This window comes from Rosa rugosa, chromosome 2, assembly GCF_958449725.1.
Source record: "Rosa rugosa chromosome 2, drRosRugo1.1, whole genome shotgun sequence".
NCBI classification, from domain to species: Eukaryota; Viridiplantae; Streptophyta; class Magnoliopsida; order Rosales; family Rosaceae; genus Rosa; species Rosa rugosa.
Window position 1 is genome coordinate 2843595 of NC_084821.1, and position 143181 is coordinate 2986775.

At 38.5% G+C, this 143181-nt stretch overlaps 8 protein-coding genes, 3 long non-coding RNA genes and 1 pseudogene across 18 annotated transcripts; 6 read left to right on the forward strand and 6 right to left on the reverse strand.

Annotated features, from left to right (window-relative positions):
- Positions 1 to 4602: 4602 nt before the first annotated feature.
- On the reverse strand, positions 4603 to 6538 carry LOC133728358 (protein FAR1-RELATED SEQUENCE 5-like). The gene is made up of 3 exons (XM_062155773.1): positions 6519 to 6538; positions 5009 to 6412; positions 4603 to 4738 (listed from the first exon to the last, which is right to left on the reverse strand). Exons 1-3 carry the CDS (start codon positions 6536 to 6538, stop codon positions 4603 to 4605), a joined length of 1560 nt encoding a protein of 519 aa, XP_062011757.1.
- Positions 6539 to 22609: 16071 nt separating this feature from the next.
- On the forward strand, positions 22610 to 28569 carry LOC133733310 (probable disease resistance protein At4g27220). Of its 2 annotated transcripts, none has more exons than XM_062160951.1 (5): positions 22610 to 23233; positions 23365 to 23478; positions 23617 to 24269; positions 24371 to 27166; positions 27472 to 27760. In XM_062160951.1, the coding sequence occupies exons 2-5, from the start codon at positions 23458 to 23460 to the stop codon at positions 27497 to 27499; spliced, it is 3498 nt and encodes a 1165-aa protein (XP_062016935.1). In that variant the 5' UTR covers positions 22610 to 23233; positions 23365 to 23457; the 3' UTR covers positions 27500 to 27760. The 2 variants fall into 2 exon arrangements, 1 of the variants encoding a protein (XP_062016935.1); XR_009857618.1 differs by lacking the exon at positions 22610 to 23233 and adding an exon at positions 28294 to 28569 and having other exon boundaries at positions 23268 to 23478; positions 27472 to 27580.
- A 6612-nt stretch (positions 28570 to 35181) lies between these two features.
- LOC133732990 (mitogen-activated protein kinase kinase kinase 1-like) lies at positions 35182 to 41721 on the reverse strand. 2 transcript variants are annotated; one of them, XM_062160588.1, is made up of 10 exons: positions 41506 to 41721; positions 40632 to 41389; positions 39798 to 40526; positions 39034 to 39118; positions 38802 to 38864; positions 37920 to 38077; positions 37638 to 37710; positions 37472 to 37531; positions 35923 to 36033; positions 35182 to 35820 (listed from the first exon to the last, which is right to left on the reverse strand). In XM_062160588.1, exons 2-10 carry the CDS (start codon positions 41348 to 41350, stop codon positions 35557 to 35559), a joined length of 2262 nt encoding a protein of 753 aa, XP_062016572.1. In that variant the 5' UTR covers positions 41351 to 41389; positions 41506 to 41721; the 3' UTR covers positions 35182 to 35556. The 2 variants fall into 2 exon arrangements, with proteins under 2 accessions (XP_062016572.1, XP_062016570.1); XM_062160586.1 differs by having other exon boundaries at positions 35183 to 35820; positions 40632 to 41413.
- A 4329-nt stretch (positions 41722 to 46050) lies between these two features.
- LOC133733720 (uncharacterized) lies at positions 46051 to 48302 on the forward strand. Its single transcript, XR_009857848.1, has 4 exons — positions 46051 to 46117; positions 47027 to 47344; positions 47444 to 47596; positions 48054 to 48302. It is a non-coding gene; the product is annotated as an uncharacterized LOC133733720 (long non-coding RNA).
- Positions 48303 to 49642: 1340 nt separating this feature from the next.
- Positions 49643 to 51238, forward strand: LOC133728368 (uncharacterized). The gene has a single exon (XM_062155783.1). The coding sequence runs from the start codon at positions 49643 to 49645 to the stop codon at positions 51236 to 51238; it is 1596 nt and encodes a 531-aa protein (XP_062011767.1).
- Positions 51239 to 55749: 4511 nt separating this feature from the next.
- LOC133733719 (uncharacterized) lies at positions 55750 to 56560 on the forward strand. Of its 2 annotated transcripts, none has more exons than XM_062161364.1 (2): positions 55750 to 56067; positions 56174 to 56560. In XM_062161364.1, the coding sequence occupies exons 1-2, from the start codon at positions 56036 to 56038 to the stop codon at positions 56463 to 56465; spliced, it is 324 nt and encodes a 107-aa protein (XP_062017348.1). In that variant the 5' UTR covers positions 55750 to 56035; the 3' UTR covers positions 56466 to 56560. The 2 variants fall into 2 exon arrangements, with proteins under 2 accessions (XP_062017348.1, XP_062017349.1); XM_062161365.1 differs by having other exon boundaries at positions 56180 to 56560.
- Positions 56561 to 62621: 6061 nt separating this feature from the next.
- On the reverse strand, positions 62622 to 66140 carry LOC133730124 (uncharacterized). Its single transcript, XR_009856610.1, has 4 exons — positions 65036 to 66140; positions 64780 to 64843; positions 63925 to 64092; positions 62622 to 63669 (listed from the first exon to the last, which is right to left on the reverse strand). It is a non-coding gene; the product is annotated as an uncharacterized LOC133730124 (long non-coding RNA).
- Positions 66141 to 66259: 119 nt separating this feature from the next.
- On the forward strand, positions 66260 to 76086 carry LOC133730123 (probable disease resistance protein At4g27220). 2 transcript variants are annotated; one of them, XM_062157784.1, is made up of 7 exons: positions 66260 to 67004; positions 68044 to 69074; positions 69168 to 71891; positions 73272 to 73429; positions 73813 to 73971; positions 74651 to 74821; positions 75673 to 76086. In XM_062157784.1, exons 2-4 carry the CDS (start codon positions 68245 to 68247, stop codon positions 73372 to 73374), a joined length of 3657 nt encoding a protein of 1218 aa, XP_062013768.1. In that variant the 5' UTR covers positions 66260 to 67004; positions 68044 to 68244; the 3' UTR covers positions 73375 to 73429; positions 73813 to 73971; positions 74651 to 74821; positions 75673 to 76086. The 2 variants fall into 2 exon arrangements, with proteins under 2 accessions (XP_062013768.1, XP_062013769.1); XM_062157785.1 differs by lacking the exons at positions 73813 to 73971; positions 74651 to 74821; positions 75673 to 76086 and adding an exon at positions 72854 to 73005 and having other exon boundaries at positions 66262 to 67004; positions 73272 to 73411.
- Positions 76087 to 77963: 1877 nt separating this feature from the next.
- LOC133734514 (serine/threonine-protein kinase ark1-like) lies at positions 77964 to 85445 on the forward strand. Of its 4 annotated transcripts, XR_009858373.1 has the most exons (11): positions 77965 to 78598; positions 78692 to 79111; positions 79812 to 79881; positions 80051 to 80113; positions 80840 to 80997; positions 81214 to 81286; positions 81393 to 81452; positions 82924 to 83034; positions 83138 to 83390; positions 83540 to 83855; positions 84364 to 85443. XR_009858373.1 is itself a non-coding variant. In XM_062162145.1 (10 exons), the coding sequence occupies exons 1-9, from the start codon at positions 78093 to 78095 to the stop codon at positions 83351 to 83353; spliced, it is 1677 nt and encodes a 558-aa protein (XP_062018129.1). In that variant the 5' UTR covers positions 77964 to 78092; the 3' UTR covers positions 83354 to 83390; positions 84353 to 85445. The 4 variants fall into 4 exon arrangements, 3 of the variants coding, with proteins under 3 accessions (XP_062018129.1, XP_062018130.1, XP_062018128.1); XM_062162145.1 differs by lacking the exon at positions 83540 to 83855 and having other exon boundaries at positions 77964 to 78598; positions 84353 to 85445; XM_062162146.1 differs by lacking the exon at positions 83540 to 83855 and having other exon boundaries at positions 77964 to 78598; positions 84364 to 85445.
- Positions 85446 to 104866: 19421 nt separating this feature from the next.
- LOC133728437 (protein WUSCHEL-like) lies at positions 104867 to 106190 on the reverse strand. Its single transcript, XM_062155852.1, has 2 exons — positions 105858 to 106190; positions 104867 to 104926 (listed from the first exon to the last, which is right to left on the reverse strand). The coding sequence occupies exons 1-2, from the start codon at positions 106188 to 106190 to the stop codon at positions 104867 to 104869; spliced, it is 393 nt and encodes a 130-aa protein (XP_062011836.1).
- A 3836-nt stretch (positions 106191 to 110026) lies between these two features.
- Positions 110027 to 113354, reverse strand: LOC133728444 (uncharacterized; annotated as a pseudogene).
- Positions 113355 to 140190: 26836 nt separating this feature from the next.
- On the reverse strand, positions 140191 to 140937 carry LOC133728460 (uncharacterized). The gene is made up of 4 exons (XR_009855858.1): positions 140874 to 140937; positions 140565 to 140593; positions 140359 to 140448; positions 140191 to 140230 (listed from the first exon to the last, which is right to left on the reverse strand). It is a non-coding gene; the product is annotated as an uncharacterized LOC133728460 (long non-coding RNA).
- Between the last annotated feature and the right edge of the window lie 2244 nt (positions 140938 to 143181).

Genomic DNA, 143181 nt, shown 5'->3' on the forward strand with positions numbered 1-143181 from the left:
TGGATTGGATGGTTGGGGGATGGCGGATTGGTCTGCCTGCTCCTCGGCGTTTCCCCCGCTACCGCTAGTCATGGTAGTTGTGATGGGATCGATGACCTTTTGTTCAAAGTTTCCCACAGACGGCGCCAATGTTAATGCTCAAAGTCTGGCGGTAGCCAAACCTCCGTTTAACGCGGGTCCGGTGGGCGGACCGCTACTCTATACTTGATGATCCTTGTTGGCTGCCAAATGAAAGACAGGGCGTCAGAGGGAGACCGCGTTGGGCGGTCTTCACTTCTCCGATGCCTAAGTCAGTTGATACATATAGGCAGCACAATAATAAATGAGTAGTTAATGCGTAATTTAATGAAGAGAGAAGAGGACCTTTTATAGGTGAGGAGAGGTCCGATCTTCTCCTTGTTTTCGATGTGGGACAGAAGTGCTTCAGTTCCCAGTTTCAGTAGCTTCTGATGCCGTCTTGGCATAGCGCGTGGCGGCGCGTCAGCGGTGATCCCGGGGTATTCTTGTGCTCAGGCCGTGGCCCGCCTGGCTGCCTATCCGTGGGTCACCCCTTTGACGGTAGTTGGTACCTCTGGCGGTACGATGAGCGTGGCTGATTATAGCTAATTATGCTTTGCAAACGTACATGTAGGTACAAACCTCAACTGCCACTCACGTGAGGAGGAGGACCAATCACCTCGACTGCCACTCACAAACACAAAGTAAGTGAGGAGGAGACACAAATAGAATGACCCAGGTATGGTGAAGGAAACATCCAAATTCCAGTAAATCCATAAGGCTTCCCCAAAAGAAAATATATTTGGGTTTTTGTCCATTTACCCCATTTTTAGAGATTTTTTTCCCACTTACCCCATTAAGTTTTTTTAATTCCCTCTTACCCAAAACACTTTAAGAAGGTATTCCCTAATACCCCATTAAGATTTTTTTTTTGTTTTTTATTTTTTTTAAATACTATTTTACCCTCACCCCTTTATTACTTAGAGAGAGAGAAAAAAAATGGAAGAGAGAGAAACCATAGGAGACTTCACCGGAGCCCCGTCACCGGCCGCCGGAATCCGGCCAACTATCACCGGAATCCGGTCACCGGCTGCCGCCCACCGGAATTTTCTGAAAATCTCACCGGAAATGTTTATTGCCTCCCAATGGACGTCTATTGACTCAATAGTCTATTGCCTCCCAATAGACGACTATCAGCCGTGTATTGCCCCCTAATAGATGTCTATTGCCCCCCAATAGGACTTTCGGTCGGTGGAATGGAAACTAATTTTCCTAAAATTAGATAAATAAAACTTTGATTAAAGAAAAAAAACGAGGAGATTACATCAATTCAAAACGTCTATTGCCCTCCAATAGAACTTTCAATCACCGGAATAGGAACTAATCTTCATAAAATTAGACAAATAAAACTTTGATTAAAGAAAAAAAACAAGGAGATTACATTAATTCAAAACGTCTATTGCCCCCAATAGACCTTTAACAGACCTCTATTACCCTCCAATAGCCCTTTATTGCCCCAAATATTTTTTAGGATGAATGATCAAAACCCCAAAATAAATCTTGATGGTTAAATATCAATATCACCAAACTTGACTTTCTTGAACACATGATGTTTAACTAAAAGGACTTTACTTCGCTAACCAGGGCTGGTTAGCGAGTGCTGACTTCAGCCACAAACTGATTGACACGTGTCCATTCCAGAAAAAAAAAAAAAAAAAAAAAAAAAAAAAAAAAAAAACAGATCGACACAGTCAAAAATATCCCAACCCAGAAATCCCTTTTCCTTTCCGATTGTAAACCCTTCTGCATTATTCAATAAAAATTTCTTCAGCAAGCTATGAGGATGAGCAACAAAAAGTGATCGTGATTTATAGTTTCTCCATCACTTCACGTCAAAAATATCCCAACCCAGAAACTCCTTTTCCTTCCAAATTGGGTTTCCTTCTGCATTCTTCAGTAAAATTCATAGGGATTTGAAGCGATGGGTATTGGTTTCGAATATGAGTATTGGATTTCTTCAGTACCCATATGAATTCGACGATGGGTACTAGATTTCAATCAGTTTTGTTCGGTTTACGGGGTTTACGGTACGATTCGACTCTAAACCCGACGAAGATGGAACAAGAAGCAGCGGCTCAATGATTCAGGTGGGGCGCTCAGAAGGGTCGAATTCGAATAGCTAATACGGGTCAGACCCAGCTTACTTGGATGTCGTGAGGTCGTGACCCGCGTCAAGAAGCTTCTTTGCCGGCGAATGCTGGTTGGGATCAAAGACGGGCCCTTTTTCTTGGGGTCTGCATTGACAAAAGGCCAAAAAGGGGTAACATCATTCTTCAAGACTCGATGGAGTATCGGAGCACTCGCTAAGGAATTCGCCTTTTGATGGACCAGCGATGCCGTGGTTTGATTCTGATGATTGGCTCTTGTCGTATTTGTTGCTGGGTTGCTCCATTCAAGAACAAATTAGTCTACTTTCAGTGTAGAATTCTATTTTTGTTTTGTGATTGTTTGAATTTGTCTTTGCAATTTGGGTAACAATGCTGAGTTGAAATTTGACTTCTTGTTTATCTTGGAGTTTTGGTTGTTATACTCAGTAGGAATGTTGCTGTAATCTGCATAGTTTTTCAAGTGTGTGGATGTTCAATTTTACTGAGCAACTGAATTGGCATGCTCTTGTTCGAACTTGTTTAATTGTGATGGTTCAATTTTGTTTTGCAATATCTGTATCACTGCATGAATTACTGGCAGCAAGTTCATGATTTGAGTGATATAAGCAAAATTATATACCACCTATGTTGCTCTGTGGAACATTAATATGGTCATGATGTGATATATGCAATGGTACCGTTTTATATACTACCATTCACCTAGTAGAGTTCTTTCCAACCATGAAAAGAGCTAAGATATAGATACAAGCACCATAAGCTCAGGTTTGCAGATATCAGATGAAAAACACAAGTACCACAGCAGACTTTTACAAGCCAAAAGGTTAAATATAAATGTCTAGATTTATATAGCAGTGATCATAAGCCTTGTGGCCTCTTTCTTTGTAAAGTCTGCTGCAGTTCCTCTTTCTTTGCTCCCACCACTTTGTCCACAATCTTCCCTTCTTTCAGAAACATGAAGGTCGGCCATACACCAACGACCATATATATGGGTAGCAAGATTAGGAATAGCAATGAAAATCTGTCAAAAAAAAAACAGAGCAGGACATTGAGATTAACCAAGTACAACAACAATTTGCAGAGCCTTTGACTAGTACTGGTAGTGCTTACACAATCAGCTAAATTTTACAACTTTGAATTCTTGAGCAACTACTCCAGGCATAAGTTTCAAAATACACATTTCTATGAAAAATAATAAGAATATCATATGAACTGGGTATTAAGCCACAACTTTGAACAAAAAATATGGCCATAAGTTACAAACCTCTATAAGTTCCTGTTATGTTCCACGTAGAAAAGGGTCCCAACTCACTTTCATCTTTTCTTACAAATAGCCATTGCAACGAAAGTAAAATGAGGAGTTTAGTAGGTTTATTCAGATTTCATTCAATTCCAACAATCTTATTTTGGTAGTTAACAGACAAGACATATGTACAAAAACCTTAGAGACATATAACACAAGACACAAGCCTCACTTTGCAATAGCAACATATTCATCATAATGTAAGAGATTAATCCCTAAAAGCACCGGTAACCAATGTCAAAAGAAACAGAGCAGGACATGAGATTAATCAACTGGTTTGTTTCAAAATAGACTACTAAGCTCTTTATCAAAACATGCTCTTTATCAAAACAGGACATGAGATACTTCCACTAACCTTCATCAAAACATGCCCCTTGTCAACTTGAGGTTCCATCCAAATCCCCCTGGGTCATATCACCCTGAACATGCATGCTTATTATCAGTATAGTAATACTCATAACATCAGCAGATCAAATAAGTTACTTGAACTCCTCAATCAAGATAATCACTTACTTGAGTCAAAACATCAGCAAATTGAACATCATGTTCACTATTCGGTTGTGTTTCTGAACTGGCACCTATGCTTTCAAATTCCTATAAATGTATTGAAAACAGATGTAATTCATCAAAATTATAAAGTAAACTCACTTATTCAATTTAGAAGGATTAGAACTGTACCTGCATGGGTATTTTTCTTCTTGTAGGAGCTTTTGTGCTTTTCTTTGGTACTTTACTCTTTTTTTGTTCAGCCGGGTCTTTGAATCTGGTACGTGGACGACCAATTGTAGCTTTTCTTTTAACTCCACGCACAATTGTTGTTTCACAAGCATTAGATTGAACTATTCCCTCAACCTCTTCACTTTCACCAAAAGTAGTTTTATCTTGTGAACTATGACCAGAACTTCTCCCCTCTTTCTCATTGCGATTTTTCTTTATTAGCTCTAAGCCTTTGAGCATCTCAACCAAACATTCATGTGCATATCTTGTTAACTCTTCATCATCTGCTGCAACAGTTAAAATATCACGAGAAGTGCGGCACAAGTAGCCATACCGTTTGCCAATCGATTCCTTAGGATTACCGTGAACCTCATTTCCATGATAACTAGTAATACTCATAATTTTTGCTTCTCTTGTCCATCACTTTAAAATGTATTGCGGTGGAATCTTCTTCACATTCTTCTTGTCAAGCACTTTTAGTGCATGAACACACAGAATCCCAACAAAAGTAAACTTTTTACAACTACAATGCACATTTTGTGCTGAATCTTCATATCTGACCAAGTGCTCATTATGTTCAGAACTATATGATACTATATACTCTGATGTCGACCCAGACTTACCAACCTTGTAAGTACTATAATTATGAATTCTCACAAATTCTTTTTGAAACAGCAAGAAAACCTTTGGAGTATATACCTCTGCTGCATGTTGCAGCATATGTGCACTTACTGCTAAGACAGGAGTTGTTTGTATCATCTTGTATTCAGCAATCAACTCTTCATATCTTCGATCAGCCAAAACTCTTTCATAATGTTAAAAAAACCGCAAAAGATTATGCTCTGGCCTCAAATATTTCTTAAGCACATTATTCATGCATTCACTACGTTGTGTGCTTTTCATATCTGCGGTGAAAGTATGTCTCCCATACACCAACGCCCATTTTTCTCGCAATTCAAATAAATTATTCAGCCACTTGTTTTCCTGGAGGCTATATTTCTCAAGCATATCATTCCATGCTAATAGCCACTCATTCTCAAACTCATAGTCATACATACAATTGCTAAAATCATCAACAAATTCTGAAGATCCATGAAAGACATGACTTAGATTCTTAGCAGCATTTTGATAAAGATGCCAAACACATAAGCGATGAGTAGCTTGTGGAAAAACATCTTTTATTGCTTTAGCCATGGCAGCAGACTGATCAGTAAGAATGGTTATTGGTTGCTTACTAGACATAGCAGAAAGGAATGTCTCAAATAACCACCTAAAAGACTCTGTTGTTTCATCATATAACAAAGCTGCACCAAATAGTGTTGTTTGCTTATGATGATTAACCCCAACAAATGGTGCAAATGGTCGACCATATTCATTTGTTCTGTACGTCGTATCAAAACAAAGCACATCTCCAAAAAGACTATAATCACTTACCGATCGAGCATCAGCCCAAAATATATTGGTGATCATATCATCCTCATCAAGTTGGATTGAATAAAAATATGACGAATTCTCAGATTGCATCTTCTGAAAGTACTGTAATATAGCACCTGCATCTCCCTTTTCCATTTTAGACATTCGCTTTCTATGTATGTAATTCATGTAATCCTTGTGTGAAAATCCAAGATTCTCTGGCCCTCCTACTTCTCTACTCATCAGCTCCACAGTTGCTTTTATGGAGAAACCAGAGCATTCAGCATCATCTGCATGTGCTTTTTGTGCCTCAGATATATTTCTATTGACCTTAAGCAAATGCTTCAGTGGAGTACTAATCAAAGGATGATTATGATTTTTCTGAAATGAGACAACCTTGAAATTTCCATTCTTCTGCAGTTGGATGGTTAGATGAGCTTGACAACCACATCTTGTAACTGGTTGAGAATAAGATGCATTTGTACGACGCTTGTCCTTTATCCTGAAACCTTCTTTTGAACAACAATAACGTACCCATGTCACAAAATTCTCAATGTTTTTCCTACTGTTTCTTATCCTCACATTGAATCCATGTTTGCCACCATAATTGTTATAAAACTTAGATGCACTCTCAACATCCATAAACTCTTTTCCAAGAATGACCTCTTCAGTTGCCTCTTCATTATTTTCATTCACTACATGCAAATCATCAGTAGGTTCACAATGAGAATGATCACACTGCTCTTTACCTTGTAAGTCTTTGATATTACTTGTTGGCTGATTGCCCAAGCTTGGACAGTTTGCATTATCCATTAACCTGTAACAGAATAACAAATTATAAGCAAGTAACCAGCTTTTGTCATCGAAAGAGTTGCAAGAAGCTCTAGATACTTGACGGTTTATTCAAAGCTTTGAACACATACCAGAAAGAGGACAAACCCATGATTGGGGATTTAGTATGATTGAACAACTAAACAAGAACATAATCGAAATCTAATTACCCAAAATTGATTATTGAACTCTTTGGATTAGACCACCTAAATAAGAGATTAAATAAAAATTAGATCAAATCTCAATACTTACCAACTATCATACTATTCTGATTTCAAATTGAAATTGGATGGAGAAACTATAAATCACGAACACTTTTTGTTGTTCATCCTCATAGCTTGCTGAAGAAATTTTTATTGAATAATGCAGAAGGGTTTACAATCAGAAAGGAAAAGGGATTTCTGGGTTGGGATATTTTTGACTGTGTCGATCTGTTTTTTTTTTTTTTTTTTTTTTTTTTTCTGGAATGAACACGTGTCGATCAGTTTGTGGCTGAAGTCAGCACTCTCTAACCAGCCCTGGTTAGCGAAGTAAAGTCCTAACTAAAATATACAAACATCTATTTAAGCCATAGTAGATAGGACAACCCAGGCTCCTCTTCGTTTTATATTTTTATATTTTTGAATCAATCTAAAGCAAAAGAAAGATAGAAAGAAGCATCCCCACACTGACAAATCTTTTGGCCTCTAGTGAATGATATGGGCACCATCAAAACACTAGGCAATGTATATATTATATATTATTAGAGATTGAAGAAGAAAAGCAAGACAACACACCAGCAAAAAGGTCATGGCCTTGGAATCAACGCGAGGCCATTCCTGACAAACCAACAGAGAATTAAGAATTAAGAATTAAGAATTAAGAATTAAGAATTAAGAATTAAGAAGAAGAGCAACATGAAATGTCCTCAGAATCTCTCCTCCGACGAGGACTTCTCCGATCTTTCTTGCAGTTCTTTCATCCCCAAGGCCATGACAAATTTGGAAAATGAGCCTGGACGACGACGCGGAGGAGGAGGGGAGAGAGAGACGGCGTTGAGCCTCGACTACGGCCCGGAGGAGAGAGACAGCGCGGAGGAATCAGAATCGGGTTTGGAGTTTCAGAAAGCTATCCGGAGGACGAAGTCGGAGAACTTCGAGAGAGTTGTTCCGGCGAAGCTAAAAAGGTTGAACACCGAGAAGGGGGTGAGAGGGAGAGAGAGAAGAGAGATCGATCTGAAATCGGCGAGTGAGTCTAAGAGGTACCCAGGGGTTTATTAATTTGTTTAAGGGCAAAATTGTCATTTTACTTTAAATTGGGTTAGTAAGAATAAAATTTTATTGTTGGGGTAAGTGGGATAATTTTAGCTGATTTTGGTGCTTTGGGTCAAGATCCCAATATATTTCAATGACGTGGCCCCGCATGCCAAAATATTCTCGAGTTCATAAACAAGTCGACGAGAATAATAATTATAAATAATTTTCTCGAAAATCTCATTTCCGATAATATTCCAGAATCTCAAAATCGACGAATAAAATATATTATTAAATTCCGGAATCACCTCGGAAAATAATTCGTCGAAAATCAACATAAATCATAATCTCAAATAATAATCGTATATCGGAGATAAACCATCGAAAACTCAATATTAATGGAATAGTATCACAAATCCATTTCTCAAATCATAATCGAGATAAATTATAATCAATCTCCAAAAATTAAATCATCTTCCCGAAAGCAAATCATAATTTCAAATCCGAGCATAACAATTTCATATCCGAAATTCATATGGAAAATTAATGCCAAAATTATAATCCAAAGCTAGATAATATGCTTGGTAAATAAAATGTTAAATAAATAAATAAAACATTATTTCAGGAAAAATATTTGCTTGCATCATTATTCAAAACAAAAGTCTACTCACAGTACTATTTAGGTGAGCAGGCATACGAGTTTCTTCGTCGAGCAGTAGCTCGGTACATCGCCCTGTATACAATTATATTCAGTGAATAACAATTCGACAATTAAATACAATTCCAAAATCAATCCTCTTAACTCAACATCTTCATTTCCTTCTCGGATTCAACCCAAACTTTACCGCTAATACCATTTCATTAATTTACAGGTTCTAGGGCAGATTCGAGAGAAATCCGACAATCAGATTCTCATAAATCGATAATCGAAATTCTAAATTTTGAAAATTCAAATTCAATACTCAACTTCTTCGATTTCCCCCAAAATTACATTTTTAAAATCTACAACTCACAAGTAATTTAATTGGCTAAAAACAGCAATTTAAACCCTGCTTCACTCACCAACAGTGGGGCGTGTGGGCCCCACGTGTCAAGGGCCAACTCCGATTCCAGTCACCAAAATTCACCAGCAGCATCATCTCAACATTCTAAGCATCTTTCATAACTGTGACAAAGCTTAATTTCAAGTCTAAGTACTCGAAATTACCTCAAAACAGTGAGATGCTTCTCGTCGTCGATTTACTGTAATCCGGCAAAATTGTCGCCATCCACTGGCATAAGTCAAACCATGAAGAAGAGTACTCCATGTTATGGGTGGTGGCACGGCTGGAAATGGCCGAAAAATAAGAAATCACCGGAAATTGCCTAATTGCTACAGTAACCTTCTCGACTCAAATTCTTTCTTCTCTGGCCAAATCACGATGACCCATGGTTACGGGCGTGTGGAGGAGGAAGAGACCGTTCCAAAACCTCTGGATTGGTGGCCGGACGGCGACGAATCGAAGAAAATGGTGAAGGAGGTTGATGTGGAGAGAGAGAAAGAGAGAGAGAGAGAGAGAGAGAGAGAGAATGAAAAATTACCGGCCTACCACAGTCGGAACCTTTATTTCGTGCTTTCTTCATTGTTTTGCCGGTTTAGTATTGAAGTTTTTTAAGCTTGGACATTTGCTTCTGCTTGCTAAAATGTGATAACAGTCATCAATATGCATGCATAATAACTATTGAGGAACTAAGATGAACATGGTAATATTAGTCACCTAATTACTCCATTATTTTCCTCGGTTTAGTATTAAGATGTATTTTCAATAACATTATTTGCTCTAGGCATGTTGGTTCCAATTGCTGTATTTAGTTTTGGGACCCGATTAAATTATTTTGTTTGTACATGATAAAATGATCATAAATGATCGATGTGTTGTATGGCAGACCATATTGTTCTGCAAGTTAGGATGTTCACATTGGTATAACGCGCGATAAACATAACGTAAGTATGATGTCGCCTAATCATACCTAAATTTTAAGCTAAAAGATGAATTTAATTCTTGCAGAAATGAAAGCAATGATTAATGAACATCAAACTTGAAGTTATTTGACTGAGACAAGAACTAGCTAGATGAACCAATAGAGGTACAGTTTAAACCATGGAAAGATGCAATATGGGTGTTACTTTTCAACACCCGAAGAGCCTCTGCATCTCTTCCTTTAGCTGAACCGGCTTCTGCCTCTTTTTTCTGGTTTGTAAACCCTCTGCTTTAACTGTATTACTAGAAGAGTTTAAGTATTAGACTTGTTTTCAGTTAGTGAAATAATTTTCTCTAAATAATATATCTTGGTTTCCCATTGCATTGCTATTTTGTTGTAGTACGTTTGTAAAAAAAAATTCTTGAAACAAGAATTTATGGAAAGGAGAAGAGAAGTTACATTAGCTTAGTTCGATAACCGTAAGTACCTAAATAAGAGAAATCGTGGCTTGGCTAAGTTGTCCTGCAAGTTCATTAGAAATCCTGATAATTTGTTTCTCTTTTAGCCCTGCAACACGACAATAACAGTACACTGTTACAATTATACCAAGGATGAGAATATTTGTTAGTTGTAGAAGTCATATGACATGGCTACACACCAACACCCCAACTGAATGGTGTTGTTTAGCACAAACACAGGCACATCATTGACATATGGCTAGAACCATCTTAACACAACCACAATTACCATTTGCATACTGGCTGCTGCTGAGATTGTATGCATTTGTAAACTACTACCATCATTTTTACCTCTAAATCACCCTGCGTATGGTGTAACAATAACAGTGCCTTAGCTCTTGCTTCAAATCCAGTTAATCACTCTCGAACCAAGCACATTGATATGGACTATCATTATGTCCGAGAAATGGTTCTCAATCAGTTTCTTCATGTTTCTTACCTTTCCACTATTCACTAACCAACTGATATTTTCACTTCAGCGTCCGGTTCGTCCATCTCCCTTCAGCTTGAGGAGGGATGTTGAACCAAAGCTCACAGCAGCCACAGCAGATCAAAACTGATGCGGGAAGCGTGAACACGATAGTAAGAGGCTCCGTCAAGTGTCGAAAGTCATATGAGATGAGCTAGAATCCACTAGCAATTACGGGCACAACCGTAAGAAACACAGAGAAACTTCTCTAATATTTGGTTTTTTATTGATAATTTGAATGAATATTACAATCTAAGAGGTGTCTTATATATAGGGCACATAGCATAAACCTAATACAACTAGAAAACAAAAAGAATAATTTATTATAGACTAAAACTAGAAAACTTAATTAAACCTGATTAAATAAAAATCGAAAATAAAATCCTAGATACTAAAGAATATTACGCTTGGAATCCCAATCAAGATTTTGCTCGAGAATCCCGATATATCCAAAAGAGTAGTTTATGATTAATTCCATCATTAAGAAGCCTATTTGAATACCAATTTCCAATATTCAAATTATTCTTCTTAATGTGAAGACGCTTCTTTCTTTTCAAGATTTTTGGTTGAAATTGGCTAAAATCTCGTCCTACATCAAAAACCATCAACAAAATGGTCCAGCAGCTGTAGCTGACAACTGCCAGAAGCTGCATGATGCTCGTGAAAGAGCTCCAGCACTAGTTATCTAAATCTGTTGTAACAATATTCTAGAAATTAGCAATTTTTCTGTTACTTAATCAGCTGAAAGTTGGGACATAATTTTGCTTAGGTCAGCAAAATTTCTCTCTATTTTTCACCAAGCAAATCAGCTTATTTGTGTGATATTGGCTACAAGAACTGGTTATTTGGTTCAAGCAAAGTTGCAAAGTTATAAGGAACGGGTTAATACTCATACACCCTGAATCCATCAAAATACCTCCCAAAAACCCCAAGAAATTATTTTTATTCCTCTTCACCCAGACTCCTGTCCCTTTCTTTCTTATCTACCCAACATATCTATTTTTCTTACCATCAGTACCCTTCTGTTGGTTCTTTGCGTGTTTACATAATATGTTTAACATTTTTGTTACATTTGATGAAACGTGGTGGGCCCATTCTTAAAGTTATTTGTTTAAACAGAAGTGTTAGAATTCATCCTCTATTTCAAAGGTAAACAGTACGTTTTACTATTCATAATTTCGATTGTCGATAGACTTGAGCTAAATGCTATCTGTAAAAATACTAGCAAAGAACTACATAAGGAAAGAGAAAAATTGAGAAAATTGAAAGAATATAGAGAAGGTCTTAATAGAGAAACTCCCAACTACTGGGATATTATCTATAGACTTCAAACCAGAATTTATAAACTTGAACAAGATATTGATAATCTCTTATATGTTCTGGAAGAGGAACAAAAACCTCTTGATTATTTGAGCATTGGTTAGATCCGCAAATCACTGGTATCAAAGCTTGCAAAGAGCTCAGCAGGGGAATCCCCAATGGGGACAATGTCTGATTTAATAATAGAGAGACTGAATTCTCTATTAAAATCCTCTGATGAAAAATATCAGAACCTGCAGAAAGAAATATCTAGATATCAAGAGCATCTAGAAAAAATTCCTGTTATAATCCACCAATTGGAAAAATTGGAAAACAAACTGAATTATATCAAAGAACTTCCAAAAACGGAAGAAGAAAAACTAACAAGTGTTAGCAGAAAAATCAATGAACAGCAAAAAACGCTGGATTCTATGAAAAATATACTGAAGGACAAGAAAGTGCCTACAGTAAAAACAAAGAAAGCTAATGGATTCAAACCATTAGAGAGACCGGAAAAGAATCCTGTTCCAAACATGATTTTTCTGGATCCCTCAACTAGTTCTACTAGTATTCGGTATGAAAAGCCGAAAGAAACTCGAGATGTCCAGATGATGAGCATCTTCGGAAAAAAGAAAGGAGTACAACTCCTAAATGCAGAAGAATTTGAATACAATGAAATCGAGCATGAGGTAAAAAACGCCTCAATTCCAAAGCTAGATTTCAAACAAATCTACAAAAGGGGAACAATTGACCTGATGGATAGCCATCATTTCAAATTACTGGAATTTACAACCCCCTCCACAACAGGAGAAACAGATCTACTACTGATCACTCCTGCTGAAGTTGCCAGAGCAAAAGCAAAAAATTATCAATTTATGCACATTGGAGCAGTCCAAGTAGGCATAAAACTTCTTGCTCGAGAAGGCATAAACTGTTCAGTTCTATGTGTCTTACAAGACAATAGACTAACAGATTTTCAAGCTAGTCTGTTGGGAACACTTGAAGCATCTTTATGCAATCAAGTGGCTTATTTCAATTGCTTCCCAAATTTCTCAACCAGCTTGAAAGATGCAGCCCACTGTCTCTGACTGAGAGTCAAGACAGATGGCATATCTATGAAAAATGATATGCAAGAATTGGCAATAGTATACAGAATATACTATAAATTGATGAGTACTACAGTAGAGCCAAAGACAAGGATATCAAACATCCCTGGTCTTACTACTGGATTTCTCACCAGTCAGAAGAACCATTCACAACAGATTCATAAGGTTACTTGGAATGAAGTAACTTTTCCTATTGAATGAAAACTTTCAGGTCCGAAGCTACTAGCAGAAAGTGCAAAAGCTAAAATCTATGAAAGTAGAAAGACTGGAGAAATCAGTCTAAATTTTGAAAATCACAGAAAAAGTGATGTCTATCCTGAAAACATCAAGATAAACAAAAATCTTCTCAGAAGAAGCTACAGCACTAGAGAAGCTAGTGTTAGTGGTACAAAAAACTCTGAAGAACCATCAGAGTCTATTACAGAAGAAGAATTGGAAGCTGATCTAAACAGACCAGTTAATATGCTTAGAGCACAAAAGCTCTATGATCTCTATGAAGAAGCAGAATTCTGCGAAAATCCTGAACGATTAGAAAAACTAATCGAAGAAATGAAAAATTTCAAACCAGGAAAGGAAAGAAAACTCCTTCCCTACCAAGATGTTGAAATGGAAGAAGGAGAAAGCTCCAAAACTTTCATCATTAGTGAAAAGGGAAAACTAAAACTCCTTATACAGAAAGCCCCTACGGGCAGAAATGGAGAAAGAAATTCTCAAAGATTCGTCCCAGAGGACAAGCTAGATACCCAGAGTACCAATTTCAAATTATGGTATCTGGCTAGATCTAGACAAAGCTCTAGACAAGAGAAAAACTCTTGACCAATGGGTAGACAGCCTGATGATGGCCTCTGCTCTTACCCTTGGAAAATTTGAAGCTCCTGATCTTCAGATGTACTTCTAAACTACCCTTACCGGAGTAGCAAAAAAGTACTACTTCTATTTCAAAGAGACAGTCAGAGGAAAAGAGTGCATGGCTGGAAGAGATTAGAACTTCAAAATCTCCGTATGATTTTGCAGCACCCCTGTACGATCAGTTTTGTGGAGATCTTTCAAATCTGAGTGAAAAGGCTAAAGAAACGGCCAAATCAAATATCTATGCTCTCAAAATCTGTGACATGAGATATTTTGAAGAATACTTGAATGAGTTTCAAGAATATTACTGTACGATTGGTGAGCTAGAAAATACTGATCTAGTCAACCTGTTGCACAAGAAACTCCCTGAACCATGGAGAACAGCTGTGAGAGAAAGCATAGCTGAAAAACCAATTGAAAGATTTTCAGTTGGAGGAATTGCCGACAGAATCTGGCAATTACTAAAAGAACAATGCAAAGCCAATCTTAGAGCTAAGATGGCCAAGAAACAACTCAAAGGAGTTGAAAATTTCTATTACGGAATACTGGATATGCCAACCAATTGGGGATGTCATGAATCCAAGTTCCACAGAAAGAAGAAAGGAAAATATTACTCTAAAAAATTCAAAAAGAGTAATCAAAGAAAAGATTGGAAATTCAAGAAAAGTTCCAATTTCAAGAAACAACAGGATGAAGATCCTAAAAAGAAATTCTTCAAGAAAAAGAAGAATACTCATCAACATAAACAACCAAGCAAGAAAGCTTGCAGATGTTGGTTATGTAAAGCTGAAGGGCACTATGCCAATGAATGCCTGGAAAAGGGTAAAAGATCCTCTACTAAGGCTCTCTTTGAAGAATATGAGCATATAGTAGAATCAGCAAATATGAAAGGCTACGAAATAGCCTATTCTGATGATGAAGAAGATGACGACAGGTCAGTTTACTCTGCCTGGTCTGAAGAAGAAGATTCATCTGAGTCTGAGACAGATTCTGAAGTAGAGTACTTCGAATCCAGACAAATTAATGTTTTGCAAATCAAAAACTGGGAAGAAAGTAAGACAGAATCCTTAATGTCTTCTTATCAGGTGAACCCTGGTATATTCGTTTGTGACTACTGCTTATGTCACGAAAAGAATGGTCTCCCTATGTTTTGTGAAGAGTCAAAAAAGACTTATCACAAAGAATGCTTCATAGCTGAAGCAAGAAGAAAAACCAAGAATGGCCTTGTCAGCCAATTGGTTGAACAAGAATATGAAGAATATTTCTCTGAACAAAAAGAGAAAAAGGTAGAAGCCTTGTTCCAGGAAATCATGGAACCATCTTCCTCAAAAATAAAGGAAGAAATCATCGATGAAGAAAAAATCGATGAAAATTTAAACTTTGAACTGGTTGAATCACCAGAAATTGTTCCAGAAGAATGCAAACCATTCATTCCTAAGGAACAAGCTCAAGAAAATGAGCTTCAACAATCGAAAGTAGTCTCTACAAGTAGATACAGCAACTACATAGAGATTGGACTAAAATTCCCTGATCACAAAAAATATCATCTACATGCCTGTTTGGCTCCAATTTTGTTGCAGCTGGTCAACAGTCTCTTTTCTGCGCGGGCGTGCCAGCACCATTCGGGTGCGGTCGTCGGGGGTGTCCCTTGACCTGACTTCTTTCAAGCAATTGTGGACGAGGAGAGCACCAACCTCGTCGTGGGATTCTTTGTGCCTCGTGGCGAGGACTTTTGCTGAGCTTCTTGAAAATCACAATCGATACTCGATGTTGTAGATCGAGCAGAGCGAGAACCACTGGGAAGTGAGGAGAACTTGCTAAAACGTGACTTTAGCTTGGCTGGGTTGCTAGGGCGTTACCCTTGCTTGGCTGGTTCTGTAACCGTTGTGGTCGCGGCACTACCGTCGGCTCCCGAGGAGACTAGGACCGAAGTACGTTGACAGAGGGTTTGGTGGCACTGAAAGTCGGCTTCTGAGAAGACTAGGACTAGGAGTGTGATCACCGCTAAGAGAAAGAGAAGGAGATGAGTTGCTCTTAGAGAGGTTTGCTCTAGAGAGAACTTAGATCATCTTAGAGATGTTTTGATGTTGTGAATGTGAATGTGTGTGTTAGAATGAGAGGAGAAGGTGTTTATATAGGGAAGAAAAAGAAGAGTGAAATGATGAGTGGAAGAAAAATAATGAAAGTAGATCTAAGTTCACTTGTAAAATATGGAAAAGATAGAGAAAAGATGAAATGAAAGCAAAGCATGAAGGTGCAGCAACATGGAAGTGGTGATGATCTATTAAAGAGATTGTAGAAGAAAAATATATCCAAGGAAAAAGAGAAAAGCATCTAGCTTTCTTCATGTGGGTAGGAAACATGAACATGTGAATATTGAGCTGGTTTTAGGTCAGTTTCTGCCCCTTTATTCCTTCAATTATTTCTCCAACAAGACTTCATTATATGCCTTCGACTTCTTCATATGCAATGTTCCACTATGAGTGTAGATCATCCTGACAAATTTTCATATTTTTATTCCATGTGGTTGGGCCGAAAATTCTGCTGGACCTCTTACAGGTCCAGTTTTCCAGTTTTGCTTCTGTAGAAAATTGGGCTGATTGTTTGAAGGCCTTCCACTCAAAAAAAAGCTCTGGCACTCTTCATAAGAAATGATCCTTGGGCTGTCTAGAATGGATCTGCAGAGTTTCAGCTCATTTCAAGTTCATTTGGTCAGTCTGCCGCCCCTCCTTCCTTGTTTAGCTCGGTTTCTCCTAGCCGAAGTAGGAAAATGTGCTAAAGTTGACTTTTCATGTTTCCATGCTTCCATGCTTTCATAGTAGGCTTTATTTAGCCTCTAAATATATATTTCGAACTTGTCGACAATATATAGCTTGAGCCACTGACATTGGCTCAATTTCTCCAAGACACACCTTGTCAGGCCAAAATGTTTATTTTGGGTCCAAACAATGCCTTTGTAGATAATGGATCAGGATTTACAGTTGCAAAAAGATTTGCAATTCCAGAAGAACTCTGGAAAGAAGATAAAGAAAAGAACAGCTACTGGTGTTACTTTTGATGGAAGCCATCTCACCATGAATAAAGTAGCAAAAAATGTTCATATCACTATTGGTGGAGGAACATTTATCATCCATACTGTCTGGCAATCTGAAGGCCAAGGCTCAGATTTCTTGTTGGGAAATGATTTTATTCTCCAACAGAGATTTATTCAGGATGAAGAAGCAATAGGCTTCAGAAAAGGAGAACGGGTGTTTCTGGCAGATAGGCTTACTCAAGCCAAAAGTGTAGTAGGTCCTCAATTTACTACCCAATATCAGAGATCGCAACATAATAGTGGTGATCTTACCCCCTACAAACCAAAATGTGAACCCATACTCCAAATCAAACAACAAGAAGAATTACTTGTTGAAGAATCTTCTGAAGAAGAAGAAGAAGAAGCTAGTGAAGAGGAAGAAGCTAGTTTCATCCATGAGCATAACCTCAAGCACTTTCAGAATAAGCTTGAGTCTCAGAAAATTCCCACTCTTGAAAAAATCAAGAAACTACTCGAACAGAATATCGATGTAGATCCTCAGAAGTTTTGGGAAAAAAGACCCAGTGGTCTGTGAATTGAGATTGCATGACATGAATGCCATCTGTCATGTCAAAGCCATTCCTCAGTACAAAGAGGAAGATCAAAAAGAATTCAGAAAAGATATTGAAGATCTCCTGAACAAGAGATTAATTCAGCCTTCCACTAGCCCTCATCATGCTCCAGCATTCTACGTGAGAAATCATGCAGAAAATCTAAGAGGAAAAGCTAGAATGGTAATTGACTACAGAGATGTCAACAAGAAGACTGTCAAAGACGGTTATCAAATTGCTCAAGTAATAGTATTGATCAACCAGCTCAGAGGAGCTAAAGTCTTTTCCAAATTCGATGCAAAGTCGGGTTTTTGGCAGGTCAAAATGCATCCTGAGAGTGTACCTCTCACTGCATTTGGAACACCACAAGGACATTACGAATGGTTAGTGATGCCTTTTGGTCTAAAGCAAGCTCCCTCAATCTTCCAGAGAAAGATGGATAATATCTTCAAACATGTTGCGGAGTTTTGCGTCGTCTACATAGATGACATTCTGGTCTTCTCCAAAAACAGAGAAGAACACATGAAACACCTCCACGAGGTTGTAAAACTGATAGTTCAGCATGGAATTATCCTAGGAGAAAAGAAAATCTTCTTTATCCTTGATGAAGTTGATTTCCTAGGAATAAATATCAAAAATGGAGTGATAAAACTTCAACCTCATATCCTTGAGAAGATCTGGAAATTCCCAGATAGAATTCTTGATGCTAAGAGTCTAGAGAGGTTCATTGGTGTCATAAATTATGGGAGAGATTTCATTCCCAAGATCTCAGGGTTAACAGCAATGTTATCTCCTAAGACAAGTTCCAAAAGAAAATGGAATTTCACAGAAGACGATGAAAAAATTGTGAAGCAGATAAAAAATCTCTGCAAAAACCTCCCTCCTCTTCAACAACCAGAAGAGAATGATGAGATTATCCTCCAAACAGATGCGAGTGATAATTATTGGTCCGGTGTTGTCCTGGCAAAAACGCCCGGAACTAACATTGAAAAGATCTGTAAATTTTGTAGCGGCAAATTCAGCCCTGCAGAACTGAATTATCCCACAAGGGAAAAAGAAATTTTGGCTGTTAAGAAAACGATTTTAAATTCTCCAGCTTTTCTTGGAAAACCCTTTACTGTTCGCACCAATTGTGCCAGAGTAAAGAATTTCAAAAATTTCAAACTTGATAAAGCTGCTGACAGAGGAAGATTAGCCAACTGACAATTATTTCTTAACCAATACGATTATGTTGTTGAATTAATTGCAGGAAACAAGAATTATCTTCCAGACGCCTTAACAAGAGAATTAGCCATGTTCAGTCGAAGAGATGACGACGAAGGTCGCAATCCCAGAAGCAGAAGATCTGGGAAAGAACATGAAACTGCTGAGGACCCAAAAGAAAAAGTCCTCAAAAGGTTCTTGCTAAGTTCAAAAGATTTAGATACAACTGATCAATCCCAGGGTAAAGGATTGGCTAGCCCGTCTCAAACGGAAGACGGTAAAGGCTCCTCAAGACCGTTGACGGCTGTTGCTTTGCCAAAAAGCAAACCTACTCCAACTGGAGTAATAAATGTTTTCAATTACGAACTTCGAAGCTTCGATACTCCTGTGTTCAGAACTGGCAGGAGATTAGCTTACCACCAGAAGGCAATTCTGGATAACCTTTTATTTGCCTTTCAGGAAAGAAGCAGTGGTCTTATGTTTCCAGCTCTCTTTGCATTAGCTGAAGAACTTTATGAGAATGCAAGGCCACAGTTTGAAGATCTGCAGCAGAGTGCTGTCAAGAAAGAAAAAATTCACTTTCTAGAAGATCCAGAAAGTGCTAAGGTCCCTATCATAGCACTCAAAGAATCAGACTGGCATGAATTCTATTGTCTGATAGGAAGTCATAATTTTGAAGATCGTATTCCTCCAACCCTCTTCATTATTGCAGGACCCTATGTTGGAAGATACCTGGTAAATGTTCAGAGTGAACATCCCCAAGAACACAAGCTTTGGCTTGTTGAAAATGGTTTTGTCCATAATCTGTGGACTAAAACAAATGATGATCTCAAAGGCTTACCCCCAATCATTGTCAACACAGTCAAAAACATTAGAAGAAATGACTGTACGCTTCGTCTGAAGTTCAGATCCACTCCTCCAGAATGGATCCAGAAGACAAATGGTGAGGTTGAGTACATTTCTCCATATCACTATGTGAGAATTATTCAAAGACAATATTTGCAACCTGCCTGTGTCGGGTACAATGGCCAACCAAATTCAAGCATCCCATGGATGAAAGCCATGGCCCTAGAATACATCAAGAAGATCATCTCTGAAGACATCAGCAATACCTTCCTGGCAGCAGAAGAAAAAACTATTATCACTGCTTACGATCATCCTGACGTAGTCAGCAGTGACCTATTTTTATCTCTCACCAGAAAAGAGATAGATTCGACAATGGCATGCATACAGTGGGTGGAAAAGCTTGAAAATGACAACCACTACAAGATGTATGTTGATACAGATGTCGAAGATAATGCAACAACAGTCAGACTGGCCCAGACAGACAACAACTCCTTTGTCTTTGGCCACAATTCAGAAACAGATGAGAATATGTGAAATAATCACGGGTGAAGAAGAATAGCACCAAATTAGCAACTGTTGTCTTTAAGACTTTTGCTTAAAGCAACTTTTGCTTTTTCGAAAAAAAGGAGAAGTAAAAAACATTTCACCTCTCACCTACCTTGACTTTTGGCTTTTCCTTGTACGACCTCCACCAGCAGGAGCACTCAGAAAAGCAGAAGTTCACGGAGTTGTTCTGTACATTTTTATGTTTTGAATTCTAATTTGAGTTCCGCTCCCTATATAAGGAGCTTGAAGTTCCATTTGTAAGGGATCAGAAAATTGAGTAGAAGAGTCTTCTCTCAAGAAGTAAGAAAGCCATAGTAGCAATGTGCTTTTCCTTCCTGTTCGGTGTGCAGTAGTAGGCAATCATTTCAAGTAAGTAGTTGCTCTCATGAACAGCTAAACAGCTTTTTGCTGTTTACCTGAGAATGAGGCTCTGGATTTTTAGCATGTATTTCTATTTGAATAAATAAAATAAGAATTACCCACCCATTTTGTCAAAGGTAGCAAAATTAAATATCCTTAGCTATTACTATCTATTTCATAGTTTTTGCATTCTACCAGTAGCTATCACTATCCGTTTCCTATATGCAGTCTGAAGTTTTAAATGTTTTGCTTACCAGAAAAAATCAGTTTTAAAACTAAGATTAAGACAAGCAGCAGTGATTCCGCCTGTTAAAGTAACCGCTAGGCAGGGAGCCGTTAGGTGAAAAACTTGGGCATGTTGAAGGCTAGCCTTGTTTTCGTTTTTTTTTAAAAAAGGGTTCTAAGGTAGACAAAAGATTCAAATCTTAGGACAGCATAGGATACTACCCCTTTTAGTCTTTTCCCAAGAAAATAGTAAGATACGAAAAGGTTGGTGCATTTGGGCACAATACATGGAATTTTTGGGCATACGGGAAATATCCCTATAAGGAACACGCTAGCCTTGTTTCCTCATCCGTCCGGCGTGACGTGGTCGCCGGACAGGAACATGTTTGTGCCTTTTCTTGGCTGCTGTTTTGGACGATGGTTAGCGTAGTTCATCTCAGATTTGGGCCTTCTATTAGAAGCCTTTGTAGAACAAACATACATTAGAGGCTAGGCCCAAACAACTACATGGGTCGGGTCATTTGGAGGACCCGGCCACCCAGTCTTCATCACACTGCAAACAAGTGCGAACTGAGAGAAAAGACCGCACAGACGACGCATGCAAAGAAGTTGCCGCTCGCTTAACTCGACGCTCCGGTTCCCGCGCGTGGAGATTACCCGCTTGTCGCTCAAATCTATCATCGTCTCCTTTCTCCTTTCTCTCATTTGAAAATCAGGACTGAGTTGCCTGCCCACTAGTTAAGGTACTAGTGACGTCACTTGTTTACTCGATAGCTGATGGTTCTTTCATGTTGATGATGATGATGATCAAGTAGCTCTATCATTCTTGTTCGTTGACTGTGTTTCTTTGTGTATTTGACTGTTCCTCAATGCTTGATTAGTTTATCGGCTCTGTATTTGTTGGATTTTCTATCCGAGCACAACTGATTGATCGATACTAGTTTCATATATCTCAATGCTGGGTCGTTCTGTGTTACTCTGATTTTCGATTCAAAGACCTCACTGATGTCCTTGTTTCTTGTCCTCCCTGCCAATCCCCTTTGAACAAAAAACCAATATACAAGCTCAATGTGCAATCAGACATGGTTTGAGCGTTTCGAATATCACTTCATTAGCCATGCATGTTTCGATCAAAAGAGGTCTTTAGGTTTAGATTTGATAGTCTGTATGTGTTAGTTAGATCATTATCTATTGGTTGAATGTTATATTAGTTTAAGCTTCAGTTTGTAACATTTGGTTCTCCATAGTACTTCCTAATTAATTTTGATTAGAGTGTTCTTTGGCAGGGTTGAGTCCCTCATAATTCCTTTTTCTACAGCTTTGTGAGCAGGTTTTTGGCTCCTTATTGTGGACAAACTTTGATTGATAATTGCCTACATCTGCTAATTGCTCATCTCTGGCTTTGGCCAGATAATGCACGATCTAGCTGGAACTAAGGTCAATCATCACATTTACCTTTGGTGATCTGTTCCTGCAATCTTCCTTGTGGGGTTTTACAGAGTTTCTTCTTTACTTGATTGTTGGTTTATTGTTTGTTCTCTTTGGGACCTACTTTTTTATGGTGTAATTCCTCTGATTTTGCTATATCAAAGAGGAGTTTTGAAGTATCCTTGATCACTAAGTCTAGGCAGAAGTGCAGTAATGAAGGACAATGCTGTTGGTGCTAACATAGTGTACATGATGAAGTCCTTTACAGCTCTATAGCAGTCGATGATCAGTATTTAGTTGTGAATAGGATTACTTTATCCTTTAATATGCATCAAATTCATTTCATAGTTCCATTTGGGCATTTTATAGGTCCATTCAATTCATAATATGAATTGGACTCCGACTGTAATAGAGCCAAGCCTTCAAATTTTTTTACTAGCCCTCCTCCAAGCCGTCTGTATTTCTAGGTCAAGACTAATGAGTAATGACTATGCTAGAAAGAAGACATTGAACAGAAAGAACAATAGTTTCTCCAATTCTTACTTTTTAAAAAGAAAGAAAAAATTGGCAGCTTTACTTTCAATAATGGGTATGGGGCCTAAAGTGGCTTGTCACAGCTAATCAAAGATACTAGTGGATTTGATGCTTTACTTTGTCTACACTATAATTGCTCCAGTCTTTCTGATTTGGAACTAAAAGTCTTCACATTTACTTTCATGTTGTTCTCCATTTAGAATTTCTAGCTTGAAGCTTGAATGAGATGAGTTTTATGGTGTTATTTTGAGGGTGGGTAATTTCAGATGGCATTTTTCTTTGAAATCTAGACATGCTTAATGCTTTGTGTATAGAATCTTTCGATTATGTACCTGATTACAGAATTGAAGGGGTAACATGAAAGGTTTACAAAGCATCCACTATATGACACCAGGTACTCTTTTACGTGTTGGCTAGCTTGATGGTAATATGATTTTACAGGTTAAACCAGTACTCCAAACCTGTAGTCTATTTTTAGGTCAAGATACCGTAGGACCATAAACACCAATAATTGCCTCAAGCTTTACCAGTTGATTGGGGCCATGGAGCTGCAAGTAGAGAAATCATTGGTTGGTTCAAACCTTTTAATGTTATAAACAGCAACAAGTAAGTCCTGCTCGAAGAATAACTGATAATAAAACGTTTCAGTTTCAAGAATAACTGCTCCAATAGTTTTGATGCTTGCCTGAATCTACCTTTACTCTCTAGATAATAAAAAGAGTGTCTCATCGAAGCAGGGGAAATATATTCTCTTCTTTCATTCTCTGTCCAAAAGTCTCTTCTCCAACTCTCCAAGGCAGAATACTTCTGGGTCTGTAACACTGAAGCTAATGGAATTCTATTACTTCCAGGTTAGAAACATAGTCTATTAATTATTTCATATTTGATTTGATTGGTCTGTAACACGCAAACATTTTTGTTTTTCTTCTCTATATTTGCACACTTAAATTTTTGTTTTTCTTCTCTATGTTTGCGTGTTTAATTGAAAGATGGCCATAGCGATTATTGCGGTAATTGTGACATGGATCGGTGTCATAGCTACTATTAAGTGGATATGGACTCTAGTGAAGCATCGGTTGGGTTACATGGTTGAAAAGCATGAGCCAACATCGCAGGATAATCAAGAGTTCGTCAACATCAATGCCTCCAGACCTCTTCCTTCACCATCAGCTGAATCATCAGCAGCTCGTCGATGGAATTATGATGTGTTCTTGAGTTTCAGGGGTCCTGACACTCGCAAGGGTATTACATTTGAATTATATGATCGACTGCACAGGAGGGGAATTAAAACATTCATGGATGACCAAGATCTTCAAGTAGGGGATACTATTTCTCCCACTCTACTAAAAGCAATTGAAGAATCAAGGTTGGCAATTGTTGTTCTGTCCGAAAAGTATGCTTCTTCTACTTGGTGTTTGGAGGAACTTACAAAGATCTGTGAGTGCATGAAAGACGACAACAGAATTCTTCCACTTTTTTATAATGTCGAGCCTACTGATGTAAGATATCAGAAGAGAAGTTTCGAAGAAGCTTTCACCAAATATGAAAATTCTGGGCGACATAGATCAGAGAAGGTCCAACAATGGAGAGATGCTTTAAACAAAGTGGCTCATTTCTCTGGTTGGGATTCCAAGAAATACAAGTAAGCAGCTTGAGACCATCTTAATCAGAGTCATAATTATTGTTTGGGATTGATTATTAATTTATGTTATGAGTATATTTGACCCCTAATTCTTCTTTTAGGACTGAAAGAGAACTCATCGAAGACATTGTGGAATATGTATGTAGTAAAGTACAACCTATTGCAATCAACATGGGAGATTTTAAAGAATTTGAAGCAACAAGACAAGCCATGAATATGGTTATGAAAGGGCTAGAAGATGATGAGGTCACTGCCATTGGAGTCTACGGAATGGGAGGCGTCGGCAAGACAACCATGGTAAAACATGTCAGTGATAAAGCTCGAAAAAATGGAATCTTTCGTCATGTAATTATGGCTACTATATCACAAAGCCCTGACTTGAGGAAAATTCAAGGCCAGTTGGCAGATCTGTTGGGCTTTGAATTCAAGGAGGAGACTGAAATTGGTAGAGCAGCTAGATTGAGTAAGGAGATAATGAGAAGAAATAAGATCCTCATAATCCTTGATGACATTTGGGAGAGGATGGATATATCAAGAATAGGAATACCTAGCTACGAGGAACTTCAAAAGTGCAATTCCAAAGTCCTACTCACCACAAGGATATGGAATGTCTGTCATGTCATGAGATGCCAAGAAAAGATCACCCTCAATATCCTATCAAAAGAGGATTCTTGGACATTGTTTGTGAGGAATGCAGGAAGGTCTTTTGAATCCACCAATTTTGAGAATGTAGCGAGGAAGGTAGCTGGAGAATGTAGGGGTCTACCGATTGCATTGATAGCAGTTGCAAGGGCACTCGGCGATAAAGAATTGGTGGAATGGGAAAGAGCAGCTCAACGACTAGAGAAGTCACAAACTGCCAACCCTGACGATAAAGGAGATGCATCTGAATGTATAAGATTAAGTTATGATTACTTGAAAGATGAGGATTACAAGTCATGCTTCTTGCTCTGTTGCTTATTTCCAGAAGACTATGACATCCAAATAGAAAACTTATTCAACTATGTGATAGGGAAAGGATTGTTTAGAGATGCTGAGACCATCGAAGAAGCCAGAGGAACAACAAATTTGGTGGTTGAGCACCTGAAAAATTGTAGCTTGCTTTTGGATAGTGAAGAGGATGGATGTGTAAGAATGCATGATGTCATCCGGGATACGGCCATGATAATTGCAAAATCGAAAGACGGGCATGGGTTTTTGGTAAAAGCTGGGTCTGGTTTAAAGCATTGGTCATGTCGATTACATGAAGACTACTCTGCAATTTCACTAATGAAGAACAAAATTCGCAAGCTACCTGAAGAGTTGGTATGTCCAAAACTCCAGATTTTATTACTACAAGTGAATTCTGATTTAACTGAGATTCCGGAAAAATTTATCCAAAGTGCAAATGAACTAAGGGTCTTAGATCTTGGCCTCACTAGTGTTTTATCACTACCCCAATCATTGAGTCTCCTATCAAACCTCCAAGCTTTGTATTTAGATTTTTGCAAGAAAAGAGTTGACATTTCCATAATTGGAAAACTTACTAAGCTTGAGATTCTTAGTATGAGAGGTTATCCTGTTAAGGAATTGTCAAGAGAATTGTGGAGAGAAGTAGGAAAATTGACTAATCTAAGGATGTTGGATGTCGGTGGTGTTAGTTTGGTGGGTGGAGGTACTGTCACAATTCCCTCTAAAGTGATATCAAAGTTGCATAGATTAGAAGAACTGTACATGCTGTACTGTGGATTTGAGGACTGGGGAAGTCGAGTTGAGGGAGAAGGAGAAGAAACATATATTAGCTTTGATGAGTTAACTGGTTTATCAAATTTGAAAATTGTGCAGCTTTGCATATCTGATGCAAAATGCATCCCAAAAGAAGTTGAGGTCGAACCAAATTGGGTTTACTTTGATATACGTATCGATGGCTGGTCAAGCAATCCATACAAGCGAAATGTTCCTAACTCAAGATCCTCGTCTCTCAACACAACCATCAGTAGCTTACCAGACTGGCTTGTCAATGTGGTGACAAGGAAATCAGAGAAGCTACTGTATGAAGAAGACTGCAAAGGTTTAAGTAACATTCTTATGGAATATGACCATGGGAGGTTACATGGACTGAAGCATCTCTCTGTAATTGGTCCCAATAAGAGCTTGAAAGAGTTGATGAACACAACAACACGGATTAAACAAGAACCTGTGTTTGAGAACTTGGAAGAGTTGCATCTGAGTCGTCTGGACTGCATGAAGGAGTTGTGTGTTGGTGACTTACCACCTGGTTCTCTATTCAATGTGAAGTTATTGAGGATCCGCGATTGTCTTAACTTGGGGAATGTACTGTTGCCTTCAAAATTGTTGCAGAGACTGCCAAATCTGGAAATAGTATTTCTTTATAGAATACGTAAATTGGAATATGTGTTTGGATGCGAAGGGTTTGAGCCAGAACATTCAAAATTGAGAGAGGTGACATTGTTGTGGCTAGATGCAGTAAGAAGCATATGTAATGGTCCGGTTCCCCGTGCTATGTTCCGGACTCTTAGAAGTTTGTTAATTTTCCGTTGTAAGCCTTTGGGAAGTCTCTTCACATGTGATGCAGCGCAATGTCTTTTTCAATTGGAAGAGCTTTGGGTAGAGAATTGCCCTTTGTTGGAAAGAGTAATTGAAACAAGCAAGGAAACAGTTAACAACAACAAGAGGATTGTTCTTTCAAAATTAAATAAGTTAGTTTTGAAGGAACTTCCTGTGTTGTACAGTGGAAGCGCTACTACTGACATTGATATCGAGTGTCCTTCATTGGAACACCTGTATGTGAAGGACTGCCCCCATTTGTCATTTCCAACCTCTGCTTCTGACTATTTCCACAGCAGCAACGAGATCCAACTCAATGATCAACAAGAGCACGACATTCTATATCGCAGGTATGTTGCTGGCTGTGTGACATGTGTCATAAACTTTATTCATATGTCATTTCTCTTTCTGTCTGTCTAAAAAAGTCTAGCCAATATGGTTCCAAACACATATATTTGAAAGGAGAAGCACATTGGGATCATTTTCATTTTAATTAGATTTATTAAGTTACTCTGCTCTTGCATTTAGAGTAGCTTTTGCCTTTAAATATCTGCTAGTAGCTCATTTCTTCCAATTAGATCATGGAGTGCAATGTGAACAATACAGGGACATTTATTATATTTTTGACTTATTTACTTCTCTTTTTAACTATTAGAATTTGGAGTCCAACATTGGAAAGCTGATTCATGGAGAAGAAACAGAAAGAAATCTTTAATGTCCCAGAAGAAGCTAGCTACCTCAATTGGCTAGCTGTTGAATATGTAGTACGTACTTCAACTGTATATCCGTGTCATTAACTTTTAGACATGTTGCTTCTGGATGCTCTTTCATTCCATTGACATAATCAAAAACAGTTCTTTTTTTGTTTTACTTCTGTTATCAAGAACATTTCCCTTGTAGTGGTAAGGTAAATACTAGCTTCCTGCTTCAGAAAATTATCTGCACTCTGTTTTGTTGCTTACCCAGTACTTTTCATTTTCATTTTTCGTTTTCAGTGACAGCAAGAGCATCTTTTGTTTGTGGTTTGATGTTATCCTCAACATGCTTATAATCTTCATAAAAAAGCTTGATGAATGTAGTTGAATCTACTTAGAAAACATCATCATGAATCCTATACAATCTGTTCAAAATCCTTGTACTTATTTGTTACCTTTTCACACAACTGTAGGCTACCATTGTAGTTTTTCACATGAAACTGTCCTCCTGACTGCAACCAACTTTTTGAACAACATCCCAGAGAGCACTGTTTGTGAATTGTATAATTAGAAACGGGTTATGTATATGTGTATTATAAGGTTGTACTAAATTTAGGAGAATTTAGGAAATAGGAGACTCGTTAAATTTAGACACTACTTGCAAAGATGTGCTATAGTAATCGAGAATTTATTAGTTGGGTTTGCCTAATTTAGCTATTGAACTTACTGTGCCATTAGGAGGACTCATTCTGATTTGATATCTTGCTTTGAACCCTCCCTAGCTAGCAGAGGAATCCCAGAAGATGTCCAAATAGCAGACTTAATAGGTAACTGTATGGGTTTGAGAAACGATTGTTACAAGATATCAACACAATGGAAGATGTCGAAGTTATAGTGAATTCAGTGGACGGTATATGGAGCCATGTCGATCAATTGCACCGTCCGATGAAGATGTCCATGGCCAAACAATGCAAATGAATGCTACTCTGCAATGTCACTAATATGAAACCAAAATCACAAGACTGGCTTCTCTTATAGCTTTTGCAAACTAACAACTTTAGTAACATATTCATTCACCCTCTTTCCGGGTTGTGTTTGTTAATGGAAGTTAAAGAAAGTAAGAAAGCTGACTCTGGACTCACTAGCTTGGAAATACAGAATGATTATTATGAAATCATGTTGACATTGAACAGTAATTTACCAATTTTTCTAGTTTTTTTTTTTTTTTGAGAAGAAGCAAAGAATTGCATTTATAAACAATTGAGATAGGTACAACAGATATTAGTACATCGGATTCACCATTGTGGTTAATCCTCTACCCTAAAATTGGAAAGCAGGAAACAAAAACGCGAACCTAACTAAATATGGGCTGCCTGAAAATATTTTCTATGGGGTAATATGTACATAGAGAAGAAGTTAAATAAAAATGTCTTCACTTTTTGTCTCACTACATCTTCACCAACACAGTAGATGCACATCACAGATATAACAACCCAACGGAAAAGATAGCAACCACAGCAATAGTCACCAGTGTAACGGGGGAATACTTGGATGTAAACACTCCAAAGGTTGGCAAAGTCATAATTGAGAAAGTCCACTAACCCAAGTACCAGATAACATCAGAGAATCTGCCGTGGACCAATACTACCCACATCAGCAAGATGAAAATGAAGAAACAAAACTCCTTGAGCTTTATGGCGTTTTGAAATGGCAGGAGAAAGGGATGGCCCATTGATAAAATGGAATCACCAACATAAATAGGTGGTGGCCTGCTGACATCAAAATTCACTTCAACCAAGCAGAACATCAACAAACCTTCACGTAGAGCAGCCCTGAGCATCCCTAACAGCGCTAAAAGCCAAACCTTTACAAGCAGCAACAACTGTAGGACCAGAATAATTTGCTTCCAAGACGACCCAATACTTGAGCACACCATGAAAAGTCATTTTTTGAATTGGCTTTGCCGACCCGAACCCAAAAGACCCTTTACTTCAGAGATAGCTCGTGAAGCAGAACTAGTTTTGATTTTAGACTTGGAAATCCGGGAGGAGGCCACAACTAAAGAAATGCAATCACCAACATTTTGGAGAGGTCCCATCGGATTTTCAATGGAAGAGGGATGTGATGTAGAAAAAGATTTCTTTGTCCTCAGAGAAGTCAGAAGAGGATGATAAGATAAAACCAAGTTTTCCTTCGCCAAACCCGATTTCATGGTCTTTGAGCGGGCTGCCTTCTTTAAATTAACATTATGAGAAGAGAAAGATTCACTTTGACAAACAATTGGTACTTCCACCAAACCCGAATTGAGATGAAATGGATCCGAAAAAGAAGAAGCAATAACTGGCAAAGAAGAATGTGATTTTCCAATTGAAGCAGGGATGAGAGCAGCCAAAGAATCAATTTGCTGCGTTGAGAATGTGCTAGCAGATTGTCCAGGTGGTGTTAAAAAGCCACGTGACTTTTCAAAAGGGCCGAAAATAGATTGGAGCTGAGTCGGAAAATAATAGCCCAATATAGAAGTAGAAGAGGGTTGATTAGAAGAGGCCCATGAAATCTGACAAGAATGAAAACCACTCTGCACACTCCTAGCATAACCGTCAGTAACCGCAACCACCACCGAATCTGCGCCGGTTGCAACATGACTAATTCCGACATCAGCTCCGCCATGAACAACTGCCAAACCAACAGAAAAGAATTGAGAATTGGAAGCACGGAATCCCGGCTCGTGAAGTATTGCGAAGGGAAGAGCGAGCTAAATGGAAAATCCGCCGATGTTCTCCAATCTCCACGCTTAGGGCAGCAACCAGTTGAATGAAAGAGGACACCACAAAAATAGCAGAACTCTGGTAGAAGTTCATACGAAAACTCCACCTCTAAATCTCCAATGTCTTCTTGAGTCACAGTAGTCCGTTGGAGTAGAGGCTGATTAACATCCAGACGAACTCGGATATATACGAAGGGTGCTTTCAGTACAGTCAAAATCATTATCATGGTCGACATCAATGTCCAGACCAAGAACGTCCCCAATGCGTTTCACCATAGCCTTAGTCATACTTAGGCAAGGGAGTTTATGAACATGAACCCAAAAATTAGCCTCTGATAATTGAATTGCAGATGAGGATGCTGCCGTTACAGGTGCCATCAACACGAATATATTATTGTATGACCGAGGTTCCCCATCAACAACTCGTTGCAGATCTCTCATCAAAGTAAGCGAAAAAGGAAGAGATTGTTATCAACAGCCTTTGCCACCAACCCTTTAGCAAACTTCCATAATCTGATCATCTGGCGAATGAAATCGTCCCGTCTGAAAATTTCAGCAGTAAGAACCTTAGCCACCAAGAGGAACTTTGTTCTCCTTCTGCATCGTTGTGTTGTCATCACAAATTCCGGTACTTTCCCGTAGAGTTGAGGCCGGATGAGACATTGAAGAAGGTCCTGCAAACATTGTAAGAGACTTGGAAAGAAACAGTAGTGAGGAGAACAAGTTGTGAAAAAATTAAACAATAACGATGAGAAAGCAAAGAAACCGCAATAACCGTTACTGTTACCCACGATCTGGGCAACCCACAATCAACCAATCGTGGAGGCCAGGGGAAGACCACAGTCAAACAAACATAGGAGTACCCACAAACAGAGACGTGGAGAAAAAATCCACACTCACAAAACAATAACGAAGAAACAGAACTAGGCAGACAAAATCACGAACCAAAATACTTCTTCACAAACCAAGATTAAGGGGGAACAAGAGGGGGTGGCTGGGAGAGAGGTGAGACTACCAATGTTTCTATAGTCCAGTAGTTCAAAATGGGTAAAATTGAATGACCAGACACGTAAAACTGATCTTTGGGCCTAACTGGAATGGCTAGGCCCAACCTCATGAGTCGGGTCTTAGTCACAGTCATTCGGATTACCCGATACCCGAATTGCGACACTTCCCTTCAAGTTTCAACATCACAAGTCAAAACTGAGATGAAAGATGGCGCGCAGAACTGGCGGCTCCACCCGACGCTTCGGTTATGCACGTGGATGGTACTCGCTTATCAGTCACCTCGACTCTAATCAATTAAGTCAGTGGACATGGATTTCTCTGCTAAACCAAACTAAGGTACAATCTTTTCCTTAATCGCTAATTTTCTTTGGTGCCTTGGTGGGTTTCTTCTTATTTTGTAGAAATTATGAAAATTTAGTTTTGGTTTCTTCGGTTTCTTCTTGAAGATGACTGAAAAGTTGCAATTTTACTATTGTACTTTATTGCTCTACAATTGGGATTGGTTTGGGTCGGTAGTTCTGTTAATAATTGGGCTCAGTAAATTCTCTGTTCCTTTTCATGTGCTAATTGTATTCCTTATGGACAATGTTTGAATTTTTTTTTGGAATAAAATTAGTTTTTATTATTTTTTTCCTTCAAAGTATTTGTGTCTTGTTCTAGATAGTGGGAAAGTTGGAAATTTTTAGGACTGAACTTGTTGATTGTTCTTCAATGGAGTGCGAGGTTGTGCTTGATGAGTGGTTTGATTCAGTGGTTTAAGGATTGGGGATAAATTTAGGTGCTTCTTAGTTTTTCTCTTTGATGATTACCCACCCTTTATTTCAGAGGCTCTTGCATCTTCTATTCTTGGTGGGGATTTTTCTTAGCCTGTCTATTAGATGACAAAGAATTCAGAATTAGCGGGATAAAATTGATTGATGGCATTTTCTATTTTGTTGCCATATCACTCGTAATATTGACATTTATTCACTTCTTTAATTTGAGCATTCTATCACTAATCCAAGGTGTAGGTACCGCATAGGAGGGTTAAAGCCTTTCAATTAGTAATACACTTCGTTAGAGCCAAAAAAGTAATTAAGACATTTCTGTTCTTGGTGGTTTTCTAGTAGTTCCTCTATTTGGTTACAGAGTTTTCTTAATTTGGGGGAGTTAACTTCATCATGGTAGTGAACTCAAATCTTCAAGAAACTCTTTGGCATAATCTCTTGGAGTCTCTGTGTCCTAGCTCCACATATTATTTATGTAGTATTTATCGTTTGCCTGTTTTGTATTAGCAGAAGTCTTTTAACTTTGGGACATGCGGTTCTCCAACATACTTGCTAAAATGTGATTACAGTCATCAAGGTACTTGCTGTTCACTGGCAGGGTAACTTTGCTTCCTACGGCTTATAAGCATGTTTGGCTATTTGTTGCAGGGCTATCTGGATCGCTGTTGCCATCGTTGTCCTTACAAAGGCACAACTATTAGGAACCTTGACAAAAATGGTAATTTTGCACTACTAGCTACTAGTCACCTAATTACTCAAGTATTGACCTCGATTAATCAGATCTGTTTTCAGTTACTGACATTATTTGCTCTGAGTATGATGGTTCCAATTGCTTTGTTAGTTTGATGGCATACAGTCTCCTAATTAAGTTCTGAAAACAAGAATGGAAAGTAGAAGAAGATTTACTTTGCTTTATTAGCTTGATAATCATAAGAATCTAACTAAACCATGCCAACTTTAGATGCACCTAATTACTATACTATTGAAATCAGATAAAGATGCACATAAGTATGGTGCTGCATGACCATAGCTAAATATGAAGCTGAAAGGTGAACTTAATTTTTCCAGAAATGAAAGCAATGATTGATGTGTTTGAACATCAGACTTGAAGTTGTTTTGGTGGATGGGTAACTTGGAATATGTGTTTGGATGTGAATGGTTTGAATTAAAACAATCAAAATTGAGAGAGATGAATTTGTTCGGTCTACAGGCACTAAGAAGCATATGTAATGGTCGTGCTCCACGAGTACTGTTCCAGACTCTTAAAAGTTTGGCCATGTATCGTTGTGAGTTACTGCAAAGTCTCTTCAAATTTTTGTAGAAAGTTGTCATTTCTTGGATAAAATAATTGAAACAAGTGAGGAAATAGTGAATAATATGATCATTCTTCCAAAATTGAAGAACTTAGTTTTGAAAGAACTTCCTACGTAGTACAATGCAAGTGATACTGTTCATAGTGAGTGTCCTTCTCTGCAGGATTCCCCCTAATTTTCATTTTCAACCTCTGCTTCTGACTACTCTCACAGCAGGAACCAAGTCCATCTCAATGATCAACAACATTATGAGTCCCTAGCTTAGAGGTATGTCCATCTGTCAGAAATTTACTCCATTTTCTTTTCTGTTATTTGGTAGGGCTGCAATTGGGGAAATCTGTTCTGTAAACAATAATTGGGAAAATTTGTTTATTATCTGTAGTTCATTTATTTTCTCAACCTTTCATTAAAATACATTCCCCACATTATTACACCAAGAAAATTTTAACTAGCCCTTTTCTTTTCATTCTCATTTTTTCTTTGGTATCATTAGCCATTGTTTCTCTAAATGTGGTCTCAGTGAAGCTTGTCGTCTCCTTTTTGCTCTCTATTATAGAAGTATGAGAACTTCCAATTTCACCATAAGCCAAATTACAACAAATTCACACTCACACAAAGACACACACACACACACACATATATATATATATAACATATACATACATACATATATATATATATATATATATATATATATATATATATATAGATCCTATCCAGAGCGGAGGTCCGCTTTGAAATTAAAGTGTGAACTTCGAGTTTTTGGTCGCTTTTCGGTCGCATATCCACATCTCGACCGTTCAGTTTTTAGGTACTAGTGTATAGATCATCTCTGCAAATTTTCAGCCAAATTGATGATCGTTAAGGCATTGATTATTGCCTTAAAGCTAGTACAGTTCAGGTTGACAGATTCAGTCCGTCGATTTGTTTAAGCGAGTTAGATACCTTAACGATCATCAATTTGGCTGAAAATTTGCAGAGATGATCTATGCACTAGTACCTAAAAACTGAACGGTCGAGATGTGGATATGCGACCGAAAAGTGACCAAAAACTCGAGGTTCACACTTTAATTTCAAAGCGGAACTCCGCTCTGGATAAAATCTACATATATATATATATATATATATATATATATATATATATATATATATATATATATATAAACACACACATATATAAACATGTCTAAAAGTCCTGAATCTTCAATAATGATGATGCGGCACACTAAATATTTCCAAATATATGCGTTGAGCCTTCTAGACATGAACTTGTAAAAGATGTTGCAGATTCTCGTCCAAGCTGAACTGCCTTCACTTAAATTGCCATAACTCCTAGAAAAATCAGAATCGCAAACCGTAAAATTCCTCAGAAACTAGACACATGGGGCTTTCCGTGCATATAGGGTACAGCTTCTAATTCCATCCGAGCAGTTCCCAGTAATTCAGCGAAGTTACTATATAAACACACACACACTGCTCGAAGTTACTATACCGACCGTTGAAAAAACCCCTATCTCTCTCTCTATATATATATATATATATATATATATATATAAACACACACACACACACATATATTATATATATATATATATATATATTTATAAACACACACAAATATATATCTATATATATATATATATATATTTATAAACACACACACATATATAGGCTTTTTGATGAGGCCTATATATAGGTAATAAAAGACTCATTGTTTTTTATTGATCATATTTAATATATACACACACACACACATATATAGGAATTAACTTATAACATTTATTAATATTAGTTAAGCCATTAAGGTGGTTATATTCAATTAACTATCTATATAAATCTCTCAATATTAATTGTTGTGTAACAAAGAAAATAGAAATTAAAGAAAACAAAACTTATGAAATCAATTAAAAGAAAGAGATAAATTGCATATTATAGAAAAAAGAGAAACATAATTAAAAAATAGAAAAAAAAAAATTATTAGGGCTTATTCAGGCAGGCTCAAACGGGCCGGGCCGGGCTTCATTTTCATGGCCCTTACCCTACCCTATTTTAGAAAAGGCCGGGCCGGCCCGCTCTAATACAAAGACCGGGTCGGGCTTAGGGCCGAAGGGCCAAATGATGACCCCTAATATAAGTCATGTATTCCTTGCTTTTTACAATCAATGAGAATTTGCCTTCTTTGTTTTTCTTCTTTCACCAGTCTTCTGCAGTTTCTATTTTTCTAAAACCCAGACTCCTATTAAGGGGCTTCTTTACAAATGGATGTTTTAAAAGCTCAGCAGCAGTGGGACGATTATCTGGCTTCTTTACAAATGGATGTTTTAAAAGCTCAGCAGCAGTGGGACGATTATCTGGCTTACGTTGAAAGCATAGACGGATGAAATCTTGTGCCCTTCTTGAAAGAGAATCAGGAACCGGAGGGGGCTCCCCCTTTCCAATTTTCCATAATGCCTGCATCTGTTTAAAGAAGAAGAGATAATGTTATCCAAACAAAATAGAGGCTGAAGAGAAATAGTCTAGTCATTTTGAACCATAAAGAGTAATGAAAATGGCACAAACCCATTCGAGATTACTGTATGGAACCATCCCAGTTAACATCTCCAACACAGTACATCCAAGACTCCATATATCAGCTGGAAGGCCATAACCTTGACTCTTACGATTAACAACCTGCACAATAATAGCTTGGCTAAGAAATCCTAAAAAAGTGGACACAACGTACTACATGATAGAATCATCATACGCAACCTCTTGGTCAATAAACTGATAATGTATAAGTATCTTGCACCTTTTCAAATTTGCAAAAGCCAAGACATCACCTAATGCTAGAAAAAGATAATTCATATGATAGAAAGGGAAAATAACAGCTGGCAAGATTCAGATTGCAAGAGACCTACAACCAAAATCGCATCCCCATCAATCACATACATCCATCAGCCTATAAAGCGATCTAGCCTTAAGAAAAAGCTATGGAAATCATTGTGGAGAAAATACAGGTTCAAACACACAATACTAAACAATTGTTGCGCCTACAAATAATCTCCTTGGTACTTGAGCAATCATTGCCACAAGCATAAAGAACTAAAGTTACTGTTGATTCTGAAATGACCTTCTTAACTAACACTGTTAAATATCATAATTACTTTCTGAATTTAACCCAATTTCTTTCAATATGCTCTTGGGACGAGTTAGAATAACACAATTTATTGAAACTACATAATAGTGCTATGTATCTGGCTGTGTTCTTTGGAGAAAGCATTAATTATCTAATCAGAAACAGTTAGGCTCTGTTATCTAATGTTTTCTTCTTTTACTTAAGAAGAGAGAAATGGAGAGAAGATACAATAAATTTTACTTACAGACTAAAGACAATTTTAGAAAGCTTATAGTTTTAGTTTTATGCATCCTCCTTCCTCTCCTTTTCACTTTTCTCATTTCCCTTTCATACTTTTCCTTCTCTTTATTGTGATTATAAAAATAAATAAACATGTAGACAATCTGAATTCTGAAATAAGCCCACCAACCACATCACTTTATAGGTGGCCCTTTCTACTAAAATCCTCTATCAAGAGAGGGGGAATCAACATAATTCAGAAAGCTAGACATTAGCCAAGAGCCAGCACCGATGCATATACTGTATCATAGTTACAAATGGTGGTAAAGTTTAGATTAGAACAATAAACCAAGTTACCTAGGCAAAATCGGATAGACTAATTAATAAATGTCATTACATTGCCCACTTTATAGTTCCTATCTTCTTGTATTTCAAATTTGTTTTTGTGTTATGGTAGAAATAGAATATAAAAAGGTATATCACTTTACTGTTTCCTCCAGCCAATTGTTTACCAACATCCTCTGTTTCTAATAAATATTATATTTGGAATCCAACAACCTAACCAAAGCAACTAACAACAATTCTCTCAGAGTTCAAGAAGCAAGAATCATTCGTGAAAGTCGTCCTAAAAGGATCACTAAATTTATCAGTGATGGCAGTGGAATAAGACACGAGTGATTGATTTGGAAGTATTATAGGCATGTCCTCCAATAACAGAGCTCTTAAGCACACAAACTAATACAAAATTTTAAATTCAAAAGTGCAAAGGCAAACCTCAGGGGCCATCCAGTATGCAGTTCCTTGGCAAGATTTTATATCTTTCATTTTGATAGTCTGGAAAGAGGACGCAACACACAGTATAAGGAGAAATAATTCACAACCTTGTGGAGACTACAAAAAACAATAAAATACAATTGAATTTGGGGAATGGAAGACAAACCTTTGCCAATCCAAAGTCAGCAAGCTTCACAGATCCATTAGCATGCACCAAAAGATTTGCACATTTAATGTCCCTGAATGCAAGAAACACAGAGATGAGAATAGATGTATTCAAAATTACAAGGCAAAGGATGATCAGGAACATTGTAATGGTGCACAGATTTGTTTTCTCAGTTTTTTGGAATGAATCCTCACATGAATATGGCTCATTGGTGGGACTTCATAATCTTCTGAGATCAATACAGCCAAAACCATAAGAGGGTACGTTTTTGGAATGAGTTACCTGTGAATCACTTTTCGGTCGTGAAGATACTTCAGACCTTGCAAGATCTGTCTAGTGTATACAGAGACATGCGAATCTGTAAGATGGTACGTTTGATATAGCTTTTGAAGGGAGCCTTTGGTTACAAGTTCCAGAAAGATATAGAGCTTTGATCCATCCTGCAAAGACCAATCAGAAAATATAAATAATATAACGGTGCTCGCAAATAAGTGGATTCACAGGGATAAGAGCTATGAAAAATTAATACTGAATTAATAAATGGCTTAACCGCTTCACAACAAATACACCTACTAGTATTGATGCAACGAGTTCCTCATACTATTGGACTCAAACAGAAGTATCATATAGTATGGACACTAGATGATAAGGTAACCCCTCAAACAAATGCATAACAGTGTGGACAAGCATGTTTACAATTATCTACAGTGAGTTTGTATGTGAGAAAAAAGAAATTAAACAAAGATGCTAACTGCATAAAATAAATCCTGTGACAGAAAGGCAAAATATACCTCTGTTTGTGATTATTTAATATTACAATTATCTACAGTGAGTTTGTATGTGAGAAAAAAGAAATTAAACAAAGATGCCAACTGCTTAAAATAAATCCTGTGACAGAATGGCAAAATATACCTCTGTTTGTGAATATTTCATACTCTAGTCTGTACATTGAAGGAATGTGCAGAGTAGCATCAAAGATCATCAATGTCATGTCAATAAGTTTCAAATAAAAGTAAGCCTCCACATATCATTACATGAATCAGTAGCAAAGTAGCAATATCGTATCATGAACGGAATTTTGGACATCCATGAGTACTTTTGTAGAAAAGTTCATAGCATGGCTAAATAACTATCCATGGGAATGGACTATAGAATAATGGGTACCTTTTGTGTGCCATAATACTGAACTATGTTTTCATGTTCAAACTGACTCAGAAGAGCAATCTCCTGGAAGAAAAACAAAGACAAAAACAGACAATGAGAAGAAGAGCATCTCAGCAAGGAACAAAAAACGAGGTAGACTCTACCGGTATACGATCACTGAGTCAATTACTTAATAGTTAATATCAGGGACATGCAATTTCAGGGCATATCATGAAATAGAATCCAATGTCACCTGTTCAAGTTGAAAAACTCTTTGCCTCCCCAGGCTTCCTTGATCAAGCAAGGAAACTTCCTTGACAGCAATGAAGCATCCGCCACTGAAAGAGAGCAAAATCATATTCAACAAAGATCTTGAAAATATCAGAGCTAAAGAAAAGATGAAAACGTGGAACCACTCTTTTAATAACATTATATGAGAAAATTTGTCAGTATATAAGTGCATAGGAAACAAAGAAAAGTTTACTTTAATACAGTTATAAATTTTTCGTAAGGCCATAAGGGAACAAGGATTTTATCCATGGAAGTAAGATACTGCAGAAGTTGCAAGAATAAAAGGAACAAGTGGATAGGCGTCCTCACTCCCCTATTAAAAGATAAGAGCTACCACAAAGGCTCAATAGTCTCATAACAAGCCTAGCTCAAGCATGGAAGGTTCAAACTTCCTCTTCACACTGAGCAGAGCTGGTCTTTTCATCACTATATCACCAAGTCCACTGAGTTTATCTATCTTCTTCCCTCACTTGAATTTTGAAACAAGCACCCTAAAATGCTGGTTATATCACATCACACGTTGATGTTTCGACGCTTCACAGGCATGGATTTGCCATTGAATCCACCTAATCCTAAATGTACAGATAACTGTGAACTAGAGAAACGATATCAATATACAACTGAACAACTCCGACCTCAAGCAATGCAAGATAATGAATTTTAAGACATCTACAAGATTGAGCATTCATAATTAAGCAGTTAAAATGAGTTTTGAGCAGCACTTACTCAGAAATTCCTTCATACACAGACCCAAAAGAGCCGCTGCCGAGCAAATCACCCTTTTCCCAACTAGTGACAATAAGCTTAGGCTTCCAATCTGGCGAAAACCCTCCACATGGAGAAATACTGGAAAACTCTGTGGTAGTGCTGGAAAAGTCAACATCCTCTACTTCTTCAACTTCTTCATCAGAAGAAGACGAGGAAAAGGAACCAAACCTTCTCCGCACCATTTCCGACGACTCCCTCTCTTCTTCAGGAGCGAAGTCCCTCAAAATGTCCCAAGTCGAGCATCCATTGTCAATCAACGGAACCCTCACCATCGACGGTGGTGGCTTCAGCCCTGGCGGCCGCACTCCCTTAATTCCGACACTTGCAGTACAACTACTATTCGCAGTACAAAACCCGCTCGGCCCCGCCAATGTGCTTTGAATTTTTGTCAAGTCAGGGCTCTGGGATACAACAGCCATAATCACATGATGAGAAGTCCCATTTTTGCAGGATTGTGCAGCGACGTGTTTTACCATTGTTGTCTTGCCGACGCCTCCCATGCCGTAGACACCATCGGCAGTGACCTCGTCATCTTTATCTTTTAGCGCCTTCATAACCTCATCTATGGCTTTTCTTGTTGCTTCATATGCTTCAAAATCTCCGGAAGACATTGTAAACTCAGTGTCAATAGGTTGTATTTTTTTGCACACAAAATCCACAATTGCGTCTACAAGTTCTCTATCAGTCCTACAAGGAAGGAAGGATGGAAGAATCGAGGGTCAAATAATAAATGGAAAAGCTGTACGCATGACTCTTGATGATTGAAATAGATAATCTCATCATGATACCTACTTATAATTCTTTGTATGCCACCCAGAGAAACTGGCCACTTTGTTTAAAGCATCATTCCACCGCCGCACATTCTGTAATGTGTGTCGCCCATGGCTTGCATGCTTATTAAAAGCTTCTCCGAAACTCTTCGTTCGGTACCGTACATCAGATGGTTCCACCTTATAAAAAAGTGGAAAAATTCTTTTGCTTCCTTCCATGCACTCACAAATCTTTGTAAGTTCCTCCAAACACCAAGTAGAATGAGCATAGTTTTCCGACAGAACAACAATTGCAAACCTTGATCCTTCAACTGCCTTTAGGAGAGCGGGAGAAATCACATCCCCTACTTGAAGATCTGGATCATCCATGAATGTTTTAATTCCCCTCCTCTTCAGTCGATAGTATAGATAAGAGGTGATACTCCTTCGAGTGTCTGGACCCCTGAAACTCAAGAACACATCATACTTCCACTGAACAGGTGAATCATACTTCCACTGAACAGGTGATGATGAAGAAGAGGAAGAAGCAACCGGCCCGGCGGCAACACCACCTCCAGGCGTGAGTTTCATTTCGGAGGATACATCTACCGGGAAGAACTGTCGGGTCACGGGTTGCGAATCAGCAATGTCCGTGAACCAGACCCCGAATATCTTGCAGCCACTTTTTCCGTTGCCGTCGGCCGAGGTGGTGCCGTCGTCCTCCACGCGTCCCTGATTAGGAGGCTCATTCAGATCCCACATTTTTTCTTCTTATCTCGCTCGGTAGCTCGACGCCATTTTCTGGACGATTCCGAAAGGAAAGATCTACAAATAAACTCGGGTTCTTAACATCAAACCCAGAATTCTGGGCAAAACGGTATGAAAGAACAAAAAAAGAAAACGAAACAAAAACTTACCAGAGAGGAAAGCTGAGAAACTCAAAAACACATGATACTTCCGCGGACGAGCGGATGATAATGATGATGATTCAACTGATGAAGGAAGAGATGCAGAGGGCGCCATTGAACCAGCAAGAAATTTCCAGTGAAAGAAGCAAACAAGGGAATTGACTCTGAAGTCTGAATAAATTTTTAATGGCACATATCCTCATTTATTTTTTATTTTTGTGCCATTTTACTTTTGTCTATTAAATAAAAATATCGAATAAATCAAACGCAAAAAAAAAATTGAAAACAATTTATCCCTAATCCTTTTTTTTTTGAAATAAGGGCCGGTGTGGCTGCCCTTAAGCCTTCATTAATGAAACCATGGAATACATGGGGGGGACATGAGACCTAAACCCCAAATAACAAAGTACATCAAGAAAACTTCCTGAGATAATACCAGGAGCCTCAACTACAAACATGTATCCGAAAAAGCACCAACTAGCAACGAGCGCACTACTGGCATCTCGAATTGCTTTGACATAACGGTGACACGACGGAAAAATAACCTGATCTGTAACTCGATTACAGCTTAGCATAATTTCCATAAAAACAGATTTCCCATCATGTTGCCGCTGGAAAAAACATCCAGCTACACTAGGTTTCCACCTACCACTAGGAGGCAACGACCATTTGACAAAGCAAGTAACTCGCCACCAACCTAGAGCAGACCAGGCATAAGAGATGCACATACCGGCACAGAGGCCACTCCAAACTACCCTTACTCGAAAGAGAAGGGACTTATTTGAGGTCATAAAGACCCAAAACCTGCAGGAAAGTAAACAACTGAAGCAAACAAACTGAACAGAAAAAACTACACACAACAACCCAAGCAAACCGCGAGGCCCAAACAGATCGACCCGGCCCAACCACCACCGCCCCCAAGGATGCCTCCGGTGACTGCACGCCAGAAGCAGCCGGCAAATTGTGTCCTGCAACGCCCCATCCGTGTCCCAGAGCCACTCCAACTGCCCCAGAAACAACACGGAACCACGCCTGCAGACCCACGTCCTAACCCTAACCCAGATCGAACTCAGATCCACCCAATCCCAGATCGAACCAGTCTCCACCCCCCTTCTAACCCAACGTCGCTGCAACGCCCCAGCCGTGTCCCAGAGCCACTCCGACTGCCCCAGAAACAACACGGAACCACGCCTGCAAACCCACGTCATCGACCTCAGATCCACCCAAACCCAGATCGACCCAGTCTCCACCCACCGTGGACCACGCTTCCAGGAATCCCTGCCAGCACCCACCCACGCACGACGGAGAGAAGGATCCGATCTGGGAGAACTGCCCCGATCCAAGACAAAGCAGTTGACCTCCTTCCCCGAGCCAGATCCCCGCCAAAGAGCCTCGCCGCTAGTCTCCATCCTCATCCCCTCCCGGACCGGAATGCAGCGGCAGGGGGCCCGCCGGCGTTCGGCCGGGAGAAAACGCTCGATCTCTGTTTTCTGTTTTGGTTTCCGCGCGTGAGGCGCGTTCTTCAAGTGGGTTTTTTTGAGCTTTCCTTTTCTATTTATCCCTAATCCTTAAACCACTGAATCAAACCACTCATCATGCACAACCTCACACTCCATTGAAAATCAATCAATAAGTCCAATTTCAAAATAATTTCCATTGAAAGAAAGAAAGAAAAAACCTAATTTTATTCCAAAAAAATTTCACACTTTGCCATAAGACCTCATAATCTATATCAGACCTCTCTTATTTCTTAATTATTAAAAGTATGTCCTTATTTAAGAAAAATATATATTTTTATTCTCTCTCCAAAGCTTTACAATAATAGAATGAAAATTCTTCTATACACGGCGGTGCAAGTTCACATATACCAATTATGCAATCTCAGCCGTTTATATGTAAAGTCCGTTATTTATCACTCAAAACCGTCCACACAACTGCAGTTACCAGACTTTGAGAAATATCCGGTGTCATCCATGAATGTTCTAATTACACTCGTCTTTTGCAATTAACGGTACAAATGGCATAGAAAACTCCTACGAGTATCTTCACCTTTGAAACTCAAAAACACATCATGCTTCTACTTAGTAGACCTTTCAGCTGCAGGAAGAAACCAACAAAAAATGAAACAAGAACAGTCACGAAACCAAGAAAAAGAAGCAAAGCAGAAATCAAAATGAAAAGCAAACCCAAGGAAGGGAAGGGAGAGACTTTGAAGCTAAGCAACTTAAGCCCGACGACAGCTTGTCTTGTTGCGTCTACTGCTTCAAAATCTTCAAAGGAATTTGACATTATAGGCTCAATTTCAGTAGTCTATGCCTTCTTGCTTCAAAATCTCCCTTAGACATCATATACTCGATCTCAGTAGGCTTTACTGCACACGTAATCGACTATGTGTTTAACAAGTACAGAGCTAAAAGGAAGAAGGTGAAACAATCATCGGGTCAAATTCCATAATCAGAAATATAATTGTTCTTAATTAAGAGTCTCATGCATCATGCTTACTTATATTCTGGGTATGCAGCATATGCTATCCAGAGAAATCAGCCACCCTTTTTAAAGAAAATTTCCAGTGTTGTGCCTTCTCTCTGTATGGCCCAGATTTTCATGCCTAGTGAAGGTTACTTCAAAACTTCCCTGTTCTTCTCGTACATCAGACAGATCCATTTGATAAAAAAGTGGCAGAACTTCTGTATTCTTGGCTTCGGAGCGTGGGAAAATCTTTGCAAGCTCAGCCAAACACAATGTAGAAGAAGCATAGGTTTGCAAGAGAACAACCATAGCAACCTGGATACTTCAACTGCAGTTAGGTTCTTTGGAGAAATATCAGTCCCTATGTCAAGCGCTCGGTCATCCATGAATGTTGTAAGTCCTCTGTTTTCCAATTCCTAGTATTAATAGGAAATGATACCCTCGCGAGTGTCTTCACACCATAAACTCAAAAGCACACCATACTTCCACCACCGAGGAGCTTGATGATGATTTGGGTGATGAAGAAGGAGATGCTGAGGCTATATGGGAGCTCATGGCCGTAAAAAACCACCACAAAAGTGACGAAATTCACAAGATAGCTAGGGACCACGTGCACGGTAGCTGCAGATCACAAAAAACAGATGGAGCTTGCAACCAAAATTTTAGTGAAATAATGGAAGAGAGACGATTGTAAGTCAAGCGGGACTAAGTTTCCACTTGATTCATATCATTGACTCTGATCGATGGACATTGACCTTAGTTTTGCCGGACTGGTTCTACTATCAAGCCAGCTGGCCATAACCTGCACTTCGAGTATTTATGATATCATAAATATCCATCGTTAGCATATCCAGCATTAAATTTTCATTTGAAAATACCAAAACTTCACTTTTGTACGTCATCACAAAGATAGTATATACGTACACACAAGCATTCTGCATCGCTGAATAGAAGTATGTGCTAAATGCCTAAATAGAAGTTACCACAATATCAAATATATTACGAAAGAATGAAAAACGCATCGAGACTAAGAGTGTTGGACAGAACCTAGCTTTGAACTTCAGAATCATCAAGGACTTTAATTGCCGCAAATTATATAGATATTTGCAGCCAGAACACCTATGCACTGTCCTTCATTCTGACAGGCATGCAACAGAAGATAATCAAAACCCAGGAAATATAAGTTACTGAAAAAAAAATTCAGTGTTCAGCTAAAAGAAAGAGATCCTACTGGCCAAAAAAATTTGTAATGATGAGAGATCCTATCAATGCTGCGTAGCTTAAAGTAGGCAATCCCTACTAATAACCTCTTCAATTACTAGCAACTTCTTCAGTAAATTAGTTATAATTTTCTAAAGAAACTCTCCATTGCTTCGATCACCTTCTCTGTGTCTTGCCTAGACTTCTACATACTGAAGGCAACTATAACACTCACTACTAGAAATCTGTTCATAGACATCGCATGTTTTAAATCGGTCATACTTGCACACGATGTAAAAAAGTAATCTGACATCGTTTTACGAAAATACCGATTTAAATGTATGTCATTAACATCAGTTCTTAAAATGACCGGTGTTAAAAGTTTTGTTCAAAAATTTGCGGGAACCTATTTTTGCAAAAAGCGCTAAGTCTTTAAGTGAAATGAAGAAGCGGGTACTAAAACTCAAAACTTTCACACTTAGAAAAAAAATTGCGCCCGACCCAAAACTAAAACAGAAAACCCTAGCGAGACTCCTTCATTCTGAACTCACCCCAAACTGGAGCTCCTCCCAAACTCGACCTCCATTCTGGACCCTAAGCTCACTCGAACTCGCTGCCATTATTACCCTCATTGCTTCCTTCATCTACGTCCTCGGCTTCTTTAGCGTCGATTTCATCCAGTCCGTCATCTTACGTGCGCGCCTCCCACTATGACGGTGACGACGTCCTCATCAACTCCCGCTCCTTCTCTCCTTCTTCTTCCCTTCTCTCTCTCTCTCTCTCTCTCTCTCTCTCTACGCTCCGCACCCAGCAGAAGCGTAGCTCTACTTTTCTAGGGCGAGAGAGACACACCACACCCATCACCGGCACCCAATCAGATCTATCACCGGCACCCAATCAGATCTATCACCGGCGTTTCAACTTCCGTTTACCTCCAAAACGGCGCCGTCAGGTTCGATTTCCTGTCTCCATGCTCTCCTAGATATCCCAGATCTGAATGTGTTGCTTTCCATTTTGATTGAGTCGATTTTAGGGTTTGTGCGTCTCCGATTCTGCTTCTTTAGCTGGTAAAGCTGAGATTTGGTATCTAATTGCATGCTTGGTTATGTGTTATTGGGGTTTGCTATAGGCGAAAGTAACTTGCTTTATGGTTTATAGGGTTTGCTGATTTTTTTTATTTTGTGAGGTTCACATTGAGCTTGGTAGCTTGGAAATATTGAAGGATGTTTCAATTGTTTAGAGCTATGGAGTTGCTCATTACTTTGGGCTTGTGATGAAATGAACTTTTTCTGAAAGGACAAAAATTTGGGAGCCTCTGTGTGCATAATGTGTCCCATTGTTTGGTGTAGTGCTTTATCGATCAGTTGTAATCTGTTTCGTCGATATTATTTGTTGGTGCTTATGTGAGTTGTTCGTTCCTCAGTTTGCTCTAGAGGACCCAACCATCTTGAAACCATGGAGAGGATGGGTTGAATATTCTATTTTTCTGGTTGCTTTAAGTGAAAGTAGCTTGATTTGTGGTTTGTGTTTTTGGCTCTATGGTATTTTTTTTCCTTTGGACACTGGTGGGTGTGAACCTACTGATGTAATTTGGGTTTAGGTTTCCAGGTAGCAGATATTATCAGCTGTTTGTAGTCATGAAGTTGCTGATAACTCTGGGGTTTTGATGATAGGAACTTCTTTAAAAAGAACAAATCTAGGTATAGTTTTTTGTGCTCTCGCATTTGCATATTCTCAAAAGCTCTCTTTGCATGATGTTTGCCATATTGGTTGATCGGTGGAGACAGTACTGTTTTTCATAGTTTGATTCTTTGGTATCCGTAGTTGATGCTTACGTGAAAATTCCACTTACATGTTGTAGGATAGCATATTAATTGCCATGGCTGCCACTGCAACTGCCTCTGCTGGTCCTCGATATGCTCCAGAAGAACCATGAAAAGGATTGGTTGATTGTAAAACTGGGTATCTTTACTTTTGGAACCCTGAGACCAATGTGACTCAATATGATAGGCCTACAAGCTCAGCTCCTCCATCAAAGGCTTCTTCTGCACAGTATTTAAGTTCTTCAGTTCAAGTTCAATAATCTTCTCAAGGACAATGTCGTGATGAGGGAGATGATAAGTATGGGAAGGGCAGCAATGGTGGATCAAAATTTGAGGCAGGACTGAGGAATGTGCAGGTAATTGCTGTCACTTGATACAGTTTCAAATGTATATGACTTCTCATACAGTTGCATTTTAATATGAGAACTGATATGTTTTTCTTATTTATGCATTAGAGTTCAAGAAGTGCACCAGTTTCTTCTAACAATGGTCCAAGTGGGTCAGTTAGTGCACATGGAGTATCTGTTATTAGAGGAAATGGACCATCAAACACTGGAAGTGGTTTGTCTGCTGAGGCTTATTGTCGCCAGTATGAAATAACTGTTATTGTGAGTATTGAGAACTTTTTTCTATAGGTGTGCTATCAAGTTTCTGGGGTATATATTGATGCATTATCTTTTGCTCTGAAATTTGAACTGTCGTTGTCCTTTTATAAAAGATGGTGCAAATAGAGTTATCATGCATACGTTTCACTATGACATTTTCCCTCATATCTGAAATTGAGGTGATGGTATTAATAGACTTCAAAATGAAGCTCTATGAACCCTCTTTTAATATCTTCTTTATAGAATGGCCATTTTTTTTTAATTAGATTTATTGTCACTGGAGTTTATAGAAATTGACATGCGCAAGCATATCAAGATTTGTTGTTTTTTATAGAGAGCTGCTGTTTTATTCAATATTCTCTAGTTTTTAATGTTCACTTTTTTCCTTGTTACCTGCCAGTTATATGGTTTAAAGTGTTTCTTTCAAGTAACTGACAAAAGTCTTTTTTCTTTGTCTTAGGGTGATAATGTGCCCCCACCGTTTACTTCTTTTGAAGCTATGAGCTTCCCGTCTGAAATTCTTAGAGAGGTATTGACATTTGCTTTAATTATGAAGAACATTTCCAACCAAGATATATATGCATTATATTATGAAGAACATTTTGGAATCAAGGATGAAAGTTCTAGCTTTGTTGAATTTTTGAAATGCTAAATTGCTCCCATGTTAGCAGAAGTGGTTTGGTTTCTACTTTGTTATTAAGGGTACCAGAAAACTTGATGGTGTACTTTGGTATGGTACTGTTGGTTGGTAGTCTCTTCTCCTTGGACTAAGTGACCCGAAAAGGTGGTTCAACTTTTTGGTGAGCGCTTATTACAATTATTACAATCTTTTAGTCACTATTCTGTTTTTGGAACTGCGTATTTAGTTTCTCAATTTGATTTACTGAATTAGTAGACTAATTTGTATCCTATTATGGAATCTGTCTGCAGGAGCATCATGTACAAACTTGTCATGGTTATGTGTCCGTTGCCGTGTTGGGAGATCAGGACAAACCAGCTCTTGTCACTTATCCTGATGTAGCTTTAAATCGTAAGTAAAACAATATTTAGCCACTGAAAAATTATTTCTCGCTTGGTTGCACTTCTGGTCTGAATTTCTTGCTTTTCAAACTTACGAAATTAAAATTAGACCATTAGTTTTTCTGGAAAAAAATCTTGACAGGTAATTTAGTTGATTAATAAAGACATCAACAAGGTACATTCCGGTATGTTCCAACAGAGATGTCTTGTCAGCATGTGGAGGTGAAGCTTTTATATATATATATATATATATAACACAGTTCACTTCTTAATGGCATGGCATTATGTTTATGTCCTTGGGTGCTTTGGCATATATCATACAGCATCATCATCTATAATTATTTCCTGGGCTAACCTATAGTCATTGCTTGAGAGAGTGTTGCATGAAAATTTTATGAGCGACCCGATCTCGAACCGTCTGCAGCAGCCCACCCCAGCGCCTCGCTCTTACACTCCGCGCCTGCGCGACCCCACGCCTCTCCGCCTGCCAGCGCCCCGCGACTATATCTGCAAACCAGCCATCGTTGCAGACCCTCTCTCTCAATCGCTCCCCCTCCCTCAGATCCGATCTCTTGTACGCCGACGACGCGCACCAACAGCCGGAACTTCTCATCCGGTCCTTCCTTCAACGGCGACATCTCCTCCACGTGGAGCCTTCTCCTCCGACGCAGCAGAATCATGCATTGAATCATGAACTGAAGAAATGGGCTATCAGGACAACATGAATCATGCAAGGAAGCACTCTTTGCATCGGTGATGGTCCGTGGGTTTTGATGAAATGGAACGAGAAACGGTCAGAACAAAGCTTACCACAGTCAGGTCAGTTTTCAGAAAACCTTGATTCAATTTCGTCTTCTATTAATTGATGATCACAAGAACTCTAGTTGCATTCCCGGCGTGCGCATAGGCTAGAGTAGATGGTGACCGGATGAAATTTATTTTTCTTGGATGTCTTTCGTGTTGCAACTGAAGGCATCTGTATTGCTGGGAGCATTGGGAAAACTATATCTTTGAGTATTCAAGCATCAGATGGCTGTTTGTCCCTGGGCATTCTTGGGAGGCCTGGACACGGCCTCTGCGCCTCCTTCAACAGCCCCAAAATCACGCACTTTTGCATCTATCCTCGCTAACTCAACAGAGGCTGCTATATCTCTCAGCCAACTACCATCTCCGGTTGTCCGCGGGGATAAAATTTATGTCAAGATCAATGAATCCTTATATCAGGAGCAATTGAAGCAATTCAAAACCAATCTTATTGGTCGTCTTCTTCTACATAAGGGTTCTAAACCTCTTAAGGCTGATGCCCTAAAAGGGTTGCTTGCTGCTCTCTGGCAGCCTTCAAAGCCATGGCGTCTTGTGCCTCTTGGTAAAGGCTACTTTGACATTCATTTTGCCACAGAAGACGATCTGCGTCGGGTATGGAGTGGAGGTACTTGTACTCTTCCTGATGGAATTTTTCGCCTAACTCAGTGGAAACCAGACTTTGTACCAGGAGATACCTTTCCGCAAACTCATGCTCAAATTTGGGTTAGGATTTATGGTCTGAGTCAAGATTATTGGCACCAACAACATCTTATGGAGATCGCTCGGGGTGTCGGAACTCCATTGCAAATTGATAAAGCCACAAGGGAAAGGCAATTCGGGTACTTTGCTCGAGTCTTGATTGATGTGGATCTTGCAGGTGACTTACCACCTTCTTTGATGGTTGAGCGGGAAACTCACTGTTTTCCGATTGAAGTAGTCTATGAGAATGTGTGTACTCATTGTGGGAGGGTTGGCCACATGGTGGATCAATGCAGGTTCTTGAAGAGCTCTAACAAAGAGCAAAATGCTCAAGAACAAAAGGCTGTTAAAAAGCCTTCTCGCATTGGGAGTCAAGAGTATCGTCCCAAGAGGGCTGTAAACAATGCTTCTGAGCAAAACTTCCCTCAGGTGCAACACTCCCCTGAGGTTGCAAACCATGATCAGATTACTAAATTTGCAGAAGATGTTCTCACTGAGGCCGTTGACCAGGAACTGGATTGTATTGCAGATTTGGTCATTAACGAAACCATAGTCAACGGGAAGCCTGGAAGTTGTAGAGGCAACATGACTCCTCTTATCAATAAGAATAAACTTGCCATCCTTGCAAACAAGGAAACTGAAGCAGTGGTTGACATTATTCCTAATGAATTTGCTCTAGTTGTTGGAACAACTATTTTGGAGGACCCTAAGGTTCATATTACTGATGAGAATGATGAAGTTGACAGTGATAATGAAATGTGTGATGAAGATGTGAGCTCCAATATGGAGCAAAAGGCTTATAGTAGTGCCCAGCCAATCAACCCCCTTTCTTCACATAGTGGTCAGAGTTGGCATGATATGGTGGAAGAGGAAAATCTGTTTGATCTGGCAGATTTATCTACGGGTCATGCTCCCCCGGGATTCGAACATGTTGCAACTTTAGCCAAGGATGTTTCATTAATTACTGGTCAAGGAGTTAATGAAGATACAGAGAATGGTTTCACACCGGTTCTTTCTAAGTCTCAAAAGAAGAAACAAAGACGACAAGCTACTCAAGCTCTTGCTCGTGAAACTCCTTATCCAAAGAGGGACAGAACAAAGAATAAAAAGTACAATCAATGAAGGTTCTTTATTGGAATATAAGGGGAATAGGAAACAAGGACTCCCAATCCGAGCTTTCTAATATTTGCCATATTCACAAACCAGATTTTGTTTGTATTGCTGAGCCAAAGGTAAAGTTCACCTCAATTTCAGCAGTTTTTTGGTCTTCTTTGAATTTGGATCTTGTTGCAACCAATGATTGTGGAGCGGCTCTTCCAAATCTTTGGTTGTTGAAGGGTTTTCATATTCCTAATCCGACGATTATTTCCAACTCCGAGCAGCAGGTTACAATTCAGGTTCCTTTTGATAATGAGCCCAGTCAACTTTCTTTTGTATATGCTTCTACCTCTTATATCAAACGCAGGGATTTATGGCAAGATCTTAATGCTCTTCGTCCTCAAACGTCTATCCCATGGATGGTAACTGGGGACTTCAACGCTGTGTTAGGAGCCCACGAGAAATCGGGAGGCCCATCTCCTTCTCGCCTCTCCTGTGCAGATTTTCAAAGTATGTCAGATACTTGTGATTTTGTTCATTTAGATACTTCAGGTTTGTTCTTTACTTGGTCAAATGGTTGGAGCACACGTGGACATGTTGAGCTTCGCTTGGACAGATGTCTTTGTGATACAACTTGGTTTGAAGATTGGCCTTTTACTAGTTGTGTTGCTCTTCCACGTGTTGTTTCTGATCATTCTCCATTGATCTTCTCTGCTTTAAAACTCTCCCCAAGTGGTCCCAAGCCTTTCAGGTTTCAGTCTATGTGGTTGCAGCATCCAAATTTTCATGCAGTAGTGTCTAATTGTTGGAGTTCCTTTCAACTGTGTGGCTGCCCAATGTTTGTTACTTTGCAGAAATTAAAGGCTTTGAAGCATTGTTTGCGTGATTGGAACAAAGCGGTTTTCGGTAATGTCCATCAAAATGTTGCTGCTGCTCGTGAAAATTTAGTCACCATTCAACAAGATATCGCGACCCATGGCATGACTGATCAAAGGTTTGAGGATGAGATTGCTGCAAAGTCTTCAGTCTTAGATGCTCTCAGGATGCAAGAAACTTATTGGAAAGATAGAGCTCGGGTTAAGTGGCTTACTGATGGGGATCGAAGTACTTCTTTTTTCCATACTTATGCCAAGGTTCGTGCAGCTAAGGGTCAAATGTCTTCTATCCGTGTGGGGGAGAGGATACTTACTGACCCTTCAGATATTGCAGCACATACTGTGGCTTTTTATCAGAATCTCTATGATATTTCCTCCCCTTCTACAAATGTGGATGAGGTTTGTTCAGTTATTCCATCTCTGGTGACAGACAATGAAAATGTGGTGCTATCTGCAATTCCTACATCAGAGGAAATTAGAAGTGCAGTTTTTTCTATGGATGGTTCTAGTGCTCCAGGGCCTGATGGTTTTTCAGGGTCCTTTTATCAAGCTTGTTGGGATATTGTTGGTTCTGATGTGGTGGCATGTGTTCGCCAATTTTTTCTTCAAAACTGGATCCTCCCCAACATGAATTGCAACTTTTTAGTTCTCATTCCAAAAGTCCCAAATGCTCAGCTTATTACTCAGTTTCGCCCAATTGCCTTAGCCAATTTTCTCTTCAAGATTATTCCTAAGATTTTGGCTTCTCGCTTGGGGTCTATTGCTGCACGTATAATTTCTCCTCAGCAATCAGCTTTTTTGCCTGGTAGGCGAATTAATCATTGTATTGGTATGGTTTCAGAATGCTTTAATTTATTGGACCGAAAGGCTTATGGTGGTAATGTGGGAATCAAAGTGGATATAGCAAAGGCGTTTGACACTCTGAATTGGGATTTTCTGCTCCGAGTTTTAAGTAATTTTGGGTTCTCTCCCACTTTCACTAGTTGGGTCAGCTCTATTCTTCACTCAGCAAGATTATCTCTTTTAATCAATGGCTCTCCTCAAGGCTTTTTTACGTGTGCTCGTGGTGTTAGACAAGGAGATCCTCTTTCTCCACTTTTATTCTGTCTTGCAGAGGAGGCTCTTAGCCGGGGCCTTCACTTACTTCTCCAAACCCGTCAATTGAAGCCAATAGCTTTTCCCAGGAAATGCACTGCACCGTCTCATGTGTTATATGCAGATGACCTCATGGTGTTTTGTCGTGGGGACAAAAACTCTCTTAAACGGCTGCGTGGGTTTTTTGACCGTTATAGTGCAGCTTCAGGGCAATTCATTAATGCGGAGAAAAGTACTTTCTATCTTGGAGCTAGGTCTCGTCACAGGAAAGGTACAGTTCAACGTATATTGGGTTTTCATGCGGGGCGTCTACCTTTTATTTATCTGGGAGTTCCTATATTTTGTGGAAAACCCCGCAGCTGTCATCTACAAGTTATTGCCGATAGAGCTAAGTCAAGGTTAATGGGTTGGCAGGGGAGGCTTCTTTCTATGGCTGGGCGTACTCAACTTGTGCAATCTGTTTTTCAAAGTATGCTTCTTCATAGTTTTTCAGTGTATCAATGGCCTGCATACCTTGTGAAGAAGTTATCTACTTGGGCGCGTAATTTTATATGGTCTGGAAATATTGAGACTCGGAAAATTGTCACTGTTGCTTGGACTCAAGTTTGTGCTCCGAAAAAAGAGGGCGGGGTTGGTATCCGTGACCTGGCAACTCTTAACTCTGCGGCTGTTTTAAGGTTTGCATGGAACTCTTACACTTCTTTGAACCAATGGGGTGATTATATGCGAACTCGCTACCCTATATTATCTAGTTCCAAAGTGAGTTATCGCAAATCCTCAATCTGGCCAGGTTTCCGCTCTATTGCTCTTCATATCACCCACAATTGTCGTTGGATTATTGGAGATGGTCGTTCAGTGTCCTTCTGGAAAGATAAATCGCTTCAAGATCCAATTTTGGAAATTTTGGGTTTTTTCGACTGGTCAGGAATCAGTGATCTTCGAGTGGCAGATTTCATCTCAGATCATTCTTGGCAGTTTCCCTCTTTTTTCCTTGATACCTTTCCAGACTTGTATAGAAAAATTTCTGATATTTGTCTCCCTTTAGATACAGAACCTGATATGCTCATTTGGGAGTCTACAGCCTCTGGAGAGTTATCTTTCACTGATTCTTATAACTTGCTTAGACGACACTTTATTTTGAGAGATTGGGCTTCTACTATTTGGCATCCCTTCATTCCTCCACGATATTCTTTCTTGGCTTGGAGGATTTTCTTTGATCGCTTGCCCACTGATGATCGACTGAAAAGAGGTGGGATTCCGGTTGTGTCCATCTGCCAATTATGCAAAAGTTCGGCAGAGTCAGCCTTACACTTATTTTTACATTGTCCTTTTTCCCAAAATCTTTGGGGATGGCTGGCAACTCAGTTTGGAACCTCATTTCCTGCTTATGGCTCACTGTTGGATTTTTGGGTGGGCTTTTGTCACAAGGGTTTTTCCCCTCAGCTTTATAATTTGTGGTTGGCAGCTGGATTGCTTACTTTCATGGAAATTTGGAAGGCGCGAAATAGACTCAGGTTTGATAATCGTTCTCCTATTTTTTCTACACTGTGTTGTTCAATTATGGCATGGATTCGGCAATTTGGTTCTTTTGTTCCTGGTTACTATAAGGGCGTCCTTGATTCCCGACTTCTTTCTTCCCTTGGGGTGTGCCCCAAGCCCCGTAAAGCGCCCAAGATTCAACGTGTCCTATGGCATCCCCCCCTCCTTCCTTGGGTTAAAGTTAACACTGATGGTCTGGCGAAAGGTAATCCTGGCCCTGCAGCTTGTGGGGGAGTTTTTCGTGATGCATCTGGGGTTTATTTAGGGAGTTTTTGCCAACCTCTTGGTCGCAATTCTTCCTTTTATGCTGAACTTTGTGCTGTTATTGTGTCTATTGAAGTTGCATTCACTAGAGGCTGGACTACTCTGTGGTTGGAAAGTGATTCTATTAGTGTATTAGCATCTCTCTCCTCTAATTCTTTCTCTCCTCCATGGGACTTGAGAGTTAGATGGCAAAACTGCCTGAAGAACATTCAGCAAATGCAATTTCGTAGCACTCATATTTTTAGGGAAGGGAATGCAGCAGCAGATAAGATGGCAAACTTAGGTGTTTCAAAACACTCATTTACTTGGTATCCTAGCCCTCCTGCAGAGCTTCACAGGTACTTGCAGGCTGATTTTTTGGGACTCCCAAATTATCGCTTCACAGGTTGCTGAGATGATTATGTTGGCCTGTCGTTTTTGCCCTCACCCTCTCAGAGGCTTTTCTTCCCAGAAAGTTGTGCGCAAAGTTAGCTTCATAAGCTTCTACATGCAGGTGCAGGGGAATTCCTGGCATATTTCGAGAGCCAATTTTTCACTTATGTGGCTGATTTTTTCTTCTTTTAGATTTGTTCATGAGGGGGAAGTTCTTCTCTTTCGTTGTTTTTTATTTTTTTTGGTTTCTCTCTTGGACGATGTATTTTTCTTCTTTATTATTAATAAATCGAGTTGGGGGACGGGCGGTGGGTTCCCAGAGAGGGGCAGACCCTTCACCTTCGGGTTTGAGGGTGGGACAAGTGCCCTGCATTGTCTGTCTCCGAGGGTGTTGCATTAGATTCTCTGTTTTCTTCTGTATAATACTCATGCATTAAGATCGGGAGAGTACTATGTGAAACAAACAAGAAGAAAAGGAAAAGAATAATGAAGATCTTAGGGTACGTTGGAATAATACTATAATAGCATAAACATTTATTATATGGTGTTTGTTTTGTCATTGTCTCATCTCATTTAGGAAGATACGTGTGTTCAGATGTAATCTGAGACGGTGAGACTCTGTTAAATTTGCTGCGTTGTTAGCAGCTGTTGGAAGAGTAATTGGTTCACACAAGAGATGAGCTATATGATACTTGCTTTAATAGTGAGGTATTTCAAACATGATACTTTATAAAGTGCAATTCATATATACTTTTATAAGTTTCTTGTATGATCTCCTACTTAAACTTGTCTTGATGGTTCTATATTGATATAGTACCAGGCCAAAACTCGAAGGAACTGTTGCAGATGGAGAAGCCTCAAATTCAGAGAGTAGACTGATTTGGTGGTTTCGTGATAGATTGAAGAAGGCCTCGGGAGTTTTCTGGGAAAGAAAGAGGAAGGGTGATCTCTTCATTATGAGAGTTGGAATGAGGAGTGTCGAGTTCAAGGTTATTGAGACTGATCATTCTGAGTACTGTGTTGTAGCTCTAGACATTGAAATATTTCCAATAGGGTTTACTAAAGTGGCTACAGATAAGAATTCTAAAGCTGGATCAAATGTCTAGGCTAGCCTTTGTCGGTTTTGGGGTATTATTTTGTGAATTATGTTGAATCATGAACTTGAAAAGAAAATTAATGGAAAGCCTCGATTTTTGGATGATGGGAAATGCATTTCTTTTCCATTTGCACATTATGCCTGTCAGTATGAAGTGAATTATATAAAAGCATAACAAAACAGTAATGCCAAGAAAAACGATGTCAGTTGAAAGATTAGAAACCAGTATCAAAATGAAAATCGATGTCTTATGATTATCAATATATCGAATTGTGTCCACAGAACCGATGTACCCAAAACTAGTGCACATCGATTTCTAAACACCAAACGTAATCTATTGCCAACACACAAATCACCTACCATAAAGTAAACTGATGAATCATTAAATAGAGAACATCGGTTTTATAAAAGAAAAGCGATGTCTGCAATGAAACAACACGTCGGTTTTAGAAACAACAAGCGATGTCTAGAAGGGTTCGAGACATCACTTCTGAAATAGAATTCGATGCAAATGTTCACTTAGGTATTGTTCGAGATATACTTTATTAAGCATAAAATGTGAAAATATGAAGAATTAAATATAGTTAACATATAAGATTATGATGATTATAATGATTATACATCGATTTGTTTTTTAGAATCGATGTTGGTTGTTGTCTGGGACATCGGTTAAAAACGCGCTTATACTGATGTCTATATCTTTCTCTACACCCACTAAGACATCGGTCGAAAATTAGTTTAACATCGGTTCTGGACTGATGTCTATGAACAAAATTCTAGTAGTGACTCCTGTTTTTATATCATAGATTAGAGGGTTTAGACACCTTAAAAATGAGGCAGAAGCTGGTTGAGCTGAGGGAAGAGACGCAGAGGCTCTTCGGGTGTTGGAGGCCAAAAAAGCGAGAAAGAAAGAAGAAGCAGGTCTCAAGAGAACAGGCAAGAAAGCAACAACAAAGAAGTGATGAAGAAACTACAGAAACCAGTGTAAGAACCAGAAGGAAGGTGGTAAGAATAGATCAAAGTAAATGTGATGACTTCTAATTCCAGATCAATAATGCACATTACCTGGCCAAAGGAGAGATGCCCAATTAGCAGGTGTAGTTAAAGTATTTGGATCAATTATATTGTACTTGTATCCTTGATAAAATGTAAAAGGTGGCATACTCCACTAGTATTGGCTTAGACACACCAACCCTTGGGATGATTGGTAAACATTTGAAGTCTTTACCCTGTCAGAATTGGAGTCCAATTAATCTTATGAACTGAATGGTGTTGGATTTAAAAAAGGATGGGAATAGGAAATCTGGAAATGCAGAAGTGTTTATGCAGACAAAGGAATATTATTTTTATGAGTTGCTACAGCAGAGCTCTTCAGTTTCTATTCATTGGATTGAGCAACAGTACATCAACAAGGCTATACTTATAGGCAGCTTAGGACTCTAGACAATTCTATCTTAGAGAACCCAAGACACTCATCGGGACTCTAATACATCATTAACTTAGGCTGTTACAACAGCCAACTACTTCATAAATACAAATCAAGAGATAAACAGAAGACTCTAGAGTTAAGGAGAAAGTACATTAATTCCAACACTCCCCCTTAATGTGCTTTCTTCACCACACCAATGAGCTCCCTGAGATGGCAGAATTTTTCCTTTGAAAGTGCTTTGGTGAGTATGTCAGCCAATTGCTCCTCTGACATGCAATATTGCAGCTGAACTATATCTTTCTCAATTGCTTCTCTGATGAAGTGATACTTGATTGCAATGTGCTTTGTCCGTTCATGATTGACCGGATTCTTTCCAATGGCAATGGCAGATTTGTTGTCACAGTACAAAGTGGTTCCTTTCTCTTGCTTCTCTCCAATGTCTTCAAGAATTCTTCGAAGCCATATCGCTTGAGATGTTGCTTTTGCTGCTGCAATATATTCTGCTTCAGCAGAGGATTGAGCCACAACACTTTGTTTCTTTGAAGCCCATGAACATACTCCTGAACCAAGAGTGAAAACATAAGCTGAAGTGCTCTTCATGTCGTCAAGGCAACCAGCCCAATCACTGTCAGTGTACCCAACAAGAGTTGATTTTTCTGCTGCCTTGTACATAATTCCATAATCAAGAGTGCCCTGCAAGTATCTCAACACTCTTTTTGCAGCTCCGTAATGAATTTGACTTGGCTCTTGCATATACCTGGAGAGAAGACTCGCAGCAAACATGATGTCAGGCCTAGTAGCCGTTAGATACAAAAGACCACCAATTAAACTTCTGTACTTCGTAGCATCTGCCTTCTTCGCACCATCCTCCTTCTTCAACTTTTCATTTGCTATCAAAGGAGTAGCCACAGAATTGCACCCAAGCAGATTAAACTTCTTGAGAATGCTCTCTGCATATTTCTTTTGGGAAATAAAAATCTCATCTTTTGATTGAGATACTTCAATCCCCAAAAAATAATGTAGAAGGCCCATGTCATTCATCTCATAAGTACTCATCATATCTTTCTTGAACTGCTGAATCACATTCTCATCATTGCCGGTGAAAATCAGATCATCAACATAAAGAGAAACAATGAGAATAGAACCTGCTTTCTTGTACACATAGAGTGTAGGCTCACTTGGACTCTTTTGAAAACCTCTCTTGACAAAGTATTTGTCAATTTCAGCATACCATGTCCGAGGAGCTTGCTTAAGCCCGTAAAGAGCCTTTTTTAACCTGTAAACTTTGTCTTCTCCCCCTTTAACTAGAAACCCTTGAGGCTGCTCTATATAAACTTCATCTTTCAATACTCCATTTAAAAATGCTGACTTCACATCAAGTTGAAATATCAACCAATTCTTTTGAGCAGCAAGAGCAATCAAGGTTCTTATAGTTTCAAGTCTTGCAACGGGAGCAAAAGTTTCAGAATAATCAATACCTGGCTGTTGAGTAAATCCCCGAGCCACAAGCCTTGCTTTATGTTTATGGATGCTTCTGTCTTGATTGAACTTCATCTTGAAGATCCATTTTACCCCAATAACTTCTCTGTCTTTTGGAAGATCAACAAGCTCCCAAGTCTGATTTTTTTCTATCATTCTTATTTCCTCCTCCATTGCTTTCACCCAAACTCCTTCCTTTTGAGCTTCTTCAAAGCTTTCTGGTTCTATTCCAGAAAAGTTGCATGACTCATATAGGTCGCTGAGTCTTCTGGTCCTTAAAATAGGACTCTCCGGTGATGAGTGCTCTGGAGTAGAAGGACTTGCATTTGAATTGTTTGCTGAAGTAGTTGGTGATTGAGGAATGACATCGTCTTCATGCTGCTCCAATGGAATATTTTCTTCTTGTTGAATGGTAGCATATGGCAACTCCTGCACTGTATTTTCATTCCAATCCCAGCTGGCTTTTTCATTAAAAATCACATCTCTGCTCACAATCAACTTCTTAGTTTCAACATTGAAAAGTCAATATCCTTTTGAGCTGGTACTATACCCAACAAAGATGCATTTTTGGCTTTTTTCATCAAACTTACTTCTCTTTTCAGCAGGGATATGAGCATAACAAATGCAGCCAAAGATTTTAAAATGACTTACAGATGGTTTGAATCCGCTCCAGGCTTCAAATGGAGTCATATTCTTTACTGCTTTGGTTGGACATCTGTTGAGAATGTAAACAGCCGTATGCACAGCTTCTGCCCAAAAATCTCTTGGTAAATTCTTCTCATTCATCATTGAAGTTGCCATCTCCACAATTGTGCGATTTTTCCTCTCTGCTATCCCATTTTGTTGGGGGCTGTAGCCTACTGTCAACTGCTTCCAAATGCCTTCATCTTTGCAAAAATCTTCAAATTCATGAGGTATATTCACCTCCTTTGTCACTTCGAATGACTTTAATTGTGCAGCCACTTTGATTCTCTACAAATGCTTTGAATCTTTTGAAAACCAGAAAAGTTTCTGATTTTTCCTTCAAAAAATATACCCAGGTCATCCTCGAAAAATCATCGATAAATGTGAGAAAGTACTTGAATTGATTGAAGGAGGGAGTTCGCATTTTGCCACAGATATCAGTATGCACAAGCTCCAGCGGTGCCTTTGCTCTCCATGAACTTTGTTTTGGGAATGGAAGACGATGTTGCTTGCCCATAATACATCCTTCACATGAATCTGATGTTGCTTCAATTTTCGGCAGCCCATTCACCATGCTATTCTGTTGAAGAAGCTTCAGACCTTGGAGATTTAGATGACAAAATCTCTTGTGCCACAGCCAAGTGTCTTCAACAACATCTGCCTTGAATGCCATCATGCCATCATAATGAAATATAAGTGGGAAATTTCTGTTCTTCTCCATTTTGACATGTGCAATCACCATCTTTGCCTTCTTATCATAAATAGTGCAGTGATCATCATCAAAAATAAGACGATAACCATTCTCCTGCAGCTGTCCAACACTAAGTAAGTTTTGGCTTAGGTCTGGAACAAACAAGACATCATGAATCTGCTTTACTCCCTTCTTAGTTTTGATTGCAATGCTTCCTTTCCCTTGTGATTTCACAATAGCACCATTGCCGAGCTTTATCTTCGGAGTGACAGAGGTATCCAGATCAACAAATATTTTTTCATACCCTGACATGTGATTACTACAACCACTGTCAAGATACCAGGTCCTTTCTTTTTCTTCAAGGGCTGCTTGATATGCATAGAATAAATTCCCAACTTCTTCATCTTCATGCTTTCTCTCAGAGAAATTTGCTTGATTGGTTTCTCTAAATCTGCAATTCTTTTCAGTATGCCCAAATAAACTACAATACGTGCATTTAGGCTTTCCACGAAACCAACACTTTGCTGAAGCATGATTAGTTTTATTGCAAATCTTGCAAGAAGGCTTAGTTTCAACATTCATCGTACCTTTGTCATTGTTTCTGTTGGATTCCACTTTCTTCCACTTTTTGTCTCCCATTCGTTGATCATCCCTTGGATTGACTCTGCCTTTCTTGATAAACTTCGGTGATTTGAAGGTGAGTTTTGACTGGAAAGCACTCTCAACAGCTTCCTCATTGCGTCCCAGCCTTCTCTGCTCATGAGACTTCAAGGAACCCATCAATTGTTCAATGGATAAGGTGGTGATGTCCTTGGACTCTTCGATTGCAACAACAATAGGATCATATTTCTCCGGCAAGCTGATCAAGATCTTCTCCACTACCTTCTGGTCTGACATGTCTTCACCAAGGGTTCTCATTTGATTGACAACTTCAGTTACTCTAGAAGAGTAATCTTGGATGCATTCAGATTCTTTCATCCTCAGATTGTGAAACTCCCTGCGTAAAGACTGAAGCTTGATGGACCTTGCCTTGCTATCACCTTGAAACTCCCTCTCCAAAATCTCCCAAGCTTCCTTTGCTGTGTTGGCTCTTGTTATTCTTGGAAAGATTTCGTTGGTGACTGCATTTTGAATTTTTGAGAGAGCCTTGGTATCTGTCATTGCATCTGCTTCATATTTTTCTCTTTGTGCAGCTGAAAGTAGACTCTCATCTTCTGGTTCGGTGAAGCCCTTCTCAACGATCTTCCAAAGCCCTTCAGACCGAAGCAGAGTTGTCATCTTCACTTTCCAGAAATCATAGTTTTCTCCACCAAAGATGGGAAGAAAAGAATATGAAACTGGAGTGGTTTCTTTAGGAGACATCTTGGCAGGTTGATATACGGGACGCCCAATACGAACGAACCAGCTCTGATACCAATTTGTTGGATTGAAAAAAGGATGGGAATAGGAAATCTGGAAATGCAGAAGTGTTTATGCAGACAAAGGAATATTATTTTTATGAGTTGCTACAGCAGAGCTCTTCAGTTTCTATTCATTGGATTGAGCAACAGTACATCAACAAGGCTATACTTATAGGCAGCTTAGAGCAACTCCAACAGCTTCCCTATAATTTTTGTATTATAGGGAAGCAAAAGTCAAACCTTTAGCCTCTTTTTCTTCTCAAACTCCAACAGATTCCCTAGTTTACAGTAATCTATAAAATCTCCATATTCTTCTTTAAAATTTTGGAGTTTGCTATAAATATAGGGAATTTGGTTTTCTCTCTCCTCACTTTCCCTAAAATAGAGATAGTTATAGGGAATCTGTTGGAGCAAAAAAGACTCATTTTTCCCTAAATTAGAGAAAAATCAAAATATAGGGAATCTGTTGGAGTTGCTCTTAGGACTCTAGACAATTCTATTTTAGAGAACCCAAGACACTCATCGGGACTCTAATACATCATTAACTTAGGCTGTTACAACAGCCAACTACTTCATAAATACAAATCAAGAGATAAACAGAAGACTCTAGAGTTAAGGAGAAAGTACATTAATTCCAACAAATGGACCAATAAAATGTTGAAATGGAAATAGGAATTTCAATTTGATGCATTTGAAATCGTATTCCCAACCAGATCTATTCTGTATGTCTCATCAACGCAAGCCTAATGAATTACAACTCTTACGATCAAAGTGTATAACACCAATTCTCATCTTTCCAAACTTCAGATCATACCTCGATTGCTCTCTGATTTTTCATTGAACAGCGTTCATGTTCTTGTCTAAATTACAATGAATTTAACTTGATGTTTACGCACATCAATTCTTGCAGAAATATTTACACACATCAATTCTTGCTTTCATTTCTGCAAAACTAAATGCATCTTTCATCTTCAAATTTAAGTGCGGTCACGCAATACCATACTTATGTGCGACCAATCTGAATGACATAATTTGAAGAACACTATAGTCTGCTATAAAATACATTCATCATGTATCATCGTGATCATCATGTACCCAATAAAAATAAAAAATCAATTAGATCCAAAAGAAGTAGACTCACTGAAAACTATCCAAAGGCATGGTTTAGTCAGTTTTTTATGATCATTGAGCTAATTAAGCAAACTAAAATCTTTTTCTCCCTTCTGTTCTTGTCTTCAAAATAATTAGGACAATGTATAATTTATATGCAACAAGAAAACAAAGCAATTGGAACCAAAATGCTCAGAGCAATAATGTTATTAACTTAACAACACATCAAATACTTAATTGACAATAATGTAGTAGTTAGGTGGACAATGGTAGTATCAAATTACCATCTTTCCTTTTGTTCCTCAACAGTTGTGCCTTCATAGACGGGACAACTATGGAAACATGGACATCAGTCTTGCTAACCCATGCATGATAATGAGAACAAACCTGCTCATAAGCCATAGATATCATGGAGTTCCCCCTGAAAATGAACATTAAGTATGTTGATGACTGTAATCACATTTTAGCAAGCATATTGGAGAAGCAAATGTCTGAAAGTTAAAAACTTAAGATAATACAAAACAGGCAAAACAATGATGAGAGCATGAAATGTCTTCCAATTGGAGGTAACACATACAGATTCCAAGAAACTAAGCCAAAGAGTTCTCTTGAAGGTTTGAGTATAGATTCAGTAAAATTAGAAGAAAAAAAAAACTAGCATGAGTAGAGAATGAACCATGTTCCAATTTTGGGCAAGTTTTCTGCACTCCTCAGCAGTATTTTGTTCGCTTATCTTGCCAAACAATATTATACGTCATTGTCTCCTCTCCACTGAGTCTCAACGGGTAATGGCCATATTCCCTTTTACGGATATTAGTTCTAGTCTGTCATTTCTTATGTCCAGCTGGAGAAAAATAAATCTTATTCACAATATAAAAGAATCAATCAGAGACTTCTTTGATAGGTTTGCGTTTTCAGCCATTTCTAAGCATTATCAATGACACAAACCGCATAACGAATCCACAAATAGGCGTATGCAAAATGACAAGCTGAAAGTAACCAAAAAAAAAAAAAAAAAAAAAATAACAAGCTGAAACAATTAATTATAATAGAAATAAACAATCACAGGCTTCAGGTCGTAATGGAAAGATTATTAGTTTTATAATCAATATCCAGTCAACAATGTTTAAACTCCATGAGTTTTTTAGTATGAATAATGTAGAGTAATGGATCCTACAGAAATTTCGTCACATATATACATTGTATTATTCATAATGTTGGCCATGTACGAAAGACAATTGTAAATTCAGCATGGTGGCATCATCCAACTTATAGTAAAAGCATATTTTTTTTCACTCTGCTTTAGCTAGCGCTTAGGTACTTCCCTACGCTTATCGAAGTAAGCAAATGTAAACTTTTCTTCTCCTTTCCATAAATTCTTGTTTCAAGAACAAATTTTACAAATGTACTGCAACAAAATAGCAATGCAATGGGAAACCAAGATATTTAGAGAAAATTATTTCACTAACTGAAAACAAGTCTAATACTTAAACACTTCCATCAATGGAGTTAAAACAAAGGGATTACACACCAGGAAAAAAAGAGAGGCAGAAGCTGGTTCAGCTGATGGAAGAGATGCAGAGGTTCTTTGGTTACTGGAACCACCAAAAAAAATGTGCAGATCTAGATAAATGTTGTAGGAATTGCTCAAAGGAAATTATGGTACACAGAGAGAGAGAGAGAGAGAGAGAGAGAGAGAGGACTAAATTTCCAGAATTCTGCGTAGCAAAACGCCAAAACGGTATGAAAGAACAAGAACCAGAAAACGTAACAAAACTAAAACTTACCAGAGAGGGATGCCGAGAAACTTAAAAGATCTGTTGATGTATGCTTAACTCCCCAGTGCAGAAGGTGTTTGGGAGCTCAAGGCAATTGAAAACCACCAAATTTGACTAATTGACTCTGCAGACTTCAAAGGCTTGACTCTCCTTTGGGATTTGGGCTTGTGGAGTGGCAGACGGCAAATGGATTTTCTTATAGGAAGAAAATAAGGCTTGGAACCAAGTTGAAAAGAAGAGTAAAGGTGGGAAAGGAATAGTTGTGATAAATTTCTGTTTCTGAAAAATGTGAAGGGGATCGGAAACTTTGAAACTTTCATGCATCAGAGGGTGTATACACCATGAAAAAAGAAGCAGAAGCTGGTTCAGCTGAAGGAAGTGATGCAGAGGCTCCAAAAGATAAGAAGCAAGAGAGCAACAACAAAAAAGTGAAGAAGAAACTACAAAAACCACATTAAGAACTCAGAAGGTACGTGGTAGGAAGAGGATTGATCACCAAAAGTAAATATGGCCAATTAGCAAGGTGTAGTAAAAGTTTTTTTTTTTTTTTTGGTAGTCAAAGTTGGAGCATTATATTGTCTACAAAATAAAGCATCAAATCCACTCATATCTTTGATTGATTGTGCTCAGCCAGTTTAGGCCCCATAGCCTCCACCCGAAATAAAGCAGCCAAGATAAGGTTGGAGAAATAATTGTTATTATTTCTTTCTGGCAAAATACAGAATACTATCGACCAATTCTATCCCCCAAATTCTGAACTCTTTGTAATCAAATAGAAGACCACAAAAGAATAGATTGTAAAAGGGAAGTGCAATTGAAATGGCCGGAAGGGTAGGTCAATGATCAAAGAAAAAAAACAAAGAAACAGTTCTCTGCCATCAACGGAATTGAAATTAGTCAGTGACTTATCATCAACCACAATCCCACAAAAAGGAACAGAGAATAGAAGCATCATCAATTATAAATTCATCCCCAAGAAATTACCAGAACCAAACCACCCCCAATTGAAGAACAGACAATTACACTAGTAAAATTAAAAATATCAACTTTCCAACTATCTACAAGAGGGCATAGCAGAAACTAATTTAGAAAATTACACACAAGTGTCATTCTGAAACTTTAATTAGTTATAAGGCCACTTAAATTTTTTTGTACACATAGGGCCACTTGAGGCTACAATACAGCAGATTTTTATTTTACTATACCAATTTTGCCCTTAGCCCCAAATCAGATCAAAATATCTCTCTCTCTCTCTCCGACGAGCTCGTTCGCTTCTCACCGTCGAATAACCTCTCTGACGTCGGAAGCTCTCCCTCAGCGGCAATCGACTATTGCGTAGTGAAGCTCAGCGCTGGACGGATGATGTCGACGGAGAGACAAGCCTTGTTGCAGATCTGAGCGAAACGAGACGGCATCGTTTCACCATCTCCTCATCTTTCTTCCACGTTTTCTCCGATCTCGACGCCGATTCAAAGCAGATCGGAGAAATCAAATCAGTCACCGAAGGGAATGGCTTCATCGACCACGGTCAGAGTCTCCTCCATCTTCCGCCGTGACCAGATTGTCTTCCTTGTCGTCCACAAGATCTGGTATGCGAGCGCGGGTCATGGATCTGGTATGCGAGTTGAGGTCAAAGCAGAATCAGATTGGCTAGATATGAGAGTCAAAGCGCGAGTGAGAGAGAGAGAGAGAGGGAGAGACCTGGTATTCGTGGATGTTGAGGCGGCGGAGCTGTTGCTGCTGCCATTTTCCGGCGATGGAGAGAGAGCAGGAAGTGAGGTGCTTGAGTAATCCTCTCACCATTGTTCGGAGCTCTGAGAGACCTAGGCCAACAACAACCACCACTGAGATATAGAGAGAGGGAGAGACTGCGTTTGCCGGAAGCAGAGACTCCGATTCCGATTTCTTCTTACGACGACGGCGGCGGCATCTCCGATGAAGGCTCTGATCCTGATTATATAACATGTCGTCAAATCCGGTAAGATTATGTTGTATATCTATACTTGTTAATTGCGAATTTTTGCTGTGTTTACAATGTGTGGAACAGTGAAGAGGTTTTGATTTCAGCTCGGCCTGTGAGGTTTGAAGTGTTAGTTGGTTGTTAATTGAGTTGGTTCAGTTTTACAGAGTGTGAAGTGTGAACAGGTTTTGTATATATGGCTTGTGATTTAATCTAAGCAATTACTATAATTGTATGATTGTTTTGCTCAAAATTTGCAGAATCTGAGACTTTTATTTTATTTTAATGCCAATCTGGGACTTGTTAATCATTGTTTTGATTATTCTTTATGTGATGAAACTTGGTTATTTTGTTCGAAATACATGATCAATCAGTAGCAGCAGCATTAACAATGTCTTTATCTCCATGCCAAGAGTACTAGTTAGTTTGCTGAGTTTGATGAATGATGCTAAAGCTGAGTTGGTTATCATATCATCTACCTATAACAAAGGCAAAGCATTAAGTGAGAGATGGTGATGCCATTAATCAAGGAACATATTAATAAATCTATTGAACCTCATAACCATATAGCAATTGAGTAGTGCCTGCTAGCTAGCTGCAGTTGAGCTTTATTATTAGACCTCCCTCAAAAGTTTGAATGCAGTGTGTAATTTTCTAATTAATTTAAGTGTACTTTATACATTATGTAGATAATAACCTTGAGATTAGGCAATCAGTTTCTATGTCAGTAGCTTTTCATTACTAGTCCAGTAGCTTTGTACACGTGTGATAGTAGTTTTTTGTACATATGTCAGTAGCTTTTTATTATTACTCCAATAACTTTGTACGTGTTTTATAGTAGCTTTCTGTACTTAGGTCAGTAGTTTTTTATTACTGGTCCAGTAACTTTGTACGTGTGCTATAGTAGCTTTTTATACCTATGTCAGTAGCTTTTTAGATTACTTATTTTTTTATTATCTAGTTGATAAAGAGTGCCACGTTTGGGGCGCAGCAGTACATTGTTGTTTTTAATTTTCATTTTAAATACTAATATTTTGTTGTATCTTTGTTCTTGCAGAATTTGTCCCCTTTGCATTTGTAGAAGGGCCAGAGTGACAGATGGAAAGCGAGGCCCAGAAAGACGCCGTCATTGGTCGAGCAGGAGTACCGGAAGAAAGTGGTAAGGGACCTCAACTCTTTGATTTCCGGGGCCGACACCACCGCCGACGACGCGGTCGAAGATGAAATCACTGGTACAGAATGGTTCTTCCTTGTTTCCATGACCCAGAGTTTCGTCAACGGCGGCGGGTTGCCTGGTCAGGCCTTTTTCTATTCCAACCCGGTCTGGTTCACCGGGCCGGACCGCCTAGCGGCGTCCTCCTGCGAGCGGGCCCGCCAAGCTCAGGTCTTCGGCCTACAGACTATGGTCTGCGTCCCGACGGCAAATGGGGTGGTCGAATTGGGCTCGACGGAGCTGATATTCCTGAGCTCGGATCTGATGAACGGGGTCCGAGTATTGTTTGATTTCAATAATCTTGAAGTCGGGTCTTGGCCTGTAGCTTCGGCCACTTCAGGACCGAGTAGCAGTAACCGTCACATCTTTAAGCCGATTCAGTTTGACAACCACCCTAGTTCCAGTTGCTCTTCTGCTACTCAGTGGAAGTATGATGTGTTTTTGAGTTTCAGGGGTCCTGACACTCGAAGGAGTATTATATCTGATTTATACGATCGGCTGCAAAACAAGAGAGGAATCAGAACATTTATGGATGATCCAGATCTTCAAGTAGGGGATGCTATTTCTCCCGCTCTGCTAAAGGCGATTGAAGAATCAAGGTTTGCAATCGTTGTTCTATCGGAGAAGTATGCTCATTCTACTTGGTGTTTGGATGAACTTACAAGGATCTGTCAGTGCATGAGAGACGACAGCAGAATTCTTCCACTTTTCTATAATGTGGAACCCTCTGATGTAAGGCATCGGAAAAGGAGTTTCAGAGAAGCTTTCGATAAGCATGAAAGCTCTGGGCGACACACATCAGAGAAGGTGCACCGGTGGAATGATGCATTAAACAAAGTGGCCAGTTTTTCTGGGTGGCATACAAAGAATTTTAAGTAAGGATCGTGATGAAACTATCTATTTTGGATTTAGTACAATTTTTCCTGATGAATGTGGTTATTTGATCCTTGATTCTTCCTTTCTTGTAGGACTGATAGAGATCTTGTCGACTCCATTGTGGAATTCGTGTGCAGTAAAGTACAGCCTATTGAAACCGAGTTTACAATGTTTGCTGGAGATTTTCAAGCATTTGAAGCAACAAGAAAAAGCATGAATGAGGTTATGAAGGCGCTTCAAGATGACGAGGTCACTGCCCTTGGGGTCTATGGAATGGGAGGGGTCGGCAAGACAACCATGGTTAAACGTATCGGTGCGCTAGCCTGCAAGAATGGAATTTTTAACCATGTAGTTCTGGCTGCCATATCCCAAAGCCCTGACTCGAGAAATATTCAATCCACATTGGCAGAGCTGCTGGGCTTCAAATTCAAGTGGGAGACAGAAATTGGAAGAGCGGCTGAGTTGCATGGGAAGATAATGAGTAAAAATAAGATCCTTATAATCCTGGACGACATTTGGGAGAGAATGGATTTGTCCAGAATAGGAATTCCCAGCTATCACGAGCTCAAAAAATACAATTCTAAAGTCCTATTCACCACGCGGAGATTGCATGTTTGCAATTCCATGGACAGCCAAGCAAGCATTCCTCTCGATATCTTATCAGAAGAAGATTCTTGGAAATTGTTTGTGAGAAATGCAGGAAGGTCTTTTGAATCCCCCAATTTTAATAACGTAGCGGGAAAGGTAGCTGGAGAATGCAGGGGTCTACCAATTGCATTGATAGCAGTTGCAAGGGCACTCAGAGATAAAGATCTGGCGGAATGGCAAAAAGCAGCTCAACGACTAGAGAAGTCGCAAATTGCCAACCCTGATGATAAGGGAGATGCGTTCGAATGTATAAAATTAAGCTTTGATTACTTGAAAGATGAGGACCACAAGTCATGCTTCTTGCTCTGTTGCCTATTCCCAGAAGACCATGAAATCAATGTAGAAGACTTGTTCAGGTATGCGATTGGAAAAGGATTGTTTCAAGATGCCGAAACAATGGACGAAGCCAGAGGAACAGCAGATTCAGTGGTCAAGTACCTGAAAGATTCGAGCTTGCTTTTGGAGAGTGAATACATTGGATGTGTAAAGATGCATGATGTCATCTGGGATACAGCCATGAATATTGCAAAATCTAAAGATGGGCATCGGTTTACGGTAAAAGTTGGCTGTGGTTTAGAGGATTGGCAGCCACGCGGATTACATGAAGGCTGCACTGCTATTTCACTAATGAGGAACAAAATTCACAAGCTACCCGAAGAAGAGTTGGTATGTCCAAATCTCCAGCTTTTATTACTAAAACAGAATGCTGATTTAAATGAGATCCCAGAAAAGTTTATCCAAAATCTGAACAAATTAAGGCTCTTGGATCTTAGCAACACTAGTATTTCCGTACTACCCCAATCATTCAGTCTCCTTACCAACCTTCAAGCTTTGAATTTAGATTTTTGCGATCAATTGATTGACATATCCGTAGTGGGAAAACTTAAGAAGCTTGAAATTCTTAGTATGAGACAATGTCCTCTCAAGAAACTGTCGAGAGAAATAGGACATTTGACCAATCTAAGAATTTTGGATGTCAGTTCCTCTCGATTTCTCATAATTCCACCTAAAGTGATACCGAAGTTGCATAAATTAGAAGAATTGTATATACTAAACTGTGGATTTGAGGATTGGGGGAGTGAAGTTGAGAGAGAAGGAGAAGAAACTGAATTGTCAAATTTCAAAAATTGGCAGGTTTGCATATCTGATGCTAAATGCACACCTAAATGTCTTGAGGTCAATGTAGAATATCATAATTCAAGATCCTTGTTTCTTAATGGAGCAACCATAAGTACCTTACCTGACTGGTTTATCAACACAGTGACAAAGAAAACAGAGAAGCTAGAGTACAGTAGCTGCAATGGGATGAGTGACATTCTTATGGAATATGACCATGGGAGGTTACATAAGCTCAAGCATCTCAGAGTATGTGGTTATTTTTGTGATTCCTATGTGTACTTGAAGGAGTTGATGAACACAACAAGACGAGTTCAAAAAGGACCAGTGTTTGTGAATTTGGAAGAGTTGCATCTGATAGATCTGATCCACCTTAATGAGTTGTGTGTTGGAGAGTTACCACCTGGGTCTCTCTTCAATCTGAAGCTATTGCATATATCTTTTTGTAAGAGTTTGAAGAATGTATCAAAACTGGTACAGAGACTACCAAATCTGGAGAAACTATATTTAAATTGCATGGATGACCTGGAATATGTGTTTGGATGCGAAGGGTTTGAGCCGAAAGAATCAAAACTGAGAGAGATGCAGTTGTTGGGCCTAAATTCAGTGAAGAGCATTTGTAATGGTCCTGCTTCACGTGTAATGTTCCAGTGTCTTAAAAGTTTGACCTTTTACCGTTGCGAGTTGCTACATAGTCTGTTCGCATATGATGTAGCTCAGAATCTTGTTCAATTGGAAGACCTTTTAGTAGAATGGTGCCCTTTGTTGAAAAGAGTAATTGAAGCAGTGAACAACAAGAAGACGGTTCTTCGAAAAATGAAGAACTTGGTTTTCATGGGACTTCCCAAGTTGTATGGTGCAAGTGCTACTGTTGACATTGAGTGTCCTTCATTGGAACACTTGATTGTGGTGGATTGTCCCCGGTTTTCATTTTCAACCTCTTCCTTCAGCAGGAACCAGTTTTCATTTTCAACCCCTGCTTCTGACTGCTTTGGCAGCAGGAACCTAGTCAAACTCAATGATCAACAACATCTTCAACTTCTATCATCAAGGTATGAAGCTGTGTCATGAACTGAATTTCTTTTTCTTTTCTATTTCTTTTCGTTGAATGGTGGCGATGTCGTAAATACTTAAATGAGTTCTGCATATATTTTCATTATTTATTTGCTTTCCTAATATCTTATAGTGCAAACGAGTTCTGCATATGGTACAGCAAGCAAAGTTTAACTACCCTTTTCTTTCTCACTCTTATAATCTTATTTTTCTTTGTTATGATAATCATAATCATAAATCATTCTTTCTTTTTAATTTTGATAATTAACTGATGTTTGATAATAAATTTGTGAAAAAAGATGATATCACACAGTAAAGTAGTTCATGTGCTTGATGATTGTTTTGTTCCACTACTTACTAATACAAATTACTTATGTAAAAATGTATAGTTTGAAACAAAATTTCAAAGAGGATCATTGCAAGTGGAAATGCATGTGCTCTACATATGAAGCAGAAATTTGTGACCTATGAATGGGTACTTTTTTTTTTTTTTTTTGGATTTAGCGTGGCCAAGTGTTGTTAGTATAAAATATATTATATCTGTAGAATGACCTATATATTTATATTATCGTATAGAATATCTGTAGAAAACTAGAAATTCAAGTGTCGTTCGTCATCAATGTAATTGCAGCTAGCCATGGGGAGGAAGAGAAGTGTAAAGTGTTAGCATTTTGAAACTATTCTTTCCAGTGATGATTCTGCAGTCATTAAATATATGTGGTTACAACTGACAACTAGTGTGGGGATGAAGAGAAGTAGCGTTAGCATTTTGAATTAAATTATTAACAAAGAGAAGTAGCGTTAGCATTTTGAATTAAATTATTAACAACTAATGTCTTCTGCATAAAGATCCTCTTCCAAAGTTTGGAGTCATACTACCACAATGCATAGCTCATTGAGTCCCATCCCTTGAAACCAAAGTAAGCTCTGTTTTTTACATTATGTGTGAATGTGAGTGCAGGTTGATGAACTTGTACGTACAGGCTAACATACACTAGAAGAGTTGGTTAGTTTTGACTTAAAAACTGGATGTTGCAAAGATTTCTCGTAGTCATTCAAGTGAAGCAGTTAATTCACATTCAGGAGAATGTTTAGGAAGATTCCCGCCAGAAGGTTTTCTCCAAAATCTCTTTTCTCTGAATTCATTTCTTGATCAGTATGTTTTTCATGCTCTTCTTAATTTACTTCATGTTGTGGTAACATATTCATAGCAGAGGATGTCCCAGACTCCCAGTAATCAACTCATATGATAATTGTAACTGCAAGAAGTAGGGACTTCATTGTGAATGCAAACATACATTAGAACTTGTTATGCTACTTAAAGAAATAATTTTTTGTCAAAGTAGTTCAGTCTTTCTCTTGTTTTCCATTACGATCAGGGTTGGTCATCTAGGTGAGGCTGCAAATCCGATTAATATGCTTGAAGCTGCATTGCTTGATCGTGACTTTCAAGACAGCTACATGGATTATAACAGCCATTAATTCTAGGAACCTTGGAGAATGAATCCATCAGGATGATATTTGATTCTTGCCACTGGTATGTGTATATAAAATTGTTAACTAATTCAACAATACTGTGAATATATCTTTATGCTTAAGTTGTAACAACATTATTGAAGTGATTCATGGTCTCATTATGCTCTTACTATGGTAGTTGTTCTAAAGGTCTTCTGAGTTTCAATTAAAATGCGTGGCTAATGTCCTTGAAGGTGTTTCTTATATCTTAGCCAGTAACAGTAACGATACAAATAAAAATCAATGTAATATCTTAGATCAATAATAAAAGAAGCAAATTTACATAAAATACTTCACATCAATGATGATTGTTTTATGTTTCTTTACTCTAGTAAAGTAGTAATGCAAATAACATACAATGTTATTTTCTAATTTATTAATAATAATAATTTTTTTCCCAATTAGATGCGGCCGTGTATCTGCTATGTACTGAAGTCTCTCAAAGTAGATGGGCAGCATGTAATGGTCCCCCGCTGACTTGCAATGGTCCCTCAGCTTCTGACTTCCAGGGCAGGAACCAAGTCCAACTCCATGATTAAAAACATCTTCAATTCCTTTGTCCAGGTATGATGCTGTGTCATCAACTGATCAAATTCTTTTCTTTTCTATTTTCTTTTCATTGAATGGTCTCCTAGATTTCTTGTAACGCCATAAATACTAAAAATGTTATTTTTCTTAAAAATAATTTTTGGTAATGTATATGTGGTTCTCATTATTCATTTGTTTTCCCATTCTTATAATGCAAATGAGTTCTGTGTATCAGTACAGCAAGCAAAATTTAACTACCATTTTCTTTTTTGCTCTTATATTCTTATTTTTCTTTGTTATTATTCGTCACCTTTAGCCAATATTACAACTAGCATGGGGATGATCGAAGAGAAATATTGTAAGCATTTTGAATTAAATTCTGAACAACGTCTGTCATCTGCATCAAGATCCTCTTCCAAAGTTTGGAGTCCTACTACCACAATGCATAATTGAGTCTTACGTGCGAATGTGGGTGCAAATTAATGAACTATCAGGGTGAATTCTCAGTTAATACACTAGAAGAGTTGGTTGATTTTGAGTTAAAAACAGAATATACAAAGATTTCTCGTAGTCATTTACTCATTCAAGTGAAGTAGTCAATTCACATTTAGGATAATCACATAATATGATTATTGTAACTCCAAGAAGTAGTGTTTGCTACTTAAAAGAAAGATTTCTCAAAGTAGTTCTCACTCTTTCAGTTGTTTTTCATTAGGTTCAGTTGGTCATCCAGCTGAGGCTGCAATCCAATTGATACACTAGAAGCTTTGCTGGATCGTGACTCTCAAAACAGCCAAAGAGTTTGTAAAAGCCATTCTAGGAACCTTGGAGAGTGAAGAGATCAGTTTACGTGCTCAACCAGGATGACATTTGATTCTTGCCACTGGTATGTGTAGATAAAATTGTTTAAAAAAATAAAAGCAAATAAAGAATACTCTGAATATATATCTATGCTGATTTGGAGAGACAATTTGTTCTACAGCTTTTCTGAGTTTCCGTTCAAAGGCCAGACTAGTGTCCTTGAAGATTTTTCTTATATCTTATCCAGTAGCAGTAGCACTACTATTAAAAATTCTATGTATTATCTTAGATGGTTTTGGTCTTTTGCTTCCCTATAATACACCTGCATATTCATGCAAGTATCGCTCAATATGTGTTGTTTGCCTGTTTTATATTAGCTTAAGCTAGCTTTCATTTTGGACATGTGGTTCTCCAATAATACTTGGTGGAAATGTGAGTACATTCACCAATCAAGAACTTGGTATAAATACCTAGGGCTCATTGGCAGGGGGAACATCCTCATATCCTGTATCTATGGCTTATAAGTGGGTTTTGCTCATTGGCAGAGTTTTTCACTTTTTTTGCTTTATTTATATTTTGGCTAATGTTTTGCTTGGATGTTGACTGTTGAGAAAGTTGAGGAAAATGACACGTATAGAAAAGTTAACTGTTAGTGTGGCATGTTTTTTGTGTGTACTAGCTGAAAGGCTTTCCCTTGCGCTTTTGTTTCATTCCGAAAAAAGAAATTTTGTTAAATTTAAACATGAAAAGTATGGAAACTGTAGTAAGTGGAGACATGGCTAAGTCGCTGTTCAACATCAAGTGTTAATGATTCTGACTCTGATATTATCTTCTGGGTTGAGCAACTGGTTGAATGTTTTACTAGCTAGCACAGGTGGTGTTATACTCTATTGCTATAATTTGTATCTTTGTGCTTATTTGGTTTTTATTTATCAGGCGTGGCATATCTGCTTTACAAAAGTATCCCTGTCAGAACAAGTTGATACATATATTCATCAAGAAATAAAAACTTGCATCAAATAGCAGCTGGAAATACCGACTTGAGAGGTGTAGCAGAAAGAGAGTTCAATAGTCCAGAAGAAGATTCCACAATTGGCTTCTAAAAATGCTATAAACTTATCTTTTGAGTTAATAAATGTTCATTCTTTTGATATATTTGACTAAAACAGTTTGAGCTTTGAATTTTGTCTGTCTGAAGTTGCTTGATATAAGTCCTGTTTTCCTTGAGGCTCTGTTTCCTCTGTTTTAATTTGCTTGCTAGTTGTCCTGCGAGTTCATCAGAAATCCTGTACTTGGTTTCTCTTTTAGCTTTGCAAGATGGATTTATACAGACGATAATATTTTGTTTGCTGTCCTGTTTTCTCTATTTTGGCTTGGCTACTAGTCTTCCTGACTTCATTGGAAATCTTGGCAATTGGTTTCTCGTTTAGCTTTGCAAGTTGTGACATATTCATCACAAATGCTCACCTGTAGATTTCACCTTAACAAATTATCCGTAATCTTTTCAAATCAAAACGTTGTTTCATAGAACTAAATTTACCTTGCTCTGCAATCTACCTTAGTAACGTGGAACCAAATTTGAAACTTGAGAGCTTCCCAGATACAACTTATTTAACTCCAAAACTCCACATCATATAAGTTGAAGATGATGCTGGTAGAGATCCCAGAAACTCTTTCAAAAATTGGTTTAGGGTCTTTTATTTATTATATCTCAGCAAAACTAGTATTTCATTACTTCCCCCATCATTTTGTAACCAACCACATAGGTCCGGTCATCGTCATCTGTGTGACCCGACCACCCAAATTGCAGCAAGCCTACAACCATTTGAAGAACCGGCGGCTCTACTCTACGCGATGGTGAAACCATGAAGGGAGTAGGTTCGTGAGACTAAACAAACGAGATTCATAATTCTTTGCCCGCTGTGTTCAGATACCTACTTCTCAACAATTTTTTCTATACACCTCTATATATGCTGAAATTTCCTTGAAGATTACTTGGCCAGTATCTTGGGTAGAGTTTGTTTCTTACCTTCCCGTCTTAACCCCCTTTCTTCTCTTCTTTCTTCTGGCTGGAGTGTGGGCCACGGGTCCCTCCTTTATTTCTTTTTTTTTTCTTTTTCTTTCTTCTGGGCCGCCCCTTCTCTTTCTTTTTGGGTTGCTCTCGTTTTTGGGCTTGCAGGCTTCTGGAGTGGGCTCGCTGCTGCTGCAGGTGCAGGGGCTGGTAGTGGCTGACCGGTTCGAAATTTCAGACCTCCAATTGGCCGGTTCAGGACGCATATGCCGGTTCCGGTGAGTTTTTTTTTTCGGTTCCAAGATTATGGGATATAGTTGTAGACTGTGGCAGAATTTGAAGATAATTGGTGGACCGAAAAAGTGTGAACCGGGCAGGTGATGTTGTGGTTGTTCTTGGGGCCGGTTCGGTGTTTTTCTGGCCGGTTCCGGGGGTGGCGCGGCCTGTTCTGGACTCCTGAAGTTGAGAGCTTCAAGGTGGGCGGCAGAGCTTTCTAGATAGAATTTCAGGGTTAGGGCTTCGTGCTAATAACGTGTTAGAGAGAAACTGAAATTGAGATGAATTTGCTGTGTATTCTCATTGATAATAGGGGCTTCTTTATATAGATGATTACAATGCATAGAGTCTGAATCATACAAGGAAAGATAATCTCTAGATTTTTCTAATTAAACCTTATTACCATTAGGTCAAGTAACCTAGAGTTTGAGCCAAACACAAATTAGGGTTTTACTTGAACATAAGGAAAATAATAAAGAATGTAATATTATTGAATTGGAAAGTCTGGAGAAAGTCAATGTAATATTTTTTTGGTATAATTATTGTCCTTAATAGTCATTTTATAATATGTTATATATGTGATTTAATAATTCATAATAGAGTGAGGTCAAATGAGCAGATTTGGAGGTCCCAATAGAAACACTCAAATTAAATTTAACTTTTGTTTAGGTATTCTGCTAGAGTTGAATTTTAGTCTAAAATTAGCTAAATATTAAATTTATTTTGAAATAAGTAGTCTGTTGGAGATGCCCTTACATGCCTTAACCAGATTTTCGCTTTATCAAAACCCTTCATTTTCTTATTTGACATTTTTTGTTAGAGTTATTTTAATTTTTATGTTTTTTGTTTAAAGGAAAATGGCACAATAATAAAAAAATAAATGAAGATATGTGCCATTAAAAATTTAAAACTGTAAAAGATATGGGCCATGGTGGGTAGGCGAGTAACCAAAGTATTCGGTGCTTTAGTCAGTGTCCACACTACTGCGTATTTACAGAGTCAATTTTTGAGTCTCTTCCCTTAGTTTGCTTTGCTCACTGGAAATTTAGTTTCTTTCTTGCTGGTTTCAATGGCCTCCTCTGCATCTCTTCCTTCATCAGTTGAATCATCATCATCAGCTCGTCGCTGCAAGTATGATGTGCTTTTGAGTTTCAGGGGTGCTGACACTTGCAAGGGTATCACATCTGATCTATATCATCGACTGCAGACGAGTGGAATTAAAACATTCATGGATGATCCAGATCTTGAAATTGGGGATGCTATTTCTCCCACTCTTCTAAAGGCAATTGAAGAATCACAGGTTGCAATTGTTGTTCTCTCGCGAGACTACGCTTCTTCTACTTGGTGTTTGGAGGAACTTGCAAAGATCTGTGAGTGCATGAAAGACCAGAAGAGAATTCTTCCACTTTTTTTTGACGTGGAGCCCTCTGATGTAAGATATCAGAAGACAAGTTTCAATGAAGCTTTCTGGAAGCATGGAGCCTCCGGGCGACACAGATCGGAAAAGGTCCGGCAGTGGAGGGATGCTTTAAACAAAGTGGCTAATTTCTCTGGGTGGTGTACAAATAATTACAAGTAAGTATCATGATGAGATTATCTATTTCAATATAAAAAGTTAAGTTGTGCGCATTTGTATTTATTTGACCCTTGTTTCTTCCTTTCTTGTAGGACTGATAGAGAACTTGTGGAGGAAATTGTGGGTTTTGTGTGCCGTCAAGTAATACCTATTGAAATTGAAATTGGGGTTACAATCTCCACCGTCTCCACGGTTATGATTAATCCTGAAGCATTTGAAGCAGCAATAAGAAAAGCCATACTTAAAGTTATGAAGAAGGGGCTTAAAGATGACGGGAAGGGCAACACAACCATGGTAAATCATGTTGCTGCACAATCCAGAGAAAGTAGGAATTTTGATTTTGTGATGACTGGTGTGGTATCCCAGAGCCCTGGCTTGACAAAAATTCAAGGCACATTCGCGGGGCCGAGCGGGTGTTGTACTGGGAAGCCTAAGCTTATTATCACTAATTGGAAAAAGGTTGGTCATCTCGGCAACGGCTCTTTCGGGTCTGTGTATGAAGTATTTGCTGAGTAAGTGCTGCTCAAAGCTCATTTTAGCTGCTTAATTATGAATGCTCAATCTTGTAGATGTCTTAAATTCATTGTCTTGCATTGCTTGAGGTCGGAGTTGTTCAATTGTATATTGATATCGTTTCTCTACTTCACAGTTATCTCTACATTTAGGATTAGGTGGATTGATCGGTAAACCCATGCCTGTGAAGGGTCGAAACTTCAATATGTGATGCGATATAAGGGTGATTGTTTCAAGGATTTTAACCAGTATTTTAGGGTGATTGTTTCAAAATTCAAGTGAAGGAAGAAAGATAAACTCAGTGATCTTAGTGATATAGTGATGAAAAGACCAGCTCTGCTTAGTGTGAAGAGGAAGTTTGAACCTTCCATGCTCGAGCTAGGCTCATTATGAGACTATTGAGCCTTTGTGGTATCTCTTATTGTTTAATAGGAGAGTGAGGATGCCTATCCACTTGTTCCTTTTATTCTTGCAACTTCTGCAGTATCTTACTTCCATGGATAAAATCCTTGTTCCCTTATGGCCTTATGAAAAATTTATAATTGTATTAAAGTGAACTTTTCTTTGTTTCCAATGCACTTATATACTGACAAATTTTCTCATATAATGTTTATTAAAATAGTGGTTCCACGTTTTCATCTTTTCTTTAGCTCTGATATTTTCAAGATCTTTGCTGAATATGATTATGCTCTCTTTCAGTTGCGGAAGCTTCTTCGCTGTCAAGGAAGTTTCCTTGCATGATCATGGAAGAGTTTCTCGACTTGAACAGGTGACATTTGCTTGTATTTCATGTTATGTCCTGAAATTGCATGTCCCTGATATTAACTATTAAATAATTGACTCAATGATCGTATACCAGTAGAGTACTCTACCTTGTTTTCTGTTCCTTGCTGAGATTTTCTTCTCATTGTCTGTTTTTGTTTTTATTTTCCTTCCAGGAGATTGCTTTTCTGAGTCAGTTTCAACATGAGAACATAGTTCAGTATTATGGTACACAAAAGGTACCCATTATTCTATTGTCTATTCCCATGGATAGTTATTTAGCTATGCTATGAACTTCTCTACAATAGTTAGTACTCATGGATGTCCAAAATTCCATTCATGATATGATATTGCTACTTTGCTACAGATTCATGTAATGATATGTAGATGCTTTTATTTGAAACTTATTGACATGACATTGATGATCTTTGATGCTGGTCTGCACATTCCTTTAATGTACAGACTAGAGTATGAAATAACCACAAACAGAGGTATATTTTGCCTTTCTGTCACAGGATTTATTTTATGCAGCTAGCATCTTTGTTTAATTTTTTTTTCTCTCACATACAAACTCACTGTAGATAATTGTAATACGAAATAAATCACAAACAGAGGTATATTTTGCCTTTCTGTCACAGGATTTATTTCATGCAGTTAGCATCTTTGTTTAATTTCTTTTTTCTTACATACAAACTCACTGTACATAATTGTAAACATGCTTGTCCACACGTTATGCATTTATTTGAGAGGTTACCTTATCATCTAGTGTCCATACTATATGATACCTCTGTTTGAGTCCAATAGTATGAGAAACTCGTTGCATCAATACTAGTAGGTGTATTTGTTGTGAAGCAGTTAAGCCATTTATTGATTCAGTATTAATTTTTCATAGCTCTTTATCCCTGTGAATCCACTTATTTGTGAGCACCGTTATATTATTTATATATTCTGATGGGTCTTCGCAGGATGAATCAAAGCTCTATATCTTTCTGGAACTTGTAACCAAAGGCTCCCTTCAAAAGCTATATCAAACGCACCCTCTTACAGATTCACATGTCTCTGTATACACTAGACAGATCTTGCAAGGTCTGAAGTATCTTCACGACCAAAATGTGATTCACAGGTAACTCAGGTGACATGTATATTTATGTGAAAATTATGGTTTTGGTTGTATTGATCTCAGAAGATTCTGAAGTCCCACCAATGAGCCATATTCATGTGAGGATTCATTCTAAAAAACTGAGAAATCAAATTGGCGCACCATCACAATGTTCCTGATCATCCTTTGCCTTGCAATTTTTAGTACATCTATTCTCATCTTTGTGATTCTTGCATTCAGGGACATTAAATGCGCAAATATTTTGGTGCATGCTAATGGATCTGTCAAGCTTGCAGACTTTGGATTGGCAAAGGTTTGTCTTCCATTCCCCAAATTCAATTGTATTTTATTGTTTTCAGTAGTTTCCACAATGTTGTGAATTATTTCTCCTTATACTGTGTGTTGCGTCATCTTTGCAGGCTATCAAAATGAACGACAAACTATCTTGCCAAGGAACTGCAAACTGGATGGCCCCTGAGGTTTGCCTTTGCACTTTTGAATTTAAAATTTTGTATTAGTTTGTGTGCTTAAGACCTCTGTTATTGGAGGACATGCCTATAATACTTCCAAATAAATCACACGTGTCTTATTCTACTGCCATCTTATTCTGCTGCCATCACTGATAAATTTAGTGATCCTTGTAGGATGACTTTCACGAACGATTCATGCTTCTTGAACTCTGACAGAATTGTTGTTAGTTCCTTTGGTTAGGTTGTTGGATTCTAAATATACCATTTATTAGAAACAGAGGATATTGGTAAACAATATGCTGGAGGAATCAGTAAAGTGATATAACTTCTTATATTCTATTTCTACCAGAAAACAAAAACAAATTTGAAATACAAGAAGATAGGAATTATAAGGTGGGCAATGTAATGACATGTATTAATTAGTCTATTTTGCGTAGGTAACTTGGTTTATTGTTCTAATATAAAGTATACCACCATTTGGAATTATGATACAGTATATGCATCAGTGCTGGCCCTTGGCTAATGTCTAGCTTTCTGAATTATGTTGATTCCCCCTCTCTTGGTGGGCTTATTTCAGAATGTCTACATATTTATTTATTTTATAATCATAATAAAGAGAAGGAAAAGTATGAAAGGGAAATGAAGGAAAAGTATGAAAGGGAAATGAGAAAGGTGAAAAGGAGAGGAAGGAGGATGCATAAAACTAAATCTATAAGCTTTTTAAAATTGTTTTTAGTGTGTAAGTAAATTTTAATGTATCTTCTCCTGTTTCCCTCTCCTTACTGTCCTCTTCGTTTTGTTCTCTTTCTTTATTGTTTTTAAGAAAAGAAGAAAACATTAGATAGCAGAGCCAAATTGTTTCTGATTACATAATTAATTCTTTCTCCAAAGAACACAGCCAGATACATAGCACTATTATGTAGTTTCATTAGATTGTGTTAACTCAACTGAGTTAACTCGTCCCAAGAGCATCCCTAAAGAAATTGGATTAAGTTCAGAAAGTAATTATGATAGTTAACAGTGTCAGTTAAGATGGTCATTTCAGAATCAACAGTAAATTTAGTTCTTTATGCTTGTGGCAATGATTGCTCAAGTACCAAGGAGATTATTTGTTGGCGCAACAATTGTTTCGTATCGTGTGTTTGAACCTGTAATTTCTCCCCAATGACTTTCCGTAACTTTTTTTTTTGTAAGGCTAGATAGCTTTATAGGCTGATGGATGTTTGTGATTGATGGGGATGGGATTTTGGTTGGAGGTATCTTGCAATCTGAATCTTGCCAGCTTCTATTTTTCCTTTGTATTATATGAATTATCTTTTTCTAGCATTTAGGTGATGTCTTGGCTTTTGCAAATTTGAAAAGGTGCAAGATACTTATACATTACCAGTTTATTGACCAAGAGGTTGCGTATGATGATTCTATCCTGTAGTACGTTGTGTCCGCTTTTTTAGGATTTCTTAGCCAAGCTATTATTGTGCAGCTTGCTAAACCTGGAAATCCAGGTTATGGCCTTCCAGCTGATATATGGAGTCTTGGATGTACTGTGTTGGAGATGTTAACTGGGAAGGTTCCATACCCTGATCTCGAATGGGTTTGTGCCATTTTCATTAGACTCTTTATGGTTCAGAATGACTGGACTATTTATCTCTTCAACCTCGATTTTGTTTGGATAACATTATCTATTCTTTAAACAGATGGCGGTATTATGGAAACTTATGGAGGGGAAGCTCCCTCTGGTTCCTGATTCTCTTTCAGGAGAGGCACAAGAGTTTATCCATCTATGCTTACAAGTTGAGCCAGATAATCGTCCCACTGCTGCTCAGCTTTTAACTCATCCATTTGTAAATAAGCCGCTTCCTCCCACGTCTTCTGGATCAGTATCTCCTTACAATCACCACGGGCAGAGTTGAAAAGATATATTCAGCTATAAGTTGTGATGGTAATAAGGTAAATTCCACTGATTTTACTGCTTCATAGTGCTCATATCTGCACTCACAACTTCCATGAAAGCGATCAAAAAACAATACTTTCACCTGTTTAAAGAAGAAAAAGAAAAGGCATAATTCCACTGCTTATATCTTTGCTTTTGATACCAGCTCTAATCGACCGAAAGAAGCAGGATGACAACTCATCCATGTTCTATAATTTGCTTTGGAATCCCGTGTTCAGCCATCAAATCTTGGCTTACGCTGGTAGAGTGTGTGCTTGTTATAACTTCAGTGATGGTCTATGCCAGATCTGGCAATGGGATATGACTTTAGAAGAACAAGCATCCTTTTGTCCGAAAATCATCTTGCACGTAGAGCAACCCACTAATTATTTCACGATCATTTCTGTTGTAGAAATATGATTTATTGATAGTGTTTGGCGTTTCATGTCTTCCCCTCTGTTCCAAATGAAGATATTTAGCGGGTGAGAGATTGTACGGGCAAGATATTTAGTTTTTTTTAGTATTGGAAAGTAATTCCGATTTGTATATATCTGCTATTGACAGTGTCATAATTGGTATGCATTCATAATATACTGCATTTTTTTTATGGCCGAAGCAGTTTCGGTAAATCAATAGAGTGCGTTGTTTACAAATGAAAATGAATGGTGTATATACTGTTAGGATTAGTTGTTTTGAATTGTGGAGGTTTGGATTGTATATATTGTTTTGTTTCATTTCAGCACTACTTTTATTTGGTCAATTGGTCTTATTGGGGACAAATTAACCGAACTGCCTTGGTCCCTGAATCTAAAGATGTGGTTCATTCTGCAGAACTCCCTAGATCTTGAATAGGGAAGAAGTGATGTGATGCAAATCACTTGGTGTCATGATGTGCTCATATTTTCCTATATTTCTTTGCCTCTTAATCTTAGTATTTATGCTTAGTCCTCCTTATTTCGAGTCATTTATGTTGTTACAGTGTTTTTGTAGGTTTGTCTCATAAAGAGAAGAAAAGAAGCTAAAATGAGCTAACTAGGATTGAAAGACGCCCAGGTTCCAGAATCTGTCTCTGCAGAACATCCAACTTCGCCGAATTACTGGGAGTTACCCACATCGAATCAGACAATGACCCTTATATGCATGGAAAGCTACGGATGTCTATTTTCTGTTGAATTTTACGGATCTCAATTTCGATACTTCTGGAGAAAGTTATGATTATTTGAGTGAAGATAGGTCGGACAGGAAATCTGCTCGGGAATTTACAACCATTCGTGGAGAACTCAAGTTCCGTGGCACAAGATCATCAATCCTAATGTTTCAAGGAAGTTAATTCAGATGAGGATTCAATGATGAACTTATTCCTACTTTTACAAGAGATATTTCAAGCTTTTCCCATTCCAAATGAAGAAAGAAATCCAAATCCAAGTCTTACAAGGAAACATGAAGCCAAAGATGAGCAGAAATATTCCCTATATAAGGGAGCACGAATTTTACATAAAGGAGAGTCTCGGAGCACAATGTAGACGCCTAAGGAGCGGAGACGACTCATCCATCTTTCCCTTCTTTTCCCCTTCCATTCTTTTTATGTTTTTCCTATGTTTTACGTAGTTATATTTTGTTAAACCTTTTCTAGGGTTAGGATGATGCCCTATCATGATTGTTTATGTACTTTGATATTTTATTGATGGATTTATAGTTTCTTTATGATGAATGCTTAATCACTATTTGAATTGATGCTTTATGTTTAAGTTCTTTGATTGATCACCTTAGGGCTTTGCATATAGTAATTGGAAGACAAATTTGAAGCAGAGATGCAATATAATTTGATTAGCTTCTTGTGATTAAGTGTGGTAAATTACATTATTACTTGAGAAAGACTAATGGTTTGCTTGATTCCCTTGTTTTCTAAAGCGTAATGAGTCTTGCATGTTAAATTTATACCTGAGAAGGATAAACTGCATAGTTAGGATATAAGATCTTTACCCGAGAGGGAGAGCATCATACACTTAAGGAAAACTATGGTCTAGAGTACCTGAGAAGGACTTAGATACGGGAATTATCATCTAGAGAAACAAAAGAATCTGTTAATTGCATTGAAACATAAATAGGATTGTTAGCGATTGATTCTGAAACCCTAGGTTTTATCATTATTTGTTTGTTTCTTTCTTTCTTTAATTTTCATATTATTTCTTTATTCAAAAATCCAAAACCATATCTTCTTTAGTTTGATTGCTTATGTGTTTTTGTGTTTGGATTAATTAGGTTAGGATTTAAATTGATTATCAATCCTCAGTTGGAACGACCTCGTACTTGCACACTATACTAACGACGATTCGTGCGCTTGCGAGTTTTAATTAAAATTTCACAACAAGTTTTTGGCGCCGTTGCCGGGGATCAACGATTGATTTTGATTCTAACTTGATTACCAATCTGATTTTTTATTTTTTATTTTTATATAGTTTCTATAATTTTTGGTTTTAAGTTTGCTAAATATTTATCTTTTTGTGTTTCAGGTTCTGTACCTTCTTTGTGATATAGATTCTAGATATCTTCCTGGAAGTTTTACTAGGCTTATTGCATATCACCAGAAAGCTACGTGAGTCTAGTTTCCAACGCACCAAGAAGATCATCATTCGGAGCTGTGAGCTAAGAGATATTTGAGAAATACCGAACAGTGCTCAATCTGCGCGGAAATTTTTCCTGATGACTTCTGCAATCTTTTTTGACTTCAACATCGGCTTCGTGCTAATCTTCACTAAATCCCAGGGAGCTCTAAACTCTTCTCTTTACTTTCTTGTTTTTATTATTATTATTTTTTTTTATACTTATCTCTTTTCCATGCCTTTATGTGCATTGAATGCTTTAATTTTTTCAACATTGAGGACAATGTTACATTTAAATGTGGGGGAAGAGATTTTGATTTTTGTTTCTATTAGGTTGTTAGTTTTATGGGTTTTTAAATAAAAAATCAGAAAAATTAAATAAATAAAAAATTGTTTTCTTTGTTATTTGTGCGTCATTATTTTTTGTTTTTGTTTTCTTGAGTCTTAGGCCTTTCAACAACTATGATGAGTATATATTTCAGAAATCATGCCTTAAGAGGATCATAAAATTGAGATGATGTTTGACTTTATTTTTTGGTTAACAAGGATGTATGATTGTCATATGTATGTGTAGTGGATGTGGTCTTGCTTACATGGTACAGAAAAGAGCATGTTAGGATAAGTTTTTGATTCATACATAACCAATGTGAGATATTTGAGCCTATTTGCCTTTTCTTTGTTGAGTGTTAAACGAAAAAAAATATATGTCATCTTATTTTCTTGGCGATGATTTTGTTGATCTCATTATTCTTTCATTTTGATTGATTACTTGTCATAGATTAAGTTTAATGGACTATAGAATGCTAGAATTCACTCTTATACTTGTTGAAACTTTTACCAATATATGCTTGGACCTTGGAAAGGATAAAGGCACCCTAGGAAATTACCACCATTGCCAAATTGCCATGTGTCCCTATTTGTGTGCACAAGATGTGCAACCTCCCTAGATAAACCCCTTTGAGCCTACATTAAGCCTTTTCTTACATCACCCTCATAATCCTTAAACCATAAACCTTAGTATAGTTTTATCCTTACCCATGTTCTAAAGACTTAGTAGAGCTAATTTTGAGACATACAAGAGGTTTTTGGCGTCAAGAATGAAGATGGAGAAGAGAAGGAAGTTCAAGTGTGGGGGTAAGACTTGTCCATAGAAAAAATATATATGTATCTATGTGCCGTGAAAAGAAGAGAAGAAGAAAAAAAAATTGAAAAAAAACTATATGTGACGGCAAAAGAAAAAATATATGATAAGTGTTTATGGATTTTAGTCCCCCCATTGTGGATTTGGAGTTTGCTTTGAAGTGAAGGCCTATTCAAGAAAATTTGGTCTTTGTCCAATTCACAAGTGTTCAAAGGAAGTTTTGAATGAAGCATGAGCCCAACAATGATGACATATGATGAAGACTTTGAAGGAGTCTATGACGTTTCTATTTGGTGGAATTTCAAGATTGTCTCTCTACATCAACAAGAGCTCTACTAGGTTTTTAGGATATATACTTTGTGATTTTTCTATCCCTTCGTTTCTATAAACCCTAAACCTTGGCCCCATTACAATCTTAATTATAAGACCTCTTTGATCCTTGAAAAGAGCAGCCTTTGATATGTGGAGATGAGTTATAAGAGTTGAACTTATGGCTTGGGTCCATTTGTGCAAGTAGTTGGTATCCTTCATGAGATCATACATGAAAAAAATATTTTCAGAAAAAGCTTTTTATTTCTATTATATGTGAGCTATTTGTTTGTCTTATATATTATCTCCCTCACATATAACTTGAGTGAATATATGCTTTTGCATGAGCCGTGAATCTGAGAGAAGAAAGAGGGTAAACCGGTGAGGATTTGAGTCATAACTTGTTTGAAGCATGCTGAGATTAATATCACCAATGTTGCCCCAATGTCCTACATGTTTATATGTTAAGTTATATGTTTTTGTTAACTCTCGAATAAATGTTGGATTGATTCTTGGTTGTTGTGCTAATCTTGATGCCATGAAAGTTTGAGATTTCTAAGACTAATGTTGAAAGGCTTAGTGTGTTGTGTTTTAGTGTGTTTTTGTTTTGTGTTTGTGTGTTCTTAGTTTTTGTTGTTTTGCTCGAGGACAAGCAAAGTCTAAGTGTGGGGGTATTTGATGTGCTCATATTTTCCTATATTTCTTTGCCTCTTAATCTTAGTATTTATGCTTAGTCCTCCTTATTTCGAGTCATTTATGTTGTTACAGTGTTTTTGTAGGTTTGTCTCATAAAGAGAAGAAAAGAAGCTAAAATGAGCTAACTAGGATTGAAAGACGCCCAGGTTCCAGAATCTGTCTCTGCAGAACATCCAACTTCGCCGAATTACTGGGAGTTACCCACATCGAATCAGACAATGACCCTTATATGCATGGAAAGCTACGGATGTCTATTTTCTGTAGAATTTTACGGATCTCAATTTCGATACTTCTGGAGAAAGTTATGATTATTTGAGTGAAGATAGGTCGGACAGGAAATCTGCTCGGGAATTTACAACCATTCGTGGAGAACTCAAGTTCCGTGGCACAAGATCATCAATCCTAATGTTTTAAGGAAGTTAATTCAGATGAGGATTCAATGATGAACTTATTCCTACTTTTACAAGAGATATTTCAAGCTTTTCCCATTCCAAATGAAGAAAGAAATCCAAATCCAAGTCTTACAAGGAAACATGAAGCCAAAGATGAGCAGAAATATTCCCTATATAAGGGAGCACGAATTTTACATAAAGGAGAGTCTCGGAGCACAATGTAGACGCCTAAGGAGCGGAGACGACTCATCCATCTTTCCCTTCTCTTCCCCTTCCATTCTTTTTATGTTTTTCCTATGTTTTACGTAGTTATATTTTGTTAAACCTTTTCTAGGGTTAGGATGATGCCCTATCATGATTGTTTATGTACTTTGATATTTTATTGATGGATTTATAGTTTCTTTATGATGAATGCTTAATCACTATTTGAATTGATGCTTTATGTTTAAGTTCTTTGATTGATCACCTTAGGGCTTTGCATATAGTAATTGGAAGACAAATTTGAAGCAGAGATGCAATATAATTTGATTAGCTTCTTGTGATTAAGTGTGGTAAATTACATTATTACTTGAGAAAGACTAATGGTTTGCTTGATTCCCTTGTTTTCTAAAGCGTAATGAGTCTTGCATGTTAAATTTATACCTGAGAAGGATAAACTGCATAGTTAGGATATAAGATCTTTACCCGAGAGGGAGAGCATCATACACTTAAGGAAAACTATGGTCTAGAGTACCTGAGAAGGACTTAGATACGGGAATTATCATCTAGAGAAACAAAAGAATCTGTTAATTGCATTGAAACATAAATAGGATTGTTAGCGATTGATTCTGAAACCCTAGGTTTTATCATTATTTGTTTGTTTCTTTCTTTCTTTAATTTTCATATTATTTCTTTATTCAAAAATCCAAAACCATATCTTCTTTAGTTTGATTGCTTATGTGTTTTTGTGTTTGGATTAATTAGGTTAGGATTTAAATTGATTATCAATCCTCAGTTGGAATGACCTCGTACTTGCACACTATACTAACGACGATTCGTGCGCTTGCGAGTTTTAATTAAAATTTCACAACATGTCACAGACTTTACCGAATTATAAAATATCTATAATACCATTTAGTCTAGAAAATAAAAATTAATAATGAAATGATTTAAATTGGTTTTTTTTTAGTAGAGTCAAATTGACTTGTTATTGATACTCAAGTTAGAATGGCCAATATATACTCTTTCGCGGTTATATATACACAAATAAGAAGTTGTAGTTGTATCACGGTGGTATATAAGGGATTGGTCTACTCATTATACAATTATCGCTCACTTAAGAAAAGCAAGCCTATAAACTATGATATCACTATGTTTGTCATAGTAAATAGGCACTATACAAATACAAAAAGTGCATGGCTCCATAAAAAAAGTAGGAAATTATTAAAAAGAAACAACTAACTAATTAGAAGCCTAAGAAACCTAAAAGGCCCAAAAGCAATAGCCCAAAGCCCAAGAGAAGAGGTAGAGCCCAAGGCCCAACAAGACTGGCCAAGCCCAACTTTAGCCTTCACTTTTTGAGCAAGAGCGTTCCACGCACACCATGACCTCCGTCACCATGATCACTGCAAGCACACCCACCACCGCCATGACTCAGGGAACACCACCACATCACCGCAACACCATCACTTAGAAGACAACGAGCCTGTGCACCAATCAAAACCCCACCAGATTTGGACCCCTTACGCAACACGTCGCCGTCTAATTCCTTGATGTCGCTAACAGTTAGTAAAATGAAAGACAGAAAAATTGAAACATCAAAACCACACGTGCTTGAAATGCGCTTCATATTAAAAAAAAAAATACATAATAAATTCATTTGGAATAATTGTCATAGTAAGACAAAAAATAGAAAAAAAATATGAGCAAACTTCCACATTCATCCCGAACTCCCCACCGCAATTAAATTTTTATAGAATGAAACAGTTGCATTTGACTGTACAGGTCAGAAATCTAATATATTTATGTTAAGACTTAAAACAAACTAAGCTTTGTCTCTCCAAAGACATTTGTTACCATATATTGGACCATCGTTGGTGTTTGGAGCACAGTCTAATCCACAAGTTGGTTTGGAAAGGTTTTTACCAACTGCTAAACCAAAGAAGAGGAAGGAAATCCGCCGTAGGCTTGTTATGGTCGTGGTGAAGGAAGCTCTAGGGTGCATACTGCATCCATGGAAGAATAGGTAGCGAATGGTATTGAACCAATATCGGGAGGTTCAGGGAAGAAGATGGAATTTCTCCAAAGAAGATGCGTTTGAGTTTGGCAGTGGATAGGACAAACTTGGATGCTATGACAATGGGATTGTGCCCTGTGAAACCGATCAAGGAAGTTTACAAGAAGAGGCCGGGGAGGCCAAAAGGGGCCAAGAATAAGGCAAAGGAGCTGTTTGGACCCAAAATGAACATTTTGGCCTGACAAGGCATGTGTTGGAGAAATTGAGCCAATGTCAATGGCTCAAGCTATATATTGTCGACAAGCTCGAAATATATATTTAGAGGCTAAATAAAGCCTACTATGGAAGTATGACAAGTCAACTTTAGCATATTTTCCTACTTCGGCTAGGAATTGAAAAACCGAGCTAGACAAGGAAGGAGGGGTGGCAGACTAACCAAATGAAATCGAAATGTGCTGAAACTTTCCAGATCCATTATAGACAGCCCAATGATAATTTCTTATGAAGAGTGCAAGAGCTTTTTTTGAGTGGAAGGCCTTCAAACAATCAGCCCAATTTTCTACAGAAGCAAAACTGGAAAACTGGACCTGTAAGAGGTCCAGCAGCATTTCCGGCCCAACCACATGGAAGAAAGCTCTGAAATTTGGTCAGCATGATCTAGATTCATAGTGGAACATTTTTTATGAAGACATCATGGCCAGAATCTGAATTTCTGATGGAGATATACATGAAGGAATAAAGGAGCCGAAAGTGCTTCCTTATCTCCCAAATTCATCATTCCTATTAGTGCTCCACCTCCATCTCCACCTCCCTTATCTCCCAAATTCATCATTCCTATTAGTGCTCCACCTACACCTCCACCTCCCTTATCTCCAATTAGTGCTCCACTTTCATTTGTTTAATGCCAAAGTAGTTGGCATGGTAGCCTATAAATAGAGGTTACATTGAAACACAATTGACACATTCACATTCAACAACAACATCTCTAAGATGATCTAAGTTCTCTCTAGAGCAAACCTCTCTAAGAGCAACTCCTCTCCCTCTCTTTCTCTTTCTCTTAGCGGTGATCACACTCCCAGTCCTAGTCTTCTCAGAAGCCGACTTTCAGTGCCACCAAACCCTCTGTCAACGTGCTTCGGTCCTAGTCTCCTCGGGAGCCGACGGTAGTGCCGCGACCATAACGGTTACAGAACCAGCCAAGCAAGGGTAACGCCCTAACGGACCCATTCACATACAACAACAACATCTCTAAGATGATCTAAGTTCTCTCTAGAGCAAACCTCTCTAAGAGCAACTCCTCTCCTTCTCTTTCTCTTAGCGGTGATCCCACTCCTAGTCCTAGTCTTCTCAGAAGCCGACTTTCAGTGCCACCAAACCCTCTGTCAACGTGCTTCGGTCCTAGTCTCCTCGGGAGCCGATTGTAGTACCACGACCAAACACCGACACACATTCACATTCAACAACAACATCTCTAAGATGATCTAAGTTCTCTCTAGAGCAAACCTCTCTAAGAGCAACTCCTCTCCCTCTCTTTCTCTTTCTCTTAGCGGTGATCACACTCCTAGTCCTAGTCTTCTCAGAAGCCGACTTTCAGTGCCACCAAACCCTCTGTCAACGTGCTTCGGTCCTAGTCTCCTCGGGAGCCGACGGTAGTGCCGCGACCACAACGGTTACAGAACCAGCCAAGCAAGGGTAACACCCTAGCAACCCAGCCAAGCTAAAGTCACGCTTTAGCAAGATCTCAATACTTCCCGGTGATTTCGCTCTGCTCAATCTGCAATATTGAGTATCGACTTGTGAACAAGAAGAAACTTCAACAAAGTCCTCACCACGAGGCACAAAGAATCCCACGACGAGGTTGGTGCTCTCCTCGTCTACAATCGCTTGATAGAAGTCAGGTCAAGGGACACCCCCGACGACCGCACCCGAACGGTGCTGGCACGCCCGCGCAAGAAAAGAGACTGTTGACCAGCTGCAGCAAAACTGGAGCCAAACAGGAGCTTAAGGTTGTGAATGTCTCACTTATGAAGAAGTCTTTGGCAAAGAAGCTCAAGACTCCCAAGAAGGAGGAGAAATTGGTGAATGGATTACCGAAATTCACCGTTGCGGAGTTAGTCCATGGTTCCAATCGGTCAAAGGGTAAGGAACCCGTAGTTGCTTGATAGGTTTTGTCCTAGTTTTATTGTTTTTGCCTCCATGAGTCTTGTTGAAGTACTTAGTTTTAGCGTATCACAATTGTGTGCTCGGCATGTAAGACTAGGTATAATAGATTATTCAGAGCAGAAATGTTTACTAGAGTAGTTTACTGTACTATTCTTTAATCTACAGAGCATACTTTTGGTATGTTTCAATTTTATCAAAAAACCAATCTCTTTAAAATATAAGCAATACATGTGAGTATATGACCATGAACATTGCACTGAAAAGATGCACATCATTTTTTGCCATATGGTTCTAATTTTAATTACTAGCCTCATACGCGTAAAAGACACAGTGAGAAAAATGTGGAAGTTTCTCAATTTTATTTTTAATGTATTTTTTATTTTACCAGAATAATCCTATTAGATAATTTCATTATGATTTTTTTATTTTTATAACCTTGAGCAGCACTGGGAGCGCGCTGTCTCTTCTCTTGGTAAATAGAAGATTAGGCTCGACGCACTGATGGGAGCAATTGCATATTGAATATGTATAAGAGGCCTATTCATCCACACACACCTTTCAACTTGGTGTAGCAGGCTACAACTGAAAGTTGTTCTTGTTTGAGGTAAACAATCTCGCGCTGAATGCCAGTGATACAATTAGTGTAATACTTTCAAATCAATCACTAGCCAACTGGTGGTAAAGAATTTGCTCCGAGTCTGCCTGGTACCTCCCACTATTGACCCAACTTTCCAATGGCCCATTTCTTAAATAGGCTCGGCCCAAGTACATGGGTCGGATCATTCGAGGAACCCGACCACCCAAATTTAACAGCTGCGTAAGTGCCAACCGAGAAAAGACCGAAGGGGTGGGTGCTCAGCTCTACTGAACGCTCCGGTTCCGCGTGTGGAGATTTCTCGCTTCTTTCTGAAGCCCGTGGTTGTCTCCTTCCTCCTCTCTCATTTGAAATTTTGGCAAGTTCTTCTCACTACTGTCACTTGTTTACTCCATAGCTCTACAATGCTGTTCCTTTACGTCTGCTTTTGTGCATTCCTATTATACCAAATTTACAAACTTTGATCAAAACTTGGATTCAGTTCTTCTTTCTACTGATTTCTTCTTTTATTTTGTATGGATGTGGGTGCCGTTTGATGAACTTGCACTGGGTGCAAACTCAGTTGATCGTCACTTTAGTCGGACTGTTGCAAAGGTTTCTTGTAGTGATTCAAGCAACTCATTCGAGCGAAGCATTCAATCGACATGCTTAGGATGATTTCTCAGCATACTTGTGCAGGCAGAATGTTTTCGCAAAACTTCTTTTCTGAATTTAATATTGCTGCCTAGCTTATTATGTTTTTCATTATTTTCTAGTCTAGTTCATTTTGTGGTAGCTTCTGTCTAGCACATTGTGTCCTAGTACTCACCTAATTTGAAATGTAGCTTCTGCTAACTCCGAAAAACATTGCAACAGCAGCTAGGCTTGTTATGCTAGCTGCTCAACTTAAATAAGCGATATCATTTGAGCATGTATTTCACTCATAATGGTTATCAACCTCAGTGAACTTTCTATCATCATTTCTTTTGGATTACATGAGTATTGACACTTGTTTCACTGGTGTGTCAATATATTTAAGGTTGGTTGTCTAGCTGAGGCCGCAGAGTTGATTCATCTAGCTGATGTGTCAATATGTCTAATTTCGATCATTTGCTGGATCATGTGGTAAAAAACAACTGTCATCTTTTCATTTGGATTACGTGGGTATTGAGACATGTTTCACTGATGTGTAACTATGTTCAAGGTTGGTGATCTAGCAGTTGAGGAGGCTGCAAAGTTGATTGATTTAGCAGATGTGCTAATATATCATGATGTTAAAAACAACTACCCAAAGAGATTCCTGCAGCCATATCTCATACCTTGTGACAGTGGAGCCAGAGATCAGTTGACATGCTCAGGATTATGTTTGAGCAAATTCTTGCCACTGGGTATGTCTATATATATAGTTCTCAACTATTCTTTTTTATATATAGATCTCTATGCTGTAATAGTAGCAAGATCATCAAGTCTTTCATGATCTCATCTTGGTATTTTTCTTTTTGATTCAAATACCTGATGATGTCCTTGTTTTTTTAAAACTCCCTGTATGTCTAGTCCCTTTACATGAAAAACCAACATAATACAATCTCAATGTACAATTATAAATGGTTTGTTGAGTGTTGCAGTTCAAAGATTAGTGCACATAGAGGTACTTTGCAATCTGATACGCTCAAAGCAAGCGCATAATTTAACCCTAAAAACATCGTTAGTAGTATAAGCAAATAGGGATCGTTCTATTCCGGGGATTGAGGGTACACCTGTCATTGTCAAAAAAAACAAATAAAGAATTAAAATAATAAAGTAAAAAGTATTATGTACAAAAATAAAATAAAGAATAAAAATATGGGTTATTATCACAAATGGTACCTGAACTTATCTTCTATTTTATCGATGGTACCTGAACTTCAATTTTGATCACAACCGGTACCCAAACTTTTCGATTTCATTTTAAATGGTACCTAAGGCCACATTCGGTCACTATTCCGGCCGAAAAAGCCAAATCTAAAAAAAAAAAACAAAAAAAAACAAGTTCAAGGTAAGTCTATTACCAAAAAATCATCACTATATATGATTGCAATCCTTGAAATCATCACTATGATCGCCTCCCATGCCATTTTTAGTCAGAATAGTGATCGGATGTGGCTCTAGGTACCATTTAAAATGAAATTGAAAAGTTCGGGTACTGGTTGTGATCAAAATTGAAGTTCAGGCACCATCGATAAGATTGAGGTATAATTCAGGTACCATTTGTGATAATAACCCTAAAAATATATACAAGTTAATATAAAAAGGGGGGTTTTGAGATTATAGAATTGGAATTAAAATTAAATGAAATAAAGAAAGTGTAAAAACACATATACAAGGAACACAAGAAACAAAGATCAAAACTACAATCATATGAATGAAATCCAATTACAATTCCTATAGTTGATTATCTATGTCATGAGAAATAAGTTGACCATGTGAAACATTCGAAGCAAATGATTTCCCATATTTTACTTTCCTTGAATATTTAATCTAAGTGAAAGCACCTAAATTAAACCTATTGAACATGCAATCATAGTCTAGAAAACTAGCTAATCAAGAACACATTCAATGCATGAAGAACAAAGAAAGGATGTCAACCAAAGTGCACAACCTAGTATGAAAAAGTCCATCTATTTGCAATCCTCCTTAATTGATTTCGACTTTTGTCCAAAGCCTTTACTACTTAAATCTAGCACCAATTACATGCATATATCCTAAGTTGGCCATCAAAGAACACATACATATAAAAGTTTTCCATAATCCAAGATCAATTAAGCAATCTCACATAAGCAACATAAAAATCAACATAAAGAAATCACAATTTTTATTCAAACATAGAAATTGGGCTTAAACCTTAATGTTATTGTTAACTAGAAACAAATTCCTACGAAATTAAATAAGGAAAAAGAATGAATTACACCGTGAGTTGGAGATGGAGATGGAGTGCTTGAAACGTTGAAATCTTGAATCTTGGAAGCAAGCCTTCAAGGTGGACGATGGAGGATATGATATTCCCGGCTCCTTCTTCTTCTTCTTCTTCTTACTTGAAAACGCAGAATTTTGCAACTAGAGAATGGAGAGAAAAATGGAATGGAAATGGAGAGACAAAGAAGATGAAATGGATGAAGGAATGTGATTAGAGTGAGAGGAGAAGGTGTTTATATAGGGAAGAAAAAGAAGAGTGAAATGATAAATGGAAGAAAAATAATGAAAGTGGTTTGTAAAATATGGAAAAGATGGAGTAATGATGAAATGAAAGCAAGGCATGAATGTGCAGAAGTATGGAAGTGATGATGATCTATTGGAGCAGAAAAATATATCCAAGGAAAAAGAGAAAAGCATCTAGCTTTCTTCATGTGGGTAGGAAACATGAACATGTGAATATTGAGCTGGTTTTAGGTCAATTTCTGCCCCTTTATTCCTTCAATTATTTCTCCAACAGGAATTCATTTTTGGCTCTTGACTTCTTCATATGAAATGATCTACCATGAGTGTAGATCATTTTGGTAAAATTTCAGAATTTATTTCCATGCCTTTGGGCCAGAATCTCTGCTGGACTCCTTACGGGTCCAGTTTTCCAGTTTTGCTTCTGCAGGAAATTGGGCTGACTGTTTGAAGGCCTTCCGCTCAATTCTAGCTCTGGCACTCTTCATAAGAAACGATCCTTAGGATGTCTAGAATGGATCTGGAAAGTTTCAGCTCATTTGGAGTTCATTTGGTCAGGCGGCCGCTCCTTCTTCCTTGCTTGGCTTGGTTTCTCCTAGCCGGAGTAGGAAAATGTGTAAAATTGACCTTTTAGTACATTTCCATTTTTCTCCATCATTTATAGGTAAGTGTGGACCTAATGCTCATTTCACCATCATTTACTCCAATGTACCTAAGAAAATAGAAATTGAGTTAAAAATCGATTCGTTAAGGAATTAACTAAGCAAAATGTGAGGAATTAACTATTAAAATACCACATTAAAATGCTCCTATCACAATCTCACTAATAATTAAATCCACAAGCTACCTAAAGATCGAGCTGGTATGTCCAGTACTCCGGATTTTATTACCAAAACAGAATGCTGATTTACATGAGATCACAGAAACTTTTTACATGACATCACTGAGTTGCTTTGAAAGAAGTAGCCGGTCTCTCTGAGTGGGGTTCAAGGAATTATAAGCAAGCATGATAAACTATCTTAAGAAGAGTCGTACTTTTGTATTTACTATTTGACTAATGAGCTTATGACCCACTTCGTTGTTGGACTGAAAGTGAACTTGTTGAATACATGGTAAAGTTTGTGTGTAACAAAGTACTTAAAGTACCCGTGGGAGGTCACAAAGAGTTTGAAGAAACAAGATGAACCATGGATGAAGTTACTAAGATACTGAAGGATGATAACATCACTGTGTTTAGTATGCACGGAAGAGGAGGCGTTGGCAAGACAACCATGGTGAAACATGTCAGTGTACAAGCTGAAAAGCTTTTTGCTTATGTGATTATGGTTGTTCTCTCCCAAAGCCCTGATTTGCAAAAAATTCAAAGCACATTGGCAGATCTGCTGGGATTGAAATGGTGGAGGAGACAGAAGTTGGAAGAGCCAGAAGATTGAAGAGAGGATCATGATTGAAAATGGGATCTTTGTTATCTTGGATGACATTCCTGGTCAGAGTGAGCTTCAGTGATGCAATTAAAAAGTCCTACTCACCAAGGATAATGAATGTCTGCCATGCTATGGGGTGCCAAGCACTGATCCCTCTCAACAGTTTACCAGAGGAAGATTCTTGGAATTTATTCCTGAACAATTCAGGGAAGTCTTTTCATGAATCTACCAATTCCTATGATGAAGGGAGGGAGGTAGCTAGAGAATGCGCTGGTCTCCCAAATGCACTGAAAGAAGCTGCAAGGGCAATTGGACATAAATAGGCTGATGAATGGAAGGAAGAAGTTGCAAAGGCACTGGGAGATAATGAGTTGGAGGAATGGAATCTAGCGGCTCCACAACTAAATGCAGCTCAACCTGTCAACCCTAAAGATGAGAGACGCATTCAAAAGAATAAATTTATGCTATGATACCTTGAGATCCCGATGATGCTAAGTCATTCTTCGTGCTTGCTGCATGTTCCCGGAATATTATGATATATCAATTGACGAATTGCTGATGGACTGGAAAAGTTTACTTATATATTCCAACACAATGCAAGAAGCCAGAGACAGAGCACATTCTGTTTTCACATACCTTAAGGGAAAGAAAAAAAAGAAACAGATACACACAGAAAAGAGACATTAATTCATAAACAGCCAATTTGCACTCTTGCTTAATCATCTTGAACAGATTCCAGAAACTTTGTCTACTCAGAACTTGAGAACAGCCTCATTTATCAAAATCTGTTTGGTGTATAACTTTCTCCGTATTGCATGTCAATCCAAACCCAAGAGGATATAAAGGGTCATATGAGTTGCTTCCGACATCCAATGGGAGCTGTTCAACACTTTTAAACCATGTCACCGGTAGCTTGCCCTCGAAGTTATAATCTCCAAAGATGACATCTGCAATTCCCTCTCCTTCACTGCCAGGCAACCAAGCAGCAACAAGAGCATCCATCTTTTCCAAGAGACTTGGCTCTACAGTTAAGGGTCTTCCAGATATCAGAATCACCAATGTCGGGATTCTGTCAGCAACTGAGCTTATTACATCGGGTCCATTAAAAGGAATCACAAGCTCCAAGTTGTCTGTAATACCCCGAAAAAAATCCAAATTTAATTCCATGGATTTTTAGAAATGTTTTCTTGGTAGTAAGAGTGAGTACGAAGCTTGAAGAAGTTGTGGAATTAGTTCGAACGATTTTATTTTCGAAACGAACGTTATTTAGGGGGTCGTGAAAAATTGACTTTTTGTACGTACCGAATTTGGAAAAACTTCCTTCATGAAAGTTGTAGAGCTCGTCGATACGAGTCCGTACATATGTGAAATGCGAAAATCGGAGTTCGTATGAAGAAGTTAGGAGAGTTTGAAGTTTGGGAAAATTCTATAAATATAGAAAAATTTCGAATTTATTCATAAATCCGAAAAGTTCAGAAAATTATATTTTCCTCCCCAAACTCTCCGTTCTTTCTCCTCCCTACCCAATCGACCCGACCCGACATTTTCTCCTTCCTCCGGCCTTCTCCGGCCACAACCCGCCCCTCAACGTGATCGCCGCTTCCCGACCAAGCTCCCCCCGGTGCCTCCTTGCCCAGCTGCTACCCCGAAAGTTGGATCGAAGGCGCCACATTTGGCTCGACCCGGCCCGGCCGTATCTCCCTTTTTCCGGCGATGCATGGGCCGATCCTCCCCATTTTCGTGATCTCCTCCTCTTGCTGATTATCCTCATATCCTTCTTGCTTGACGATTTTGAGTGCGGAGTGATAGATCAAGATTTGAAGATTTCGACGTCTCTGATTCAATCTGGAATCTGACCAGACGCACGAGATTAATCCAACTTCAAAGCTCGATCTAGGACGATCTAGACCAAATATCGCTTAGCTCCAGGTATGAAAGTTGATCAGCTCTTTATTTTGAACAAGTTTGTAGTTGACAACTTTTGCATCTGAGGTGGTTGGCCGGCATTGACCGCCGTCTAACCGCCGCTTGTGGCTGCGCGTCGGACCTTTTTTTGAGTTTTTATTATCTGGACAATGATTTACGCATCCATACGAGCGTTTTGATATATTACAAGGTTATTTTAGAAAAAGTTGATAAATAGTGGATTTAGGTTTTGACGTTACTATTTACAGTTTTTACATTTTATCTTCGGTTTACGATTTACGGAGATCAGACCATCGGTTTTACTTCAAATTTTAATATGTTGATCGTATGACTGTCCCGATGACTTTGTGAGGTCACGGGCGAAGATCCGACAGTTTGATCTTCGTATAATTGTGAAATAGTGTTTTGGAAAAGCGATTCGTGAGAATCCGACCGTCGGATTTTCATATAAATTTGTGGAGATGTTTGTAAGGACGATTCAGGAAGATCTGACCGTTGGATCTTCGTGACAATTTAGGAGGATGATCCTAAAGGCGATCTATGAGGATCCGACCGTTGGATCATCGTTTAATTTCGATCCGACCGTTGGATCATCGTTTAATTTCGATTCGACCGTTGGATCATCGTTTAAATTCGATCCGACCATTGGATAGTCTTTATTTTAGAATCTGACCTTTGGATCGTCTTTATTTTAGGTTATTTCGTGTTTCTTTTGCTAAGTAAAGACTGTACTTGATTAGGTACTTGACGGTTTGGGTTGACCAGCGTTTGGATTTTTGTGATTTTTATTGATAGAAGATGCAACTGGATAAGAGGTGAGTAAATCTCACATTGTTCATATTACGAACCAAATGTCGTTAATTTCCTTATTTATGTTGTGATTAAAGTGGAAAAGGTTTTATGGAAATAAATATCTGTTTTGAAAGGTATTGTGTATCGTGTAACATTTTGGGTCTAGTGTGACTCTTTTAAATGTTTTGGTATTTATACCGTGGATCCAAAGACTTACAAGTCAGGGGTCGTGGATATTGTGTATCGTGTAACATTTTGGGTCTAGTGTGACTCCTTTAAATGTTTTGGTATTTATACCGTAGATCCAAAGACTTACGAGTCAAGGGTCGTGGATCAGAAATTGGTCGTGGATCAGAAATTGGTCGTGGGTAGAAAAATCGGAACTCCACGCCTTTGGCCGGGTTAGTGGATACGATCAGTTAGAGCTCTAGTCAGTCTGCCATCGTGTGACATGAATACAGCGAGTTATCGTGATCATGAACACACCTTTGAAAATTGAAGTATGACATGAAAGCAGCGAGTTAGTTACTCGTGATCATGAATACACCTTTATTATTTAAAATGTGTCGAGTGGTGAGTGATGAGATTTGTTGGAAAATGTTTGGAAATGGAGGTGGAATGTTTTGTTTTGAGTAAAAGTTGTTGATTTTACTGTTTTATTTCCATTTACTCATACGGGCTGTCAAAAGCTTACCGGGTTTTGTGTTGTCGCAATCCCGGTACACTATTCAAACGGTGTAGCGGATAATCCTGCAGGTAAGGAGAACCAGGGTGGTGATCAAGTTGGTTAGAGTAGCAGCATTAGTTTTATTCGCTTTCTTTTGTGAGGTTTGTTATGCTCATTTAGAGCTTTACAATTTTACTTTGTAAGAGTGAGTTGTGAGTTGTAATAATTAACTCGAGATTTTCGTGAATTTTTATTCGAGTGGTGTGAGGCGTGTTTGTTTCTGAGAAAAATTCAGAACGTTTATTTGTTTAAGTTGTTTTATTCATGTTTCGGATTTGAATCCTTTATTCAAAATTCGGGGCGTGACAGTTTGGTATCAGAGCATAAGATACATATTCGGTGATGTGTCAATACTTTCCGAGTGATAGCCCGTCTGCAGCGGATCTCCATCGTGTGCTCTTCAGTATTGACGAATTCATTGGGTATGTGAGAGTGTTAGAGATCTAGGACGTTAGGTTGTATTTGGAGTTTTGAATTACCCTGGACGTGTTAGTAGCTTGGTTAATATTGACTCATATTTAACTTATACTATGTTTAAGTAGTATACATGTATTAACCAGGTGTGCTATGCTTATTAGGAAATGGATTTGATGGGAGGTGAAGGTAGAGGCCGAGGAAGAGGCCGCGGTAGGGGCAGAGGCAGAGGCAGAGGCCGAGGCCAAGGTAGAGGCAGGGTTCCTCCTGTCGAGATGTACAAGGACGAGGAGGAGGTGCCTCTGGTCGAACCGCCTGCTCCACCGGTGGATGTTTTACATCTGGCAAGGTTGGTCAAGGAGGTCTCCAAGCTTGGAGCTGTCCCTTTTAAGGGGGGAATTGATCATCTAAAGGCTGATCAGTGGGTCAGGAATTTGCAGAACTGTTTCAGGATGGTCATCAGCACTAGTGTTGAGAAGAAGGACGTTGCCACCTTCATGCTGAAAGATGAGGCTCGTGTTTGGTGGGATTTTGTTAAGAGAAGTGAGGACGTGACCGCCATGTCCTGGGAGGAATTCGAGAGGCGCTTCAAGGAAAAATACTTTCCTAGGTCCGTTGTGGAGCGGTTGGAGAAAGAGTTTCTGGAGTTGACTTAGGGGAATATGACCGTTCGGGATTACGAGGCAGAGTTCTCTCGGATGTATCGCTTTGTACGACCATGGGATGCAGAAAGGTTAGCTATGCACTTTCAGCAGGGGCTTAATGAGCACCTTCGGGTTACAGTAGCGTCGTTTGAGTTGGCAACTGTGGCACAAATGGCGGCAAAGGCAATGGTACTAGAAGAGGCGAACCCACCTCGTCGGATTGACCAGACAACTGCGAGAGACTTTCGAGACAAAGGGAAAGCTATAGTAGGGAGCAGTGGTTCGACGAGACATCAGGGTAGGCCCTGGAAGAGGCAACAGACCATCTATCATCAGCAGGCTCCAGCTAGGGCAGCCTATCATCACCAGGCCCCAGCCAGGACAGCACCAGCCACGCCTATGGTTTGTTATAACTGTGGGGAGGCAGGCCATATCTCCAGAGGATGCACTAAACTGAAGAGTAGGGTATGCTACAGATGTGGGTTGGAAGGGCATTTAGCTAATAAATGTACCCAACCTCGGAATAGAGTGCAGGGAAACCAGCAGAGGCAACTCCCACCTGCACCTGCAAGAGTCTTCGTTATTGGCCAGAGAGGCACTGGGGTAGAAGGTACTCTATCAGTTTATAACTATCTAGCTAGAGTATTGTTTGATACAGGAGCCTCCCACTCCTTCATATCTAGTTCTGTGGTAGATGTTTTGGGATTTGTGATAGTGAGTTTACTGCATCTTTGATTGTACTTCTGGATCACACATACGATGTGATTTTGGGTACGGTTTGGTTGAGCCCGAACCATGCAATAATTGATTGCTTTAGGATGATTGTGTCCTTCCATGTTCCTGGACAACCAATGTTTCATTTCCGTTGTCTGAAGTCTGACATCGCTATGAGGGCAAAGAAGTTGGCTCATGTGTTTCAGTAGGGACTGAATTATGAGATTAGAGTTAGTTTAGTTACTTTGTAGATGCCTCCTATTGTTTGGATCCAATTTTGCTGCAGCTGGTCAACAGTCTCTTTTCTTGCGCGGGCGTGCCAGCACCGTTCGGGTGCGGTCGTCGGGGGTGTCCCTTGACCTGACTTCTTTCAAGCGATTGTAGACGAGGAGAGCACCAACCTCGTCGTGGGATTCTTTCTGCCTCGTGGTGAGGACTTTGCTGAAGTTTCTTCTTGTTAACACAATCGATACTCAATATTGTAGATCGATCAGAGCGACATCACCGGGAAATGTTGAGATCTTGCTAAAGCGTGACTTTAGCTTGGCTGGGTTGCTAGGGCGTTACCCTTGCTTGGCTGGTTCTGTAACCGTTGTGGTCGCGGCACTACCGTCGGCTCCCGAGGAGACTAGGACCGAAGCACGTTGACAGAGGGTTTGGTGGCACTGAAAGTCGGCTTCTGAGAAGACTAGGACTAGGAGTGTGATCACCGCTAAGAGAAAGAGAAAGAGAGGGAGAGGAGTTGCTCTTAGAGAGGTTTGCTCTAGAGAGAACTTAGATCATCTTAGAGATGTTGTTGTTGAATGTGAATGTGTCAATTGTGTTTCAATGTAACCTCTATTTATAGGCTACCATGCCAACTACTTTGGCATTAAACAAATAAAAGTGGAGCACTAATTGGAGATAAGGGAGGTGGAGGTGTAGGTGGAGCACTAATAGGAATGATGAATTTGGGAGATAAGGGAGGTGGAGATGAGGTGGAGCACTAATAGGAATGATGAATTTGGGAGATAAGGAAGCACTTTCGGCTCCTTTATTCATTCATGTATATCTCCATCAGAAATTCAGATTCTGGCCATGATGTCTTCATAAAAAATGTTCCACTATGAATCTAGATCATGCTGACCAAATTTCAGAGCTTTCTTCCATGTGGTTGGGCCGAAAATGCTGCTGGACCTCTTACAGGTCCAGTTTTCCAGTTTTGCTTCTGTAGAAAATTTGGCTGATTGTTTGAAGGCCTTCCACTCAAAAAAAAGCTCTTGCACTCTTCATAAGAAATGATCCTTGGGCTGTCTAGAATGGATCTGGAAAGTTTCAGCACATTTCGATTTCATTTGGTTAGTCTGCCACCCCTCCTTCCTTGTCTAGCTCGGTTTTTCCTAGCCGAAGTAGGAAAATATGCTAAAGTTGACTTGTCATACTTCCATAATAGGCTTTATTTAGCCTCTAAATATATATTTCGAGCTTGTCGACAATATATAGCTTGAGCCACTGACATTGGCTCAATTTCTCCAAGACACGCCTTGTCAGGCCAAAATGTTCATTTTGGGTCCAAACACCTATGACACTAATCTTTGTTAGTGCTTGGCAATGGAATTAATACTCTAAGCTCCTCATTGAAAGATTTCTGAGGAAAAGGAGAAGGATATTGGTAAAGAGCAATAGTGCGTTAGGTACTTGGGATGGGCCGTAAAAGAGGCAGGAAATCCTTCGGCAAACTCTGACTATTGTGGCTGTTGAACTTAGTTTGACTATACTCATTGGACAAGTGGAGCCCTTCAGATGTTTCTGAATGGGAAGTGTTTAGCTTTATTAATCCTTGATTCTAGTGACGCATTAGTTTTGTGTTGGTTGACTAAGATGATTCTAGCTAGATCATTGGTTGACTTGTTTTATTAGTGTGTTTTGAGAATGATTGTTTGTGATACATCTTTATGAAAGATGTGTGCAGCAAATTGGCTAAGGTTTTGAAAGAGCAATTGGTGACCAAGGTTTGATCCTTGGTGTCGTTGTTGGTTTTTAAAAAAATAAAAAAAAGACTACATACATACAGTCTTATTGATTCAACAATTTTTACAAAAAAAAAAAAAAAGGGGGACTACACTATACTAAGCCAAGTCAGCAGCTCCGGAAGGGTTGAGGCTGAGCTCAAGAGAAATGTGAGAGCCACCATTGTAGCTGCCCGAGCCACCAGAATAGTAGCCATAGCCGCTACCTCCCTCGGAAGTAGTCTTCAGGTTGCCAAGGATGTCTTCACCGTGCATGGGGAACAGAGGAAGAGTTTCAATCTCCTGGTGATCTTCTCCTCGTTGTTCCATGAAAGGTTGTTCTTCTTTTGTGCCAAAGGAAGTAGTACTAGTATTAGTGTTGAAGGGTGAGGAGGAATATGGGTCAACACTGCAGCCGACCCATGACCCAAAATTTAGATCGATGGATCCACCAGCACCAGTAGAACCAGCGGACCCAAAATTGAGATCAATGGATCCACCAGCATCAGTAGAACTAGTGGGCCCAAAATTAAGGTCGATGGATCCACCAACACCAGAAAAACTAATTACCTTGGGCACCTGAACACCCTGATTTAACCTCTTCTTCTGCTTCTCTCGAGCCTTGAGGTTCTGGAACAAAAAAAAGACGTTCTTGTCTTCAATCTGCCCATACTGTTTCAGATGGAGATAGATCTCTTGAATATGCTCTGGAGTTGGGTACCTAACCTCCTTGTCATAGTAAAGCTCCCTGAGGATTCTTATCTGATCTGGAGTGGGAGTCCACCGGGTACTACTCTGCCTGAAAGGCGTGTTGGCAATACTCCCGGCTGCTGGGTTGCTTCCTCCATCCTCGGTTGGTTGCTGGGTTTGTAGTTCCATTAGTTGCTGGGTTTGTGGTTCCATTAGTGATGGGTTGAGAGAATGTGAGAATTGAAGAACGATGATGATGAGTGTTTGAGGGAGATTGCTGTTAGAAGGATTGAAATTGATGAAATGGTGTTGGGGATTTGAGTTTATCGGATGGAAGAAGAGATTTGTGAGAGAAGGGCTAAAGATTTGAGAAGAGAAAGGGCTGAAGATTTGAGAGAGAATGGAAAAAACGCTGAGGAAGTTTTTTTTTTTTTTTTTGGCATGAACAGTCTCTTCTCCAGAATGCACCTATTTAAGGAACAAGGCGTGCAAATCTCCACCGTTGGATGGACAATCTCGGAGAGTCAAACTGCGCGTTGGATTAAAGTCGCCCTAAAACACGGAAAAGTTGTTGGCGTGTGGGGAGCGCGTAAGGGAACCGAACGAATCTCGAGGAGCTGTGGCAGACAACTTTAGCCGAAAGTAAATCTGATTTCCGTAAAACACGGAAAAGACGAGTCGTGGCATGTGGAGTGTGCAGGGTTTGTTTTTATTCTATCACTTATGATAGAATAAATAAAAAGAATTGTATGGATAACAATGAGAGCAGCTTGTGCTCGAGTGGTTGAGAGCAAAGCTCTTGTACATGAGGTCTGAGGTTCGAACCTTGGCTCCCTTTTATTTTAATTATGTTCGCTTATGACATAATAAATATAACATTTGTACATATATTATTGAGAGCAGCTCTTGCTTCAGTGGTTAGGAGCAAAACCTTTGTGTTTGGGGTCTGGAGTTCGAACCTTGCCTCCCACAAATATTTTTTTGGATCTTGTTTATGCTCGGTATATAGATGTATATACGGTCAGTACGGTATACATACAGTATGTAAAACTTCATACTGTAGCCGAGCCAGAAGCAGCCAAACAGTACGGCTGAGCCGAGCCGAGCGGAAGGTTGGTGGGCCGAGTTTTCAGCCCAAATTTGTTTGGGCCTGTTCGGATTGCGGCTGGTTCTGTTCTTCGGCCCAAATTGCAAGCCCAATGCCATCATCAGTGGGAGTGAACGCGTACTAGTGGACCCTCTCAGAGTCCACAAGAAGGCCCAAGTGGCCCATAATGAATAAAAATATGTTGTGGAGGTGTTTAACATTCTTTAAATCATGTTTTTAGTGAAGCATTGTTTTTCTACACATTGTTTTGTGTGTTTGAGTTTGGCAAATGTTTGTAGTTAAACTTTTGCTTGTGATTTCGTGTTCTGGAGTGGTTGTGGGTAGTTGGTTGTGTGATGTATACCTAATGGATGAGGAGATTGTGTGAGTTGGTCGAGGCCACACTTTATCGTAATTGTGTTATGAGATGAAAGGACACTTGTTGAGTAGTGATACTTGATGCATTACTTTTATGGTTGTGCGTTTAAATTTCGGGACGAAATTTCTTTAAGGAGGATAGATTGTAATACCCCGAAAAAAATCCAAATTTAATTCCATGGATTTTTAGAAATGTTTTCTCAGTAGTAGGAGCGAGTACGAAGCTTGAAGAAGTTGTGGAATTAGTTCGAAAGATTTTATTTTCGAAACGAACGTTATTTAGGGGGTTGTGAAAAATTGACTTTTTGTACGTATGGAATTTGGGAAAACTTCCTTCATCAAACTTGTAGAGCTAGTCGATATGAGTCCGTGCATATGTGGAACGCGAAAATTGGAGTTCGTATGAAGAAGTTACGAGAGTTTGAAGTTTGGGAAAATTCTATAAATATAGGAAAATTTCGGATTTATTCATAAATCCGAAAAGTTCAGAAAATTATATTTTCCTCCCCAAACTCTCCGTTCTCTCTCCTCCCTACCCGTGCGACCCGATCGACCCGACCCGACATTTTCTCCCTCCTCCGGCGTCCTCCGGCCACGACCTGCCCCTCACCGTGATCGCCACTTCCAGCCCAAGCTCCCCCCGGTGCCTCCTTGCCCCGCCGCTGCCTCGAAAGTTGGATCGAAGGCGCCACAGTTGGCTCGACCCGACCTGGCCGGATCTCCCTTTTTCCGGCGATGCATGGGCCGATCCTCCCCATTTTCGTGATCTCCTCCTCTTTCTGATCATTCTCATATCCTTCTTGCTTGACGATTTTGAATGTGGAGTGATAGATCAAGATTTGAAGATTTCGACGTCTCTGATTCAATCTGGAATCTGATCAGACACACGAGATTAATCCAACTTCAAAGCTCGATTTAGGACGATCTAGACCAAATATCGCTTAGCTCCAGGTATGAAAGTTGATCAGCTCTTTATTTTGAACAAGTTTTTAGTTGACAACTTTTGCATCTGAGGTGGTTGGCCGGCATTGACAGCCGTCTGACCGCCGCTTGTGGCGGCGCATCGGACCTTTTTTTGAGTTTTTATTATCTGGACAATGATCTACGCATCCATACGAGCGTTTTGATATATTACAAGGTTATTTTAGAAAAAGTTGATAAATAGTGGATTTACGTTTTGACGTTACTATTTACGGTTTTTACATTTTATCTTCGGTTTATGATTTACGGAGATCAGACCATCGGTTTTACTTCAAATTTTAATATGTTGATCGTATGACTGTCCCAATGACTTTGTGAGGTCACGGGCGAAGATCCGACAGTTTGATCTTCGTATAATTGTGAAATAGTGTTTTGGAAAGGAGATTCGTGAGAATCTGACCGTCGGATTTTCATATAAATTTGTGAAGATGTTTGTAAGGAAGATTCAGGAAGATCTGACCGTTGGATCTTCGTGATAATTTTGGAGGACGATCCTAAGGGCGATCTGTGAGGATCCGACCGTTGGATCATCGTTTAATTTCGATCCGACCGTTGGATCGTCTTTATTTTAGGTTATTTCGTGTTTCTTTTGCTAAGTAAAGACTGTACTTGATTAGGTACTTGACGGTTTGGGTTGACCAGCGTTTGGATTTTTGTGATTTTTATTGATAGAAGATGCAACTGGATAAGAGGTGAGTAAATCTCACATGGTTCATATTACGAACCAAATGTCGTTAATTTCCTTATTTATGTTGTGATTAAAGTGGAAAAGGTTTTATGGAAATAAATATCTGTTTTGAAAGGTATTGTGTATCGTGTAACATTTTGGGTCTAGTGTGACTCCTTTAAATGTTTTGGTATTTATACCGTGGATCCAAAGACTTACGAGTCAGGGGTCGTGGATATTGTGTATCGTGTAACATTTTGGGTCTAGTGTGACTCCTTTAAATGTTTTGGTATTTATACCGTAGATCCAAAGACTTACGAGTCAAGGGTCGTGGATCAGAAATTGGTCGTGGATCAGAAATTGGTCGTGGGTAGAAAAATCGGAACTCCACGCCTTTGGCCGGGTTAGTGGATACGATCAGTTAGAGCTCTAGTCTGTCTGCCATCGTGTGACATGAATACAGCGAGTTATCGTGATCATGAACACACCTTTGAAAATTGAAGTATGACATGAAAGCAGCAAGTTAGTGTACTCATGATCATGAATACACCTTTATTATTTAAAATGTGTCGAGTGGTGAGTGATGAGATTTGTTGGAAAATGTTTGGAAATGGAGGTGGAATGTTTTGTTTTGAGTTGAGATTGTTTTGAGTAAAAGTTGTTGATTTTTCTGTTTTATTTCCATTTACTCATACGGGCTGTCAAAAGCTTACCGGGTTTTGTGTTGTCGCAATCCCGGTACACTATTCAAACGGTGTAGTAGATAATCCTGCAGGTAAGGAGAACCAGGGTGGTGATCGAGCTGGTTAGAGTAGCAGCATTAGTTTTATTCGCTTTCTTTTGTGAGGTTTGTTATGCTCATTTAGAGCTTTACAATTTTACTTTGTAAGAGTGAGTTGTGAGTTGTAATAATTAACTCGAGATTTTCGTGAATTTTTATTCGAGTGGTGTGAGGCGTGTTTGTTTCTGAGAAAAATTCAGAACGTTTATTTGTTTAAGTTGTTTTATTCATGTTTCGGATTTGAATCCTCTATTCAAAATTCGGGGCGTGACATTGTCGCCCTTGCATTCGGCATATGAACCTTCACCAACAGCAACAACTGCAAAAGAGATATCTTTACGTGCTAGGGTATCTGTCGATGGCAGTTGCTCATAAATTATTTCCGTTTCCTCTCCAACTGCCTTCTTGATAGCTTCCAAGATGGTTGTGCCTAGAAATGTAAATATAAACATGAAAATTTACAATTTGTGTAGCTCTTGTTATCTTCAAAATTTCAGTCTAAACTTCAAATATTGTTGCAAAACAAAGGAATCCACGGGGCAGAAAAACCATTTTTGTTTGACTATTTTTCACCTCAAGAAAACTTTGGTGTAGAGTGGTTTAAGGAGTAACAACTTGAAATGGAAAACTTGTTAAATCCAACTCAGACCTGACATGGTACGAATGTCATGTTATAGTGAACATCAAAGTATCAAACATGTAGCCCTATCAATTATTAAAATCCCGGGGAAATAGCAATATTACATACCAGTGGTGAACCTGCCACTTAATCCAGCCTTAGTGACTGTCCATCCTCCACACTGATATCCAAGATCATCAGCATGCATTCCGGTAACCAGTATCCTTTTGGCTTTTCTATCTAATGGAAGAAAAGGTTTTCTTGGATCCTTTCCATTCTTCAACAGAACCAATGACTTGCGAACAGCTTCACGTGCCAGATCCCTGTGCAGCTGCATTGTAATGATATCCGTGAAAACTAGTATCAGATATTAAATTGTCTGAGGTGAAAATAAAATAGGATTACTGTGCATTATAGGTTTACCTTACAACCAACTTTGTCCAACAAAGATCTATCAGAAAAGGGATGTTCAAAAAGACCAGCAACAAACTTCACTCTCAGTATTCTCTCAACAGCATCATCTATCCTGGACATTGGTATCTTCCCATGTTCCACTAGATATACTAAATCATCCACAAAATTTTCGAATTTGAAAGGCACCATAAACTGCATTCCTTCTCAATTAGACAAACAAACTAAAAGTCAGCGAAAACAACAAATAGTATGGCTTTAAAAATTGTAGTTCAATATCTACCATGTCAATTCCAGCATTGACAGCAGATAAAACGCAGAAACGATAGTTTGAGCCTTCAGGCTCACTGAGTGTTTCAATACCATCCCAATCAGAAATCACAATTCCCTGCAGCAGAGCATTCCCTGATTAGTATTTAGACGTATAGTTTTGTTACTTATGCAAACTATTTGTATGAAACATCACATACCAATACTGTTGTAGTTTGGTGTAATGAAAACTAAATTTCGAATACTGTCAGATGTAATTTCTTGTACAATGGCATGGATAATGTCTTGGGTTCATATTGTTCACCAAGAGAAAGGTTCACTCTATCTAGTTGCTCACCTTAAATCCTAGCTTTTCTTTCAAGATTTCAGTCAGGAGAAAACGATCAGCATGCAGTCTATTTCCATTCCAGCTGGAATAAGATACCATAATAGTGGAAACTCCTTGAGAAATGCAGTCCAGATAAGGTGCCATATGAATCCTCTCTAAGTCATCGTAAGATGATAGGGTATTTCCCTCATTTACACCTTTAAGTGTACCCCCATCTCCCACAAAATGCTTGGCAGATGCAATAGTGTTGTTTCTGGAATCAAAAGAATGTAAGATTAATTAACAACTTCTCACATGTAAGAGAGTGATATGGGACTTGGATTGGAATACAGCATCAAAGTTGTCAAGGGATAAATGCGTTAAGAAAGATGAACAAGTTAGTACAGAAGAAACATGACAGACATAATTTTACAGACATCGATCATCATGGTAGAAGAGTTGGGAGACCAATTATTTTCTTTCATGTCCACAAAAACATGACAATTCAATTTACTAATTACCTTTCAAACAAGATAGTTAATTGGCAAAAGAAGAATAAACAAGCAATCCTTTCTACCTTCCCATTATAAAAGGGTAGCCATTTTCATGCCCTTGGGGTGGCTTCCCCTGCAAGCCTGATATAATAGATGTCATCTTTCTAACAATTTCAGTGTCTTCGCTGTAACTCTCGTAGCACCGTCCCCACCTGGGATCTCTGCATACCTGCCAAAATTCATTCAATTGATTATATTGATAATATCAAATACCCAATTAGTACAGTAATGATGATCTGTTCACCTACATAAGTTGCACAATTATCACAAAGATTACCAACTGCAATCTTTTCGAGCTAAAGAAACATTGTATGAAATGGCATCGAAATCTGACGAACTGTAGTTCGAGTAAATGAACAGATGAACATAAATCAAAATTAGTATTAACTGATTACATTCACTATGACTTACAGCTACACAGGGAGCAAAAGTGTAGTGAATGCCACTAGCCCTGACTTCAAGAGCAGTTGCCTCACCAATCCTTTGAGCCAAATCCGCATCTCTGTCACATAATTCAAACATTTAGGGACAAAATAAAGGAGAATTTTGAAATGGTTGGATCATAATCAGATATTGGAAGTCCCTTCTTTTGTATGATTAATTATGTTACTTGCCGTCGAAGCAGCAGATCAATATACTACAAGGAAAAGATTGAAATGGAACCTAATGATCACCCTATTCACTTTCAGATACCAGCATTATAATAAAATCTTTTCGAGTCATAACACTAATTCAAAGAACAAATTCGATTCTTTTCCCACGTTTCTTAGGAAAAGAGGGAAGAAGACTAACCTGGTAGCCCCAAGACCAACATTATGAGGAAATATAGTGGCACCATAGACGCTATTGTTCCCATGAACAGCATCAATCCCATATATCAATGGAATCCGGAGCCGGGTTTCCAGTGCACACCTCTGAAACCCGTCAACCATATCGGCCCAGTCCGCCGATAAAGCCTTCCTAAAAGGCCCACTTCCTGGACCACTGGTTACACTCCCTAGCACATACACATATAAATAGTCACCATCAGTTGCATAAACAAAACCATACAGAGGAAGAGAGATGTACCGATTGAGAAGTCTCTAATGGCAGAAGGGGTAGCGACCTGACGCTCTATCTGGGTCATCTGCCCACCTTTTCCGTCAGAGTCATGCGAAAAAGGAGGTCCTTGACTCGAGCTTCAATGGGTTCATTTGGGTTTCTGTATATGCAATTCAAGTTCTCAACTGTTTCCATCTTTGAGCTACTACCCAAGGAGCTCTCCAGCTTCTTTAGGCTCAGTTCAAGAAACCCAGATGAGAATCTGAAACTTTGTATGGTGAAATTCACAAGTGGGTACTAGCTGGTAGTGTTGCGGTGCAACTATATTATATGAATTTCACAACTTGTAGCTAGTCACGCCTTTTAGTGAGACTGTGGTTTATTTATTTATGGAAAAATTACTAGTCTTATTTATTTATAGAGAAATTACTGGTCACTTACTGTACTTTTAAGACGTCAACAGTTCAGTCTCTATTATCCTAATTTTAATAAATTACTCCTCAAACATTCAAATTTCACACAATGTGGTATAATTTTTTCCCCCTTTTTTTTCCCTCTCTCTTTTATTTATTTATTATGTTTTCTGCTTCTCTCACTCTCACAGTGTAAACCAATGCCTTAACCCGACCGGCGCTCCACCATCATGCCGCATCCGGCCAGCGCACGGGTATCATTCTCTTCGTCTCGCCGTCGCCAACAACTCTGTGGCTTTGGATCATCCATGCATAGAAGGAAGAAGGAGAATCGACAATCCAGAGCTTGAAATTTTCCAGTGAAGTCTTCTACATATTCTGGCGGCCGATTTAACTCCATGTGGTATGAATCTTTCTCCCCTCATCACGCTCTACCTGCCTGTATAAATGGTTTTTGATTTCGAATGGGTTCTAAGAAATTTGAGTTTTGGGTGACGTCAGATGTCACTATGATTCCAGTTTCCGGCAACCGTCTAGGTGTCTTCAACTCTTTTTCAGTCGGTCACTGTGGTCCTAGAATTCGAAAGCGTGGCTGGTTGAGCTGAAATTGTTGGCCAGGCTGAGTTGATAGTTTTAGAATTCGTTAAGTTTGGAAACTAACGAGAAAAGAGGGAGTCCATTGTCGTGTTTTCACCAGAAAGCTACTATGAAGGAGTTTGAGTCATGTCTGCAAATCAGACATAACGAAGGTAAATTCAGATTTCTGTTAAAGTTGATAATCTCTGAGATTGAGTGATTGTGGTTGATGTGTTGCAATTGAAGTCTTCCAGATTGTGTATTCGATTTATCAAGTTGGTTTGATTTTGTTTGTGGTGGTAGAGTTATGGGAGAAATTTAGGTCAGTCGAACATATCTGGTATTGATATTTGGAATGAAATTGGTTTCTTGTATTACATGCTTGACAGAATTGATGTTAAAAGGATGGTTGTGTAGAAATGGTTTCTTGGTCAGTACGGACCGCAGGGGAGGGGGGAAGAAAGAGAAATAAAAAAGATGAAGTGAGGGATAAAATAGTCACTTTGGACCACATTATGTGAAATTTGAATGTCTGAGGAGTAATTTTTTAAAATTAAGATAGTAGGGACTAAACTGCTGACGTTCTAAAAGTACAGGAAATGACAAGTAATTTTCCCCTTTATTTATTTTCTTTAAAAAAATAAAAATAAATAAAGGAGCCACAAACTAGAAACTCTGTATATAGTCTACCCAAAAAAAAAAAAAAACTCTGTATATAGCTGCTTGGACACGGTTCCTGTGATTCTCACTATCACGATGATAACATAGACAAGTACAAATGACCAACCTGTTTGGACCCAAAATGAACATTTTGGCCTGACAAGGCGTGTCTTGGAGAAATTGAGCCAATGTCAGTGGCTCAAGCTATATATTGTCGACAAGCTCGAAATATATATTTAGAGGCTAAATAAAGCCTACTATGGAAGTATGACAAGTCAACTTTAGCATATTTTCCTACTTCGGCTAGGAAAAACCGAGCTAGACAAGGAAGGAGGGGTGGCAGACTAACCAAATGAAATCTAAATGTGCTGAAACTTTCCAGATCCATTCTAGACAGCCCAAGGATCATTTCTTATGAAGAGTGCAAGAGCTTTTTTTGAGTGGAAGGCCTTCAAACAATCAGCCCAATTTTCTACAGAAGCAAAACTGGAAAACTGGACCTGTAAGAGGTCCAGCAGCATTTTCGGCCCAACCACATGGAAGAAAGCTCTGAAATTTGGTCAGCATGATCTAGATTCATAGTGGAACATTTTTTATGAAGACATCATGGCCAGAATCTGAATTTCTGATGGAGATATACATGAAGGAATAAAGGAGCCGAAAGTGCTTCCTTATCTCCCAAATTCATCATTCCTATTAGTGCTCCACCTCCATCTCCACCTCCCTTATCTCCCAAATTCATCATTCCTATTAGTGCTCCACCTACACCTCCACCTCCCTTATCTCCAATTAGTGCTCCACTTTCATTTGTTTAATGCCAAAGTAGTTGGCATGGTAGCCTATAAATAGAGGTTACATTGAAACACAATTCACACATTCACAACACAACAACAACATCTCTAAGATGATCTAAGTTCTCTCTAGAGCAAACCTCTCTAAGAGCAACTCCTCTCCCTCTCTTTCTCTTTCTCTTTCTCTTACCGGTGATCACACTCCTAGTCCTAGTCTTCTCAGAAGCCGACTTTCAGTGCCACCAAACCCTCTGTCAACGTGCTTCGGTCCTAGTCTCCTCGGGAGCCGACGGTAGTGCCGCGACCACAACGGTTACAGAACCAGCCAAGCAAGGGTAACGCCCTAGTAACCCAGCCAAGCTAAAGTCACGCTTTAGCAAGATCTCAACATTTCCCGGTGATGTCGCTCTGATCGATCTACAATATTGAGTATCGATTGTGTTAACAAGAAGAAACTTCAGCAAAGTCCTCACCACGAGGCAGAAAGAATCCCACGACGAGGTTGGTGCTCTCCTCGTCTACAATCGCTCAACAGAAGTCAGGTCAAGGGACACCCCCGACGACCGCACCCGAACGGTGCTGGCACGCCCGCGCAAGAAAAGAGACTGTTGACCAGCTGCAGCAAAATTGGAGCCAAACACAACCCAAGCTTTCTCACTGTCATTGTGGTTTATTCAAATGCTAACTCGATGTGTTTAGGCCCAAACGACCAGCCCAACCCTAGGTTGGCCACTAAATATGCAATCTCAAGTTCCCATGAACTCACCTCCGCGAGAGGTTATCGTGGACTCTGTCACTGATGACTTGTATAATCAGAGAGCTAGATTGAAGCTCAATTACTTGAACTGGGAGATCTCGATCGTTTGTCAGACCAGCAATAGAGGTCAGCTTATATCAATCTTTCATCTTTTGTGCAATTTGTTCGACTGAATTCAACGTAACAAGTTAGAAAGTCGTACTAATTTAATGAATAAATGGAACAACTAAGGAACTGTAACATTGATATAACTAAGGAACTGTAACATTGATATGATCTCTTGCTTTAGGCTGCATAGTGAATTTATAGTTACGCTATAGCTATTTTAGGTTTTGATTATCTGGGACTGTTACATATGCCTGCTCATAATTCTGTTCGAAGTTGCTTGATTTGGATCTAAAGAGTGTTGTTTCTAAAACATGAATAAATAAGGACATAAAAAGCATGAATAAACATGAATAAAAAGCATACATGTTTAATCAATATATTAATATAATTAGTTCTTGTCTATGTGATCAAGTCCTTTACAGATCGACAGCGTCCAAGGCTTTTTAGGTAAAGACGCACTTAGAATGTTAAATATATATACACAACTACTTATTCTCCAAAACGTAAACTGCATTGGACATCGATCTGCCTTTGGCAGAGTAATTTAGAACAAAAAGTCTGTCAAACTTTAACGTTGTTCTCCACTCGGTCCCCGCCACTTATGCACTCCAGAACCCTATTCTTCTGATGCATATTATAAGCAAAGAGACTTCCATGGACCAAGGTCCACCTGCACCTAGGCAAAAAAATCAGATATTTTGCCACCAAATGCCCCATTTTGCCCTTCATTTTGCCTATGGTCCACCTACACCTTGGTCCATATTAGAATTTTTGATATTATAAGCAGTATTTAAGGAAAGAAGCATAGTTCTTCATGGGATGGAATCACCTGTCCCTAAACATTCTGTCCCGCGAATAATAATTTGCCACCTAATCACTAGTCTAACAGCCCACTGACTCTGTTAACTCTCATTTAAAATAAATAAATAAAAGTTTTCTCTTCGAATTTCAGATCGATTCTGATAAAAAGAAAAGAAAAAAAAATTTTCAGATCGATTGAGCCCAGAAGAAAATGTTTCAAATCTAAATCATCTAATTGTTTCAAATCTGAACGAGTAAACTCATCTCCTCGCCCTTGCCTCTACAGTCTCATACCCATCTTTGTTTTAGGTCTGTCTGTGTCCGTCTTCATTCTCATTGCGGTCCACAATGGAGCAACGCCCTCTTCTTCGTCTTCTTCCTTTTGCTCTTTGCTTTCGTCCTCGCGTTATTGTCTGGAACACTCGTCATTGGGCAACCAAAGCTGCAGTATTGTTCTTTCTCAACTCTCTTGCTAAGGCTGACCTTCGTGTGGCTTAGCATGGAGAGCTGGTCAAGATCACTTTGGAGATCTACCGATCCTCAATCCAAATGGGACGTTTCCCCAATTTTTCAATCTTCTACAATTTTTTATTTTTTATTCTTAGATCAATTTTTTTTTATCTAGATCAGTTGGGTTCCTTTAAATGAAAATCTGAAGAATTCATTTCTGGGTTTTACCAATTGCTGGGTATCTACTATCTAGAGAGTAGAGACTGATACAAACTCTGTCTCTGAAAATCTGGGCCATTGTGAGAAAGAAAAAGGAAGAGACATTGGGTTGGTGGAAAGCATTTTGGTGTTGGGTTAGTTTTGCTTGATTGAAAGGAAGCCATGACTGTGATGCTGAAGTTTTGGAGTGTAAAAGGCAATGAATTTCAGAGAGGATGGAGAGTTTTGCACTTTCTTCTCTGCTTTAATGGTGTATAGATAGAAAGAAACAGGGCCAGTTTTGATGGGATTGGAATTTTGGGAAGATGGGTTTTTAGAGAAGAGAACATGATCAGAAGGTGACTAGTGAGAAACAGGGCCAATTTTGATGGGATTGGAAGGGAAGGTGGGTTTTTGGAGGAAAGGACATGATCAGAGAGGTGACAACGAAGGAAACCCAGAAGTCTTATTTTAATATAACTTAACAGTGTTAAGTTTCTTTTTCTCAAAAAAAAAAAAAACAGTGTTAAGTTTCTGTTAGTGGAAAACACGTGGCAGATTATTATTGGTGGGACAGAATTTTGGAGACAAGTAATTTCATCCCGTACAATTCAACTTTTTTTTTTTTTTTTTTTTTGAGAATAATCGTACAATTAAACTTGAGAATGTTCTTCCTCATTATTGACATGGGCATGCATAATATGCATTTAACTATTGACACGGTTGTTTGGGATATTGTAAATTTTCCATAGGACATCCCTCAAATTTGGGTTCTAGACTGAGTGCTGACACAAGGCAAGCAAACTTTGCTTGACCGAAGGTGGGCCTTGACTTGGGTCACCCACATGGGTTGGGTCGTGCTTGGAAACCGACCACCCTAACTATGGCGTATGGCCCAGTCTATCACACCGATAACAGAGAAATTCGGGCGCTACCTAACGCTCAGATTCGGCGCGTGGATGTTACACGCTTCTTACTCCAACTCCGTCGTCCCTTCCTCCACATTCTTTGTCCGCTGATTAATTAAGGTACTTTCTACTCTGCTCTACTTTCTCCTATCATTATGATTAATTAAGGTACTTTCTACTCGGTGGATTCAACTTTTTGGGTATTGGAAATTTAGATTTGCGAAATATTTTTTCTACTTATAGATTGTGGGAAAGTTGAAATCTTTAGTGTACGGTTAGAGTGATTGTGATTAATGATTTGTGGTTTGGTTTAACTCACTGATTGTTGATTCTGGGTACTAAACTTAATTTCAATTGGTTGATTGGTGAGGAGTGTTCATACTCCTTCCATTACAAATTCTATTCTGCAGGGTGGTCTTCTGTTAGCTTTTCTAGTTGATTACAAAGAGTCCAGAAGTAGGGGGAGAAAATTGATTGATAGTATATATTATGTATTTTGTTGGCTTCTGGCTCCCATATTGGAGACTTGTGTTATAAGTTGCAACAAATCCAAGGTTGTATCTTTTGCGACTAAGAAAGTAAAAAGGTTGTAATGGTGTTTCACTGTAAAATATTGCTGATGATAGTGCTCAAAACTGGAACATGATTCATGCTCTCATCATGTTAGTTTTTCTAATTTTACTGAATCTATACTCAAACCTTCAAGAGAACTCTTTGGCTTGGTTTCATAGAAATCTGTTGTGTTACCTCCAAATTGGAAGACATTCCATGCTCTCATCATTGCTTTGCCTGTTTTGCATGTATTAGCTAAAGTTTTTAACTTTCAGAAATTTGTTCTCCAATATTCTTGCTAAAATGTGATTATGTTAGTATAACATATTGTTGGCATTCCTAAAACCACAAAACTATATCCAGTAGCCATGTGATGCCCAAGTTTAATTATTTAATTATGGTGGTGATCTTGCTGTTAAAGAGACCTAAGGAAATTGTTTAAATGGTGATGTGGTGGTCTTGATGTCAAAACGTGAACTAAGAGAAAACATGAAGAGTTGTTTATGCAATTATGATTGCTTTGCTTTTTAAACATGCACTCGGAGACCAAGCATGGCAAGCATAGTTTCTTTTGTCTAAAGCATGCTTGGAAAATATGAACTCATGTGCTCTCTTCCCCACATTCTCACGGTCAAGAAGGAAAAGAAGACAAAAGCAAAGAAAGCATGCGGCAAACAAGGGTTTGTGTTGATTGATGAGCAAACAAGGAAAGTGAAAGTATAAAGGAAAGAAGGAAAAGAATAGTTCTTTCACTTTCCACTTTTCCTTTCACTTTCCAAAAGAAGAAATGGTGAAAGGGAAAAGAATAGTTCAATCATGATGACCTTGCTGTCCAAGATGAAAGTGGGAAGCAAGTGCCTATTCACCTCGTGATCTTCTGGTGTTTTCTTCCTTGTATAAATATATGGGTTCTATGGTTCTTCCATTATTTAAAAAGGTGTTGAGTTTCAATCCTTTGATTGTAAAAGAGTCAGACTCTTTGTTGCTCTGTTTTGTTCCATGTTGAAAACAGTTTGTGAGTCTGTCCAGTAAGGATTGCAGCAGTCAGTGCAATCCCAGATTGTAAGTTAGTTAGTTCAGGAAGGATTTCCTCGGTCAGTGCAATCCCTGAGTTGTAACTTTGTAATCTGTTTTGATTAGTGAATCTTTGGGTTCTCAAGAGTAAGAACCCCGCAGTGTTTTTAATCTCAATTGAGGTTTTCACTGCGTGACCATTGTTGGTGTGTTTTGTGTAATCTCCGTTTTTTTGTTATTATGTTGAGATTGTAATTGTTCTTATATTCTGGAGCTTGTACCATCCTTGTATTTACAATTGGTATCAAAGCGGGTTCTAAAGCTTTTTAGTTGATCCGTGGTGAAGGATGGAACGTGAACGTGACAGAGCCTCCAGTTCTATAAATTGCCCGCCCTTGTTTGATGATGAAGACTATTCACAATGGAAAATTATGATGAGGGCTTTTCTATATTCTCAGGACGAAAATATGTGGAACGTTGTTGAGAATGGTTGGGAACATCCAACCAAGGCAGAAGAATCAAAGAAAGCAGAAGGGTCATCTGCAAGAATTCTTAAACCTAGGAAGGAATGGACTGAAGAGGAAGTTCGTGACCGCAATTGTGATTTTAAGGCTAGAAATTCACTATTTATAGCCTTGTCCAAGAAGGAGAGAATGAGAATTAGTCACTGTGATACAGCTAAAGAAGCTTGGGACTTACTTCAGGTTACTTATGAGGGAAATAAGAAGGTTAGAGGTCAGAAGCTTCAAAGACTTGTATTGGAATTTGAAAACATGACCATGGAGGAAGATGAATCGGTTGATGATTTCCATGCTCGACTTCTCAATGTTACAAGCCAATGCCGCAGCCTTGATGATCCATTTGAGGAGCACCGAATTGTCAAGAAGTTTCTCAGGGCTCTTCCTTCAAAGTTCCAAGCCAAACAGATTGCCATCGAGGAAGCTCAAGACCTTGACACATACACTTTGGATGAACTGGTAGGAAATCTCAAAACTTTTGAGATGCGACTCAAGCCTGAAAAGAAGGTAAAAAGTGTTGCTTTTTCTTCTATCAAAAATAAAGAAGTTATTGATGATTCTGTTGATTTAGCCTTGCTGACTAAAGAATTTAAGAATTTTTTGAAAAACAAAAATTCTTCAGGGAATCCTTCAAAAAAAAATTTTAAATTCAAAGAGGGATCAAATGTCTGAAAATCGTTTTGACAAAAATCCAAAGTTTGCAAAATTCCCTCAAAAGAAAAATTTTCTTGAAAAACCAAAATGTTTTGAGTGTGGTGGAATTGGACATCTTGCTGCCGAGTGTGGCAATAAGAGGTACAATTTGCGTGGTAACAAGGCATTAAAGTCTACTTGGAGTGACAGTGATGATAGCACTCAATCCGATGGTGAAGAGGTAAATCTTGCTCTTACTTCCTCCTTTAATTCTGAACTGTCTGATGTTTCTGATTTAGAAGATGACTCTTTTGATGAAGAAACAAAGGAAAAATGCAAACAATTGTACAATGCCTCAAGAATTGTTCTGAAGAAAAATAATAAACTCAAAGAGGAAATTGAACTCTTAAGGAGTGAGAAAGAAAAAATTGAGCAAAACTTTGAATTATCATTGAAAGAATTGGAAGATGAACGAACTGACCTTGTTGATAAGATTAAAGTTTTGCAGGGAAAGTCCAAGTCTCAAGACTGGGACATGGAGCATGATGAGCTTATTAACAAAATCAAGGTTTTGCAGGTTGAAATAACGGCTCAATCCTCTTTAAATGTTTCTCTAACCCTTGAGAATGAAAAATTGCAGGAAGAATTATTGAGGGTCAAGGAGAGCTTTAACAAATTCTCTATAGGGTCTGAAAAAATCTCCAAGATGATGGGAATTGGCAAAACCCATGGCAATAAGGAAGGATTAGGATATAATGGTGAGTCATACAAACCCCTGATTTTTGTAAAAAGTGTGGAAGGTGACAGCTCATCAAGCAATTCACAAAGCTCTAGTGACAAACCATCTGGCTTCAAGTTGGCTGAAAGAACAGAACCTCATAAAGTCATTCATTCACATCAGAAAAATCTTTCGGTAAGTCCTGACAAGCACACCTCTGTGCGTCAGCCTAGGTATGATCCCAACCCCAAAACTTTCATTCCTACTTGTCATTATTGTGGAAAATTGGGACACATATGTCCTAGGTGCAACAGGCTTCGTGGGGTCACTCAAAATCAGAAAAGAACATTGAGATTTAACTCACATGCCTCGTTGCAAGCTGAGCTGAAAGAAGGTTTGAACCTGATAGCCAGGATTGCAAAGCTGGCTTCAATCCCTGTGGATCTGGAAACGAAAACAAAACAGACTTGGGTTAAGAAAGGACCCAAATGCTTCTCAACTAAGATTGATAATTATGACATATCTTCTGAATGTATTGATGCAACGTGTTTGTTTTCTTCTTACAGTTTCAGAAATGAGTTTGAACATGTAGAAGCCACTTGTCTTGTGGCTTTGACTACACTTGCAGATAAGAAAGGTGATGTTTGGTACGTTGATAGCGGTTGCTCAAGACACATGACTGGTGAAAAGAGTTGGTTTGTGTCCTTTTCAAGCGAATTCACAACTGGATCAGTCACGTTTGGAGATGGAAAAAAGGCCAAGGTAATGGGTAAGGGAACGGTAAATACACCAGGTATTCCTAATCTCCAAAATGTCTTGTTTGTTGAAGGACTTCATGCAAATCTCATAAGTGTTAGTCAATTAACTGATGATTATGAGGATGTAAATTTCAATAAAACAAGATGTATTGTTACTGATAACAATGGCAAAAATATTATGGGTGGCTTGCGTTCTAAAGATAATTGTTATCATGTACGTGCTAATAAATCTGTTGAAGTGCAGACATGTTTGAAAGCCAAGACATCGGATGATGTTCTTGAACTTTGGCATAGGCGTCTGGGGCATGTAAACTTTCAAGACTTGCTGAAACTTTCACACAAGGAAAGTGTAAGAGGTATGCCTTCTCTGAGTGGTAAACCAGACAAGATGTGTGACGGTTGCAAGGCAGGTAAGCAAACTCGTGCCTCACATGGAGCAATTAATTCATCCACTACAACTCATCCATTGGAACTTATGCATATGGACCTTGTTGGACCTTCACAAACCGAAAGCATGGGTGGTAAGAAATACATTTTGGTTGTAGTTGATGACTTATCACGTTTTACTTGGGTGAATTTCCTTAGAGAGAAGAGTGATACTTTTGAAAGCTTTAAGGGATTGTGTAAAAGAATAACAAATGAAAAACATTCCTCAAACTTATGCATTGTTAGAGTTAGGACTGATAATGGAACTGAATTTAAGAATGCTTTGTTTGCTGATTTTTTTCTTGAGAATGGAATTTCACATGAGTTTTCAGCTCCAATTACCCCACAACAGAATGGTGTAGTTGAGAGAAAGAACAGGGTATTGCTAGACATGGGAAGAGTGATGCTACACTCAGCTGGACTTACTCCAAACCTTTGGGCCGAAGCAATTAGCACTGCTTGCTATACTACAAACCGTGCATTCTTGAGACCAGGTACTAACAAAACTCCATATGAGCTATGGAAAGGTAAGAAACCCAATGTAAGTCATCTTCGTGTTTTTGGATCTCCTTGCTATATTTATAGAGATAGAGAATATCTTGGTAAATTTGATGCTAGGAGCGATAAAGGCATATTTCTTGGTTATTCTTTGGATAGTAGAGCTTACAGGGTGTACAACAAGCGAACCATGTCTGTAATGGAATCCTATAATGTATCTATTGATGATTGTGCTGTGAGTATTGTTCAGGTTAATCCAGATGAGGATCAACCCTCAGGAAGCCGAGTAAATGTGGAACTGAATAAAGAAACGGATGATTCCTCAAATGATCCTATTTTTGATCCTCCACCAGTTCTAAGAACGGGCTTCAAGCAAGTTCAAAAAGATCATTCTACTCAGGACGTCATTGGGAACGTACATGAAGGGATTCAAACCCGCAGACAAGTTGCAACCAAGGTTAGTACTGATTCTGCTCTTGCATGCTTCTTGACTGAAAATGAAGTGAACATTAACATAATTTCTCATTGTGGTTTTGTGTCACTTATTGAACCAAAGAATGTTAAGGAGGCTTTGAATGATGATGATTGGATAAATGCCATGCATGATGAATTGAATCAATTTGCTAGGAATGATGTGTGGTATCTTGTGCCTAGGCTCAGTGAATTCAATGTAATAGGTACAAAATGGATTTTTCGAAATAAGAGTGATGAGCATGGTAATATTACTAGGAACAAAGCTAGACTTGTTGCCCAAGGATATAAACAAGTTGAAGGACTTGATTTCGATGAAACCTTTGCTCCTGTTGCTAGACTTGAATCTGTTAGACTTCTTTTTGCAATTGCTTGTCATCTTCACTTTAAATTATATCAAATGGATGTAAAAAGTGCCTTTCTGAATGGTGTGTTACAAGAAGAAGTATATGTTGAACAGCCTCAGGGATTCAAAGACCCTAGCAATCCAGATCATGTGTACAAACTCAAAAAGGCCCTATATGGATTGAAACAGGCTCCAAGAGCCTGGTATGAGTGTTTGTCTACTCATCTAGTAAGCAAAGGATATATTCGAGGTTCAATTGATAAAACTTTGTTTATTAAAAGAGACAGCAAACATGTCATGATTGCACAAGTGTATGTTGATGATATCATATTTGGCTCCACTTCTGATTCTTATGTTAAAGAATTCACTAACATCATGGAAAGTGAATTCGAGATGATCATGTGTGGAGAGCTGAATTACTTTCTTGGACTTCAAGTTCGTCAACTGAAGACAGGTATGTTCTTATGTCAAACTAAATATGCTGAGAATCTTGTTAAGAAATTTGGACTTGAATATGCCAAAGCTATGACAAATCCTATGAGTACAAGTGTCAAACTTACTGAGGATCTAACAGGTAAGTCTGTTGATCAAACTCTTTACAGAAGTATGGTTGGTAGCCTACTTTATCTCACTGCTAGTAGACCTGACATATCTTACAGTGTAGGAGTTTGTGCTCGTTTTCAGGCAAATCCTAAAGAATCTCATTTGGAAGCTGTTAAGCGTATCATAAGATATGTCTCAGGCACTGCCACTTGTGGTGTCTATTTTACATTTGATTCTAATATTGAAATTGCTGGGTATTCTGATGCAGATTGGGGAGGAAATTTGAAGGATCGAAAAAGCACTTCTGGAGGTTGCTTTTTCATTGGAAACAACATGGTAGCCTGGCATAGCAAAAAGCAAAACTGTATATCTCTCTCCACAGCTGAAGCTGAATATGTAGCTGCAGGAAGTTGTTGTACTCAAATGCTTTGGATGAAGCAAATGCTTCGAGATTATGGATTTTCTCAAGGTAAGTTGACTATCTTATGTGATAACTCAAGTGCTATAAATATTTCCAAGAATCCAGTGCAACACTCACGCACTAAGCACATTGACATGAGATATCATTTTATTCGAGATTTGGTTGAAAGGAATTTACTTGAATTAGCATTTGTTCCAACTGAGCATCAATTAGCTGATTTATTCACCAAACCCTTGGATACTGCTCGTTTTGAATCACTTAGAAGCGCAATTGGTGTTCTAAGTTCTGCAACTCTCCCCTGATTTAACTATATCTTGGCATGCATTCACACTGTATGAAATCATATTAGTATAGGTGCATTGTTCTTTTTATTTCTGCATTTTTTATTTTTCTGGTTTCTGGAGAATCAGGATTGCATGTGTGGTTTGTATCCCGAAGTGTCTGACAGATTCATTTGAACTTAGATTGACAAGGTTTCTACTCCGTTCCTTAAATATGAGTGTGATGAGATGATTAACATGTTTTGAACTTGTTCTTGCATCATTGTGTACTCTCGAACATGATCAACATATTCTCTATCACTTTGTTTGACCACATGCACACATACTCCTTATGGTGGTAAGTAATATTCTTGGTTGACTTGTTCTTAGTCCACACATATGAAGTTGTTAAAATGTTATTATTGCTCCTAGTTAAAAAGGTACAATATATTTGGAGCATGGTCAGGCTATTCCCAAAGTAAACAGGCCTTGGTCGTGACGAACGATATGAGGATTGGGAAGAAAAGGGAATGGTTTGGCCACCCCGGTGGTATGTAAAAAACTATTGACTCGAGTTGATGTGTCCTTTGGGATGTCCTTGTTACATCTAGTACCCTAAAGTCATCTGACTTGGGAGCTTCTGGCATAAAACTCGTTACATGAGTCCTAGTTTTCTTGTGCAAAACTTGATGTTGTGTGAAAAGGCAAAAGAAAAATTAAAAATTGTGCCCACACGGAGATATAAGGGGGAATATCTATGTTGTTCATTTATTCTCTTCGTGTGTGTGTTCTAATTTCAAGGATACTAATGATGTTACACACTCCACTTTGAGCTATGTTCACTTACACAACAAAGGTATAGAATACTCGATCATCTTCTAGATTACCTTGTGGTTGTCGAAAACGGTTTACTCATGTGACCTTTTCTTGTTGTACTCATGTTTATGGACTTGTGGTCATACTCTTGTCTGAAAAGCTATGCAAATTGAATCTGTTCTTCACTATTGGATACAAACCCACTCATTGTGTGTTTGCATTTCATTATTGCATTCTTCATAACATGATAAATTGAGGGGGAGTTCCGGTACTTAGGACATTTTGATGTGCTCTATCTGATTTGGAATATGGTAATCTTTCTTCTACATAGCTTCCGCTACGCACTAGACCTTTGGCATCCCTATCCAAAAAGGGGGAGAAAGATTGTGTTGATTTTCATGGCCCTTTGTTTTTCTGTTAAGACTTGGCTCGACTTCTTTAGGGTTTGAATTCATCTTTCCTTGTGGACATGTGTTATTACTATTCATTAACTACAGGTTCATGTTATTTTTCACATGGTGTGTGATAAATGTTTCAGGAACTAAGGATCCTCAAGTACTTGTTGAGGGGGAGTTTGCTTAGAATATAGTAGTTTTGTTTAGGAATGCCAAAGGGGGAGATTGTTAGTATAACATATTGTTGGCATTCCTAAAACCACAAAACTATATCCAGTAGCCATGTGATGCCCAAGTTTAATTATTTAATTATGGTGGTGATCTTGCTGTTAAAGAGACCTAAGGAAATTGTTTAAATGGTGATGTGGTGGTCTTGATGTCAAAACGTGAACTAAGAGAAAGCATGAAGAGTTGTTTATGCAATTATGATTGCTTTGCTTTTTAAACATGCACTCGGAGACCAAGCATGGCAAGCATAGTTTCTTTTGTCTAAAGCATGCTTGGAAAATATGAACTCATGTGCTCTCTTCCCCACATTCTCACGGTCAAGAAGGAAAAGAAGACAAAAGCAAAGAAAGCATGCGGCAAACAAGGGTTTGTGTTGATTGATGAGCAAACAAGGAAAGTGAAAGTATAAAGGAAAGAAGGAAAAGAATAGTTCTTTCACTTTCCACTTTTCCTTTCACTTTCCAAAAGAAGAAATGGTGAAAGGGAAAAGAATAGTTCAATCATGATGACCTTGCTGTCCAAGATGAAAGTGGGAAGCAAGTGCCTATTCACCTCGTGATCTTCTGGTGTTTTCTTCCTTGTATAAATATATGGGTTCTATGGTTCTTCCATTATTTAAAAAGGTGTTGAGTTTCAATCCTTTGATTGTAAAAGAGTCAGACTCTTTGTTGCTCTGTTTTGTTCCATGTTGAAAACAGTTTGTGAGTCTGTCCAGTAAGGATTGCAGCAGTCAGTGCAATCCCAGATTGTAAGTTAGTTAGTTCAGGAAGGATTGCCTCGGTCAGTGAAATCCCTGAGTTGTAACTTTGTAATCTGTTTTGATTAGTGAATCTTTGGGTTCTCAAGAGTAAGAACCCCGCAGTGTTTTTAATCTCAATTGAGGTTTTCACTGCGTGACCATTGTTGGTGTGTTTTGTGTAATCTCCGTTTTTTTGTTATTATGTTGAGATTGTAATTGTTCTTATATTCTGGAGCTTGTACCATCCTTGTATTTACAGATTACAGTCATCAACATAATTACTGTTCATTTTCAGGGGGAACTCCATGATACCTATGGCTTATAAGCAGGTTTATGCTCATTATCAGGCAAGGCTAGCGGGAATGGTGTCCATGTTGCCATAGTTGTCCCTTCTATGAAGGCACAACTGTTGAGGAACCAAAAAAAAGATGGTAATTTCATACTACCATAGTCCACCTAACTACTATGTAAATACAAGGATGTACAAGCTCCAGAAGGAATGACAGATTATAATCTTTACATAATCAAGAGAAGAGAATATGCATAACACAACAACATTGGTCACGCAGTGAAAACCTCAATTGAGATCAAAAACACTGCGGGGCTCTAACTCTTGAGAACCCAATGATTCACTAATCAAAACAGATTACAAAGTTACAACTCAGGGATTGCACTGACCGTGGCAATCCTTCCTGAACTAACTAACTTACAATCTGGGATTGAACTGACTGCTGCAATCCTTACCGGACAGACTACACATTTAACTGTGGGATTGCAATGACTGCTGCAATCCTTACCGGACAGACTCACAAACTGTTTTCAACATGGAACAAAACAGAGCAACAAAGAGTCTGACTCTTTTACAATCAAAGGATTGAAACTCAACACATTTTCAATATCCTGGAAGAACCACAGAACCCATATATTTATACAAGGAAGAAATCACCAGAAGATCACGAGGTGAATAGGCACTTGCTTCCCACTTCCATCTTGGACAGCAAGGTCTTCATGATTGCATCAAGTGGACATTAAGATGAACAGCAAGTTTTCATCATGAGAGGATGGAACCCGTCGTTGTCCTCTTCTACCTTTTGTGTATGGACAGCCAGTTCTCCATGAAGGAGAAAACAATAGAAAACCAAATGCAATTGCTTTTCCTTTTTGACCGTGAGAATGTGGGGAAGAGAGCACATGAGTTCATATTTTCCAAGCATGCTTTAGACAAAAGAAACCATGCTTGCCATGCTTGGTCTCCAAGTGCATGTTTAAAAAGCAAAGCAATCATAATTGCATAAACAACTCTTCATGCTTTCTCTTAGTTCACGTTTTGACATCAAGACCACCACATCACCATTTAAACAATTTATTCATTCTTTAACAGCAAGATCACCACCATAATTAAATAATTAAACTTGGGCATCACATGGCTACTGGATATAGTTTTGTGGTTTTAGGAATGCCAACAATATGTTATACTAACATACTACATTATTGCCAATTAAGCATTCGATGTGTTGTTAAGTTAATAACATTATTGCTCTGAGCATTTTGGTTCCAATTGCTTTGTTTCCTTGTTGCATACATTGTCCTAATTATTTTGAAGACAAGAACAGAAAGGAGAAAAAGATTTTAGTTTGCTTAATTAGCTCAATGATCATAAAAAAACTGACTAAACCATGCCTTTGGATAGTTTTCAGTGACTACTTCTTTTGGATCCAATTGATTTTTTATTTTTTATTGGGTACATGATCAGGATGATACATGATGAGTGTATTTTATTGGAGACTATAGTGTTCTTCAAATTATGTCATTCAGATTGGTATAAAGACACACATAAGGATGGTATTGCATGACCACACTTAAGTTTGAAGATGAAAGATGCATTTAGTTTTGCAGAAATGAAAGCAAGAATTGATGTGTGTAAACATCAAGTTGAATTCGTTGTAATTTAGACAAGAACATGAACGCTGTTCAATGAAAAATCAGAGAGCGATTGAGGTATGATCTGAAGTTTGGGAAAGATGAGTATTGGTGTTATACACTGATAATAAGAGTTGTTATTCATTAGGCTTGCGTTGATGAGACAGGCAGAATAGATTTGGTTGGGACTACGATTTCAAATGCATCAAATTGAAATTCCTATTTCCATTTCAACATTTTATTGGTCCATTCAGTTCATAAGATTACTTGGACTCCAATTCTGACAGGGCCAATCATCCCAAAGGTCGATGTGTCTAAGTCAATACTAGTAGAGTATGCCAGTGAGAAACAACAATAGTTTCTCAAACCTTTTACATTTTATCAAAGATACGAGTACAGTATAATTGATCCACACTTTAACTACACCTGCTAATTGGGCATCTTCCTTTGGCCAGGTAATGTGCATTATTGATCTGGAATTAGAAGTCATCACATTTACTTAGATAGTTAGATCTATTCTCACCACCTCCCTTCTGGTTTTTACACTGGTTTCTGTAGTTTCTTCATCACTTCTTTGTTGTTGTTTTCTTGCCTGTCCTCTTTGAGACCTGCTTCTTCTTTCTTTCTCGCTTTTTTGGCCTCCAACCCAAAGAGCCTCTGCGTCTCTTCCCTCAGCTCAATCCGCTTCTGCTTCATTTTTAAGGTGTGTAAACCCTCTGATCTATGATATAAAAACAGGAGTGTTAGAGTTGCCTTCAGTATGTAGAAGTCGAGGCAAGACACAGAGAAAGTGATCAAAGCAATGGAGAGTTAATTTCTTTAGAAAATTATAACTAATTTACTGAAGAAGGTGCTAGTAATTGAAGAGGTTATTATTAGGGATTGCCTACTTTAAGCTACGCAGCATTGATAGGATCTCTCATCATTACATTTTTTCTGGCCAGTAGGATCTCTTTCTTTTAGCTACACATTGAATTTTTTTTCAATAAGTTATATTTCCTGGGTTTTGATTATCTTCTGTTGCATGCTGACACATTCATGGACATTCCTTCACTGTCTTGAACAATGGTTAAACGAAACAAGTTAAAAGAAATTCACCTGAAATAGAATGAGGTACCATTTTACAGGATGAATCAAAGTATCAAACCTCCAAAAGTCGGTCTGTCTAGACTCTAGATCAAGTCTTTGCCGAGAAAATTGTCAAATCCATAATTTCTCCAAAGTCTACTTTAGATGGAAGGCTAAAGTGGCTGATATGAACGAATTTGATGCTTATTGTATAGACACTATGAAGAAATATTTGGAACTAACAACTGAAAGGGTACCTCATTAGGTTAATCAAAAGATAATCTCTCTAGTAAATTGGTCTACATGACAAAGTTCTTTACTGGTCCAAGAGAGTCAACTTTATTAGGTGAAGACTTCTTAATGTATAATATTGCTCTATTTTACTGCAGGACATCTCTACCTTTGGCTTATACTTTCACGTTGTTCTCCAGAACCCCAAACCTTTGTTGTGAATTTGGCTCGTTGATATGCCTAAATGGATTAGGATTCAAGGCAAAACCAGATGGGTAAGTGAAGATTAGTGCGCACAGGAATTCTTCTAGTATCCTAATGGGTTTTGGAATAGGAAGAGTTATTCCTATAGATTTAGACCTGGAAAGTAAGTTCTATTCTAGTTAGGAATAGGAAAGCTAGCTCTCTTTCCTTGTTCTAATAGTTTTAGGAATCCTAATGTGATATGTTTGTAACCAGCACCTATAATCTATAAATAGGGCTGCAGGGAGCTCATATAATGTGTCCTCAGATCAGATTAGAGAAGAGATCAAAGAGAGATCTCAGAGAGTTCTCAGTTAACATACAAACACAGGGGCAGGGAGAGCCAAGGGTGATAGAGAGATCTAGCAAAGGGGTTGGGGATTAGCATAGGGATTTCAATAAGTACTTGTAATCAAGTTGTTATTCTCCATAGTGCTAGTGATTCTCAAGAGAGATCACACAGAGGACGTAGGCAAAGTTTTTGTCGAACCTCTATAAAATTCTGTGTTCGTGTACTGTGGTTTTCTGCTGTGATATTTAGCATCATCATCCTATTATTGTTTGCACAGTCATAAGCCTATAAAGAGAAACAAGGTTCTGGGTAAAAGGTGCATATTTACTACAAAGTGGTATCAGAGCTTAGGCTCAAGGTGTTTCTAAGATGGCAGATGACAAGGTAGATGCAGGCAGCAATGTGATGCCCATTATGTTGAATGGGAAGGATAACTTCACATTATGGCAGAGGAAGATGAAAAGTGTCCTGATTCTACAAGGTCTGTACGAGGCTATTCTCGAGATAGAGAATAAGGCAGCTGATATGGCAGACAAGGTTTGGCAGAAGATGGACAAGAAGGCAAAGAGCTTTATAGAGCTACATCTTGCTGATCATGTATTGGTTCATGTATTGGCTAGTGCCGGTGGGAATATGAACAGCAAGGAGACCTGGGATTATCTCGAGAAGGTTTATACGGGTAAGGTTCATATTGGTGAGAATATGGACAGCAGTAAGACATTGGACAATGCCAAAGAGGTTGACGCGGATAAACTCTTCTTGAAAGACGAACTCTATAGTCTTCGGATGGAAGAAGGCGGGGATCTGCAGGATCATCTGAATACAATTCAGATTTGTGTTGCCAATTTATCAAAGGTGGATGTGAGGTATAAAGATGAGGAGAAAGCACTTATGCTGCTAAGATCTTTACCAGCTTCATTCAAGCACTTCATCACCAGACTCGCTTCCGGTAAGGATTCTCTCAAGTACGATGAGATTACAGAAGCTATTCAATCTTATTTTAAGATGAGTAGGGAGACCAAAAGCTCTTAAGGAGGCCTTCATGTCAAAGGCAAGGAGACAGGTCAGTTGACGAATAAGAAGGATAAATTTGGTAACAAGGGTACATCAAAATCCAAGGAAAAATACAAGAAAGGTTGCTTCAAATGTGGTGTTGCCGACCACTTGAAAAGAAACTGCAAAGAAGGGAAGGTGAAAGCAGAGGCGATGGCAGGGAGTTCAAACACAGCCAATGTAGTCATCAAACAAGATAAAGATAACGGTGAACTCCTTGTGGTAACATCCAGCTCCAATGCTTTCAGAAATTGGATTTTGGATACCGGTTGTACATTCCACATGTGTGCAATCCGAGAATGGTTTGACACATTTGAGGACAGTAGCAGTGGAGAGGTTTTTAGGGGAGATGACTCATCGTGTAGGATCCTAGGTATTGGATCAGTGAAAATCAGAATGCATGACGGAGTTGTTAGAACGCTGGAGAATGTCAGATATATTCCTAAGTTAAGGAAGAACTTGATATCTTTGGGTACTTTGGACAAGGCCGGATATAGGTATCGCTCTGAAGAGGGAAGACTCAAAGTTCTCAAGGGATCACTTGTTGTGATGAAGGGTGACATTCAACCTAACAACTTATACAAGCTTCAAGGGACTACAATAATAGGTGGAGTTGCAATGTCTACTGAGGTAAAAGACAAGACTGAGCTATGGCATCATCGCCTTGGGCACATGAGTCAAAGAGGAATGCAAGAACTCCACAAGAAAGGTAAGCTAGAAGGTGTTAGTGTTTGCAAACTGAACTTCTGCAAGGATTGTACTCTTGGGAAGCAGAAGGTGGCATTCAAGTTAGCAAATTGTGAGAACAAAAGCAAAGGATTGCTGGATTATATTCACTCAGATGTATGGGGCCCAACACCAGTAAGGTCTATGGGAGACTTCAAGTACTTTGTTACTTTTCTAGATGATTTTTTGAGGAAGATTTGGGTCTACTTTATGAGGGAGAAATCCGAGGTTTTCACCAAGTTTAAGGAGTGGAAAACAAAAGTAGAAAATCTAACAGACAGAAAAATCAAGTATTTGAGAAGTAATGGTGGCAGTGAATATAGAATGAAAAGGCTCTTACAGTTTTGTAAGGATGAAGGAATCACGAGACACTTCACGGTGAAAGAGAATCTCCAACAAAACGGAACTGCTAGAAGGATGAATAAAACTCTCTTGGAGAGAGAAAGAAGCATGCGGCTGCATGCAGGATTACCGAACACGTTTTGGGCAGATGCAGTTAACCATGCGTGTTACTTGGTTAATCGGTCACTATCAAAAGTCTTGGACTTAAAGTGTGCAGAGGAGGTATGGTCTAAAGAACCAGTTGACTACTCTAACTTAAGGGTGTTTGGTAGCAGTGCATATGCTCATATTTCCAACAATGAGCAAACCAAACTCAGGCCAAAGTCACGCAAGTGCATATTTCTCGGTATTGAGAGAGGAGTAGAGGGCTACAAGTTATGGGATATTGTCAGCAAGAAAAGGGTTCTAAGTAGACATGTCATTTTTGATGAGGAGACAATGCCGTTCAATGAAGTCAAGACAAGTGAGGTGAAGAAGAAGACTGATGTTGTAGAGAAAGCAACCGAAGTTCCTCTAACCAAAGGGATCATGGAAGAAACTCCAGCTCAGGTGGAGCAAATTGAGCAAGTGGGCATGATAAAGGGGTTATCGAGGAAGAAGTCTTAGAGCAACAACAACAGTCATTAATACAAGCTCATGTGAAGCAATTAGCACTGCGAACCTACGACTCGGTTCGTCAGTCACTTGGGCAGGAGTTCCAGAGAAGCATAGCATTGGACAAGTATGCTCTAAGTTTGAGTCCAGGAGATCCAACCATGTATCAGGAAGCTATAGCAAATGATGTACGGGAAAGTTGGATGGGAGCTATGTTAGAACAGATGAAGAAGTCCATGCAGAAGGACTTGGTTCAGGAGTCGGTTCCTAAGCCCAAAGAAAGAAATCAGGTTGGCTGTAAGTGGGTTTATAGGAAAAAGGAAGGAATGCATGATGAGGAAGCCATGAGATTCAAAGCTCGGGTATTGGCCAAGGAGTATTCGCAGAAAGTAAAGGTCGATTATGACCAAATCTCACCAGCGGATAGCTGCGTTTATCATCATGTGTTCAAGGATAGTATGGTTTTACTATTGCTACTTTATTTAGGTGACATGTTGACTACATGTCAGGATATGTCTAGAATTTCAAAGTTAAAGACACAACTAGGGAAGGAATTCGACATAAAGGATCTAGAAACTGCACAACAGATCCTAGGAGTGAAGATAAGGAAGGACAGAGAAGCGGGAAAAATATGGCTGTTTTATGAACCCGTGTCTACTCCACCAGTAGCACACTTCCAGTTGAGTGTGCAGAGATCATCTACGAAGGAGTTAGATGAGATGATGAATGTGTCTTATGCAAGAGTAGTGGGATGTCTTATCTATGCTAGAATCTGCACAAGACCAGGTTTAGCTCAAGCATTGAGCGTTGTGTCCAAGTATATGGCGAATCAGGGTAGACGACACTGGCAAGCAGTGAAGTGGACTCTGTATTACTTGAGAGACACAAAGGAGCATGAATCTGTGTTTGAAAGACAACAAGAACAAGCATGCATTGCTGGTCCTAAGGGTTCAGATTTGGCAGGAGACTTAGACAAGAGAAGACCTGCAACAAGTTATGTTTTTACTTGTGGTGAAGGTTTAGTGAGTTGTAGAGCAACCAAAGAATTAGCTACGACGTTGTCTACCACTGAAGTAGATTGCATGGTACTAACAGAAGCTTCCGCAGAGGCATTATGGCTTAATGGATTAATAAGTGAGTTTGGCATTCAACAAGAAGTTGTGGTGAAGAATAGGGTCATCAATTTGACAAGGAATCAAGCGTTTCAAGCAGAGACGAAACATGTTGATGTTCATGATCATCGCAGCGAAGATTGGGTCATCTCAAGGAAGATAACAACTGAGAAAGTTCATTCAAGGGAGAATGTCTCGGATTGTTTGACCAGGACCATTGCCATGGAGGAGTTCAAGTGTTACTTGAACCTGCTCGATCTTACAGCATGTTGAGATTGAGGTAGAGCACCTCCTCACTTGAGGTGTGTTGAGGCAAGAAGAGTCTTGCCAAAGGTGAAGGTTCTTGAAGGTTTCAGGATTACTTCAAGAAGTACAAGATATCCTGGAGGTTGCAGCAATCAGTTTGGTATCAACTCACCAAGGTGGAGATTGTTGTGAATTTGGCTCGTTGATATGCCTAAATGGATTAGGATTCAAGGCAAAACCAGATGGGTAAGTGAAGATTAGTGCGCACAGGAATTCTTCTAGTATCCTAATGGGTTTTGGAATAGGAAGAGTTATTCCTATAGATTTAGACCTGGAAAGTAAGTTCTATTCTAGTTAGGAATAGGAAAGCTAGCTCTCTTTCCTTGTTCTAATAGTTTTAGGAATCCTAATGTGATATGTTTGTAACTAGCACCTATAATCTATAAATAGGGCTGCAGGGAGCTCATATAATGTGTCCTCAGATCAGATTAGAGAAGAGATCAAAGAGAGATCTCAGAGAGTTCTCAGTTAACATACAAACACAGGGGCAGGGAGAGCCAAGGGTGATAGAGAGATCTAGCAAAGGGGTTGGGGATTAGCATAGGGATTTCAATAAGTACTTGTAATCAAGTTGTTATTCTCCATAGTGCTAGTGATTCTCAAGAGAGATCACACAGAGGACGTAGGCAAAGTTTTTGTCGAACCTCTATAAAATTCTGTGTTCGTGTACTGTGGTTTTCTGCTGTGATATTTAGCATCATCATCCTATTATTGTTTGCACAGTCATAAGCCTATAAAGAGAAACAAGGTTCTGGGTAAAAGGTGCATATTTACTACAACCTTCTCTTGCTCAATTTATCAAAAGGCTCAAGAGACAGTTCAGACAGAGTCCAAGCTACGTACAAAACTTTTCAGAGCATGTGAAGGCTGGAGCTAATGGAGCTCTGCTCCTTTTAGGTTAGTAATGCTGTATAATCTTTGAAACAGTAATATCCCCATGATCTGAAGGATGAATGTTTTTAGTTCAAGATGCAGAAAACTGGTAGATAGAATAAAAATCAATAATTGGAGAATTATTAGTTGGCTTATTTTTTTGGACAATAGGTGCCTAATCTGGAACTAAAAGATGCACAGTTGTGCTGTATTCCAGTAATCAAGTAAATGGTTAACTTTAGACTTTAGATACATCACTTTCAAGCACATCTTTAGAGAAGCAAATTTTGTGGCGGATCAGTTAGCAAACTTGGCACAGAAGATTTCCTAAAGCTGTTCCACGGCCTCATTTGGACATTTGGTATCTAATGTAATCTTATTTGATAACTTGAACATCGGGTGCCATAGAGTCCTCCTTCTAGTTTTTTTTTTATAATTTTTTATTTATTTATCAGGAAAAAGTAAATGGGTAACTTGTAATCTTGTTTTACCTAACATTATTCTAGATGATAATGCACTTCATTTTTACGTGCTAATGGAACTTTAAAGATGACTTTGAATCTTGTAACTACAGAAAATGAATAAAAAAGACCAACCAAATGAAGTCACCCTTGGACCTTTGTTTTTTCTGGTCTTCATGGTTTTCAGTCTGATGATAGCCATGGGGCCTAGAAGTGGTTAAGCAATCACAGGTAGGAGAGGATTCCTTGCTTAATTTATAAACAACTTGGAGCTAAAGGAATGAAGGACAGTGCCGTAGGTGTTCTGGCTGCAAACATCTATGTAATTTGCGGCAATTAGAGTCCCTACGTGATGATTCTGAAGTTCAAAGCTAGGTTCTGTCCTATACTTTTAGTCTCGATGCGTTTTTCGTTCTTTCGTAATATATTTCATATTGTGGTAACTTTATTTCTATTTAGGCATTTAGCATATACTTCTATTCAGCAGTGCAGAATGCTTGTGTGTACCTATATAATATCTTTGTGATGACGTACAGAAGTGAAATTTTGGTATTTTTAAATGAAATAAATAATTTTCAAATGAAAATTTAATGCTGGATATGATAACGATGGATATATATGATATCATAAATACTCGAGTGCAAGTTATGGCCAACTGGCTCGATAGTAGAATGGTTTACACAAAGCTTGAACCAGTCCGGCAAAACTATGGTCAATTTCCATCGATCAGAATCAATGATATGAATCAAGTGGAAACTTAGTCCCGCTTGACTTACAACCGTCACTACTAGAATTTTGTTCATAGACATCGGTTCTGGACCGACGTTAAACTAATTTTCGACCGATGTCTTAGTGGGTGTAGAGAAAAGTATAGACATCAGTATAAGCGCGTTTTCAACCGATGTCCCAGACAACAACCAACATCTATTCTAAAAAACAAATCGATGTATAATCGTTATAATCATCATATTTTTGTATGTTAGGTATGTCTAATTCTTCATATTTTCACATTTTATGCTTAAAAAAGTATATGTCGAACAATACCTACTTGAACATTTGCATCGATTTCTATTCCAGAAGTGATGTCCAGTACACTTGTAGACATCAGTTCCCATGAGTATTGTTTGTTCGTAAAACCGATGTTCACCTTTTGACCACACATCGGTTTGCTCCATGGTAGGTGATTTGTATGTTCATAATAGATTACAGTTTGGTGATTAGAAATCGATGTGCAGTAGTTTTGATTACATCGGTTTTGAGTTACAATTCGATATATTGATAATCATAGGACATCGATTTCATTTTTGATACTGATTTCTAATCTCTCAACTGACTTCGTTTTCCTTGGCATTACTGTTTTATTATGCTTTAATATACTTCACTTCATTTTGACAAGCATGATGTGAAAAGTTTGCATTTAGCTAGTGCTGGGAAAAAAATTGCATTTCTCATCATCCCTAAACTTAATTGCTTTCCATTAATTTTCTTTCCAAATTCATGATTCAACATAATTCAGAAAATAAACCCCTAAACTTACAAAAGCTAGCTTGGAAATATATGAGCAACAATGTACAAAAGTTCCACACCAAGATTTGCTTCAAAGCCAAAACTAGCTAGCCTTACTCAAAAAACATCTTGGCAGTCACAGTCCTACATCAAACTCTGTATATAATCAGCCACTTCAATGCGCACCTCGTCAATTTGATTTTGGCTATATGATTTCCGCGTCTTTACCGCCCACTAGAAATATATAAACATGCAACACATAAGGCACAGTGATTGGGTAAACAAGCTAATGAAGATAATTAGTGTGGAAACCCTATGGACTATCTATAGAGGCCAACACTGGCAATATAAAGACTTGGAAGTAACTGGAACGTAAAACAGAAACAGAAACAAAATAATACCTTTTTTCAAATGCTTCTATAACATCAGAGACAGATTGGAGATTCTCCAAGGGTTCCCATGTATTGGCTATCTCTGGCCAGCCACGCCCGCATAAGCACAACACCAACAAGTTGATTCTTCAGATATTACTCTGACTCCTTTGTTAACTAATGTTGCTTCCACCTGATCAGTAGACTGACAGCTAGTTGACTCTAACGTTCTGTATACAAATTGCAGAAACAAGGTCATGTGTCACTTATCTGCAGCATACATCAAAATCCTACAAATGTAGATATTATTGATGAGCATCTGAACACAATCTAGACTGAAATCTGTCCAGCAACACTTGATAAAATAAGTACTCAAATAATCTGAAAATCATGTAGAATTTCCAATAAAAGGATCACATATAAACCTGGATAACAGGTGTTCAGCTTCCAACTCCGTCATAAATGCACTAATAAGTGCAAATTAAGTTTGAAACTTTGATCTGTCAAGTTCAAGCAAAATAAACATTTACAAACCCTCAGACAAATATCAAGCAAAACCAAAAAAGAAAAAAGAGGCATTCAAAGCATATATAGCATAGCAGCACTGAGAACCATTGCTAAAGGCAAAAGCCTTATCCTGCATGTTGGACCGTTTCATATTTAAATCGCATTGTACTCCAAGAGCAAGATAATTTGATGTGCAGGAAAACCAACCTGTACAGGAGCAGAACCATGTATAGGTAAAAAAAGTCCAGCATCCTGAGCCAATGGGAATTATAATGTATTCAGATCAAAATGATAAGAATTCCCACCTTAGCATACAAAATTCCAAAAGTAAATAAATAACTCAAAGTTAAATAAAAAATCCAAGTATAAATTACGATTGGCACTATGACATTTCTGGAGTAGCCAAGTTATTGACAGTTACTTGTATTGAACATATATGATGGTCTAAAGTATCTAAAACTTAAAAACCTGATATACAGAAAAATACAAGCAGTTCAAATAACGAATCTTGATTAGTTGTGACAGCTGAGTTGCATAACGTTCCTCCGGTGGTACTGCAACATATACAAAAATTTTAGAGACAAAAAAAGGTGTGACCGTTCTATTTCCTTCATCAAAACCAGAAACTTTCTTTTCATGAATGCAAGCTTTGCATTAAACTGAGTTGAGTTGATAACCCTACCATTGCTGACTGGTGCAGCCAAGCTGCCAGCTCCAAGACCACCAAACATGTTCATCAGCATCTCCAGTCCAGCACCATTATTGGGGGTTCCTGATTATACAAAAAAAATATATACATATTAGCAGGAAGTTTAACCCAACGAGAGAAAATGACAAGGACTACATATTATAAACATTCTCTTCTTGAATCTTTATTTCCCAAAGTACCTGTAGCACCACCAGTCTGAGTTGGATCCCTGAAAAGAAAGCAGCAAATGATTAGTGGTAGGGCAAACATTATGAAAGGTATAAGAAAGGTATATGTTACTCTGCTTGTTCAAGTTAGAGAATTCAAACCATATGATGAATTTGACAACTCGACAATATATGGAACTAATCCAAGGGATATGAAAGAAGGTTTACATGGATTTATAACAAATTTATGTAAACCCTAGAATGATTCTGTATTTATATATAAGTTTCTAGAAAGAAGAAATCATGGAAACCAAGTGGGCATAAAAAGATATATTCACTTACTGAGTTGATTGCTGTCAATTGGTCTGAGAAACTAGTGACTGCTGCAATGCAAGCATTTGCTGCAAGAGAGGGTAAAAAGTTGAAGATAACTGGTGTAAAATTTAGATTTGGAACAATTTAGCAAGATCTAACTATATTGAACAGCTTTTTTTTCCAAAAAAAAAAATGGAAGCTTTGTAAATCAAAAAGGAAACCAAACTTCACACTTTAGTCTTTGTTCATGATAAATAGAAACCATCGGCACAGTCAACATATATGCAAAATCAGGTTGAATTATAACAGTTCAATGTGCAATTGCAATATGATGACAAATCTACAAAGTTGTAAAAGAAAAGGTGACTATACCGTATATACCTATCGACATTGATTAAGAATAGCTCTCCTTGAGCATCTTCTTCTCTCCAGGCCCATCATCAACATTTGTTACCATTTGACACGAATGGCATGTGCACTTCATTTCCATTTGTAGGTTATCCTCAATATTAATAGTGAGATCTGCAAATTTCAACCTCATAAGCTCTAAAATACAAAATATCTTATGTGCAAGAAAGAAGATGCAGATCTAATTGAAACCAAAAACTTCTAAGCAGTTAACACCACACACTTTGCGTAAATTTTGCCAAACATATGAATGTAGTATCCAAAAGGCTTGGGTAAGCTATTGGATTAACTCCAATACCTGGCACTGAAGCCAATTTATCAAGTCCCCTATAAAAGTAAATCTGTTCATAATGAAACAGAGAGAGTGCATCAAGCTTTAGAAGAAAATCCGGAAAATTGAGATTCCTCCCATCCAATTTCAAAGAGGATACAATCTCATCCCATCTCCTATCTTTGTTCAAATGAAAATGCATCAAGATATCAATCAAATTCCATGAGAGGCCAAGAACGACACTCGATAGTAACAAACTTTGCAGAATATAAAGATACTAAAATGACATGGTAAAACCTGAAATTTCCATTTGTAAACCAATCCCACATCCAAAATCCATCACAGGAAAGCAAAATATTTACCTTTAAACAACTCGCACAACCCAACAACTCGATAGAGATCAATCATGAAAAACTGTACCAAACAGTCCACAACCTATGACTGCAGAAAATGAAAAAAACAATGAGCAAATCATACATGCAAGACAATACAAACTGCAGGAGAACACCACACCACTTCCGATCGCAAACCGAGCAATCCCAGATGAAGCTAAGCAATACCCAAATCAAATTTTAAACGGAAACTACAATTGCCCATCAATTGAAATCTAATAGCTGGATTGCAGACCTGTGTTCTTTGAATTAGTAATCCTTTCAAGTCTTCATCATGCAACATCAACATCCAGGCTGAATGAAGTACGGAACAAACCTAAATCACAAAACAAAAACACAATTGGAATTCATTCAAATAAGTTCAAACTCTGATTTATACTCGGGTCTATTTCCAATTCTAGTGGTATTAATATCAGAACATCTAAACAAATTAGTACCTTATTTGAGGAAAAAAAAAACATTAGTAGCTATAAGCTCAACTGAGGGCTACCAACTTAGTAAAATCTCAGCTCTACCTATTTGTATCAAATTTCAAAAATCAGTTCATGCAACCTGTTAAACTTCAGGTGCATTTTCAATCCCCTGGTGTCCGGTGTTCCCAGTTTCAAATATCAAAACATAAGTTCAAATATCAAAACACATAACTCCCCACAATATCAAGGTTCCGCATGGTTGAATCAAGTAAATCTCTAATTTGTTCATTATATACATGTGATAAAGAAGAAATCGACAACAGACATTACTACACAAAGACCAAAGAGACCAAATGTTGCCCTATAGTTTCCAAAAGAATTTAAATAAGAAAACGAAATATGTACCTCTAAGAAAAGAGCAACAGATCGAACTGATAGTTAAAACTGTTTCACTTCAGTGTTCTCCTGCTCCAACAAATAATCATCCCAAACAAACAGTCACGAACACATGTCAGATGCCCGATTACATTCTACATTTCAACTTACCAAAATGAAGTAGAAAAACAAGAGACATGTACCTGGGATTTTCAAATCCATCAATCTCACTATGCAAATCAAACAATTTCGAGACTCAACTTTCCAAATTCACGCTCCAATTTCAAATTACAGAACATAAAGTACTAAATAAGCTACTCCATTTCTTAAGTACCTTCACCGGAATGTTCTGAGCGGCAGAGGTCGGAGATTTAGGCAAATCGAACGGTACTGGTAGCGGCTTGGTAGCGAAAGCTGAATCGTGGTCAACTTGGATGTAAGGGTTAGGTGAAAGGGGCTTTTTCGGCATTTGGTGC

Bases quoted from the DNA above. Each gene is read 5' to 3' on its own strand.
- LOC133728358 (XM_062155773.1), bottom strand. From the start codon at position 6,538: ATGGGTTTGTCCTCTTTCTG. The intron at 6,413-6,518 runs GTATGTGTTCAA...ATTCTGTTACAG, and splicing joins ATGGGTTTGTCCTCTTTCTG to GTTAATGGATAATGCAAACT. The intron at 4,739-5,008 runs GTTTTTTTAACA...GCACTTGGTCAG, and splicing joins CCAGAGCATAATCTTTTGCG to ATATGAAGATTCAGCACAAA.
- LOC133733310 (XM_062160951.1), top strand. From the start codon at position 23,458: ATGGAATTCTATTACTTCCAG. The intron at 23,479-23,616 runs GTTAGAAACATA...TTTAATTGAAAG, and splicing joins TGGAATTCTATTACTTCCAG to ATGGCCATAGCGATTATTGC. The intron at 27,167-27,471 runs GTATGTTGCTGG...TTTAACTATTAG, and splicing joins CACGACATTCTATATCGCAG to AATTTGGAGTCCAACATTGG.
- LOC133732990 (XM_062160588.1), bottom strand. From the start codon at position 41,350: ATGTGGGATCTGAATGAGCCTCCTAATCAGGGACGCGTGGAGGACGAC. The intron at 37,532-37,637 runs GTTTGTCTTCCA...TCCTCTTTCCAG, and splicing joins CTGACTTTGGATTGGCAAAG to ACTATCAAAATGAAAGATAT. The intron at 35,821-35,922 runs GTTTGTGCCATT...TTCTTTAAACAG, and splicing joins CATACAGTAATCTCGAATGG to ATGCAGGCATTATGGAAAAT.
- LOC133728368 (XM_062155783.1), top strand. From the start codon at position 49,643: ATGGCTGTTTGTCCCTGGGCATTCTTGGGAGGCCTGGACACGGCCTCT.
- LOC133733719 (XM_062161364.1), top strand. From the start codon at position 56,036: ATGAGCTATATGATACTTGCTTTAATAGTGAG. The intron at 56,068-56,173 runs GTATTTCAAACA...ATATTGATATAG, and splicing joins ATACTTGCTTTAATAGTGAG to TACCAGGCCAAAACTCGAAG.
- LOC133730123 (XM_062157784.1), top strand. From the start codon at position 68,245: ATGACCCAGAGTTTCGTCAACGGCGGCGGGTTGCCTGGTCAGGCCTTT. The intron at 69,075-69,167 runs GTAAGGATCGTG...CCTTTCTTGTAG, and splicing joins TGGCATACAAAGAATTTTAA to GACTGATAGAGATCTTGTCG. The intron at 71,892-73,271 runs GTATGAAGCTGT...CATTACGATCAG, and splicing joins CTTCAACTTCTATCATCAAG to GGTTGGTCATCTAGGTGAGG.
- LOC133734514 (XM_062162145.1), top strand. From the start codon at position 78,093: ATGGCCTCCTCTGCATCTCTTCCTTCATCAGTTGAATCATCATCATCA. The intron at 79,112-79,811 runs GTAAGTGCTGCT...GCTCTCTTTCAG, and splicing joins GTGTATGAAGTATTTGCTGA to TTGCGGAAGCTTCTTCGCTG. The intron at 81,453-82,923 runs GTTTGCCTTTGC...ATTATTGTGCAG, and splicing joins CAAACTGGATGGCCCCTGAG to CTTGCTAAACCTGGAAATCC.
- LOC133728437 (XM_062155852.1), bottom strand. From the start codon at position 106,190: ATGGAACCACAAACCCAGCAACTAATGGAACTACAAACCCAGCAACCA. The intron at 104,927-105,857 runs GTAATTAGTTTT...CCTTTTCCTCAG, and splicing joins AGGGTGTTCAGGTGCCCAAG to AAATCTTTCAATGAGGAGCT.